Raw genomic sequence first — 144,179 nt, forward strand, 5'->3', positions numbered from 1 at the left:
GATGTGTCTGCCACGCAGGGCATCCAATAAGTGACACTGACATCGTCTCGTCTCACCCAGCCTGATGAACATCTCGGGTCAACTCAGACTCAGGCCAACATCCTAAATGAGGACCCACTGACGGCTCTCATTCCTGCCCGCTGTTTTTTTTACTTTTCTTTGTCTTTTCCATTGTCTGTGGAGTGGCATCACTGCAAAAAAATGCTAAACAAAAAAAACTTTAAATGGGAGCAGTTTGGCTTTTATTTAACAAAAAAAAAAATCTGCCTATGGGGTAAGCAAAATGAACTTCCTAAAGTAAGCTAAATAATCATAAATATAATGTTTGGGATACGTCAATAATTAAGGAAAACAGCTTTTAAGGTCATGATCACTTGTAAAAATGCAGTTGACGGTGTTCATGTTTTCTTTATTATCCCTTCACGATTAGCATTCCGAATTTATTACTTCTTTATGCCATGTGACTTGGGCATTGAGTCAAGGGGGCGGAGCCTCCTGACACTGCAGCTGTGGCACCGCCCTCTGATGATGCCATTTTGGGACTGCCCCCTCAGGCTACAGCTATAAGAACAGTGCCCCATACTACAGCCATAGGACCACCCCTTGAGGCTACTGCTCTAGGACCGCCCACTGGGGGCTGGAGCAAAGGGGCCACCGGACCGCCCACTGGGGGCTGGAGCAAAGGCCCCACCCCCTGAGGCTGCTGCTGTGGAACCACCCCAGACGCTGCCCCCTCAGGCCACAGCTATATGGCCGTTTCTAGATGCTGTACTTAGGACTAATTACTAACGCTGCAGCCGTGGGACTGCCCCCTGAGGCTCAAGCGCTAAAGACACCACTAAATGCTGCAGTTATAGGACCACTCATGAGGCAGTAGCTGTAGAGCTGCCCCACTGAGGATGCAGTTTTAGGGTGGCCCTGATGCTCCAGCTGTAGGACTGCCCCCTGAGACTGCACCTGTGGGCCTGCCCTTGACAGCTGTGGGACCACCCCAGCTCTCTTTAAGGTACTAGCAAGCTGTCCACTGAGGCCAGAGTCGTCTGGCTCTTTCTTGATACTGCTAAGGCAGGCAGACATCAACACGCCATGTGCACTTAAAACGAATGAATGAGTGTAACAAGTGCATGGACTGGTGAACCATCCGGAGGTAGCTGCTATGATCAACATCACCCTCCATGATCCCAAAAGGGAGTACATGCATTTGGAATAAAGAAATAAAAGAACCAAACAACTCCTGGTGCTGACTCCACTCTCATGCTTAACTGTCAGCCGGAGGTCTGCCAGTGTTGATGGCTTGGGTCCAAATGAATGATACCACCTTCAAGCTCTACGTGAGCTCAGCTACGGTCAATAAATCTGCACCTTTTATCTGCTGCTCTTCCTGCCCATCCCCCTCCTTTCTTCTCCTTCTTCATCCCTTTCGTATTTTCCCATTTCGATGGGTGCTTCACCAGCCTTGCCCACTCAGCCCCGTCCTGCACCTTCTCGCCACTAAGATCTTCTTTTCCTTTACCCTTCCACCTGCGCTTTGAGCTCCATTGCTCTCTCTTCCCCTGGACCTCCACTCCCATCATTCCTTTGCCCACATCTTCATTGTTTCTCCTGTCACACAGATGCGCATGGGAGGCAGATAAAAGGGTTTGAATACTGACAGTTCCATGTCTGACCAGGGGGTGTTGAGGTGCACTGACTTTTTCTCTCAATCCTCTACAGACCATTCACAGGAAATTCAACAGAGTTCCTGCAGCTGTGATGACATCACTTCCTGCCCAGATGACATCACTTCCGGTTTTGGAGCCTGTGATGACGTCACTTCCTGCCATGATGATATCAATTCCTATTCCAATTCCTATTTATCTATCTATCTTAAATAGTGCCTTTCACCTTGTCTATCTATCTATCTATCTATCTATCTATCTATCTATCTATCTATCTATCTATTATAATATAGTGCCTTTCACATTATCTATCTATCTATTATAATATAGTGCCTTTCACATTATCTATCTATCTATTATAATATAGTGCCTTTCACATTATCTATCTATCTATCTATCTATCTATCTATCTATCTATCTATCTATCTATCTATCTATCTATCTATTATAATATAGTGCCTTTCACATTATCTATCTATCTATCTATTATAATATAGTGCCTTTCACATTATCTATCTATCTATCTATCTATCTATCTATCTATTATAATATAGTGCCTTTCACATTATCTATCTATCTATTATAATATAGTGCCTTTCACATTGTCTATCTATCTATCTATCTATCTATCTATCTATCTATCTATCTATCTATCTATCTATCTATTATAATATAGTGCCTTTCACATTATCTATCTATCTATTATAATATAGTGCCTTTCACATTATCTATCTATCTATTATAATATAGTGCCTTTCACATTATCTATCTATCTATCTATCTATCTATCTATCTATCTATCTATCTATCTATCTATTATAATATAGTGCCTTTCACATTATCTATCTATCTATCTATCTATCTATTATAATATAGTGCCTTTCACATTATCTATCTATCTATTATAATATAGTGCCTTTCACATTATCTATCTATCTATTATAATATAGTGCCTTTCACATTATCTATCTATCTATCTATCTATCTATCTATTATAATATAGTGCCTTTCACATTATCTATCTATCTATCTATCTATTATAATATAGTGCCTTTCACATTATCTATCTATCTATCTATCTATCTATCTATCTATCTATCTATCTATCTATCTATTATAATATAGTGCCTTTCACATTATCTATCTATCTATCTATTATAATATAGTGCCTTTCACATTATCTATCTATCTATTATAATATAGTGCCTTTCACATTATCTATCTATCTGTTATAATATAGTGCCTTTCACATTATCTATCTTCTCATTATTATTATGGCCCTCATTTGTAAAGTAAACATATCAACTGGTATGTCTTTACCATTAAACACCACTGAAGTCCAAGTCTACAGGTTGCCCTTCAGAACACCACAGCACTTCCAGTTGGCAGTTTCTCCCACCTGACTGAAGTCCTCCATGGCACCAGGATGTCTTAGCTCAGACGTTGCATGGCAGCTGTCGTGTGAGGACCTCATAGAGGACTTTGCTTTCAGAAAATGTTGACGTGTGCTGCTGTGATATGCAACAAAGAGACTGAAGAAATCCCGAAACATTCAAGTTTTGATTATTCAAAAACAAATGTTGTGTATTTGATGTTAGACAGTCGTGGTTACGTTTGTGATGTGTGCTTCTTTATTCAGGTATTTATTGTTCAAGTTAAAGCTGTTACAATAAAGACTAATGCAGTGGAGCCCAGTCTGGCTAAGGGGGGCCACTCTGGTAACAGAATGGGGTACACTTGGTTGGTCCAAACTCGAGATGCACCATTCCAGTGTCCTCCGCCCATGTCACACTCAGTGAAACCAAGGAGACAAGACTGAATTTGGGTAGTTTTCTAACAAGTGAAATTATGCAGTGCGGGGCAATACTTGTCTTGGTCTCTGGATGAACATATTAGTTCAATGACATTAAAGAACAAATCTTTTCGAGACATGTGCAGTGTGTGCTACAGTCCGGAGCGACCATCTTGACATCACTTAAACGGCTGCTGCCTATCAAGAAACTGTTTCAACAAAACGGAGATGATGACAGCTAGCCAATGACTGACTTGGAAGACGACATCTAGCACCTCCCACTGATCGCGTCACTCAGGGCGCCTCCTGCTGATCAGAAGAAGTTCGTTCATGAACTGCAGATGAGACTGGCAGTCTATTGAATCGCAGTTCAGTTCCCTGATAATAAATGGATGGTGAATGGCATCAGAAAGGATGGGATATAAAAGAATGAAGTTGCAGGATATTAATCCAAAACTGAAAATAATTTTATTGAGTTGTATTTCAGCACTTTCATAGTTTTATCGTGGTGTGTGGACTAAGGTTCTATTTGTATGATTGCTTTTTTTATTGTTGAAATTGTATTTATTGTCAAAATTCAACAAAGAGTACTCTTATTATTATGTGTGAATTACGCATTTTGTTGCTTGCTTTTTATATTGTTTGGTGGTTCAAGTCAGCACATGCTCGCTCCCAACGTACTTTACTTACTCACTGTTATGATACTATTTTAGATGTTAAACTTGAATATAGATTCTTGTTCATTTTGAAGTGTACGAATCGGTGATTCAAAGATTCGCCTCATTTTGGTGAATTGAATGAAATGAATCAAAACTCTAAAAGGAATCACTTTGTGCGTCACTAGGGCCGACTGGCAGGGAGAAAATTCTTTGTTAGTTGTGGTAATTACAACTCGAAGACCCCTGATATTCTATATGGTGTCCCACACGGCTCTATCCTGGGTCCGCTGCTCTTTTTGATTTACATGCTTCCGTTAGGTCAGATTATCTCAGGGCACAACGTGAGCTACCACAGCTCTGCTGATGACACACAGCTGTATTTATCAATAGCACCTGATGACCCCGAATCTCTTGATTTGCTAACACAATGTCTTACTTGTATTTCTGAGTGGATGAATAGTAACTTTCTCAAATTAAATAAAGAAAAAACCGAAATCTTAGTGATTGGCAATAATGGATACAATGAGGCTATTAGAAATAAACTGGATACATTAGGATTAAAAGTCAACACGGAGGTAAAAAGCTTAGGGGTAACCGTTGACTGTAACCTGAATTTTAAATCACATATTAATCAGATCACTAGGACAGCATTTTTTCACTTAAGAAACATAAGAAAAGTTAGACCTCTTATATCATTGAAAGATGCTGAGAAATGAGTTCACATGTTTGTTTTCAGTCGATTAGATTACTGTAACGCACTCCTCTCAGGACTACCCAAAAAAGACATCAATCGTTTGCAACGAGTGCAGAATGCAGCTGCTAGAATCCTAAGTAGGAAAAGAAAATCCGAGCACATCTCTCCAGTTTTGATGTCACTACACTGTTACCGGTGTCATTCAGAATTGACTTTAAAATACTGCTTAAGGTTTATAAAGCCTTAACTAATCTGCTCCATCTTATATATCGGAATGTCTGACGTCTTATATTCCAAATCGTAACCTCAGATCCTCAAATGAGTGTCTGATTAGATTTCCAAGAGCAAAACTTAAAAGAAGTGGTGAGGCGGGTGGCCTTCTGCTGTTATGCACCTCAAATCTGGAATAACCTGCCAATCGGAATTCGCCAGGCTGATACAGTGGAGCACTTTAAAAAACTGCCGAGAACACATTACTGTAACATGGCCTTCTCATAACTTCACTTTAATTTAATCCTGATACTCTGTATATTCAATTCATTATCATTACTGTTCATGGTGGCTCTAAAATCTGTACTAACCCCTACTCTCTCTTGTGTTTCTTTTTCCGGTTTGTTTGTGGTGGCGACCTGCACCACCACCACCTAATCAAAGCACCGTGATGTTCCAACAGTGATGGATTAAAAGCCTGAAGTCTGCATGGCCATCATCATCAAGTCCTTCCGTGAGAACCCTAAATACAAAGAGAACTGTTTCATTTATGTGAGGTACAATGCCCAGAGGGGGCTGGGTGGTCTCGTGGTCTGGTGCCCCTGCAGATTTTATATTTTTCTCTCCAGCCGTCTGGAGTTTTTTTTTGTTTTTTCAAATAAAATCTGCAGGGTTACCAGACCACGAGACCACCCAGTCCGGGGGTTAGGGGTGTTTGCATCGGACCTTACTCTTACTCTATGTTAATTAGTGTCGTCTTATTTTAATTTTTACTTTGTCTTTTATTTTTCTTTCTTCATCATGTAAAGCACTTTTTCATACAAATAATGTAGCACAAAGTGCTATAGAAGTAAATGTTGTTGTTGACTGACTCCGCTTTTAAACACGCGCCCGCTTCACACCGAGCATGCGCGATGATGTATCACTGCGCACTTACGTAGCCCATTCATTACTCACCCACCCACAACGAGCCCCCTTACGACTGCGCAGGTCCTTCAGGGTTCAGTTAGCGGGCCGACTCTCCTCGTTTCCCTTGAGTTTAGCCCACTAAACCTGATCAAACTGCTGTCTTCGTAACTACGATGGCAATTCAACCAAATTCCACTCGTACTGCTGAAACCTTCAACAACAACATTTATTCCTAGAGCACATTTTCATCCAAATGTTGTAGCTCAAAGTGCTTTACAGGATGAAGAAAGACAAAAAGGACAAATATAAAAATAAAATTAGGCAATAGTAATTAACATAGAATAAAAGTAAGGTCCGATAGGCAGGTAGGACAGAAAAAAAACCAAAAACAAACTCCACGCACCGCAACACACCTTCGGTGCTTGAACCTCAATCTCAACCCGACTTTTTCAAAAGAGTAGCTGGAGATGACCCATAAACAACACACTCGTAATCAAACACCGATTATTAACTGATTATTGTAACAGATCGTCAGATTCAATCGCATTAACACGACCCGGCAGCACCGCCACAGCCGAGCCTCTCACTACCCGTCAGAGTTCAAAGGTCAGCACGACGGAAGTTGTTGGCTGCCGCTGGGAGACGCCGCGCAGAATGCGGAAGTGGCCGCTCAGTGAAAGGCTCGCCTGAAGGACTGCGATGAGAGTCACGGTTATCGCGACTTCCAACTTGAGGCTCGCTGTGGAGGAGCGAACACGTAGGGCGATGGGCTTCGGGAGGGCGGGATTATAAACTGGCGAGCAACACGCGTCCAATCCGGAAGTGAAGCCGCGCGGGTCGCGTCGTTTTGACACGCGGAAGAGTCGGGAAAGCCTCGCCTGACTAGAGGACGTTAGTGCGGGGCTGCTGGAAGTTCGCCATGGACGTAGATGGGGAGACTTCAGTATTTCCATGGACTTTCTCTTCATGATGTTAGAATGAATTACGTGGGGAACCGAGGACGCCGGCCGCCCCTATGAGCTCGAGACTGTTGGAGGTGAGTTGAGCTCCTCGTCTCCGGTGTCACTGCTCGGACCGCCGCTTCTTATTTCATTAATTATTTATTTATTTTTGCTGATTCTCTAAGCAGAGTTCATTCCGTTGCTTTAATGTCGTTGTCCTAATTGCTTGTTCTTCTCGGGTTCTACATTTTCTGTGTCAGGAGGTTCCAGCGGGTTTCGTTTACTTGTGAGTTGTAGTGAGAAGTCCAGCAAAATGACACCTTTTCTTAGCTAACTAAAAAGATTACAATATGCAAGCTTTGGAGGCAACTCGGGGCCCCTTCTTCAGGCGAGATGGAATCAAATTGTGAACTGAAGTAAATGTTTGTGTTTGGGGGTCCCTGCCGCAGCCTCTTGAGAAGTGGAAGTGGCAGAGACGCAGTAAATGACGGGCCACGGTGCCAGGCTTCTTCTTTACATTACCATTTACTTACTTAGCAGACGCTTTTATCCAAAGTAACTAACACAAGAGGTCGACATCAGTCTGGTGGACAGCTTGGGGACAAGTGTGACAGGACAGAGTCAGAAGACGGATCACCAGAAGTGAGGAGCTCAGGACAAAATGCCAGCGAGTTGCACTTCCTTGTTTACAATCGAAGTCATTGTGACAAAATCACAGGGTCTGCAAATGTGTCTTAAACTCACTGGGGGGATCAGAATTTCAAATGGAGGTGGGCAGCTTGGAGCTTCACATAATGAAAGTCTGTGCTGGCATCACCAGACACTGTGTGGTCAAGCAGGAGCAGAGGACCTCACAAGTGTCTCCATACACAGTTCTCTGTCTGTGTGAGGAGCTGATGGGCAGGCATCCAGGATCAGCCTCTACAGGGAACCGATGTGGTGATCTGAAAATACCAGTGCCTTGTGCCCCCCCACGCCCCCCCAAACATTTTGTATCATCTGCAGTGGGTTGGTGACACACGCCAGTACAGGTGCCATCATAGATCTTCAGTAGCACAGTTGGGACAGGATCACAGTCTGGACCAGGAGTTGTGCCTCATAGTCTGTCGGTGGCCGTCAGTGTTTCACAACCACTGGGTCGAGACCTGCTTTTGAGTTGCGGGCTGCCGCCAGTGGGTCGAGGGTTGCTGTTTGTTTATAATGGTAGCGGTGTCACAGAGTGGGCTTAGCAGGGGGCTCTGATGATCTCGCTAAATCTCACCCCTTGATGATTGTGGTCTTGATTGCTGTATGTTCATCGAGGAGAATGTGCTTTAATGCAAAGACACGAACCTGGGGGGAGAAAGAGGGACGTGACACCAAAAAGGTTGAGAAACACTAAAGACACAAACTGATGTTGTGATTGTTGTCCAGAGTGAATCTGTGAGACTGGAAGAGTGGAATGATAATAATTTGCACTGATGTAGCGTCCACCTGGATGATGTGACAGCAGCCATTTTGTGCCAGCACGCTCCCCACACATTAGCTGTTAGATGGTGGCGGAGAGAGCCAATAACTGACAGCAGATGTTTAGAGGGCCGAGGTGGGCAAGTTAGGCAGGATACCGGGATACACCCAACTCTTTATGAAGGGTGCCCTTTTATGGCCACAGAGTGTCAAGATCTTGAGTTTATAGCTCATCCAAAGGTCAGGCCATTTTTACAGCACTGTGTCCACATCACTGTACTCGGGCACTGGGATCCACACACAGACTACAGGGTAAGGCCCCCTTCCGGCAGCAACAACCCAAACCTTCCCTGTTTGGTGTTTTATCCAAGTACTGGCTGGGCCTGAACGCTGCACATGGATGGTGACCTGATCTGAAGTGCAGGTGGTACGGCTGCTGATGTTGCAGTATGGGCCCTGAAGGGCAGTTGGTCATCAATGCCCCCTATTGTATTGAAATGGATGACAAATTGGAGGCCCAGAAAGGGCGTCTGTGTTTTGACATTTCTGTCAAGAGTTTAACTTATAAGGTAAGAGGCTTCAATTTGCCAATTCCTTTGGGGTTACTAAATCCCAGCTGAAGACCCAGGGTACAATTTGTATTTGGCCCAATACTTGATATTTTTTGTATGAGTAAATGTAAAGATTTGTATTATTGTGGGGTGCTGGACAGCCACAGTAACATAAGAGAAAGATCTGATCAGCCCAGGAGCACCACTGTCCTCAACAAGACCAACAGGGTCATCAGTCGCAAAAATGGCAGCTGGAATCTGAGGTTGTATACAGTGGATTCAGAAGGCATTCAGACTCTACTTTCTGCAGAATGTTTCCTGCTGTAGAGTTAATTTTAAATGGGGGGGGGGGAATTCCCATTTTTGCCCCTCAATCTATGCTTGGTAACCCAAAGTGAAATCATTTTCAGGAAGGTTTTTAGATTTAAATCTTTCATTTATAGATGTAATCAGACCTTTAATTCACTACTTTGTAGAAGCCTCTTTGGCAGCAGTGACAGCTTTGTGTGTTATTGGTGAAGTCTCTACAAGCTTTGCACACCTGGATTTGGACAGTTTATCCCATTCTTCCTGTCTGATCCTCTTAAGCTCTGTTAGATTGAATGGGAAGCGTCTGTTAACTGCCATCTTCAGGTCTCCCCACACACACACACACACACACACACATTCTGTGAGGTTAAACTCTGGTCTTTGGTTGGGCCACTCGGGGACTTGTCACAAAGCCACTCATTGCTGTATGCCTGGGGCCTTTGTTATGCTAGAAGGCAAAGGTGTTTTTTTTTTTTTAAGGATTCTGCTCTGTAATTTGCTGCATTCGTCCTTCTCTAAGTTCTGACCAGCATAACACTGCTGGCTTCATGCTTCACTGCTGGGGTGGTGTTAGGCAGGTGATGAGTACTGCCTGAACTTTGCCAGACACGATGATTAGAGTTCTGCTTAAAGAGTTTGATTTTTGTGTCTTCAATACAATACAATTTATTTCTGTAAAGCCCAAAACCACACAGGAAGTGCCACAGTGGGCTTTAACAGGCCCTGCATTTTGACAGCCCCCCAGAAGACAAGGAAAAACTCCCCAAAAAAAAAATTCTAGTTGGGGGGGTGGGGAAGAAACCTTGTAAGAGGCAGTTCAAAGACAGACCCCCGTCCAGGTAGGTTGGGCGTGCAGTGGGTGTCAAAAAGGGGTCAATACAATAAGATTCACAGAAGAGAACACAAGTGACCGTCCATACGATACAATCGTGTGCTTCAGACCAGAATCTTTTTTTTTTTTTTTTTTTTTTTTTTTTTTTCTCTCCATCCTGCTTCTATTAGTGCCATTTACATGCCATTTGGCCAACTGCAAGCGACTGTCATAAGGCTTTTACTTGAGATTTGCACCCATCTGACATCCGTGGCAGAGCGACGGGCGCTGAGCAGGCTTCTGTCAATCATGGAGAATTCACCGCATCCATTGAACAGGATCATCTCCAGACAGAGGAGCAGCTTCAGTGACAGACTGAGGAGACCCCACACTATGCGACTCTTCAATTCCATCTACCTACCTTATCGTATAGCACCTTTCACTTCCTCTATCTATAGTGCCTTTCATCTATCTCTATCTATCTATGATTATGCTACTGAGATTTTTGTTCTTCTGCCTGGTTCTCCGATGTTAGAAGAACTGTCCTCAGGCACTCTCAGAGTGACTGTTGGGTTTTCCACTGCCTTCCAGACCAAGGCCGCCCTTATCCAGGTACTCGTTTTGGCCAGACGGCCAACTCTCTGAAGAATCCTGCTGGTTTCGGCCTTTATTGAGGCCACTGTGGTGTTAAGAACTCTCTAAAAGCTTTACAAATGGACCTGATTTAGGCCTCATTACAATTTGGTCACAGAGGTCTACAGAGAGTTCCTTGGACTTGATGGCTTGCTTTTTGTCCTGACATGTTGTGTGAATTACAACTTTCTACGGTTGAAGTCAGAAGTTTCCATACTCTCAGGATGAATTCTTTCGCACTCACTTTATAAGCCCTCTGCAGATTTTATACTAACAAAGTGTAAATTTGGCACATCCTTGAAGACGTCTGCTCTGTGCAGATCAAGTCATTTTTTCCAACAGTCTTCACCGACCAAGTGTTTCACTTTTTATTGACTATCTCTCAATTCCAGCGGGTCACACATTTGCATCCATTTTGTTCATATTTGGTCGCATTGCCTTTAAATCATGTAACTTGAGCCAAGCATTTTAATTTGCCATCCATAAGCTTCTTACAACAAGTGGCTGGAATTCTGGCCCATTCCTCCAGACTGGTCTCCTTGGGGTCCTTGGCCATTTGGAAGACCCATTTGAGGCTGAGCTCTTGAGATGCTGCTACAGGGTATCTTCATCATTGCCCTTCCTCCTGATACCTCCTGTTTGTGAAGTGCACCAGTCCCTCCTGCAGCGTGATGTTCCCATCCACCATGCTGGATGGTTGATTTGGTGGTCATTGGCCTGCAAGCCTCGCTATCTGTCCTCAAAACATAACGGTGGTCATTAGGGTCAAATGGCTTGGTCTCGGGTTCATCAGATCAGAGGGCATTTAGCCAGATGGTAAAGTCTTTGTCCCCATGTGCCATTGCAAACTGCAGTCTGGCTTTTTGATGGCGGCTTTGGAGCAGGGGCTTCTTCCTTGCTGAGCCACCTTTCAGGTGATGTTGATATTTTACTGTGGAGATCAAGACGTGTCTACCCGTGTCCTCCTCCATCTTCACAAGGTCCTTTACTGCTGTTTTGGGATTGATTTGCACTTTTCATGCTAAAGTCTGTTGTTCTCTAGAAGACGCAGTGTGTCTCCTTCCTGAGCGCTATGACAGCTGGGTGGTCCCCTGAAGTTTATGCTTGTGTATTGTTGTTTGTGCAGATGAACGTGGAGCCTTCAAGCATTTGGAAATTGTTCTCAAGGATGAGCCACATTTTTTCGAAGGTCTTGACTGATTTTGATTCTTCAGTCAAAGAGGCATTGAGTTTAGTGGATGACCTTAACATCCATCTACTTGTTGGTTCTTGTTAGGCTACTGGGCTATCAGAAGTGAATTGTGGGATTACCTAAAGGCCTGGCATCATCTTCTGGAATTTTCCAAACTTTTTAAAGGCCCAGTTAACAAAGACCCACTGGATATCCTCAACAAAAAGTGAAATACCCCAAACTCTGTTAACATTGCATTTGCACAAAGTAGACATCTTAAACAACGTGACAAATTATTGTTTGTTAGTATAAAATCTGGGGGTCGGGGGGCTTCACCCAAAGTGTATGGAAACCCCTGACTTCAGCTCTACTCCCAGGTACACTTGTGCATTTCTAAACCTTGTCAAATCAATTCACTTTGCCACAGGTGGATGCCAATCAAGTTCTAGAAATATCCCAAGAAGAATTAAAGCAAACTGGACCACCAGAGCACAATTTGGAGGGCCGCAGCAAAAGGTCTGACTACGTCTAGGAATGAGAGATTTCACTTGTTTGATTTTTTATTTTAATACATTTGCAAACCTTTCTGAAAACGTATGTTAACTTTGTCGTTGAGGGTTATTGAGTGTAGGGTGGTGGGCAAAAATGGCAAATTACTGTATTTGGACTTAATTTTACATGGAGAAAGTGTGCAGGAAGTGAAGGGCTCTGAAGACCCTCCAAACCCACTGTAATGCCAGGAGGAATACAAGTTGAGAAGTGGGTGAGTAGGCACAGCGTAACGCATTCACAGTCCGCTGGGCTCGCATTCATTGAGTGCCAACCGTGGCTTGAATCGGGACCACGGGGTGTAAAGAGTGCAGCGCAGTAGCAAACACATAGACAAAGTCCGGGGGGCTCTCGGTGGACTTGGCAGGACTTTTTAAAAATGTCTTTCCTTTTAAGTCATTCTGATGCATGTTCTGACCAGTGGACTGTATGTATGTTTGTATAAAATTATATAGTTCGGATTCAGCGGGTTGGAAGATGGATGGATGTATGTATGTGCACACACTTACATGGGTGGACGATAGTTTACAGTTGTGAGAATGTGAAACAGAGTTTACTTCCATCCATCCCTCCATTATCCAACCCACTATATCCTAACTACAGGGTCACAGGGTTCTGCTGGAGCCAATCCCAGACAACACAGGGCACAAGGCAGGAAACAAACCCCGGGCAGGGCGTCAGCCCACCACACACACACACCAAGCACACACTAGAGACAATTTAGGACCACCAATGCACCTAACCTGCATGTCTTTGGACTGTGGGAGGAAACCCACCGCAGACATGGGGAGAACATGCAAACTCAATGCAGGGAGGACCCGGGAAGCGAACACCCAGGTCTCCCAACTGCGAGGCAGCAGTGCTACCCACCGTGCCACCCGAGTTTACTTTTGTATTCTTATTTATTTATTAATTGTTGTGTTATTTGTCGTCTTGTTCTTAAAGCTGTTTAGTTAATAAAGCCATTGTACTAATCCTCATCTGTATGTCTCTTTCCATTCAAATAACTGTAAACCTACTTTTGCCCTCCCCTGTGTGTATATGTGTATTTTTTATCTTTATTTATTTATGTGTTTATTAAAAGAGCTTTTGTTGAAAGCCAAATTACCCCCTGGGGACAAATAAAGTTGTGTCGATCTTAAAGAGCAAAGAGGGCTGAGCATATCCAGAGGGGCACCAGTGACAGGTGAGGTAGGCCTATACTGTGTATATAGCAGATGGCCGTGGTCAGCCCTAAAAGGTGATTAGCCATTAAGACGTTTGCTAAAGTTATGAAAGAAATTGTTGATCAACTGACCATTGATTCAAATCAGTTAAGTTTCTTTCTGTGATCAAGCTGTTGAAGTCCCTCTTTTGTGCGGTGCTGTGAATAAGCTTTTGCCCCCTTCCGCATGTCATCTGTGTTTGCAGATTTTACAAAATTAATGGCCTCCGTTCTTTAGACATAATTTAGTACAACAGTAACAGAGTGAACACACAATAATATTTTTTTTCAATAAGCAAAGTCATATAACACCCCTTCAGTCTTGTAACGGGTGCTTGTCTCCATAGTTTTAAGATTTGGCCGCAGGCCCTTTAGCAGCGATAGAACACGTCTCGTCATTTTGACGTCAGTCTCTTGCATTGCTTTTGAGGAGTCGTAGCCCACTCTTCTTTGCTGAAAAGCTGTGCCTCAGACACATTGGCGGGTGCTCATTTCTGGTCCCCCCACCCCCGTTGGGCTCAAGTCAGCACTATGACTTGGCTGCTCTAAAACATCCACGCCATTCATTTTGACACCTTGCTTTGTCTTCTCGCTGCTGATATCCAGCTGTGTAACCCAATTACACGTCCACTTCAGGTCACAGACCGATGGGCCGACGTTATTCTAAAGGCCATTCAGGTACAGTGCACAATTTTTGGCTCTTTCCGTAATGGCACAGGGAGCAACTTTACCTACTGGTGCCAAGTCCCAAAGACGCCTCCTGTTGGTTGTTACCTAGTAACGCCCAGGTGCAGATACATTGATTCTGTGGACAGGTGGGCTTTACACACGTCACAAGTTGAGATCAGGAGGGTCTGTGATTGATTGATTGGTAATCCCCAGTCTGTGGGAGTCAGGATTCTAGCTGGTTGTAGTTGATCAAATTCATATTTCACTCAATGACATGCAAATCAATTTTTAACTTTTTTGTGATGTGTTTGTTTCAGGATTTTTGGTTGATATTCTCTCTCCATTAAAATGAAGCTACCATAAACATTCGAGACTTCATTTCTTGGTAAAGGAGCAGACGTACAAATTCAGCATTGGGATCAAAGACTCCTTTCCCCCACTGTGCACACCAGACGTACATAAGCACTGCCCTGGGTGGGGGCACCGAGTAAATGTTGGATCAAAGCTTTGCTTATGGTCTCCCCCCTGCATAAATAAGCGGTGTGGATTTGTACCCCAGACCAACACACATATCGGGCAGTTCAAGTGAGAAGGAAAGAAATGATCTAAAAATGTCTTCTTTTGGAAATGCCAGCATTTTGTTCCTGCTTTGAGATTTGGGTATTCGAATGGCCCCCGGTCTGTGCTGAGGTGTTGAAGATGGTGACGTTAACTGCCTAATTAAAATGTCAGTAATTTCTTTATTTTCACTGTAAATGAGCTTGCAGGTTAGTGTCACACATTCCTGCTTTACAAATCAGAAATTCTGGGAAAACACACAAGCGGCACATCATCTCTCACAAAGCCCCCAACATGGTCATGTCATCAGGCCCGTGAAGCACAAATCAGTTAGTTTCTTTTGTGACTTGGTGTGAAAGTGCAATACTGTCGTAATCACTACAGTCCTTTTGTTTTTCAGCTTGGACAAGCCTGGTGTTGATCCAGTTTCCAGCTGCACGGCGCACACCATGAACACTAAACTTGGACTCATGGACCTGAAGTATGGCACCTCCAGAAAGCACATCTCCATCACTATCCCTTCCAAGGGCGAGACCATGTCCCCTCATATCAAATCTGTTGAAGACCTGCGTGTCTTGGGCCTCAATTTAAGCTGTTTCAGTCCACCAGCCCAGTTTTGCATTTGTGTTTCCGGAGTGTTCCTTTTTTACTTGATCTATGGTTACTTGCAGGTAAGCTGGGAGGCCTTTAAAAAGTGGGTGACTCTGCACTGCGTCACGACTTTCTTTGGTTTTGCTTCAAATTGACACAAGTGGCAGGTGTCCTGCTGTTTACTTTGAACACACTCTCAGTTTTCCTGTTCCCATCTTGCAAATAGTATTTATGTTGGAACAATCCGGATGAGAACAGGCCATTCAGCCCAACATTGCTTGGCAGTCCTGTCCACTTCAAAAACATCATGTTGGCGAGTTTTGAAGATTCTTAAAGTCCTGCTGTCTACCATGCTACTTGCTCACTTATTCCATTTGTCTCTGTGTGAAGACTTTCTAATGTTTGTGCAAGTTTCCAACGGTTTCCCCATATCTTGCTGAACTCGTTTTAAAGTAACCATCACAACCCTCTGTACTTAATAATTTCAAACAATTCACTCCGGTCTCCTCTTCCTTAAACTGTAAAGGCTCGGCTCTTTTAATCTTTCCTCATAACTCATCCCCTGTAGACCACCATAATCGGCCTAGTCGCTCTTCTCTGGACCTTCTCTAGTGCTGCTATGTCCTTTTTGTAGCCTGGAGACCAAAACTGCACACAGGACTCCAGAAGAGGCCTCACCAGTGTGTTATAAAGCTTGAGCAGAACCTCCTGTGACTTGTACTGCACACGTCAAGGCGCTATATAACCTAAAATTCTGTTAATGGCTTCTGAACTCTGTCTGGAAGTCGATAGCTTAGAGTCCACTATGACTCCTAAATCCTTCTCATAAGGTGGACTCACAATTTTCTGACTGCCCGTTGTGTATTCAAACCTCACATTTTTGCTTTCTATGTGTAATTCTTTACATTTACTGACATTAAATTTCATCTGCCCAAACCTGTCTGCTGTCCAAGACCTTCTGTGATGATATAACGGATTCCAAATTATCTGCTAATCCACCTATCTTGGTATCATCTGCCAGTTTAACCAGCTTGTTATTTATATTCCTATCTAAATCCATCCATCCATTATCCAACCTGCTATATCCTAACACAGGATCATGGGGGGTCTGCTGGAGCCATTCCCAGCCAACACAGGGCACAAGGCAGGAAACAAACCCTGGGCAGGGCACCAGCCCACGGCAGGGCACACACACACACCAAGCACACACTAGGGACAATTTAGGATCACCAATGCACCTAACCTTCATGTCTTTGGACTGTGGGAGGAAACCCACGCAGACACGGAGAGAACATGCAAACTCCACTGAGAGGCGGCAGTGCTACCCACTGCACCACCGTGCCGCCTCTGCCGATTGCTACTTTGGCTCTTGGAGTTTGAGCTCATGATAGCAAGAAAAAGAAATGAACAGTTAGAGCGGTTTGCTTTGAGCGCCACATCTGTGTGGAGGGATTTGTGCACACAAGGCCAGGACTGATGGAGGATTTCAATCTAATAAAATGGATTTACAATTTCAGAAGGCAGAGGGAGATGTTTTATTATTTATGTCAACACCTGCCCATCAGACACTTTTAAATAAATAACTCGCCCCCTGTAGCCCCCCGTAATATGGAACTTTTCTTGTGCTGCTATGTCCTTTTTGTAGCCTGGAGACTAAATGTGCACACAGGACTCCAGATTTGGCCTCACCAGTGTGTTATAAAGCTTCAGCAGAACCTCCAGTGACTTGTACTGCACATGTCAAGGCGCTATATAACATGACATTCTGTTAGCCTTCTTAATGGCTTCTGAACACTGATGGGGTATTTGATAGCTTAGAGTCCACTACGACTCCTAAATCCTCCTCATAAGGTGAACTCTGAATTTTAGGACCACCCATTGTGTATTCAATCCTCACAATTTTACTTCCCATGTATAATACTTTACATTTACTGACATTAAATGGTTAACCGGTTCAATTCCTTCAATCTCTTTCCTCATAACTCATCCCCTGTAGCCCCTCAATCAGCCTACTCGCTCTTCTCTGGACCTTGTCTAGTGCTGCTATGTCCATTTTGTAGCCTGGAGACCCAAACTGCACCCAGGACTCCAGATGAGGCCTCACCAGTGTGTTATAAAGCTTGAGCAGAACCTCCAGTGACTTGTACTGCACACATCAAGGCGCTATATAACCTGACATTCTGTTAATGGCTTCTGAACACTGTCTGGCAGTTAATAGTGATGAGTCCACTTAGAGGTGGGTGATCTTTCCAAAATAACCGTATCCCAATCCTCTTAACACAAAATCACAATCTGAATTGCCGTCTGTCTTTTCAATGTGGTGGACACTTAAGAGAATATCTGGGCTCAAACTCATTAAGACCGAAGTTACACTTGATTTTAAATATCAAACAAAGTTGAATTCAATTGTGAACAGATTACATACGAAAATAATTCTAGAAATAGTAAAATGTAAACAAGGGCAATTTTCAAATTCTGACATTTTCAAACATGAACGTTCTTTAAAAAATTGTAATCGGCACTCCTCACTTGTCATTGCAAAAGAATTGCCATTCTTTAATTGCTTCACAACCCGTTGTCAGTAATCGCTATACATATGCGGAATGGCCGTATCAGAAAAATATTTGCGACTTGGAAGATCATATCGCACATCTGAAGTGTGCATCAGTTTTTTAAAACCCACGCTGTCCACATCTTTGACTGTTTACCATATCTTAGCTAGGTCGAATGTGACCGCCCCAGTCACCTCTTTCCATTGTTTTTTCGACTGTGACGACTGTTTTTGCCATGCGACCACATGAGATACAGAAGAGTGGGGTTGTACTGACCGGACTGAAACAGTCTCATGTTCCTTCGAGTGTCTCCGTTTTTAAGATGATTAAATAGATTTGTCATATTGCCTCCCAAAGTGCTGACCGTTGTCTGACAAATTTTACATATAACTTTGCGCACAGCTGAACCACTGCCACACTACTGATGTCAAGTCCTTCTTTGGCACAAGCTCCTCATCTTCCATGCTGCTTGCGTGCTACAAACTGTTCAACTTCTTCACACAAGAAAGCCATGGTGGGGACATGTGACATAATTTGGCCAGTCACAACGGGAAATCATTCTGTTGGATTGTGGACTTGGCCTCGAGTATTAGAAGAATATAAAAGATCACAATCTGTACGATTCGCTTGAAAATTAGATTGTGGACTCCTTTAAGATCGATCACAATCTAAAATCATCGGATTGCACACCCATAAGTCCACTACGACTCTTAAATCCTTCTCATAAGGTGCACTTTTACATTTTCACATTTCTTAGTGTGGTGGTCTCCGTTCACAACACACAAAGCAGATTGAGTTTTTTTTGCCATTGTTACATACAACAATTCAAAACCATCTATCAATCCATCCATATTCATAACTTGCTTCTCCACAGCAGTGTCACAGGTGAGCTGGAACCTGTCCTAGATAGGTCTGGGCACAAGTAAGGAAGAGGGTGCCCGGCCCATCATTGAGTGTATATACGTACACACACACACACACAGCTCACCTAACTTGTATGTCTTTACACTGTGAGATGACACAAGGAGATGAAGTGAGCACATGGGACTTAAACTCCACCTCAGTCAGTGCTACCCTGAAATACAAAATCAGAAGATGGGCAGCTAGAACATTAGAACCATTTGGATGCAGAAGATGGACAGGCCATTCGGCCCAATAAGCTGGCCAACCCCACTCATCTAATTTCTTCAAAGTAACATTAGCTTGAGGTTTGAAGGTCCCTAAAGTCCTTTACTTGCTCACTTTTCTATGCCTATGTTGTTCACTGTCTGAACGTTTTCACATTGGTGTGTAAGGTTTGCCCTTCGCATGTTTCTCCCCTACCCTGTGTGGTATATGAATTGCTGGGGTCCACTGTAAAGGCTCGGCTCCCTCTCATATCTCTGGTCTTTCTCTTGTGCTGCTGTGTCTCCCTTTGTTTTATGGTGGCTGAAATGGCACCCAGCACTCCAGATGAGGCCTCACTGGCGTTTTGCATCGCTTAAACTTCACTTCTCTTGACTTGCAGTGCGCACAGCAGGTCAGCATATCACCCACTGTGGCTGGCATCCTTAGACTCCCCTTCACAGTGCAGAGTCCACTACCACTCTCGGGACCTTCTCCTGATGGGTACTTTTAAGTCTAAAACCTCATTTTTTTTTTTTTTTAATCAAATGTAATATTTTTACATCTTGATGTCGTAATTTGAACAAATCCAAATCATATTATGGGATATCATCTGCTGTTGAGCTCTGCTCTGTACTTGTAATATTTCTATTGTATTGAGGATGACGTGTATTGTGTTTGTATTGTGGTGGCTCTGAGGTTAGGGATCTGCAGTTCGAATCCCGTAAATGCCAATAGGGACTCTGCTCTGTTGGGCCCTTAACCTGCAACTGCTGAGCGCTTTAAATAGTGGGTAAAGCGCTATAGAAATGCAAAGAATTATTGACCCCCCACTGCACACTGCACGCCCAGCCTACCTGGAAAGGGCTCTGTCTTCGAACTGCCCTTCCCGAGGCGTCTTCCATTTTTTTTTTCCCGTTTTTTCTTGTCGTCTTAGAGAGTCGAGGCTGGCGGGCTATCAAAAGGCAGGGCATGTTAAAGCCCACTTCTTGTGTGATTTTTAGGCTATAGAAAAATTTGTATTGTATCTGGCTTTTCCTTTGTCTTTAAAAATTAATGTAAACTTTGGCTGTCGAGGCCAACAAATCCACTGGATGAGTTGAATTTTTAGTTTCAGTACATTTTTTTGCGCGCCATGTTGTTTATTTTATAGACCCCACCATCTAGTTGGCGATTGCTTTGCCATTGATAGGGAAGGTCAACGAGAAATGGGCGCCGCACGACATCACAGTGTCACAGATAAGGGCTTGGAGTTCTCATTGTGACTCCAACTTTTGTGTTATGTTTTGGGCTCCGGTTACATGAAATTATTTTTGTCTTTTTGACTCCTCTGCTGTGTTTTTTTTTTTTTGAATTACCATTTTGCTTTCATGTCCTGATTATCAACCTTTTGCCCGTCTGATTTCATTCTAATTTAAATAATTCTGCTCCCCAGCAGAGTCAGTAGCCTGTGGGTAATACTTTTAATTTAAATAATTGTAATTTTATCATTCTTGAATCTGCCTAAGCCTGTATTCCCCCCCCAGGTCCATCTATAATGACTTGGCTGTTTCTCCACTGTCCTCCACTCCTAGTTTACTAACATCATCAAACTTAACCAGCTTGCCATTTATATTCTAACCCTAATTGTTTAGAGTATACAGTGATCCCCTGCCTATCACAGAACTTACGTTCCAGACCCACCCGTGATAGCTGAAAATCCGCGATACAGAAAGACATTTTTTTTTTATAGTTTAAGCCTTAAAATACCCCTGCCACACACTTTAAACACATATAAACTTATTAAAACACACTTTGGATACACATACGATACCCAGATGTCGGGCTAAAGATATGAGTGACATAATCATCATCATCATCATCAGTTTTACCTTCTGCTGTATGGTCAAGGGCTTCCTCTGGCGCTTAGGCTCACTGCTACCAGAAGGCTTACAAGATGCAGGACGCTTGGGAGCCATCGTAGGGCTTAAATCAAACGAAAAGCTCACAAATGTCGGACCACAAGCAAGGTATACGCGATTCGTCGGTGACCCACACTCGCTGTTCTTGCGAGATTACACCACGTTAGCAGCAGCTAATCAGAGCCCAAGAGAATAAAATCCGCTCTGATTGGTTGAGTCTCCACTTTCCGCCAATAACGGGCTTTGTAAGAAATCACCTGGGTGCTGTAATGTGAAACTTTGTCAGCTGAAAACAGTATGCTTTGTTATGAATTGGCTGCAAAGTACACTACAGGTAGGATGTACTTATTGAATTTTTCCGCGATATAGCGGGGGTGCGATAGCTGAACCGCGATAGAGCGGTGGATTACTGTATCTCGTTTCCTTAGTAATACCTTCCATTAATGTACTAATGCTCCATATTAATCTTACTGGCCTGTAGTTACTTGGATACGCCTGGTCACCCTTCTTGTGTATAAACGTCTACGCCTGGAGCTGTCTGTCTGTCCGTCCGGAAGTGCGAGGCTACAGCATGAAGTTCATGGAAAGCGACTCCATCAGCAAAGTGAAACCACTGAGAAAAGAGAAACTCGCTTAGCCACTGATAGACAACGGTGGTGAGCACGTCAGCAAAACGAAACCACAGAGGACAGAGAACCTCACTTAGCTGCTAATGCACAAGCAATGTGATTTGATTGATTGATTGATTGAAGTGCCAGAATCCATGGTTTCTAGGAGCCCCGGCTTTTTACAGCACAGCCTTACACAGCTAGTTTTATATAATGACCTAACATTTGCTGGCCTCCAGTCTGTAGGATTTCCCCTATTTTGAAGAACCCTAACCCTGAAGCACTCTGGGATAAATGTGCTCTGGTCCTGGTGATGTATGAGATTTGAGCCTATTTAATCTACGCAGCACTTCTCCCTCTACAAATCCCTCATTACTGAGCACCTCCTTGGTAAGTGTCCAGGAGTTGCAGGGCCCACTGACTTCTTCACAGAAAAATACGAGTTTACTGAACAAATACCTGGAGACAATAATGTTTCTAAATTGTTTTGACATTCTGGCAGTGTGGTCCTGCATCTCACTCTGACACAAATACTCTAAAAGCAAAGAGAGAAAAACAAAAAGCCCGTTTGTCACCCGTGGGCCTGTTGAATAGCCGCCAGATTCTGCTTTCAATATTTGTACGGGTTGTCAGTCCTCCGGTCCTCTCATCTTTCACAAACATCTCTGTTCCTCATTCCTCATAGAGATGTCTGCTCCGCTGGTTTCCTGGCCTAAGAATTTTCATTCCTGCCTGCCAGTTTCAAGCTCCATTTTAAACTCCAGCAGGGAGTGTCATTTCACACAAAGGGCTTTCAGTCCGCAGAATGAAGTCGTCTTGTGTCTTCAGGGTGCTGTGCATCCCACGTCATCCTCTTGTCACATCCAATGTGTATGGCACCCTGACCTCTGGGAAAAGATAAAGGAAGCCACCTACGTCAGGTTAATACGCACACCCTTACCAAGGGTTTGGTATGGCGGAAGCAGAGGCATCATAATGGGCACCTAAAGGGAGTCTGACACTTGGACTCTGTTACATGTGTGTCTTCTCTAAATCATTCTATTCAATGTCTGGAAAATTGTATTTAATTTTTGCAGCAGTAGGCTATTTTTTTTTTGTTTCTTTATTATTCTCGCAATAACCGGTCATTCAAAAAGAGAATTTCCCCTTAATAGTTTCTTCTTCTTCTTCACCCATCACCTGCATGTCCTCTCTGACAACATCCATAAACCTCCTCTTAGGCCTTCCTCATTTCCTCTTCCCTGGCAGCTCCATCCTTAGCATCCTTCTCACAATATACCCATCAGTCTCGCCTCTCTGACTTTGTCTCCCAACCGTCCAACCTGAGGTGACCCTCTAATGTCCCCGTTTCTAATCCTTGTCACACCCAATGCAAATCTTAACATCTTTAACTCTGCCACCTCCAGCTCTGTCTCCTGCTTTCTGGTCAGTGCCACCGTCTCCATCCCTGACTAGAATGTCCTCTTAATACAGTGTACAAAAAAAAAAAGCCCACAATATATGCATAAAGTAAACTTTGTAATATTTTTGCTCCTTTAGTGTTTTTCTTAAATCACACTGTCCTAACAGTAACGTATTACATGAAGCTTTGCTTTATAGGAACACACTGAGTTCCCTAATGTACCTAAGGTCATATGTGCTTATGTCTTTCTGAAAGCCATCTTTCAAATTAGAAATGTGTTTTTATTTATTTTTTGTTTCTACAGGAATTAATATTTTCAGTTGAAGGATTTCGGCCCTTTGGATGGTACCTCACTTTAGTGCAGTTTGGCTTTTACTCTTTGTTTGGATTAGTGGAGCTTCAGCTTACACAGGACAAAAGGAGACGGTAAGTAAGCCTGCCTGTGTGTGTTTGTGTGTAACATTTTTATATCTACAGCTCTTGATTTATACCTTAGCTGACCAAAACGCAGTTCCTCCACTCCTGACTTTGAGCCCTCTTTGTGCTCCAGGACCTTCAAGTGCACTGTGGAAGTGCAAAGTGTGCATAAAATGTTTTGTTTTTCATTTCTTTATGAGGTTTAAATAAGCACTCTCTTCAGAGTGGCTTAGTCCCACTGGCCTTGAAAACGGCAATAATTAGACCTAGGGCTGCAAGATAACAGAAAAAATTATTATCACGATTATTTTGCTCAAAATTTTTATCACGATTAATAATGACGATTATCCATCCATCCATCCATTTTCCAACCCGCTGAATCCGAACACAGGGTCACGGGGGTCTGCTGGAGCCAATCCCAGCCAACACAGGGCACAAGGCAGGAACCAATCCCGGGCAGGGTGCCAACCTACCGCAGGACACACACAAACACACCCACACACCAAGCACACACTAGGGCCAATTTAGAGTCGCCAATCCACCTAACCTGCATGTCTTTGGACTGTGGGAGGAAACCGGAGCGCCCGGAGGAAACCCACGCAGACACGGGGAGAACATGCAAACTCCACGCAGGGAGGACCTGGGAAGCGAACCCAGGTCCCCAGGTCTCCCAACTGCGAGGCAGCAGTGCTACCCACTGCGCCACCGTGCCGCCCAATGACGATTATTCCTTTGGTAAATGAAGTCTGTGACCAAAGCAGTGTAGCCTCGGCCAGTTATTCACAGATGCTGCCCTAATCATATTAGCTGCGTTGTCCGTTGTGATACACACAAGTCTTTCTTCCACCAAGCCCCAAGCGGACATCGCTTCTTTGAGGCCCACTGCAATAAACTCCGCTGTATGGTCTTGTGGGAAAAATGAAGTTTGCAAAAGCTTGCTTTTCATCTCAGACTCGCTGTCAATAAAATGAACTGTCAAGCTCAAATACGGTTCCGCAGTTCTGCTTGACCATAAGTCGGTCGTGGCAGCAAAATATTCAAGGCTGAGCCTGAGAATTTCTTTTCGGCATTTCGCATACAGCGAGGGCAGCGCAACATTGGAAAAATGGTTGCGTGAGGGAATGCTATATCTTTTATCAAGTGTTGCGATCATTTTGTTAAACCCCTCACTGCTCACGGTGGTTATTGGACACATATTCTTGGCTATATGGTACGCGATCGCCTCTGTTATTTCCCGGTGTCTTTGCGAGCTAGGCAGATATGGTATTGCATTGAACAATGTCCCTGATATTGTTGTCTGTGTTGTGGATGGCTGGTAATTTTTTGTTGTTGCTGTTTGTGCCTTCAGTCGTTGAAATTCTTGATATAGTACTTTGTGGTGGCTTTTAAGGTGGTTGATGAGGTTTATTGTGTTACCTTGGGACGTTTGGACTTGGACAGGAGCAAAGTTTGCACAAGACTCGTACCTGATCAACATCACATTCCTCGAAATCGAAATAGTTCCAGACAACTGAGTATGACCCCTTTTTAGGAACTAACGATCGCACTTCTGCACGTTGCTCCGCCATCATATGTTTATTCTGACTGACTGTTATTGCTGCTATTGACTTCTATTGCTTCAGAAAACGCTTGCAATCTAGACGCAGTAACGTCATAGTGACGCAGTCCAATCCGTAAACTCAGCCCATAAAAAACAGTTTGGTCTTTATACTGTAAAATCGCGACGATATTTATTAACTGATCGTGGGTCATAAATATCGTTATCATGAGAAAAAAAAGATTAATCGTGCAGCCCTAATTAGACCTCATTTAAAAAATCCCCTTTGGAGCCTGAAGTGATAGCAAACTATCGTCCGATCTCCAACCTTTCATTTTTGTCTAAGGTTTTGGAAAAGGTTGTTTTGGTTCAGGTTCAGGATCACCTCAAAAAATTCAAACTGTTTGAAAACTTTCAATTTGGTTTCCGATCTTCTCACAGTACAGAGACAGCCCTGGTCAGAGTCACCAATGACCTCCTGATGACCGCTGACCAGGGCTCTCCATCACTCCTTATCCTTCTGGATCTCACAGCTGCATTTGATACGGTAGATCATAATGTTATCCTCCATCGTCTTCACTATATACAGTGATTCCTCGCTATATCGCGCTTCGCCTTTCACGGCTTCACTCCATCGCGGATTTTATATGTATCGCGGATTTTTTGGTGGTTCGCGGATTTCTGCGGACAATGGGTCTTTTAATTTCTGGTACATGCTTCCTCAGTTGGTTTGCCCAGTTGATTTCATACAAGGGACGCTATTGGCAGATGGCTGAGAAGCTACCCAACTTACTCTTCTTTCTCTCTCTCTTGCGCTGACTATCTGTGATCCTGACGTAGGGGCTGTTCGCAGGGGGGCTGTTCGCACACCTAGACGATACGGACGCTCGTCTAAAAATGCTGAAAGATTATCTTCATATTGCTATCTTTTGTCAGCTGCTTCCTGAAATGACAAGCTGCACGGTGCTTCGCATACTTAAAAGCTCGAAGGGCACGTATTGATTTTTGATTGTTTGTTTTTCTCTCTCTCTCTCTGTGCTCCTGACGGAGGGGGTGTGAGCTGCCGCCTTCAACAGCTTTGTGCCGCGGTGCTTCGCATACTTAAAAGCCAAACAGCCCTATTGATTTTCCTCTGCCTTTATGACAGTCTCTGCTCCTGACTCCTTTGAAGAGGAAGATATGTTTGCATTCTTTTAATTGTGAGACGGAACTGTCATCTCTGTCTTGTCATGGAGCACAGTTTAAACTTTTGAAAAAGAGACAAATGTTTGTTTGCAGTGTTTGAATAACGTTCCTGTCTCTCTACAACCTCCTGTGTTTCTGCACAAATCTGTGACCCAAGCATGACAATATAAAAATAACCATATAAACATATGGTTTCTACTTCGCGGATTTTCTTATTTCGCGGGTGGCTCTGGAACGCAACCCCCGCGATGGAGGAGGGATTACTGTAATTGGAGTTTCTGGCACTGCTCTGCAGTGGTTCGAGTCCTGTCTTACAGATAGGGCTGAGTATTTGGCCCTGGGGTATGCTAAAGCTCGTACCCACACTGTCAGCTGTGGTGTCCCACAAGGATCAGTCCTTGGGCCGACCCTTTTTAACATCTATATGCTACCCCTGGGTCACATCATTGGCAGGCATGGAGTTTCATTCCATTGCTATGCCGATGATATGCAGCTCTATGTGAGGCTGGATTCGACTTCTCTTACACCTCCATCAACTCTTTCCTCTTGCTTGGATGAGATTGAGGCCTGGATGTCCAAGAACTTCCTTAAACTGAACAGCACCAAAACTGAAGCTCTTTTAATTGGTACCCCCATCAACTTTGTTACTTCTGTAAAATGTATTTCTCGTTCTGGCCATACCAATTCTTTCTCCCCATCTGTTACTAATTTGGGTGTCAGTTTAGACTCCTAATTGTCATTTGATACACATAATAATAAATTATTATAATATAAATTTGCATTTATATAGCGCTTTTCTCACTACTCAAAGTGCTCAGCAATTGCAGGTTATGCCTTGCTCAAGGGCCCAACAGGGTAGAGTTCCTTTTGGCATTTACGGGATTCGAACCGGCAACCACATGTCCATCACCTGTGTAAAATTGCATTCCTTCATCTTCAAAAAATAGCCAAACTCCGTCCCTGCCTTTCCCTTTGTGATGCTGAAAAGCGGGTTCATGCCTTTGTCTCCTCCATGCTGGACTATTGTAATGCACTCCTCATTGGGATCTCCAACAAGAGCCTTCAAAAGCTCCAACAAATTCAAAATAGTGCTGCAAGGATCCTGATGAGGGTGCGGAAATATGAACACATCTCACCAATCCTCCCTATTCACCTCCGTATTGAATACAAACTCTGTCTCCTCACTCACCAGTGTATCTATGGAAATGCTCCACAATATCTTAAGGAACTTCTTATACAGGGTGAGGCAGAAAGGACGGACGTCTTTGAAATGGCTAGAACTCACCACTAGGTGGAGTGACAGATGTGCGGTAGGTGGCGTTAGGTTCGCGAAAGTCTTAGCATTTTTTTTTTATTTTCTTTTTAGTTGAAGCTATGGAGTCGTGGACGATAGAACACCGCGTTTTTGCGTACGACTGTTTTGTCAAGAACAACCAATCTATTACAGCAGTTCAGCGTGAGTTTCGTTGCCATTTCAATATCCACAGAAATAAAGCTGTTCCCGCTCGTAACACTATCCTACGTTGGGTTAAAGCACTTTGTACACGAGGTACACTAAAGAACAAAAGACCGCCGGGGGCTACCCGAACAGCACGTACCCCTGAAAATGTGGAAAGCGTACGACTAGCCCTGCTGCGCAGTCCAAGTCACTCTGCTCGGAAGCATTCTTCTGAACATGGCCATCAGTGATAACGGACACCACATGGGAGATGTTGTTTTCCACACTTGATTTTGTCAAATGCTATTTCAATATGAACTCAAATCTTTCAATAAATTTCTTTGTAAGAAAAAAATTAACAATTTTGTGATTTTTGTAAAAAAAAACGTCCATCCTTTCTGCCTCACCCTGTCTTACAATCCACTACAAGAAATTTACATTTTACAAATACCCACCGCCTTCACCCCCCTGTGACCAAACTTCGAACAATGGGTGACCGAGCGTTTGCAGTCGCTGCTCCACGGTTCTGGAATGTCCTACCAGAGAGCCTGAGAACACCACAGATTGTAAAAAAACAGCTAAAGACGTTTCTATTTAGGAAAGCATTTTAACAAAATTGCCTCTAATTATTGTTTTATCTTTGTTTTTATCTCGTCTTTGTTTAATTTTTTTATGTAGCACTTTGAGGTTTACTACTAATGTAAAGTGCCTTATATATAAAATGAATGATTATTTTTATTAATTTATAAAAAGTAGGCTAGTAAATGTTACACCTGTCTGTTTTTTGATTGGCTGATATGAAAAGGATAAAGCTAAAGGTGCGCCACAAGTACCAGAAGCTTTAAAAGTCTAAATAAACGGTCAGGTCAGTGTAGTTAACGGATTGTTGTGCAGCAGATGCTGGTACTAACATGGAGGTTGAGAGATTAAAGGAGTAGGAGCAAAGCAATGGGGATGAAGATGCATCAGACAAGGTTGAGGAGAGTACGTCTGGTGTGATATTGGCACTTGGTTGGCGCTGACCCGACACAGACTGACAACGGAGCCGCATGTAAAATAAACAAAGATTTATTTTTTACTTCACCTGTGGGGCACCCGTGAACTTCACAGGCACAACACAGTCCCAAAATACAAAGAAAAATCACCCCAAAACACACTCTTTCTCCTCCACTCCTCCGAGGGCAGCTTCGTCCTTCTCCTCCAAACTCTGGCGCCCTGAGTAGTTGCTGCAGGCTCCTCTTATAGCCCACCCGGAAGTGCTGCAGGTGCTTGTTGACCTACGTCTGCCTGCACTTCCTGGTGTGGCTGCACTCCTGCCCAGATGGGCTTGTTAAGCCATGCAGCTCTATGCAGCTTCCCCCTGGCGCAGGCCACGGAGCCCAATCAAGATGGTGGTCCAGATGCAACCCAGGGGGGCTTCCAACAAAGGTTCTGAGGGGCGTAGTGTGGCTCCCATGGCTGCTTCCCCAGGATCTAGTGACAAAAGGGGCGTCTCAGTCGGGCATGGGTCCCAGCCGTCGGCCACACTGGCCAAATGTGGACAGGGGAAAATTTTGTAAGATATATCCAAGTGAAATACTAATGTGTGCATGTGATTTGAGAAAGACCCTTTATTTTCAACAGTGTAACTTTTAACAAGCCTTCAGCCAAACCGTATTCTTCTTCCTTTTCCTCCTCCTCTTCAGGTGAGTTTTCCCCCCAAACTCCATTCCTGTCTCTGACTCACCTGGCCAATGACATGTTCTGGTAAGCAAGCAGACCCCAAGCCGTTTAGAACTTTAGATGCAAGAAGACAGATTTTGAAATCCATCCAAAATGTACCTGGACGCCAGTGCAAAGACTTGAGGCCTGGGATTACTGTGTGTTGTGGTCAGGGTCCCAGCAGCACCATCTTTAATTAACTGAAAGCTACAAACTGAACAATTTGAGAAAGTCTAGCAGTGTTGATTATCCCCTCTGTATCCGGCATACTAAGATGACAGCCTACTTTTGTTATGTTTTGTAGCGTCTTCAAGAAAAATACTAAGCTTATGAAGAATTATGTAAATTAAGGATATTTAATGTTACAGTAAAATAATCTGTCATTGTGCTTGTAGTTTTATTTAGCAGCATATTTTACATAGAACGGCATAAGAGCTTACACAGTGTGTTCTAATATTGTAGAATACCTGGAAAAACATACATGCTAATCGCCTTCTTGACCGTCTGCACCATGGGACTGTCGAACACCTCGTTGGGATATCTGAACTACCCCACCCAAGTTATCTTCAAGTGCTGTAAGCTGATTCCGGTCATGATCGGAGGGGTTTTTATTCAAGGTAGGCTCATTTGTTTTGTGTGTTATATAAATGGAATTATATTCATAATTTGATTAATTCTCCTAAATAATCGGTTAACTAATTTTAAAGGAGTGTTTAGGAATACTGGGGTGTTGTACTCTGTTAGCCATTATGGATGTAGTGAAGTAAAAGGTGTCATTGTGCTTAACTGCTCACTTCAAGGGGTGTTTAGGTTCTTTAAGAGATTTATTTCTACTGTATGTTCCTTAAAGGGGAAGAGTCCTGTTTTTCTACCTTTTAATAGTGACCTGTGCTGTTTCCAGGGACACTTTGGGAAATATCAAGGTGTGGTGCAGCCATTTTTTTGTACAAACTCACAAGAGAAGAACACTGTAGAGAAGAACAGGCCATTCAGCCCTACAAAGCTTGCCAGTTCTCTCTACTTATTTCTTCCAAAAAAACATCAAGTCGAGCTTTGAAAGTCCCTAAAGTCTTACTGTCCACCACACTACTTGGTCGCTTATTCCAAGTGTCTATTGTTCTTTGTGTAAAGAAAAATTTCCTAATGTTCGTGCGAAGTTTCGCCATATTGGCTCATACACAGGAAGCAGAGGGTGATGGTGCAAGGAACCTCATTAGAACTGGCCGATGTTAAGAGTGGTGTTCCACAGGGGTCAGTGCTAGGGCCGCTGCTATTTTTAATATATATAAATGATTTAGATAGGAATATAAGTAACAAGCTGGTTAAGTTTGCAGATGATACCAAGATAGGTGGATTAGCAGATAATTTGGAATCCGTTATATCATTACAGAAGGACTTGGATAGCATACAGGCTTGGGCAGATTTGTGGCAGATGAAATTTAATGTCAGTAAATGTAAAGTATTACACATTGGAAGTAAAAATGTTAGGTTTGAATACACAATGGGTGGTCGGAAAATCGAGAGTACACCTTAGGAGAAGGATTTAGGAGTCATAGTGGACTCTAAGCTATCGACTTCTCGACAGTGTTCAGAAGCCATTAAGAAGGCTAACAGAATGTTAGGATATATAGCACGATGTGTGGAGTACAAGTCACAGGAGGTTATGCTCAGCCTTTATGACACACTGGTGAGGCCTCATCTTGAGTACTGTGTGCAGTTTTGGTCCCCAGGCTACAAAAAGGACATAGTAATACTAGAAAAGGTCCAGAGAAGAGCGACTAGGCTGATTCCAGGGCTACAGGGGTTGAATTATGAGGAAAGATTAAAAGAGCTGAGCCTTTACAGTTTAAGCAAAAGAAGATTAAGAGGTGACATGATTGAAGTGTTTAAAATTATGAAGGGAATTAGTGCAGTGGATCGAGACTGTTATTTTAAAATGAGTTCATCAAGAACACGAGGACACAGTTGGAAACTTGTTAAGGGTAAATTTCGCACAAACATTAGGAAGTTTTTCTTTACACAAAGAACAAGTTTCCGACTGTATCCCCGTGTTCTTGATGAACTCATTTTACAGTCACTGTCTTGATCCACTGGAGTAATTCCCTTCATAATTTTAAACACTTCAGTCAGGTCACCTCTTAATCTCCTCTTCCTTAAACTGTAAAGGCTCAGCTCTGTTAATCTTTCCTCATAACTCATCCCCTGTAGCCCCCTGTAATCAGCTTCGTTGCTCTTCTCTGGACCTTCTCTAGTGCTGCTATGTCTATTTCATAATATGGAGACCCAAACTGCCCATTGTACTCCAGATGAGTCCTCACCAGTGTGTTATAAAGGTTGAGCAGAACCTCCTGTGACTTGTACTCCACACATCAAGGCGCTATATAAACTGACAGTCTGTTAGCCTTCTTAGTGGCTTCTGAACACTGTCTGGAAGTCGATAGCTTAGAGTCCACTACGACTCCTAAATCCTTCTCCTAAGGTGGACTCTTGATTTTCTGACCGCCCATTGTGTATTCAAACCTCACATTTTTACTTCCTATGTGTAATTTTTTATATTTACTGACATTAAATTTCATCTGCCCAAGCCTGTCTGCTGTCCAAGTCCTTCTGTGATGAAATAATGGATTCCAAATGATCTGCTGATTCACCTATCTTGGTATCATCTGCCAACTTCACCAGCTTGTTCCTTATATTCTTATCTAAATCATTTAAATATAATAAAAATAGCAGCGGGCCCAGCACTGCCCCCTGCTGGTCACCACTCTTAACATCGGCCAGTTCTAATGAGGTTCCTCGCACCATCACCCTCTGCTTCCTGTGTCTGAGCCAACAGACTGGTGACGTCACAGGTCTGATATCGAGCTGACGGAAGAGCTCAGAGACCCCTAAGTATCGAGGAGAACAGTCACTTAGTTCTTTCTTTTAATTAAAGAATTGTCGGCCCATCCCTTGATTGCTACTTTTGGCTCTTGGAGTTTGAGCTCATGATAGCAAGAAAAAGAAATGAACAATTAGAGCGGTTTGCTTTGAGAGCCACATCTGTGTGGAGGGATTTGTGCACACAAGGCCAGGACTGATGGAGGATTTCAATCTAAACCAATGGGTTTACAATTTAAGAAGGCAGAGGGAGATGTTTTATTATTTATGTCAACGCCTGCCCATTAGACACTGTAAATAAATTACGCAGGCGAGACGAGGCACACCATTTTCATCTAGAAGAGAAAAGGAGAAGAGACTGTACTGACAGTTCAGATATTTTTGTTAATTCCCCCACCTTGATGTCTTTCCTTTGACAGACTGAATCAGTACTGTACTCCATCTTGATTTTATTGTAAACCTTGACATAAATTTATTTGGAAACTGTTAACTGTCCAGACAGTTTAGTTACAAACTTTCAAATGCAGGTCACATAATAATGGTGACTGGAAAATTCCATGTCTTTTGTTTTTCAATGTGAATGTGGAGTTCCTCCTCTTTATTGGGTCCGTGTGCTCCCTGGCATGCTAGTCCTCCATTTGGACCATCTCATTGCATGGATACTCCAAGGGCATTGAATGTCAGTGTCATGAACTACAGAATTCCTAAGCCCCAAGTCTCAAAAACTACACCAAAAAGCCCCACAAGTGGAGGGATCCATCAGCGTTCAGCTTGTCAAACTTAAAGAATCTTTATAAAATACAAGATTTATTTTCAGAAATACTCTGCAGCAAAAGAAGCTCCTAGTATCAGAAAAGGCCCTGAAGGAGTTGCCTGGCTCTGAGGCTTGGGATCTGCACTGGCAATCGGAACGTTGCTGGTTCGAATCCCATAAATGCCAGTAGGGATTCTGCTCTGTTGGGCCCTTGAGTAAGGCCCTTAACCTGCAATTTCTGAGCACTCTGAGTAGGGAGAAAAGCGCTATATAAATACAAAGAATTATTATTATTATTATTATTAAATAAGAAAGGCAATCCAGTGCAAGAAGTCCGAACACACTAATCCATAAAGGGTAGTTAAAGATTGAGCGTATGTAATAATTCTGCAAAAGCAGTTTGTATCTACAGTGGGTTTAGAAAAGAATTCTCTCGATTTTGGAATATTCCCTTTTTTTTGGTTTTTCAGTGTTAAATGTAAACACACAAGCTAAATATTTCTTTCCAGCTTCACTTACTCAATGCCACCTCTAACATCCAAGTGAAAGATATCACAGCTACAGTTCAGAAGAATTTTAAAAATCAAAAACAAGAAATCCTGAGATTAATAAAGCCCCCCCCCCCAAACTCAGTCAGGTGTCAGTGCCCACCATTTCCATTGCAGACCGTGTTTTATGTCCTTTGTTTGTGTTTCTGTGAACGTTTCATTTGTTAATTATCTGCTGTGTTTTCTTCGCCTGTGTTATGCTCCATGTATTTTGTGGGTGGTCCCCCAATAGAAGGCCTGCCTTCCACCCTATAAAACCCGAGTGGTGAGCTGCTATGTTCTTCCACAGTTCTCGTGATTTCTGGATTTTGATGTCATGCCCTGTTTTTGACTTTCTTTGGTTGCATTGGATTGCTTTTTTGTTTTGGGAAAGTCATGTCGCCTTTTGTGCTCCACAGAACTTATTTGTTATCAAAGAACACTTTTGTGAAGAATAAATGTTTTATTTTATAAAGATTCTTGGTGACCCTTTTTTTTTTTTTTCTACCCTGTGTTTTGAACAGGATTTCCCCCTCTAGTGGATATTTTTGGCAGTGGTTTTGGGATTTGTGTGCTTTAGGACTCCCAGCCATGACAGTTTCTGTTTTAGGTTTTAAGGCGTTTGCAGGTTTTCCAGTAATTGTGTGCTTAAACCTTTAATCCACAGCAGTAGAAGAATATTGGCTGGTGTGTCACCCACTATTACCACTTTTCACAGATGTTGTGGTACAGTAAGTCAAATAACAGATGAGTTTAATTTTCAGATGGCCATTTCTGACCACAGGACCACCACTGCATAGGTCGTTTTAGGAACGATTAGATGTCCATGACGTTGTTGTGTACGAGAAACACAGACAGGTCCTGATACACTTGTGGTGTTATTTGCCATGGTCAGACTCCCAACTACTTGTGTGTGTGTGAACACAATTCACCGAGTGCTGGTCTGTGTCCTCTGGTTTTACAGAACCAAAGTCAGACCCAGATTTACGTGGGCAGGCCAGATGGGCCTAATAAAGCGCATGCTTGTTGTGCATTTCCCTCTACTTACCCTTTACCTGTTTTCTTCAAGTGTAAGTGTACTCGTCAAGTTCGTTCCCGGGTTGGTCTACTGTTGCACTTTAAGATTAACACACACATACATAGCTATACGCAGACACACACACCCTCACCACAGCAGTGCCCTATGAATAACAAACACACACAGCTGGTTAACCTCTGGCACTTTAAACCACACAAGTGCCTTAGGAATAACACAGTGACTGTCAGTCTCTCAGCACTTCAAGAGACTTACTTATTATGGGCACAAACAGCATGCGATGTTTTAATGATATCTCGGGCCTAAATATTACTTTGGGTCTCCAAGAATACATTTAAACATACAAAGGCTCCACACTCTTGACTATCAGCCGTTTATCTGCCAAGAATGCCTTACTTGACGTCTTGTTCCCTACTATTGGGTGGAGCTCTCACCCTCCATCTTAATAAACGTCACAGCACAAAGCATATGGCAAACCTCCGGCTGCACCAGGTGCTCAAAGAAATCTAACTTATTACTTACTTCAGTCACTCTAGACATGAAGACAAAGCTTAGAAAGTTAAAAGCAGCATGGTATTTATTACAGGAATAATAATAATACCAGTGTAACAAAGAATAATAGAAACTGATAATAGGACTGATGGTAAAGTCTGGATATTATATTCTGGATAGGCATAGTGGTGGCTCTGAGGCTAGTTATCTGCACTGGCAATCGGAAGGTTGCCAGTTCAAATCGCGTAAATGCCAATAAGGACTCTGCTCTGTTGGGCCCTTGAGCAAGGCCCTTAACTTGCAATTGCTGAGCGCTTTGAGTAGTGAGAAAAGCGCTATATAAATGCAAAGAATTATTATTATTATAGTCTTTAGAAAATGCTTATGAAAAAGTAAATATGACAAGGATGAATGTGGCAGGCGGCTTGTGATTTCGCACTCGTACTTGTTCATGAGATGCTTTTTTGACGATCAGATGGAAACAGCCACACGTTGCTGTTGCTCTGTTCTCTTCAGATGTCTTTGTCCCTTTTTCTTCCTACCTCCTGTATCGCTCCTCAGACGAAGCATATTTATTCTAAAATTCTACTGGGGGGTTTTGCAAGATGTGATTGTTAGATATTCTGATTGGCTGGCTGTCAATATAATGAATGAATTCCCTGTCCGTTTTCCCAAACGATAAAACTTTTTTGATGTTCTCTGCGGTATCGGCAGGTCTTCCTTTCCCAGGCTGTAAAATAATTAGATGCCCATCCTTTCTCAGGTTATAGAGTCATTGAGCCACCAGCATGTCTTCCTTTCTTTGTTGGAACAGCTGTTTTAAAAGTGAGATATAACTGGGAAGAAGACCTGCTTTGGTTTGTCCTGAATGTTGTTCATCTGTTTTGTCTTGTCTTGAACAAAATACAATGGAAATATAAACCAAAATGTAGAGATTTTGTACCCCACAACAGTGCGTTTCTCAGGATTTCAATATCTTGCTGAGCTGATTTTTCTTTTTTTTTTCTTTCCCTGCAGGAAAGCGTTACAACTTTACAGACGTGTCTGCGGCTCTGTGTATGAGTTTGGGCCTCATTTGGTTCACCTTGGCAGACAGCAAAGTGGCTCCCAATTTCAATGTCACTGGTAAGCATTTAGGCCCAATGATGCTGCACAAAGCTTTAACTGCTTTGGCTGTTTGGTTCTCATTTTAAACTACGCTTGCTAATTGACGTTTCGATTGAATGCAGACTGATTAAGAAAGTTAGGCTGATGTTAAGTGCTGAAAGTTATTTTTGTACAGTATGTAATTTATAAGAAAAAACGTGTCCTTCTGTGGGATACTGTTAGGCTAAATTTCCAGAAGAAAAAATGTTATAAAATGGTGCTGATGAACTGATTTGAACGGTGGGGCATTTTAAGTCTTTTTCATTTTTCCACAAGTCATCATGCCCTTTTTGTTTATTACATATTGTTATAACGGTGCTAGTAGAATGTAATTACATGTATTAGTAGACTACATTAATGCAGGTTTTTTTTTTTTCCCCTGACATCATGTTGTTAGAACTGTAGCCCAGGTAGGCCTGTGGGGGCTCAAGCGCTTTAATAGTTAACTGTTAGTTCTGGGGGGCCTTTTGACTAATTGTAGTTCATAATTCATATGCATAACATTTTTGAAAGAAGTACCCAATGGAGAGGAAAGTCTCAAGATGACAGCGTTGGTCGCTTTGACCCGCGATAGACGGCAGGACTTGCTGATAAATAATACAAGTCAGTGAAACAAACTCATGAGAATGTGCCCAGAATGCAGCTGTGCGGCCGTTCTTAGCGTCGCATAACTAACTGAGGACACACTATTTGTTCATGCTGTGCTCACCCAACGCTGCTTATGTAATTCTCTTCCTTTTACATTTGTCTCTTCATAAGCGACGTTTTCACTTTTACAGCTGAGGCGCCCTAAACAGCAGGAGACGTGTGATGCTGCTGTTGTCCCTCTCTGCCTCTCCCATCGTTTCACGGTTTGGCCATCGGGACGAGGAAAACATTCAGAGTATACAAGTTGAAGTAACGGAGTGTCTCTCTGTTTTAAACTTGATGAGTTCGCAAATTTGAAATTTCAATCGGAAACTAAAAATGTTCTAAATGTGTACAGCTTGCTGTTTTCAAGATATCTTGAGAAAAATTCAACTTTGTCACACAAACGTTTAATAAAATCGGTTCACTTGGAGGAGCGTTGTTTCAGTAAGATAATATCTGCTCACTGTGTTCTATGCCATCTCCTCTCCCTACATTGCTGAAAGGTGCACACATGTCCAGGGCAGCACGTTCCTTACCTCGGTGCTTCTGAAACATGAAGGTGAGTCTCCAGGACCGTTCTGAAGTCTAAGTGGGTGATGTGTGTGACACTGGGGCTCGTGTGAGGACCTCAACAGCAATGTATTCTTTGGGTTTGATCCAGTTAATGGCACTCCGTTAGAAGAATACTGAAGTCACGCAGAGCAAGTTGAGAAGGGAGTTTTGAAGAAGTGGATTAGGCTCTACTTCAGTTTTCACTGCTTGAGAGTAAAGAGATTGAATACTTTAACCTCTCAGAGTAGGACAGGCCCTTTTGTCCTGCGATGGACTTCTCTGCCTGGTCTTTCTGTAGCAATCCTCTTCATGCCAATTATAGTCTGAACGTTGCATCCCTTGATTTATCTTGAACTGTTTTTACAATTTAAATTCTAAATGCCTTTACAAATTTTCAAATCTTCATCCAAATTTAAATTTATAGCTGCATGCCATTGAGTTTCCAAAAAATGTCAAAGTAAAACTCTGTAGTGCAACAAAAAAAGGGGAAAGCTCTCTTCTCTACAGTCTTCTGCTTTCAGGCTTCTGCGTGTATTAAAGGTTCAATTCTAGGGCCTACCTTGTGTCCTGTGCTACCTGGTTTGGCTCTGGCTGTCCACTATCCTGCCGTCTTGAAATCCCAGTAACAGCACAATTGAAATGTGGTACTCCCAGAATTCACAGTTCCTGTCCTGAGATGCTTGCCGTTTTGTGAATTCCCTTAAAATATTTTCAAGTCAGCGGCTGTACCTCCAGCTCGTCCACACGCACATTCATCCAGTTGTGCTGCTCTGCAGTGGGCAGCCTGTTCAGGGATCAAGACAAAGAAATAAAGATCATTAACTTTTAATGGTGGCTATAGAAAAATGAAACCAATCCCAGGGGCGCACTAGGAAAAAAGCCAGTTAGCAAGCCCACCCCTTGTTTAAAGCATTTCTCTCCATCTTCGATGGTCTCGCGTATGGCAGAGGGGACACACAATTCCAGCCAATTTTCTTTACACACTCACACATCATGCCTGCTATTTCTATTACATGTCAGGTCACATTATTCATATAAAGATGTTTGACGTAAGAATAAAAACGGCCCACAGTGCAGAGCCATTTACCACTTCTGATAAAGTGCACATCACAGACTTCGTATTTTTGATTTTACGCCTTTATTTCTTAGCCATCCTCCCTAGAAGACCTTTAATGACGATGCTTGCATTCAGAGATGATATTCCTTTCTCCCTGCTCGGGTGCATTGGTTTGAAACACATTCTCAGTCGGGGGGTACGGGTCGTCTGGACGTGCGTAAGGCCCAGCGTTCATCTGTTAGTCCCATTCAGGTCAGCCCCTGAGGTTAGGCATCACATGACCTAAAGGTCTCTATGCAGTGCCCCAGGGGATCCTTGTTTTCGAAAGATGGTCACTACCTGGGCACACCTGTCATGTTGGGTGCATTAAGTGCCACGATTTGACGCTGGCTAAATTGTTAACAAAATGCTTTATCTTTACAACAGGAGTCATTCTTATCTCACTCGCACTTTGTGCCGACGCTGCTATTGGAAACGTGCAGGAAAAAGCAATGAAGCTTCATAACGGCTCAAATTCTGAAATGGTACGTGGGATTCAGTTTTTAACTCTGTTGACTTCTCCTCTTGACAGCATTGACGTTACTGCTATGTGTACAGTGCCAGTAATCGTGGAGGGGGACTACAGGGAAATGTGAATAAAAAGAGTCGGTGACTTACCTTCATCTTACACTGAAAAATAAATGTGAGAAATCCAACCTTTAAGTTCGTTTATTATTGGGGAAAAGATAAACTGTTACTAAGAATTAATTTTTAACAAAACCACATGTGCCGTGAATATTGGCAACCCTAGAAATTCTTATAAACAACTAGCTGTAAAAAGCAAGGGGGTAATAGAGACTATTGAAATCATCACAAAATAAATTGAAATGTAGAGACATCAGGTAATTGAAAGGAACTCCTCTGAGCGTCTCTCTCCTCGGAGGATTCATTTTGTCAACGCACTTGCATCGCTTTTCTATTAGCGGTGGGAGAAAAAGTAAAAGGGATACCGGTCTGCTGATGTTAGCGGCTAAGTGACTTTGTCTGTCATCTGAGGTTTCGATTTGCAGACGTGCTCGCCCCCATTGTGTTATTAGCGGCTAAGTGAGTTTCTGTTTCCTCGGAGGCGGAACTCTTACCCTGACTCCACCTCTCCCTTCCGGGCCAGACAGACAGACAGAGAGACAGACGCACGCACGCACGCATAGACATTTATATAAGTGGAACAGAAGCATCATCTCCATTTATATTGTACTTTAAGTTGATCTGAGTAGATAGAAACCTTTAAGCTGAAATCCATGCCATCCTGTGTCACTCGGGTATAAATATGAGGTGGCACAGAGGCCAGATTCCTCTATTCATTCATCAACATGTGAGAAAAGTGAGCTGACCTTCATAAGTCAGGGAATGGTTATATTAAAAATTAATAGTAGCCACTCGGCTGAAAAGGTCCACATCTACAGTTAGTGCAGTAATTCAAACGGTCAAACCAGCTGCTAACCTGAACGATGACCCAGCTTATTGCGCCCACACATACAGTGAGGAGGATGGCAAGGAAAGTTAACAAAAATAAAATATTGTCCAAGGATCACTGTTGTAGTGGTACAGATAAAAGTAGCACCTTGGAGTCTCCAAAACTGCCATCAGATGCCACGTCCATGCCAATAGAGTAGTTGCAAGGCATGCCAGGGGGAAAAAAATGCTTTGGCTGTCATTTAATCACAAACTTAAAAACTGCCTGGAATTTGCCGGAATGTCCATTGGAAGCATGGGCTGTAGTCAGATAGAACAAAATGTGAGCTTTTTGGCTGGATTTGGTATAAAAAGAAGGGTTGCTATATTGAATTATTATGGTGGAGGTTCTGTGATGTTGTGGGGCTGTTTTTCCACCAAAGGGCCCCTGGGAACCTTGTTAGGGTGCCTGGCATCATGAACTCCATGAAATGCCAGCAGATTTTAAATTTAAATCCAGCGGACGCTGCCAAGAAACTAAAACTGGGTGGTTGTTGGATCTTCCAGTGGGAGAGTGACCGGACATGTCTGTCCAAATCAACACTCAGATGGCTAAAGGCACACAATGTGGAGCTCCTGCCATGGCCATCCCAGTCCCTGCACCTAAACCCGTGGGGTGAGCTGAAGAGAGTGTGCAGGATGAGGCCGATAACCCTGAGTGATCTGAAGAGAGTCTGCCAAGAGGGACCCTTGCCATTTTAGAGGTTCTAGGAGAAGACTTGGCACTCTATTATTGGCAAAGGGAGGTTGTACAACGAGTTAACTGCAGGGGCACCAATAATTGGGCCATGGGTGGTTTTGTTAAAAAAATAATTTCAGGGTAAGGAATTGTTTCTCATAATTAAAGGGTTGTCATTAATTGTGGACGGGTGGGACAGTAGCTGACATGAGGCCTGTCTTTATTCCACTGTTTTAATGCCTTGTCACTCCAGAAGTTCTTCTGTCAGAGACTGGCAGGTGGGCATAAGAGAAGTGGATCAGTCGTTCATTGGTTTCTGCTTTGATCAAAATTTGAGCAGTTTGTGCCACGTCCTCCCTGTGCATTTTTTTACATACTTGATGTTGTTAGTGTTATTTAAAATCTGACCACGTTTCTTTTTAATCTTGAAATTATTCTTGTACAATTTCAGGTTTTGTATTCCTATTCAATAGGTTTTGTGTACATATTAGTCGGCTTGTCCATCATCGGCGGACTGGGACCTGCTGTGACGTTTTGCTCTCAGGTATGTACGTTTGTTTGTCTCAAATCTTACGGCTTTAGAAGAATGTCTTTCAGCGCAGGCCCAGTTGTCAATCGTCAGACCTTTAACTCTGTAAACTTTTATAATACGCTGTTCAGATGGCAAGGCCTGTTCTCGATTCTAGCAAATAAGTCAGTTGGTGTCCTCCGGACTTGTTGCTTTGGTGTTGACTGACAAGGAAGTCCTTACAGTAATGTTGATTATTTAAAAAGTATTAAACAATATAAATCCTTGTGCCATGGTGGTTACAATATGAACTTGTGCCTGCTCTGATAAACCAAGGCAGGTCATTGATTTAAAGTGAGTGTAGCCGCGTTTACCCAAAATCACCAGAGTTCTGCAGCTTTAGTTTACCTTGTGGGATTCTAGCAATAGTTTGACACGTTGAAATGATCCTACAGACAAAAATATTGTTGTTTTTAAAAGCTTTAGTAAAACTTCAAGGTAAACCAGTTCACATAAAAATAAGAGAAGAACGGTTCTGTTTAAGGATTATATATCTTGATTCATTTCTTTTTTAAGTGTTCTAATATAGTTGGACCGTTTCTAAACTGTCCTACTTACAAACTGCAAATGGGACTTTGAGTCCCTGCTAGCAAACACACACTGACTCAATGATAATAATAATAAGAATTCTTTGCATTTATATAGCGCTTTTCTCACTACTCAGAGCGCTCAGCAATTGCAGGTTAAGGGCCCAACAGAGCAGCGTCCCTATTGGCGTTTATGGGATTCAAACCGGCAACCTTCTGATTGCTAGTGCCGATCCCTAACTTCAGAGCCACCACTCCGCTTGATTTAATGATCACTCTGTATGACAGATATAGTTAAGTCCGTAGTCCTGTCTCATATTAACTTACAGGCTACTCCATAATCTATAGCTAAGAGAGAAAATTAGATTATAGATTGGAGTTTAACTGAAAGCATTAACTTTGTAAGATTGGCTCTTACGGCGAGTGCCCGCTCATTTCATCTGGACGCCCTTCCTGCTCTGCCCTTGTTGGCTTTATGTCCTCCTTCAGTGTAAAGTACAGCAGAGACATCTGGGGCCGTCGTGGCCCTCCGTGCACATGCAGCAGTTTCACTCCCTCGTGTCCTTCACTGCTCATTTTTCTCTAAATAGCCTTAAAGTCTGTGCTGCTAATGACCGTGAATGTCTCCATGTTTACTGATCAGACTTCTCCTCCTGGAAAAACAGAGCAAGTTAACACTGAACCCATTTTGATGAACAAACACTTTCTGGCACAATCCTTATGTGGTTCAGTCACCGGCAGGGCTCTGCAACGTTTTATTTTCATATATAAGCTTGTGTCTAGATAAAGTGCACCAAACCCCAAAACCGTTTCACGCTTTATTGTCTCAGATTGTAAACTTTGTTAAAAGTCATAATTTTGGGGAGTTAATTTGTTTCAAACCTATTTTTGTAAACTTTTATTTATTTATAAGGAGTGTTATTTGATTTTAATAAAATCAATAAAATAAAAAAAGTCAATTTTTCCACCTGATCTACAAAACCATGCACATCAAGCCAAATCAAAAGAATCAAACTGAAATTGTATACAACTGTTTGCTGAAATGAAAAAAAATCTAAATTTTGAGATTTACCAATATGACACCATCTTTGATCAGATGCCATGTGTCACCTGACCAACTCCCCCAGTTTGTTGGTGGTCTCCTCCTGCTGGCTTTCCTGTCTGAACTCCTTCTCTGAGGTCCAACAGAAAAGTACAGCAAACTAAAACATTGTGATTATGCAACACAAATATAGCAAGTAGAGTAACAGGCCTCCAAACAGGACCTTTACTGTCCTGCCTGAAGACAGGTCTCACCCCAGGCGGCCTGACCCTAAACTCCAAAGGCACGCTTTGGCCTTCGTAAAATGGAGGACCGACTTTTAAAGTTCCCAAAATACTTTAAATATTCAATATACACACAGTGCTTTTCAAGGGAGAGGATACACCATAAAACAGCAATCCTAATAGATATGGAATTGGTTTATATAAGCAAAAAAGAAACCCAAAAATAAGGGAAAACATAAAAAGTATGAAATAATCCAAAAAAAAGTTGACCAGAAATGACAACCCAAAGCAAACAAGTCCAGTCTATAATCCAAGAAGGACAAACCAAAAACCAAGTAAGAAATCAGAAAAATATCAATACAGTACCTTAACAGTCAGAGGCCTTTACTCCACCAACACAATGAACTTCTGAGAAACTGACTTCTCTATCTGATATAAAATAAATATATATATAATATATTAGGGATTTATTACTAGGTGAATAGATGTGCTTCGCTACGGAATAGCAACAGGAAAAATGTGTACTAAAATATTCTGAGTGACAGTAATACGTCCTGTAAGGGTCATAAGGCAATATTTAGCACATAAATGAAACAAAATAGATTACTAATTATTTTTTGAAATGCTTTACTCAAATATAAGCTGTTTTAAGTATAGAAGGCGGTGCTGTGCACAAGGTAGGCCAGCGAGGAGAACGGGCACGCGCCATCACCGCTCATCCGCACCATGCGGTCAGGGACTATTACTTCATGAATATAAATCCTTTCTTCCTCAGTCATAGTTTTATGGGTTTATTTAAAGAGGTATAAACTTAATAGAAGAATTTGTGAAGAAAGTATGAAAAAATAAGAATAAAATAAAAAAAGTATGAAAATCAAAATCCTCAAAAAAAAAAAAAAAAAAATTTTGCTTTAATATACCTAACTAAATTATTTTAAAAAGATAAATAAATGGCAAATTATAAACGCTTTGTGGAAACTTAAAAATATCAAAAAAAATCTTGTATTCTTCAGAAAAATGAAATTATCTTTAATTTACTTTAAAGAAATTTATCCATCCATCCATTATCCAACCCACTATATCCTAACTACAGGGTCACGGGGGTCTGCTAGAGCCAATCCCAGCCAAAACAGGGCGCAAGGCAGGAAACAAACCCCCGGCAGGGCGCCAGCCCACCTCAGTAAAGAAATTTATTTTTGAAAGAAATAGAAAAATAAAAAGAAATATAAGAAATTTCATGCTTGGGCCATGAAATTTTTAAAACTGTTTCTTAGCAAGCACCTGTGGGCCAAGGGTAACCTACATTCCAAATTTCAAGTCCCAAGTCCTCATTGTGCAGGAGATTTCGTGATGAGTGAGTTAGGGTTAAATATGGTGTGTGTGTGTATATATATAATACACACAGTAGAGTCTCGCTTATCCAACATTCTGTATTATCCGACGTCCCACCGCAAAAAAAAAAAAAAAAAAAAATCAATCGGCAACAAGAGCTGCAAGTTGCGAGTGTGAGCGTAGTTTATTTTTTGTTGCTAAGTTCATTTTTTCAGTTGCATTTTTCTGTTTTGTTGTAAAACATGATTAAAGTGGATTATGTGGCTGGCCCTCTCTGGCGTGCACCATACTAGTGTTTGTGTGTGTGCGCGTGCGTCTCTCTCTCTCTCTCGTGCGTCTCTCTCTCGTGTGTGTGTGTGTGTGCGTCTCTCTCTCTCTCTCTCTCTCTCTCTAACGCTGCACAAGGAATGCACAAGGAGAGACTGAACACGTGCGGAAATCATCAGTGCGCACAAACCGAAAGGGAAACTGGCTTGTTCCTATACCAAGTGTGTGGTCGTGCACAGAGGCAAAAGTTTGGCGAACTTTTTGGTCATAACCTGATTTGTACGTGTTCAGAGATGTTCGTGAACTGAGGTTCCACTGTATTAGGCTCATAATGTGTAAAATTATAACATAGTTTGACGTTTAATTTTCGCTTATCCGTTCTGCTGGCCCCTTTATTTCGGATAAGCGAGACTCTACTGTATGTTTCATCCAAGATGTCTCTGCACATTGCTGTAGTCATCTTTCCCTTTTTCCTGACTAGTCTCCCATCCCCACAGCATGATGCTGCCACCACCATGCTTCACTGTAGGGATGGTATTGGCCTGGTGATGAGCGGTGCCTGGTTTCCTCCAAACGTGACGCCTGGCATTCACACCAAAGAGTTCAATCTTTGTCTCATCAGACCAGAGAATTTTCTTTCTCATGGTCTGAGAGTCCTTCAGGTGCCTTTTGGCAAACTCCAGGTGGGCTGCCATGTGCCTTTTAGTAAGGAGTGGCTTCTGTCTGGCCACTCTACCATACAGGCCTGATTGGTGGATTGCTGCAGAGATGGTTGTCCTTCTGGAAGGTTCTCCTCTCTCCACAGAGGACCTCTGGAGCTCTGACAGAGTGACCATCGGGTTCTTGGTCACCTCCCTGACTAAGGCCCTTCTCCCCCGATAGCTCAGTTTAGAGTGGTTTCCTGCTTTGCTCCAGACGAAAGTGTGTTTCTGCTTTTTTCATAATACCTCAAAAAAGTATAATACCACAAAAGCCAGGCCTGGCAAAAAAATAAAAATAAGGAAAATAAAATAAGTTTACCTTCAAAAGGAAAAAATTCCAAGTCAAAAGCTGGAGTATTGGGGCTCAAAACCAGGAAATTCAATATCAGAAGGAAAGCACAAAGCATGAGATCTTAAGTACGGTGGCTGCAGCGTTAGGTGGCAAGAGTGGGAAACCAACCTGCGCATTATTGACATGGTATGGAAATGTCCATTAGTAAGTAAGTAGAATGCAGAAAGAGTGAAAACATTAAAGCATTCTGAAAAGTAAAAGTAGTTAAATAACAAGAAAACCCACTTGAGCTGAGGGGAGCCCTGTGACCGTGAATCGGACCAAGCGGGTTAGAGCCCTTTGAGTCGTGTCCAGCTGTTGCAGCGTTTGGCCAGTTCTTCTCTGCTGATCCTCGCCTCGTGTACTTTGATAAAGTGCCATGTGAGAGGCTCGTTATCGGAGCCTTTTCAAAGTCAAGGTAAATAATCTCATAAATAATATTTGGTGGCATTTGCTGAAACAACAGAAAGCAGATCAATAGGCGTGCGTCCAAGGAGGCCATTAGTGAGATGTGAGTGATAGATGTGCAGCATAAGTTGTTAGGTGGCAGAGGAGTCTTGTTTAATTTTCATAAAGATTCAGCCCTGGCACAGCACATCTCTGACCAGACTTCCTTAAGCAGTATTTTTATTATGTCAGTGACACAAAATGACTGACAGACGTGAATTCCAAAGCTTAAAAGGCCTTAAAGAGTATTAATTAAAATGTAAGGAGAGGAGGGACGGAGGCCAGAGAGTACCATCTGTCTAAAGTACACACTCGGTGCTTTGGTAGAGCAGCAGAAAAGACTCGACTGGAGACCTCATTGCTAAGTGCGGTTTTGTTCAAAATGTGTTAAATATGCAAGTGGTAAACGGGCAGAAAATCTTGAAGATCACAATTTTGTCAAATTCTGGAGGGTCTCGTGTCTTCTGGTTTGACATTTTAAAATGTTTCTGAAACTGTAGGCCAGAGCTTTCCAAACTAGGTGTTGTAAAAGTACTGTTCTACTTGTGCTTAGCACTTTCAGTTTTAATTTTGTCTTTCTATGTAGAACTAAGAAAACTGCAGTACGGCTGAGAAATTAGACCTAAATTACAAGTTGAATATTTTTCTTTGTTGTTGTTTTATTTTGCATTATACACTTTCTTGTATTAGGAATTTGTTAGTTTCCGCATACCCCTTGGGGTCAGAGCGCAGGGTCAGCCATTGTACAGCGCCCCTGGAGAAATTACACGTTAAGGGTCTCTTTTGGCAGTGACGGGGATTCAAACCGGCAACCTTCTGGATACCAGCACGGATCCTTAGCCTCAGAGCCACCACTCCACCCAAATATTTGTATGAATTCTAAGTATACTTGGGTTTATAGAGTTATTATTGTATGATGTAGAGAGTTGTTTAATCATGGAAAAGGCCGTAGGGTGACCCAATTGTCACTTTGAGACTTTCCTTATTACGCAGGCATGAAGAGGGTATGTCACATTTACACTTCACAGCCTGCTACAAACCAAACCAGGCAGGAGAGAAGGTTTACACTGTAATTTGTCCATTCTGGATTAATATTCTCTAACTCAAGTTTCCTAAAACTCAAAACGGAAGCAAAGTAATGAGTGTGACAGACTAATACCACGCAACCTGGATAGCTAGCAGCTTGTCTTCGTAGCAGTCTAGGCGTCCAGGTGTCTCTCTTTGTCTTAGGCAGCTGAGTGGTCTCTGGATGGATGGAATGACCGAGAGAGATGGATGGACAGACAGACAGAGGCCCTGGGCTTCTCTGGTAGCGTGAATTCACGCTGTTCTTGGGACTTCCCAGTGTACGGCCGACTCCCCTCACGTGTTCTTTGACCGATCATATTTACCAACTCGGCTCTTCACTGTAGCCCTTGGGCTCATCAAATTTGTTTTTGTCCAAAATGTGTTCTCATATTCCCTGAGTTGGACACACATTCCTGAGTATAAGCGTTTTTTATTAAATCTATTAATAGTTAACAAGATCTTTGTCTGTCTCATTAGGTATGTGGTCAGTAAAGCAGGCTATGAGTTTCCTGAAGTACATACTTTATCATAAAGCTAGAAATAAGACAACAAATCAAGCCAGTCAAATGTTTAAAAGGCCGTCCTCATGTCAGTAGTCCGGTGGAATTCATATCTGCCACACTCAATTCTGGAAATGTCCACATATCAGGAGAAAAAGAAAAGAACAAAACGTTGCCGGGGGCGTACTTACTATTTCACATGTCTACGTGTTCCCACGTGTCTGAAGAACTGCACATTGCGGGAGTCCTTTTCCAGCATGTGGCCCTGGGTGGCTGCCAGCTTGCCCCCGTAACGGCTCTGTTTCTGGTGGTATTTGCTGTCTCAGACCCAAGTCCCATCAAGACGAGAGTGCGCCCCCTCCAGGCCCTTCCCGAGTCTGCCTCTCTTTCTCTCTTACCCTCTGCTAGGTTCCCCGCTCTTGCATTCTGGTCCTGCTCCTTGAACTGAGCACCCTGGGGCTGTGATCATTTCCAGCAGGATGGAGCTAATCAGAAGTGCCCACTCTCAGGGTGCTGTTTAGATGGGTTCATTTCTGAAAGTTTTTTCCTTTTCCTTCAAATAACTTGGCATTCTCCAGAGTGACCAGTTTTGCAGTGACATATTAAGAGGAAGTAAACTGGTGGAGGGGGCACCCGTGGAACTCTGGAGCAATCAGCTTGACATATAAAAGATTTGCGACATCCATTTGAACAAGCTTCATCATCAAAGGCAAGAAAATATAAGCGTTGGTTTCTTAAGATATTGGCCCATAAATTCTTTTTTTTTGTCAGGGGAGGCGATACACTGGCCATTTCTTTACAGTAGGAATGTTATTATTTATCATTGGCTGTCCACCTGGGAGGCCTCAGAGAAGACTTGACTGGAATGGAGGAAAAAAAAAATGTGGTGCTTTTTATATTGTAGGCCAAGCATCCATCCCGAGTCCCTGTTCTCAGCTCACGTTTACCATCTGTGGGGTTCGGATGAGCCGAAGCGCATCCCAGCAGCGCCAAAGGCAGCGCAGGACTTGGCCCTGTCCACCAGAGGGAAGACATGCCATTAAGTGTTTGTTTTTCACACAATATCTATGTGAACAGACTACGGGGGAATGTGCCGACACCACTCGGATCAGTCAGGATGTCAACGTGGCGATCATTTAGTATTCTTTTTCACGTGCAGTTTCTGATTTAAACTTTGTGACTGTGAAGGTTACTTAGCATTTCATTTTGGGTTGAGTTTTGGGTCATGCTTACTGCCATTCTCTATTCTTTCCAGTAGTAGCAACTGTTCTGTATTGTGACAGCAGTACATCGTTGTTCTCACGTTTTCACCATCTGATGTCCATTCAGTGACTATTTAAGACTGACGATGAGTGTGACTCTCTGTCCAACGAATGAGCATAATACTGGTGAAGTAGGGAAATGGTTTTAGGTAGTCGGAAAACCGCGCTTAGTTCTTTGACCCCTGATTCAGCCTGTTTTGATGATTGGTATTTTTGGCCTTGGCCCGTCTATCGGACTGCTCCTTGTTTTTTGCATTTTAAAAATCGTGTTGTAAAACAGCTACTAAACAGCTATTCTAGGTTTTCTCCATGGGTTGTGTTCGGGTATAATTTACTCAGAATTAAAGTGTCCACATCGAGCCCAGAGAGGGACTGAACATTAGAAACATTGAGATGAGAGCAGGCCATTCAGCCCTATGACCTCGTTCATCATCCTCAGCTATATCTCTATTCTAAAAGGAAATCCTGAGACGAGACTTTCTCGGAGATAATTGCAGTTTCCGCGAGATGAGCCAAGAGATTTTCACAAGTCCCGCCCTCTTCTCATACATTGACGACCACGCCCACCATCCAATCACTTCTCATTTGTGTGAATGCAATTGTCAGACCCGAGGTCAGAAATAAAAGACAAAGAGTAGAAGACAAAGTAGAACGTCGTAAAAAGGGTCAAAAACGTTGGTGCGATACTCGTGTAGAGCAGGTTAGAGATTACGAAAGTAGTATAATTCGAAAGTTTCAAAAAACTGATAATAAAGATCACATTAGTGCAAACAAACCAATTATTACTCTGTGAAATAACGGAACAGCGAAAAGAGATCGAATATATGGACATAGGTGATATGGCAGAAGTGTGGAGATATTGTTTGGCTTTTAAGTTTAAGTCGGAGACTTGTAGATCGTCTAACTCGTGTTGCCATCAGGGAAAAGTTGTGTTTCTTCCCAGTGAAGAGGCGTATCCACAAGAATTAAAACGATTTGTTGTTTGGTGAAAGTGAAATCCACATACGTGAGCGGCAGAGACATGAAGTGGCTGGAGCATACCGCCCTCCTGGGGGTTGGTGAGCCCCCCTAGTTGTCCAAAATAACGAGACCAAGATGTGAAAGTTCCTAAACTCCTGCCCTCCATGTCTCTATGGCAGTGTTTCACAACCTTTTTCCATGTGTGCCCCATTTTTTCATATTAGTTTTTTGTGGCACCCCCTAAAGTTTTTATGCACATTTTCATATTTTTGAGTATATTGAGATCTACCCAACAACTTGGCAGAAATGCTCAAGTCTGGATAATTTTTTTCTCACTAAAATATACAGTCACACATGTGACACATTTAAAATTAAAATTCATGTGATAAAACATATACATAAAATTCAAACATTTTCATGAAATTTTTTAGTAAATTATTTCATTCTATAATAATAAAAATTAAATTACAAATGTAAATACTCCTAACAATACTATCACTCCTTATTTCTAAACACAATAACTGACATATTAGCGATTACAGAGGTTACGTCTAACAGTACGAGAGAGGGATGAGTTGTAACGTGAATTCTGATGTTTGCTGACGGCCAGACGGGCGTATCGATACCCGAGTCTGGAAATGACAAGTGACGTCACTGATTGTAGCAGCCGTTGGTTTGATTGAATCGACACGCAGAGATTCGCAAGACTGGCTTCTTCATCTTTATTCACCTCTCAAACTTTACGTTCTTTATGAACGTTGTTATACCGTCACGAGCACCGTGAAAACTATAAACAAAAAATATAAACATACATTTGACAAAGAAACAGAATAAATGAAACAACATATCATCAGTTGTGTACCTCACTCCATTTACAAAAGGGGCAACAATTTTAAAGATTACCGTTTTAGAGATCAGCGTCTGCCTTCCGTTATTTCCTCAGTTTCTCCACACTTCTGGTATTCTTCATCATTGCATCCCCAACGTGCAGAATGATTTTGCAGTCATTTACACGAATACCACAGAGCCGATAGTCGACATACTCGGTGTGATTTTTCTACCATAAATAGTTGCAATAAACGAGTTTGTTTCAATAAATAGCGTCTACTTCGATTTCCACTTTTCTCTTCGCGCCCCACAGGTTGAGAAGCACCTTTCTATGTCCTAACATCTGTGTGAAATCTGCCCATACTTTTCTAACTGTGTCCCTGTGTTCTTGTTGCAGAGTTTATTTTACAGTGACAGCTGCGACCCACTGGAGTCATTCGTTTCATAATTTTAATGTCTTCACTTGTGTCTCCTTTTAACGTCCGTCTACTTAAAGATAGATACTTTATTAATCCCAAGGGAAAATTCCCATACTCCAGAGGCAGCAGCATACTGATAATAACAATACTAAATTAAAGAGTGATAACAATGCAGGTATACAGACAGACAATAACTTTGAATAATGTTAACCTTTACCCTCCCAGGTGGAATTGAAGACTCACATAGTGTGGGGTCTCCTCAGTCCGTCAGTGGAGCAGGACGGTGACAGCAGTCTGTCGCTGAAGCTGCTCCTCTGTCTGGAGATGATCCTGTTCAGTGGATTCTCCATGATTGACAGGACTCTGCTCAGTGCCCGTTGCTCCACCACAGATGTCAAACTGTCCAGCTCTGTGCCTACAATAGAGCCTGCCTTCCTCACCAGTTTGTCCAGGCGTGAGGTGATCCCTCTTCTTTATGCTGCCTCCCCAGCACACCACCACGTAGAAGAGGGCGCTCGCCACAACTGTCTGATAGAACATCTGCAGCATCTTATTGCAGATGTTGAAGGACGCCAGCCTTCTAAGGAAGTATAGTTGGCTCTGTCCTCTCTTGCACAGAGCATCAGTATTGGCAGTCCAGTCCAGTTTATCATCCAGCTGCACTCCCAGGTATTTATAGGTCTGTACCCTCTGCACACAGTCACCTCTGATGATCACGGGGTTCATGAGGGGCCTGGTCCTCCTAAAATCCACCACCAGCTCCTTGGTTTTGCTGGTGTTCAGGTGTAGGTGGTTTGAGTCGCACCATTTAATAAAGTCCGTGATTAGGTTCCTATACTCCTCCTCCTGCCCACTCCTGATGCAGCCCACGATAGCTGTGTTGTCAGCGAACTTTTGCGTGTGGCAGGACTCAGAGTTGTATTGGAAGTCCGATGGCTGAACAGGACTGAAGAAAGTACAGTCCCCTGCTGCGCTCCTGAAGAACGGTTCAACTCCTTCACTGTCTCCTCATAGGCCAAGCCTCTTAGTCCCAGACTCAGCCTCGTCCCTCTCCTCTGGACTTTCTCTAGTGCTGCAGTGTCTCGTTTGTAATGTGGAGATCAGGGGAGGCCTTACAGAGCTTGCATCATGGTCTGTACACTGTCTACAGGCCGGTGCTGATGAGTCCACTGGGAGTCCCAGGCCCTTCTCTCTCCTTCTACACTTACATCTCACATTTTTACTTCCTACGTGTCATATTTTACATTTACTTACATTAAATTTCATTTCTGCCACAACACATGCTACCCAAGTCCCTTGAACAATTTAGCTGATTTTACATCTTCTGCCCTTCCTCCTAGTTTGGTGTAGATAGATGGAACTTTATTCGTCCCCTGGGGGAAATTTGGCTTTTATAGAACTGCAGAAGAAATTAAATTTAGATATATTAATAGAACCTTATCTTAAATTTAGAACCTCTTACTATTAGAAAGCAGGCAGGAGAAGAACCGTTCTCTCCGTCTTTTGATGTCACTTCATGAAGAGGGAGCGTTCTTACAAGCAGTCTATTAGATAGACAGATAGATAGATACATAGATAGATACTTTATTAATCCCAAGGGGAAATTCACAATTACAGCCTGGTCACAATATTAAAGGACAGAGGTCTGTTCTCTAAGCAAACGAATTTACACCACAGTGTCGATCAATACAGGCCTTTACTCTGGTTGTTTCATCAGCTTATACCCACACGACACATAAAAGAAAAGTCAATCTTATTATTATCCTGGTGGTTCTTATACCTTTGAGTTGCGCCACCACCCTTGAAATTTCTGTGCATATCACAAGTGTCCATTCTGGTGGTGTAGGACATCTGCTGACGCCTTAGTCATCGCTCAGTCATCCTTCAGTATATTTTGTATGTCGCATCAGCCTTTCTTCTGGTACATTCTTTATTTACTCGACCATCTCAGTATTGTTCCTAAACCAATTCTTATATTTCAGTGTATACACTGCAAACCAAAATACTTGTTACATCTAAATTATTCTCTCACAGAAGCTCATTAAATAAATAAAGGGATGGATAGACAGACAGATAACACACATGCACACAAATTGTGGTCTGAAAAAACAACAAAATGGCTAAAAAGAAAGAAAATTTTTTAAATTCTAACTCCCAGTGACGTGCGTGTTGCTGTTGGCATGAAGGACCCCCAGTTGTGTATCTTGACACATTGCTACTTAATGTTTTGTTGGCTGGACGTCCTCCGTTGGTTTGTCACCTTGAGGATGAGCAGCGTTGTTCTTAATGGCACTCATCTTTGTTTTCACTCTCTCCTTTGCTAGAACCTCTAGCTCAGGGGTCGCCAATTCTGGTCCTGGAGGACCACCGTTGCTGCAGCTTTTCATTCTAACCCTTTTTTTTTAAAATGAGTGCCCTGTTTGTGCTGCTAATTAACTTCTTGTGAATTCATTTTAATTAAATTGCTTTTTTAAGATTTGTTCCCCTTAATTTCTTCATTGTTCTTCTGAAATTCATTTCTTTCCTTAAACGACACCCAAACCAAAATGAAATGTGAAGTGAGGGAGCCAACTGAGTCAGGGCCTCAAACTCCAACCAGCTGCTTAATTAGGCGGTGAGTGTTGCTCTTATTTAAACCCGCTCTTTAATTCTGTGGCTTGTTGCTGCTCTTGTGGTGCATTAGCAGACGTTTGTGAAATTATTGATTTTCTCTTTCTAAGAGCTCCATTAAAATGTTTTAGGGACCTGAGTAGATGAACATTCCTGAGACCTTCACCTTTCTTTATTTTCAGATATTATATGATGGACACCATTTCTCATTATTGTTGGGCTGTTTATTAAGGAAGAAGAAACAATAAGGGGTCTTAGTCTTCAAGAGCCAATCAATACAAATGAATTCAAAAGAAGTTAATTAGCAGCAAAAACAGACCACCACTCCTTAAGAAAAGGCTTAGAATGAAAACCTGCAGCCACGGTGGTCCTCCAGGACCGGAGCTGGCGACCCCTACTCTAGCTGGTGCAGAGTGCGCGCCATAACTGAGTCTGCCCTTGTAAATTAGCTTGTTGACTCTGTGGGCCTCTCTTGACGTGGTGTTACCAGCCCAGCCCACCTCACTGGTCATCACAGAATTGTAGAAGATGTGAAGGATCTCACTACCATTAAAGATCTGCAGTCTCCTAAGGGAGAAGAGCCTGCTCTGCCCTTTCTTCTATTGTTCCTCTCTGTTATGAGACCAGTCCATCCAGTCATTAATGTGGACCCCCAAGTACTTGTAGGAGTTCACTGCCTCTAGTGACCGGACTTGAAGGCTTCTTGGCCAGTAAGCAGGTCCTCAGTTTTGCTGATGTTTAGAACTGCAGACAGTTCTCAAGATTCTCCACCTGACTGCTGTCCTCTGTCTTCTCCGTTATGGTTCTGCACTATGGGGTATTGATCTTTGAGAATTTCTGCAAGTGACATGACCTGTATCATCTGCAAGCCTAACAAGATTCAGTTCTTATTGGATTGTTTATGGATATAAAAAGGAGAATTGCCCCAAGCACTGACCCCTGCTGGACACCACAGCTAACATCACCCGATTCTGAAAAAGCTCCCCTCGCCATTACATTACACTTTGCTCCCGTGTTTGAGCCCTGAATTCCCTCTTCTCATGGGGTGCAGATCAATGATATCCTGTGCACCTCTCTGGTCAGATTCTTTTGTTGACTCCTCATAGGGGTCCGTCCTGCACGTTGACCTTCCTCGTCTGAACCCGTGCTGAGTATTTGCTAACGCACCTTGTTCTGGATGTCTGCTGCTCGATGTTCTACTCCCCCAAAATGACTTCCACTAGCCGTGTTGAAAGGGTCGTCCTTCCTGCCCACTGTAAGATGAGGGGGATTTGATCGTTGCTCACATTTATGGGCCCAGCATGTGGCACTGCTGTGTATCTGTCACCCCTTCTGCATGTGGTGTGATCGACTTGATCGCGACGGGATTAACAGCCTGTGTTTTAATGTGGTCACCTTCTAGAGGATGGCGAGAGGAAGAGTGGATCTGATAGGCTTGGTGCTGTTGTCAGTCATGGCTGACGTTCATATGCACATTTCTTCATTTTTATTGCTTACATTGTCATTTTTTGAAGCCAAACGCTTCAACTTTTTTCTTTATCACTTGTGACTTTGCTGTCCCAGTCACGGTGAGGGGTTATCAATGGGGGTTTTGCTGTTGGTATAAAGGACCCCCCCCCCCCTGTCATATTTCATCACACACTCCTGCTTAGTAAGTCATTGCTTGAAAGTCCACGGTGTTGGTGTGTCAGAGAGTGGATATGCAGCGTTCTTCATACGGGCCCTCAGTTTGGTTGTAGTTCCTTGCTGTGACCTCCAGGGGGTGTTGCTTTGTTACTTTGTGTTTGTGTTTTTCAAAAGCTGATCATTTCAATTTTTTCTACAAATAATAACAATCATTTAATTTTTTATCCATTGTTCCAGAGTCCGTTTCTCTGAGGAAGTACAGTAGTGTTTGTTTGATTTTGTTTGCACTGTACTGCATTATCTAAAACATTTTGTACTGTGAATATTCTCCAATTCATTCATATGGAGGTTTTCAGTCTACAATGCAAAATCATTTAAGAGAGAATTGTGGCACATCTAAGATTTTATTTGTTTATTTTTTTTTCTTTGCCCCTGTTCCCTAGTAAATTGAATGTTGTGTTGGTTGTATTGAAAAGTGTTTCTTAGTGAGGTACTGAATACACTAACTAGACACTAGAACACGCGTTATTAGTCCTCAGGGGGACATTGAGCTTTTTACAGAAGCTCAATAAATAAATATTGTTATATTATGACAAACCACAAGCTCTGTCTCAAATACACACCAGGGTGGCTAAAGAAAAAGGATGTGGCTAAAAATAAAAAGAGCAGACACAGGGAGGCCTCCAAAATACACAAATCCCCAAACCGCCCACAGTTGGCCTAATGTGAAAACTCTTTTTTTGTGGTGGAGGAGACCCCTTAGCTTTTGGGGAGCTCAGCACTCGCTGCTCTCTCTTAAAATGCACAGCCGTATGCTGGCGAGGGGGTCATTCAGCAGAGTAAGACCTCTCTTGGGGTCTCCTCAGGGCACACTTTGTTTTTTCAATGGGCTGACATTTAGGTAGTCCTGCAGGTGATGGTGGTCCCGCTGTATTTAGAGTTCATCTTCCTTTCCTTTCTTTTTTACTTCCTTTTATACAAAGTATAGGGAAAGGGTTGGAATCGTCCAAAAATTCCATGTAGAGATTTTCATGAATCTCAATGTCTTAGACCTCCATGAGCCCGAAAATACCATTTTTGGAATTCTGTCTCTGTGTGTGTGTAAACACGATAACTTGAGTGTGCTTTCACTTATTTGGTCAACCATAGTTTGCATACAAGTATTGGGCACAAAATGTAGATTTCTCTCAACTTTTGAATGTAGTGAGAAGTCAAGTAAAATGACCCCTTTTAATATGAAGGCTTTCGAGGCAACGCAGGATTTCATCTCACTTGAAGACGGAGCCTGCGTTGCTTCGAAAGCCTTCATATTGTAATCTTTATAGTTAGCCAGTAAAAGGGGTCATTTTACTTGACTTGTCAGTACATTCATAATGGCTAACACGGTACAACACCCTGGTCCTCTCAACGTTTGAGCAATTTCCGCTAACCAGAAGTGCTCTACTTTTTAATTCACGCAGCTGCTATGTCTGATTTTTTTCAGCTTTACTTTTATAGTAATTGTTCAATATATTATGAATTTGATTTGATTTGTTGTTGATTGTTCTTTAATATACATAATAATATAAAAATCCTTTTCTTGTGGTTTACTTCTCAAAAATCCATCCCCGTATCCGAGTATGGTGGGAGCACTCCAGATTTTTTATTTATTAAATTACTCGGGGGTTCACCCTCTGCTCGCTTCGCTTGCCAGCCCCACCAGCCTGTGCTACTTCACTTCTGTGCCGCTCGTGTTGTGAAGATGGGGGCTGAAAGCACCCCAAAGAGACGCAGTCGCTCCTCTGAAGCCCCCTCTTAAATGTTGATACAATGGGAAACCAGTACAGTTTTTATATAACCTCCTCTTTGCTTGATCAGCTGCTGCGTGAAGTGTGATCTTCATCTCATGTGGCACTTTGAACATTTAAAAGCCTGTACAGCAGCTGTCCTACTCTTTGTCTTTTATTTCCGGCCCCAGGCCTGATTAAATCTTTTGGCACAAAGTCTCATCTCACAGGACACCAGTTCTTGATATTTTTTAGTTTATAATTTAAAAACAGAGTAAGAATCTGAAAATCTAACAACATCACATTAACGTTTGATAAATTCTGAAAAGAATGATAGCAAACATATAGATATGTAGGTTTTGAAATAAGCCCAATTTAAAGCGTAACATAAAAATGTCACCGTTGCACTTTTAGGCTTAGGGTTTTATATATAGTGAGTTAAATGACATTAATTTCCATGTCCCAGGAGTTTCAGTTGTGTTTCTGCACTTTCTGTTGGTTCTCGTGAGAAGCCACACAATTTGTGTAAAATTGAATTTGCACCAACACAAAACAAATTGTGAAATAAATTGCTTTTTCTTCCAGAGAACTTTGTACAGTTGACAGAAGAAGGGCCTTTAGCTCCTGTCTGGAGACATTTCCATGCATTAACGCTGTGTGTGTGTGTGTGTCTGCCTGTCGTTTATAGTCGTCCGAGGTTTGACTTAGAAATGGTAATAACGCCGGGTTTGGGGTGCTGGAAGTGGGGGCTCCGCTCCAGAAGAGTGGCGTCTTCATGTGACAAACATGTCACGTTTTTCTAAAAGCATGCTGTGTGAATGAGAGGCGTCAGTATTGTGATTTGACTGCTGCCTTTCACCCCTACAGAGAGCACCACTGGCACACGCACAGGTATGAACGAGACGTTAAGCAGCAGAGTCCTTCTTGTTGTGCACCGATAAAAGATAAACTTTAAAAGCTCTTTAGTGATTTTTGAGTTTCACAATTGCGCAGACACCAGTAAAGCCAGTCTTACTGCCAGTTTGATGAAGCTGTATGTGAATTGACAGCTGCCTGTTTGACTAGTCGCTACTCCTGTCCCTCTCATGATCGTCACCCCAGTGACGTTCACCCGTTTACCAGTTGGCATCAGAATCTGTGTCATTAACAAACATTTGATCGAGCGATGGTTGAAGCGCAGACCACTGAGGGACTCCGCTGATGACCCCTGCAGCGTGTCACAGTTTAGTAAGGGGGCTCAGCCCGTCTCCCATTCATGGTTTACATTATTTATAAAGCACTTGTATGCGAACATCTATCATGATCTGTTCACCGGTGGTGTTCCAACAAATGGGGCTACAGCATATTAGCCCTCGTGGAAATTATGTGGTGGCACAGCTTTAGAAACAAAATCCCTTTGAGAACTTACTAAGACGTGAAATCTGATTCTCCAGTAAATAATTACTCACCTCTGCTGAAAACGGTGACTGCTTTAGCGTGCTCGATGCACATCTCGTTTATTTAAAACCGTCTTGATTGTAAGCTCCACATTCTTTCCAGTGGTCTTTTATACCATTTTGGAGTTGGGTGACTTTCGTTTTTTATTTTTGTAAATCATAAATAAATAAAGCCGATTTCCTTTCTGATATTACTTGTGGTGTTGTGCTGTACACCTGAATGAGGGAGTCATTGGGCAGGTACAGCAGCATACAGAGGCCCAGTAAATGAAAGGCGGTTTGCATACGTCCCCTGCCTGCACCTGTGCATCAGACCACCCGTCCATTTTATAACCGCTCATTGGGAGCTTCACTCATTTTAAAGAACAGCTGAAAGCTGAAGAGTGTGGAGCGAATGGGCACTAGAGGTGGGCGTGTCTCCGTATATGTAAATGTCTGTGATTGACAGCTGATTGGTCGCATCATAAAAGCACAAATTGGGTAAACTTCACTGAATTTGTGAACCGAGACTGAGGGGTCTTTTTTAATTTCAGCACTAACGTCAAGGTACGGGAGTTGGTTCAGGTAAGGTAGACAGAAGTTTGGAGGGCGCTGCACATTTATTAGCACATGCAAGCAAGAATGACACTGCCCTCTGAACGTGTGGCAGTACCGACGCTCTGAACCCATTCTTATTTCCCCAGAGAGATTAACAGCTTCATGTCTTCCTTCCTTATTTAAGCAGCTGAGTGCCATCAAGCTGTCCTCTCATTCATTTCGCCCGTTCAGGGGTGTGGGACATGGGAGATGTTATGAGCAGCAGTGTGTCTTTGTCTTTAATATAAAGTGTGCACAACTACAGCTGTACTCGCATCTGAGTACCTGGCAGTATGTCACTTGGGTCAAATACCAAGGGCAGGCCATGGCAGCCTGGGGCAGTTAGACATTGGTAGGTACCCATGCTACATGTTTGTAGAAACACTGCTGAAGATAAAGTTTTGGGATCCCCCAAACCCCCCCATAATTTGTTCTGACAGACCACCGCATCATGCCACTCACTTTAGAGACATTACTGCAGTTGTGCTGAGCCCTGCTGCCCACCTGAACACAAGTCAGGGATGAGAGTAAGAAGTGGAAGACCTTTGACACATTGAAGCCTGGCACGTTAGGAGGAAGGTCAGGCCTCAATATGAAAGAGAGGAGCCGAAGTGCAGATCGCTTCACATGAAAGCCCCGTTCAGTCTTGTGTGACTATGTGACTCCAACGTCATTTCATGAACATTTTTGTGGCCTGACAAGGCCAAAGATGTTGGGATAAGATGAAAAGCCCCAGAAATGTCTTCTCTATCCATGCATTGATCAAAGCCTCCTTATCCAGGAGTTCCAGCTCAGGGGATTTGTGTTCATCTTGCACCGGCTCACTTGGCAGGGAAGACAGTCACAGAAAATCTGCTGTAAGTTGCAATAAAGTTAAGTTGGGAAGGAACATCAGCAGTGACCTCCGCACACGGTCAACACCACAGTCGAGTAGCTAGAGACCCAAACGTTCAGTGTGTCCTCGAGTGGCCTCACTAAAGCCACACTGGAAATCTTTGGAGTGGCTTACATCTGCACTGCATGTCGTCAGGTCCAGGTCCGGTGGAATTATGGCACGGGTTTAAAGAGATGTGCAGTATGTGAGCACTCGATCACTGCACGTTGGAGGCCCGTGCACCACATGTCCTAAAGTATTAGGACCCCTGCACATCTGAGCCATGTCTCATTCCACCGCCCTGGCATTAATGTGGAGGAGCTTCAACAGCCTGCGCACCTCGAGCTTTCCACTATATTTTGGAACACCGCTCTGAGAATTTTTCAGTTCCGTTCCCTTTGTGCCCGCGCCCTTCACTAAGTGTAGTCTCGGAGGGCCTGAACAAGTTTACAGGTAAATACGATTACAATATTTAGAAATTGCTAATTACATAATAAATCCACTTAAGCAGGTTTGTTTTAAACAAGCAAGCAAGCACACAATGTCGTTCAGAAGTGATTAACGTAAATGAAGCCTAACAATGTCTGGTCAGTAACGCATTTGTTGAAGGAAATGACAACAGAAAAGAGGAAAATAAAAACTCCAGTTAGCAGCATCCTTGGGGAAATAAAGATCTGCAGCGTCGACTGGCAGCCATGACTGACCACGGCGGACAGTGTGACAGTCCTTGGGGACCCCTCAGCCTACTGGTCATTCGGCACTAAAGTCTAGAATATGGTGACTGGGTCTGCCCATCCGTTGATTCCAGCATCTCGTGTGTTTTTTCCATGGGCAGTAGGACGGTGGCACACAGGAGGGTCACAATGTTTGTGATACTTTTATAATGTTGTATAAGTGACTGACAATTGGAGATGCAACATGTGCAGCTAATCATTAGCTTTAATCGAGGTGTGCTGACTAAAGTCTTCAGCTGGCATTTCAAAGCTGAGACCTGAAGGGGCACCTCGTATATAATCAGGTGGGTCATTCCTCCGCTTAGGAGCTCCCCAGTGTGATTTTCTTCAGTATTTAAAGATTTTAATGCACGCTGTGATTTGTTAAACTGTTCTGACCCTCCCAGTGTTCACTTGATGATTTATTGTCTGAATGGCCGAGCCCTTGGGTTTGTGTGACAGTATTTTTGTGCCTTTACTTCTACTCTGTATGTATTGTGAATGGAGGCTGCCAGAGCACCAAGTGTAAATGTTTCTTTTATTTCAACGTGCAGACGTTGCGTAGGCACTGATGTGTGCCCCCTCTGCCAGAGTTCTGACCACACCGTCTTATTTTGCAGCATCCTGTGAAGACGTACGGCTATGCCTTCCTCTTTTCCCTTACGGGGTATTTTGGCATTTCCTTTGTCCTGGCCCTGATTAAGCTTTTCGGTGCTCTTGTTGCAGTGACAGGTAAGAGAGAGTATTTAATGGTAAAACTTCACCAATAAAATGACCGTCTTTTATTGCCTCAGCTGAGTTGCATTATATGAAGGACATTTCTTGCATTTATTTTCACATTTTTTTGTTTCTGACCTTTTAGCATTCATCTGAAAGCTTTGACCCAGAATGCACCAACGTATCCAATTACAAAGACAGTAGTGAGATTCAAAAGTAAAGGTGACAGAATGGCCTACTGAGGGTGAAGCCCTGCCGCCTTTTGTCTTCTGCGTGTCTCTAATGTCTGTTCTCTTTCTTGCCTTCTTACATAACAAACAGACTGTGTTTGGATTTTTAGCCCTTTCAGATTTTAGCGTCTTTTTAATGTTTAGTGCCAGTAAAGGCCCAGCAGATCATACTGCCTCTGTGCACAACACATGACGAGAATGATGAGAAGTGCACAAAGTACAGAACAAGCTTTTATACCCGTTACTTAACAGTAGGGGGACGTTGTACTGTGTCGGGCGTGGACCCTTCCCAGGATCGAGCTCAGTGTTGTGCACTGCACAGCGGGAGCCTCGCACTCCTCATACTTAGCCATTTTGACAAAGCAATTTATTTACATGCTGAAAGTTAAATACGTCTGTCTTTTCCAAATTCATGAGTGTAATCGAAGCACATCCTGTAAAATGGCCAATGAGTGTAATGTGAGGGCCAACTACGGCACCGGCTAAGCTCTCTGGATCAGTGAGGGGCGATGAGCCTCTGTGAACCCCAAAGAGTCGCTGACTGACTATTCGACGACTGGTTATGTTTCATATCTCATCTCATTCTTTACACACACATAGAGGTGTATATCTGGCTAAGAAAGAACGACGAGAGAGAGCGGAGAGCGCGCCTTTGCTCCTCACCCTCCATGTGTTTGCCATTGCAATTCCACAATTCAAACTCATTTAATACAAATGAAAGTATAGAGAGGTGGACAAAAAAAAATGGATTTCAGTTTGGACCTTAATTGAAATATTTAGTTGTTTTTAAAAGCTTTTAATTCTGACGCTTTAATTTTAATACGGACTGTTCAACAAAGGGATAACAAGAAAAACAAAAGAATATTTTATTTAAGGTCAAAATTTAGTTTAAAAATATTGTGGTTTTTTTTTCTTAGTCTGACCCTCTTTTTTTTTTATAAAATTGAAAACCGTTTATGGTCTTTACCTTTACTTGTAAAATGAAGTCCATGCGCCTATCCCTCTCCACTTTCTTGTAAAAGTCCTCCTCATTTTCCTTTAGTTTTAAAAATCTTTCATTTTGGCAGTCAGTCGGAACACAAAATAAAAATAAGTGGCCTGCTGCAGTGCACTTGAATTTCTGATGTCGCTAACTTATCGGCGCCTCTGCCTAGAAGAACAGCAGCAACGAGCACCTGTTGGGCTCACAGCGCCTCCTTCAGGGCGGCACAGTACTGTCTGCCTCACCTTGTGCCTTTTCACTGCGGTTTTATGTCCGATCAGCAAGACTCCATACATCACATACATTCATTAAAGATATTAGCCAGACTGTGGAAAGTCAGGGTGTATAATAAATGTGTCTGCAGACGTTATATTGGTGACATACAGAGAGACGGTGACAGGCACGCGCCAGTCGTACACATCAACCCCACAAGTGTGTGACAGAGAGTGCAGTCCGAGGTGAAATGAGGCTCGTCGATACCACACCTCGCATTTCTCTCCTGTATTTGAACAGGAAATGTGCCAATTCACCCATTTGGAATCTAAAAATGATCAAAATGATTGGAATCATACAGAAAACAAATTTATAGCACAAACCAGTGGACACATTTATTTTATGTTACCGTTATTAATTTTTTTTTTTTTTTTATACTTTTTTATGAGGACTCCTTGATCACACATCCCTGCTCTAGATATCCCTGAACACCACCATTCAAATGACTAAAATGGCAGCTCAGTACTAAAAATGACAATACATGTCTAGCCTGAATAACTGGCTTGAGAAAACACCAGCATAATTTTAGCAAAAGACTTCCAAAGCCAAATTCACCATACTGTCCTCTCTATCGACCCACAGTGAAGGAGGCGTCTTTTATATCAGAGGCCCCACCCACAAAGCCAGGTGGTCCAATCACAACAGAACAGGCCACTCCTATTGGTCAGCTGCTTAACACTAGAATTACCAGTGCCTACGAAAAAAACTCGTAGATCCGTCCCACCTTAAATCCCTTTGCACTGCTCCATCAGCGTCTTTTGTCCTGTAAATGTGTCGATAAGCAGCAAGCAGCCTGCTATCACATCCCCCATCACAGCACAGTTTTCTCAGCTCAAGTCCGTTTACCTGCGTGTCAGTTGCTTAGAGTTGTATAGAGTGAGAAATCAAGCAAAATGACACCTTTTATAAATACTAGATCGTTTGTGCAAAGAACACAAAGTATGCACACGTTAGTTTGAAAGAGTGAATTCAGAGTCAGCCCGGACATGACATTTACATTTCATTTTCTTGACTTAACTGGTTTTCAGGTTGTATCACAATTTGTTTTTAAATTATGCTTAAGAATAATGGGTTTGGGTTTAACACGCTTGACCAGTGTATGGTTACTGTTAGTTTTTTGGTGTATTTATGCTGTGACGGTTGCTGATTTTTGGCTACATTCAGATCACAAGCCTCATTGCTAAATTCTGATTTGCCCATCTTGGTGGCTCACTGTCAAGTGACCCGCTGTGTCTTAAGTGTAATATGAACGCATCTGTCCCCCTAAAAGGCTTGCATGCGCTCTTTGATACATTTCTGCACAATTCATCTGCGCCACCAGCAACAAAAAACTTCATGTATGACAGACAACCGCTGCAAGATATTAAAACTGACACAATGGCCGCACTAGTTACCAGCGTATGCGTCACATTTTGCTCTGGAGGATGCCAGACTGTTGGTCCACTGTGTATGATCAAGTCGAGAAGGTGACAAAAAGCCAGACAGCTAGCTATTGCTGACACTGAGATACTGTATGTGGGTACAGTAAAGCAGCCAGCCGTGGTGGGACCCTGACTGTGTTGTCACAGCTGTAGTTCTCCTCCATTGCTGTTTTGCCACTCTGCCAATGCTGGCTGATGATGACGGCGCTCAGCCCATGTGTATTGGCAAAAAAAACAAAACACACACGTGAATTCCAGTTTGACTGTTCTGTCGTGTCACATGTCCACAGACTGAATACATCCCTTCTGGGACCACCCATGAAAGTGACTCGCATCTGATTGGAAAAGATCACACAGCCCTGAAAACATCTGATGTGCGTCACATTTAGGTATAAAATCGGATTCGCGTCTCTAATGTGAACACGGCCCTTGAGCAGATTTTGCCACAGACAACTTTTCTAAATTTTTAACTTTGTTTTTCTTGCCCTTTAGTGTCTTATTCTTGAACACTCTTGCCATTTTGTGCTGTTTTGTTGTTCGTGATGGCACCAGTTGCTGCCCTCTGACCACCAGTATGAGAGATGGAAACGAACTTTAGTTTGTATCCTGGTCTGTGGGTAAATCTTGTAACAGACTTCCATTCTCGTGTCATTTCTAGTGTTCTTGACTTTGGCAAATTGGATTATTTGCTTCTTTTGTTAAAGACGTTTGCCCATTTAAATTTGCTTTTGTTTTGCCCCTTTCACCTCGGTCTGGTACACTATATGGCCAATAGCATGTGGACACCCCTCTTAATTCTGGAGCTGAAGTGTTTCATCCGCACCCATTGTTAACTGGTGCATAAAATCAAGCACATACTGTAGCCATGCACTCTGCATTGACAGACATTGGGTCTTTCTGCAAAGCTCTGTGCCCCTCAAGTGTATTAACACGCTACCTTCCAGACTACTCTAAAGTTAGCTGGACATAGAATAATGGCAGGATTTGGGCTAGGCCCCTTGGTTCCAGTGATGGGTATGGTTAATGCTACAGCAGACAAAGACATTTGAAACAACTGGGTGTTTGTTTGAGGAGGCCCTTTTCTATCTGAGCGTGACTGGGGCCCCATGGTTCATAGGCACTTGGAGTAACTCGAGTGGCCGACACGGAACTCTGACCCATAAGGAACACCTTGGATGATGAATTGGAATGACAATTGTGAGCCAGGACTTCTCGGCCAACCTCCATACCTCCGCTTGTAAAATCCCACAGACACACCCCACAATCTAGTGGAAGCTGTCCTGGCTGCAGAGGAGCTGGACGAGTTTAGGGCGACTCCATAGTAGTGCCCATGGTTTTAACATGCGACGGTGTGACAATAAGAGACAGGAAACATCAAAGGTTTGGAGCAGCCACCTCTATAATATCCCTGGCTGCAAAATGGGTATTTTTTTCATGAGCTGTGAATGGCACAGTGTCCAAAACAGAACTGACTGGTAAAATGTTGGTTTGGTAAAATGGTGGCTTTAAAGGCCGAGACCGGAAGTGACATCATCTGAGCCGGAAGTGATGTCAGCTGGTACACCAGTGCCAGAAGTGACAACTTCGAGACCAGAAGTGACGTCATCAGTGGCACCGGTGCTGGAAAGTGACGTTATCAGTGTTGGCTGTACTGGAAGTGACATCATCTGTGGTGCCAACTGTGGAAGAAAATTTAATGCATACAGGCACCCCCCCCGCCCCACTGGAATGCCCCGATTTAAGCAATAAAACACAGGCAGTAGAGAGCGTCATTCGTTAATCTTCATCTAAATCTTCAAAGAGGTAACAAGTGTATTACATGTTAGCCACATGCTAGTCACATTGCTACAAGGGAAAAAATGTCCTCAGGCTATATTTATACAATTCATTGATTAGGTCACTTTTTCTTTAAAAGGAATTCATTACAAATTCAGAAAACTTTTAACATGATTGGTTACACCTAGTCACTAACAGGACATGGCAGATTTTGATACCTTGATGACCACAATTTGATTGATAGTCCTGTTTGTTTAGGATGTACGTGACTTTTTGAATGTCCATCCATCCTCTTCCGCTTATCAGAGATCGGGTCGCAGGGGCAGCAGCTCGAGCAGAGATGCCCAGACTTTCCTCTCCCCGGCCACTTCTTCTAGCTCTTCCGGGAGAATCCCGAGGCGTTCCCAGGCCAGCTGAGAGACATATTCCCTCCAGTGTGTCTTTTTGAATGTATTATTTTTATTCTTATTTTAGGAGATGTGTGAATTTCACAAAGAAGAGAAAAGAACAATGGCCTATATATATTATGATCCAGCTTGGTTCAAAACAGGAAACAGTATTGTAAGGGAAAAGTTATGCCATAAATATAGCATTTCTCTTAAGGGGTTATGTAAAGGACAAGAAATACATTTTATCATAGTGAATAATAAAATAATAGCGTCAGCTTTTAAACATAAGCTCAGAAGGATATGAGACTCGGACACATAACAGGTACACACTGGAGCAGGGTTCAAGTTTAACTCTTACACAACACATAGTGGGATTTCCTGAGGACTGTCTGCAGAAGATGGAGAGAGAAAATTAGTGCAGCTCACTACCCCCTGGTCTGGTGTGGTACTACTATTATTTAAGCCATCGCTGGCTTCAATTCACACGTAGGTGACATTGGCCAACATGTTTATATAGGTGTGGTGGGTCAGGTGTCCACAGGCCTTTGGCCATATTGTGTATCTGATGCTTCAATCCGTGGAAGTAACCACTGAACTGTGGCGGCTCAGCCAGTCCTTAGCCGGACTGACCATGTATGTCCACCATACGTCATCACCTGCCCCTTCTTTCGGGTCTTGGCACCTCTTTCCATTCAGGCACATCCTCAACACAGCGGTTGAGTAGTGGCCATTGTGTGAATCTGGCTCTGGGTCCATTGGGTTATCGGACTTAACATTTTGGACCAAGAGGCTTTTGTGATTTCCTAAGTGAGAAGTTAAGCAAAATTACCCCTTTTTTTTATTGGCTAACGAGAAAGATTACAATATGCAAGCATTTGAGGTAACTGAGGCCCCTTCTTCAGGTAAACTAAGAGTGGGACTCCAGAAGGGCTTGGCATTGGGTGGCATTCTGAAACATGAAATTGTATGAAGTCATATTGCAGTGTTTTAGGCTGGTCAGTTGACTCCATTGGACTGAACTCTTTGTCTTTGTCATTTCAGTGACCACTGGCAGAAAGGCGATGACAATCGTGCTGTCCTTTATGTTCTTTTCAAAACCATTCACTTTTCAGTAAGTATCTGCTAAATCAAATGCCTGTTTTTGATTGTTATTAACCCTTAATGTGTTTTCAATGTACAATTATGTGAATTTCCCCTTGGGATTAATAAAGTCTATCTATCTATCTATCTATCTATCTATCTATCTATCTATCTATCTATCTATCTATCTATCTATCTATCTATCTATCTATCTATCTATCTATCTATCTATCTATCTATCACAGAGATTCATTTGTTTATGAAGGCTGAAAACTAAATGATGAGTGACATTTACAGTTTTTCTTCATTCCAGAACCACAAAATAAAAATACAGTGCTGTGTAAAAGCCTTTGCTCCTTTCCTTTTTCCTCTAATTTAACAAAATGAACGGCCTCTGACCTTCAGGCAGAATTTGAGAAAAGGAGCCCAAGAGAACACACAGGTCTGGCTTTAAATCATAACTTTCTTTATTTGAAGAGCAGGTGAGGTTATCCAACACCTCCATCTCCCATGTGAAGAAGTCACTGCCTCCACAGTTTCCATTCTTTGTTGTAGCAATAATCAGAGCTAAGCACTTCCTATCATGTGATCTCAGTCTGTCACATCACCGCCATTTCTTCACACAAGTGCATGAATTCAGACACACTGGTAGGTCGGCAGGTGGCTCTGAGGTTAGGGATCTGCACTGGCAATCGGAAGGTTGCCGATTCGAATCCCGTAAATGCCAAAAGGGGACTCTGCTCTGTTGGGCCCTTAAGCAAGGTCCTTAACCTGCAATTGCTGATTGCTTTGAGTAGTGAGAAAAGCGCTATATAGATGCAAAGAATTATTACTTATTATTATTGCAGGATGAGTCAACTCCACTCCAGAACTTCTGGACATGCTTTTGTGTTTCGACTCCTCATCCTGTTGCATCAACCAGTGATGTTTCAGCTCCAGGGCGTGCAGACATTGTCTTTAAAAAATGTTTTGGTCAAGTGCACAATTCCTGGTTACTTCAAACATGGAAAGTCTTGCAAAGCATCCCTACACCCTCACACTGCCGCCTCCATCTTTTATCGTAGCTCTGATGCTCTTCCTGCTGAGCACCAAGCACAGTGGGTCCCGTGTCATTCAGAGCTCTACTTTTGACTTGTCTGTCGTTACTCCATAAGGCTTGAGGGTTCCTCTTGGTGTTTCTTTAACTGATGTTCCTCTTGGAGAGCTGAGGTTTCTACCTTGAATCAGTCTCGTGTTTCCCTGGGCTCTTTCTTATCATGATGTCCTGAACGCTGACCTTAGGCGATGCTGGGGTCCTCTTGTACTTGTTGAGGGAGTTTTCACTGTGCCCTTGGGAGCAGCTGCCTGTCAAAATGACCCCAGTGTTCTCCATTTGGACACATGCTATGTTGTGCTGGCATCTCAGAGCCTCCAAAATGGCTTTGTCACCCTTTCCAGATTTGTCTCCTGGAATTTCATTTGATTTAGGCCTTGTGTTCTTCTAGAAACCTTAGGGTGACAATTTCACTCTGGATTGATCTCTGGCAGCAGCACATAACATGAAATCATAGGGTCGTCATCGTCAACAGTCACTTCACTGACTATATTTTCCAGGCCTGGCCAGTTGCCCTCCAAATCTCAAATGTCTCTATGGCTCCTGGATGACCCTTGGCGTGATTTCCATGCTTTTAGCAGTATGTTGGCACCACCTCCAACCTCGCCTTCTTTATCCTCCCTCTTGGGCCTCATGCCTTCGATGTCCATCTTGGCACACCACTTCACCCAGTCATCCTGTGCCTTTTACTCCACATGCCCCAGCCACTACAGTCTGTTTCTCGTATTGCGTCGACACCAAAGCTTTTTCTTAATTCTCCATTTGTGTTCCTCTCACTAAGTGACACTCCATACATCCACCTGATCTTCGAAATCTAGGATCGTTCAGCTCTGCTTCATGTTCATCGGTCACGTCTCAGAAATAAATAGCGTAGCTGTTAAAAGACCCATTTGGAAAAGTTGCACCATCAAATAACGGTATTTTAACTCTTTGAGGGCTGAATATTTTGTTTCCAAAAAGCACACCAAGCCATGGTATGACACAGAAATCAAGCTAAAATGTCTGTTGCTGCATGCTGTGGCCACCAGTACATCAGGAATGCACAGCTGGCTGGCTGTCAGGCTGTCGTCACATGGCAGTGGCAGTCACAGGGCATCACAATCTGGTTTGTACCTCTTGTCATTGTTACCGTAGGTACATCGGCTACACAAACCTGCTCATCACCACGATCAGCTGATGCTGGTGTCTCACACATGTTTTCGCTCCCAAAATTGGAGGCCGACAATTCAGACTCTAATTCAGCGATAATTTGCAAAACGTCACCCATTTTGCTTTACACATTTTGCGTCGATCTCTCACCAGATGTCGGTGCCATTTTTGCTGCTGTTTGCTCCTCACAGGAGAATCTCAGTCGAGCCTATGAAGCTAAGTTTCTTTTGTAAAATGATCAGACTCGACACACTTAAAAAGGTTTGGGGCAGCACCCCGTATAATATCCCTGCCTGCAAAAGGCTTTGAAATGAATGGAGATGTTCACAAGACCGAGTCCAAAACAGAACTGAAGTTGAGTTTCAAAGATGTCGGTTTTAAATACTCAGACCGGAAGTGACATGGAACCGGAAGTGATTGTCTTCTGACATCATTCTAGGCGCCAGAAACCGGAAGTGAGGTCATTCTAGGCGCCGGAAGTGACGTCTTCAAGGTTGAGTCAGACAGGTTTTCCCGCAGCTGGTCTGTAGAGATAACAGGAGAACATTTAATGCACCCTGCCACCCCCTGGCCTGGCATGGAACTACCTTCACTTGGTCCATACAACATCCTCCTATTCACACGTGCGTGACACCTTCTAGTAAAGAGAGTCCAACTGAAACATAACGGTGGGTTTTGTCGCCGTTCACAGTTGATTACCACCGTCAACCCCTTCTTTCGACAAAAGTTGACATCTGCTCAGACAGAGTTAAAAATATGGCCATTTTGAAATGATTATACATTAATGATTTTGTACTTCATAATAATTAGATGACTTTTTAATTTGTGTGTTTTTGTATTTTACACTATATCCTTTTGCATGTCATTGTTTATTTCATAATTGCTTTTTTATTTTTTTCATGTTTGCACAAATGCTATCCCATAACTAATGCCTTACAGAGCCTCAAGAAATTAGAAATATTATAACAAGCAGCAACACCCAAACACACACAAGAACGTCTGACTTGGCTAATGACCAGAGAGCTGTTGCCATCTGCTAACAGGCTTGTACTGTAGGTGCGACTAAAAAGGGACATGTCGGGGTCCGATCTGCCCGGATATGCCACAGGTTTACGTTTAACTGGGTCTGTAGTTTAATAAAGCAGGCCCAGCTTGCTGTGACCATGAAGGGAGCATGACACCTACTGGTGAAAGTCTGTTATTGTTCCTTCCAGAGTTTCACCACCATTGCAGTGTCTGAATAATTCCTCATTAAAGTGTTGGTAACAACATCATTTATTTCTGGAGCACATTTTTATACAAATATTGGAGCTCAAAGTGCTTTACAGGATGAAGAAAGAGAAAAAAGACAAAATAGGAAGTAATATTAGGCAATACTAATTAACAAATTAAAAGTGAGGTCCGATGGCCGTGGAGGACAGAAGAAACTCCAGAGGGATGGAGAAAAAATACAAAATCTGCATGGGTTCCAAGGCCACGAGACCACCCAGACCCCTCTAGGCATTCTCCCAAACATAAATGACCTCAGTCAGTCCTCATGGTATTCAGAGTTCACATGGACGAACTTGATGATGATGATGGTCATGTGGACCTCTGGCCTTCAGTCTATCAATGGAGGGGTTGGTACGGATTACGGAGCCACCATGAATGATAATGATAATTAATTGAATATGCAGAGCATCAGGATTAAACTAAAATGAAGCTCTGAGAAAGCCATGTTAAAATAACGTGGCGGAGTGGTGGCTCTGAGGCTAAGGATCTGTGCTGGTATCCCGAAGGTTGCCGGTTCGAATCCCCGTCAGTGCCAAAAGAGATCCTACTCTGCTGGGCCCTTGAGCAAGGCCCTTAACCTGTAATTGCTCCAGGGGGCGCTGTACAATGGCTGACCCTGCGCTCTGACCCCAAGAGGTATGCGAAAAAAACTAACAAACACTGTTGTAAGTCGCTCTGGATAAGAGCGTCTGCTAAATGATGTAAATGTATCAGTTTATTATTAGTCTGGTGAATTTCTATCGGTAAACTCGTATTCCAGATTTGAGGTGCATCACAGCAGAAGGCCACCTCACCACTCCTTTTAAGTTTATCTGTTGCAATAATAAGCAGACACTCATTTGAAGATCTAAGGTAACGATTTGGAGCGTAAGGTGACAGGCGTTCCACCATATAGGATGGAGCAGATTACTGAAGGCTTTGTAAACCATAAGCAGGATTTTAAAGTCAATTCTAAATGACACGGGTAACCAATGTAGTGACGCTAAGACTGGTGTGATGTGATTGGATTTTCTGTTCCCAGTTAAGATTCTAGCAGCTCCATTCTGCACTCGTTGTAATCGATTGATGTCTTTTTTGGGTGGTCCTGAGAGGAGTGCGTTGCACTAATCTAACCGACTAAAAACAAAAGAATGAACTCATTTCTCTGCATCTTACGGTGTTATAACAGGTCTAACTTTTGTTATATTTAGTGAAAAAATGCTGTCCTAGTAATCTGATTAATATGTGATTTTTAAAATTCAGGTCCGAGTCAATAGTTTCCCCTAAATTCTTTACCTCCGTCTTGACTTTTAATCCTAATGCATCAAGTTGATTTCTAATACCCTCATTATATCCATTTTTGCCAATCACTAAGATTTGTGTTTTCTCCTTATTTAGTTTGAAAAAATTCCTACTCATCCATTCAGAAACACAAGTAAGACATTGGGGTCAGTGAATCAAGAGAGTCGGGGTCATCAGGCGCTATTGATAAATACAGTTGTGTGTCATCAGCAGAGCTCTGGTAGCTCACTTTACGCCCCGAGATAATCTGACCTAACCGAAGCATGTAAATCGAAAAGAGCAGCGAACCCAGGAGAGAGCCTTGTGGACCACCATATAGAATATCAGGGGTCTCTGAAGTATAATTACCACAACTAAGAAATTATTTTCTACCTGCCAGGTAAGACTCGAACCAATTTAAGAATCTGCCAGAGAGGCCCACTCACTGACTAAGGCGATTTCTAAGAATATTGTGATCAATGGTGTCAAATGTGGCACTCCAATCTCAGAGGATGAGATCTGATAGAAGGCCTTTGTCTGCATTTACCCACAAGTCACTGACTACTTTAACAAGCCCAGTTTCTGTACTGGGATTTGTTCTGAAACTTATCAAGAATAGCAGGTGTACTGAGGTGGTCATTTAGCTGCATAGTGACGGCCTTCTCTAGGATTTTACTTAAGAAAGGCAGGTTAGAAATAGGGCTAAAATTGTCAAAAGCAGAGGAGTCAAGATTAATTTTCTTCAGCAGGGGTTTAACTACAGCGGTCTTAAGACAGTCTGGGAAGACCCCCGTATCAAATGACGAGTTTACTATGTCAAGAATACTATCAATTAAAACGCCCGATACTTCTTTGAAAAAAACTTGTTGGTATTGGGTCAAGGACGCAGGTGGAGGGTCTGAGTTTAGAAATTTATTTTCTATAAATCGGGTAAATCTATCCTGGTGAAAGAATTTAATTTGTTTATAATGGACTACCGCGGTTTAAGAGGATCAGGATTGGGGAGATGTACTATATTATTTCTAATATTAATTTTTTGATTAAAAAATTCAGCAAAACCCTCAAGTTTCACTGGAAAACCATGCTTGTTCCCCGTGTACGGAGGGAGAAATACCGACATTAATACGAGTGATGTAGCGTACCTCCCTAGATGATCACGGGGACGAATTCTGACCAGTTAGCATTTCAGGGTCTCAATTACACCTGCTGGTTTTAAATGTTACGTGTTCGCATTTACACCATTGATCGTTCACAAAGATATCCAGTAGCCCTCGTACATTCCTTCCACTCCATCTGAGTGTATCGGATGACATCCATCGAGCACTCGATATCATCCAGAATAAGAAGTTGAAGCCGTTTCTCCACCGTACACAAAATGCCGCAGGACCTGAAAGCACTGTGACTTGCCATGAGATGTGACAGTTCATCCAACGTCTTTGAAAGCAACTGAACATTCCTTGTTAAGTGCCTGACACTGGGGGGTCAAACCCAGACTTCCTGTGAGTAAAGCCACTTTTCAGAAAGAACACCGATAAAGATTTGGGGTACCACCTTGGCGACCCCATGTACTTTGACAGTTTTTGAGTCGATCAAACACACAGTTAGTTGTGGTGATGTCTTTACAGACACAAATCCAAACGGAACCAAAGTAGGGAACTGGTTATGGAGGAAGATAGCAGGAAGGGGCGGGTCCAGGAGGACGGACTCTGGCGATGACATCAGTGGTGGAAGGGCTGTCAATCACTTGAGGCTTGAGAACAGTGCCATCCCCTGGTTCAGTGTGTAATTTCATCTACTAGAGCCATTAAGCTGTCTCCTATGTGCACGGGAGTGACAGGAGATAGTGGGCTGGTGCCATTTTGGCATCTCTGGTGTGCCCAGATAATCCTGCATACATGCACTTCAGATCTCCACACAGGTCTTTGATGACTTCTCCTTTTTTTCCTGTGTTTACTTTTATTACACTTTACATCCTCATGGGGGGTCTCATACCCTCTTGTTGACCATGCACAGTGTAAATGATGAAGAACTCGGGTCAAGAACAAAGGAACATGGAGCTGTCGATACGGACTTGACGAATACAATACATCTGTTCTGACACCCGACTACTAGAAGTGCCGGAAAGATTCACACAAGCCGCTCCTCCGAGCTCCATGTTGGACTTGAATTCGAGTTTATTAAATCCATATGTTAAATGATGTTCTCTCAAGATGTGCTGCACTAAATTACATTTATCTGGTTTGCTGTCAGAAGTGGAGCGGCCTGCCGTGGTTCGTGTAGCCCTTGGATGACATAATTAAGCATCGGCACGCCAAAGTCGAAACACGCTGACTTGGACGAGCGGACTGTGCAGGCCTGTGACGCTGTGGTTTTAGATAGCTGCAGTATTATTTAAAGCTCCACCTCTACCCCAGGGACCTTTTTATTGTCATACAGGATGGAATCTGAATACATGGAATAGGAAATCAAGTTTGTAGTTGGCTAGTTACGTGTCGAAGAGAAAAGTGCTGCTGCTTTCATAAGGGTTTGCTGATCATTGACTTGGCAGCAGCAGACATCCCATCCATGCGCCCTTCAGCAGCTCCTCACCTCCAGACGTGGGAGTTTTTGTTCAGATTTTGCAAAACTGATGGAATCTTCAACCCTCTGGATGAGGACATTTAGAGAGCAGCTCCGTGGTTAAGGGTCTTGACTGGGCCCCTGTAAAGTGCCCACGTTCTGCATCAGGAGCGGGCAGTATGGCCGAAAGTCACTTCCATGTCACTGTATACGGCGCCTTAAAAAAAGTCTGCAACCCCAACTATTTATTTCTTTTTCTTTTCATGTAAATGATTGTCACAACATGTTACAAAATTGTTCAAGCTGTGCCAGGAGAGTCGGGGAATGGCAGTGAATGGGGTTAGGGCCAGGACTGTGACTGGTCACTCGAGGACACCCGTTTTCTTAAGTTTAATACACAACCCTGCTGCTCCACTTGATGCTCCCAACTTCCTCCAACGATGAAGCCTCCTGGCAGAGGGCAGCGGGCGTTCCTGCAGGATCTGTCTGTGTGGCACAGCAATTCACCATCCCATCAGTCGTAAGCAGACTGCCAGTCAGTCCATCCTCCCCACATCACCACTGTGGTGGCACCGGCCTGGTGTGCCAGGTTAGGTTTATGCCAATGAATGCTCAAAGCAAAAAGTTCAACTTGAGTCTCGTCAAAGCACATCTTTGTAGGAATGTCCAAGTGACGTTTCACGAATTCGTTATGGAAAAGGAGATGGATGTTGGTTGTATTTGTTTTTTAAACCTTCATCCAGAGTTTCTCCTTGAGCCAAAGAGGTCTAGCCTGCATGGGGGCAAAGTCCCATAGTATATATAAAATCAAACGTCTGTCTGTATGTCTGTCCGATTTTCACGAGAGAAATGCTTAACGGGTTTAGATTGGGGTTTTTTTGTATGATTTGCTTGAACATTCCGGTTGATTTTGCGACTTCTCTCATGCAGTACCGATTTTATTTGTGTGAATCTGAGAAACACGCAACGGGCTGAGGGGCCCTCCTTACTCATGTGCCAGCCTCCATTCGAGTCGCTCTACCTCTCGCCATGTGTTTGTACGTACCTTGCCTCCACTTAGCTAGCGAACGAGTGAACTGCTTCATGGATTCAGATCTGTTTTTTTCTAGAATTTGCTGGAACATTCTGGTTGATTTTGCGATAAAAATTAAAGTTTGCTTGTTGTACTGATATATTTGTGCTAATTTGAGTCTGCGGGCTGAGGGGAAGGGTAGGCGTGATGTCAGGAGTGGGGAGCCGGGTGGGACCCTCCTCACTGTCCTGTGTCACTACTATGTGGGCGCAGCCGCAGGGGACGGCTAGTTAGAAATATATTTACTGAGAATAGCGTTGACACGTTCAATACTTTTTTGCTTTCTGTAACACACTGGCGAGGCCTCATATGAAGCGCTGTGTGTAGTTTTGGTCTTGTTTTGGTTTTGGATGTTTTGTGCCTTTTCACATTTTAGGGTTTGCTCTTTTGGTTTTGACTCGATTCTTCTCTCTTACCCCCGTCCTGATGTGTGTTTCCAGTCTTGGCGACGTCCTTAGCCCTTTACCTGTCAGGATGCGCTGACTGCCTTGTTGACATCTATTTTAGGAGGCAGCTGATTGCTTCTGCTGAATTGGGCTTTGATTGGCTGTCCCAACACCCCAAATGCTAAATTGGGCTTTGATTGGCTGTCCCAACACCCCACGTGCTGAATTGGCCTTTGGTTGGCTGTCCCAATGCCCAAAATGCTGAATTGGGCTTTGATTGGCTGTCCCGACGCCCCACGTGTTGAATTGGGCTTTGATTGGCTGTCCTGACGGCCCACGTGCTGAATTGGGCTTTGATTGGCTGTCCCAATGCCCCAAATGCTGAATTGGCCTTTGATTGGCTGTCCCAACGCCCCAAATGCTGAATTGGGCTTTGATTGGCTGTCCCGACGCCCCACATGTTGAATTGAGCTTTGATTGGCTGTCCTCACGCTCCTTTTCACTCTTCTCCCCTTAGGTACATATGGAGTGGCCTCATCGTTGTTTTTGGCATTTTCTTGAATGTCTACAGCAAGAACAAGGACAGGATGAAGCTGCCGTCGTTGGCCGAACTGAAGAAGAGACTTTTTTCGGGACCAAAGGTGAGGCTGCTGTCACAGACGGTGTAAACCGTGGACTTCGTGGGCATCGGCCTCTGAACACAAAGCCTAAAGAACTGAGCGGACCTGACTGGCTCTCTGCTTCGGATGAAAGGAAAATGAAACTTCTGATTGATGGCTTTGGGAGCTTCTCCCCTTGAACTGCTCTCTGGGCCGACTCCCTTTTCTACCTACCAGGTGATTTCCTTTTCTTCTTTGTTACGTTTTACAGATCCCCACCTTATTTAACTTTTCAGGTTCCTACAATCAGGTGCTTTTTTAATAAATGATTCTTATTTTAATGACAATAAATCAAGGCCAGTACTTAAGAGACGATGTTTCAGAATGTGGGGTGATCATTCGGGGTCCACCAGACATTCAAATGTGGGAGGCCGGTGTGCTCCAAAACTGCAAAATCCTTGGGAATGGTTTAAATCAATAGGCCCACCATGTTTAACGAACACTCTGAATGTGCCCAGTTTCGTTGGCATAAAGCGATTTGTTATTGAGTTATGGTGCCCACAGGCTCACACCCTGAGACACTGATGAACACTGGGACTGACGCCACTCCTGAAGCGGCCATCTTAGACGAACACAACATGCAAATCCTTTAAAAATGGCGCCAGTGTGTGATGATTGGTGGTTCTGACTGCTTGTGTTGCACAATCAGACGTGGTGCCTCGCCAGCTGTGCTTTGTTTCAGAGTCAGTTCTGGAGCACCAAAGTGTAAGACATTAATTACTCCAGAATTGGCCCCATGCAGTAGAACCGCTGACGGGCACCATCAGTCCTCGGGCAGAGATCTGAAGGACAGGAGCCTGGAGTCACACTTGTGTTGGAGAAATGGGCACTCGGAGAGACCTACATGAGCGTGAGGGTGGAAGGGAGACCAACGGAGCAGATGAGCTGATGTAGTTCTTTTAAATGGGGACGCTGAGAATGCCAGTTTAGTGTCTGTCCAGTGGCACTTCTGACCACTGCTGCCAAGGAGTGGGTGTGACACGGTTGAGCCCTCATCCCGATTGTGTTTGGGCAGGGAGGCCATAATGGATGGACAGTGGCCAGGACGGCTAATGATTCCCATCCCATTTGGGGCAGTTGGGGTGCAGTGGATGGACTGGGACAGTTTATCTCCAAATACCCCGCCCCCCAAAAAAAACAGGAGGTGGCATTGCTTCTCTGATCAGCTCCCAATTTGGGCATGGGACCTGTAGTCTCAGAGGGCAACAGTGTCATCATCCCCGAGTGCCACTAGAGGGCACTACCCAAAGAAGCTGTCCCTACTTTGGACACGGGCTACGCCCTGGCACCGGATGTACACCTGGGTCTTGTGTAAAAGGAGTCAACTCACATGCATTTGGGGCATCAGAGTTGGGAAGCGGAGGGCAAAGGAGGAATGGAAGGAGAAGAAGGAATTGTGTGTGTGTGTGTGTGTGTGTGTGTGCGCGTGAGTGTGTGCTTGAGAATAACCTGTGTGAAGGTGTTTGGTAAAATAAATTATTATTTGAACCCAGGACCTAGTGTGGTTGTGCCATTGTGTTTGGGGCTTAGGGGCTCATTGGTGCCCCCTACAGGTCACAAGAGTCATAAAACTTTTAAAATGGTACTGGAGTGTGTTCTGTGGTCAGCTGGGTCATCTCAAAGCATTGTGGGTCAAAGACGAATGTCATTTGGTGGTCCCCCCTAAAAGCCCTCTGAGTGATGAGGGGTACCTGAAAAAGTAAATGCCGTGGTTTGACCCGAGTGAAAGCTACGTGTCACCACCTGCTCCTCCTGTGGAAGTTTGTCTCCATAACAACGGGCACCCCCAGCTGCTTTTGGATTTTGGGGGGGCTGTGGAAGTGAGAGCCTACAAAAGCATCTTTAGAAGTTACGTTGTAACTGGCACACGAGTTGGTCGAGGATCAGTTTACCACCCTGGAGTGCCTGTCATGTGGGGCACCGTTGACTTAGGGGTGTCACCTATCTGGTCTGCTAGCGGCCTGCCCCACGATATCCTGCCAGGTCTGTAGGGATTTGGGGACTCGGCCTCACACTGTCCACCTCTCGGTGCCATGTCAGTCAAACTGCAGCAGGCCTGCTTGTTACTAACGTGGCAGCCATCTTGTGACCTTCAGGGTACCCATTAATGGGGTGGGTGGCTGGCAGGTAAGTTTGGACTGACAGACCCACCTGTCCATTAGGCGTGACGTGACTTGATGTGTTGGGACTGCTTTTCAATCCCTGGTGTGACCATTTCAGACGTGACGTTGAGTTTTGGTTTTGTTTCTGCCGCGTTGTACAGCCCATCTGACTTTTCCTTATTGACCCTCATGAAGTTCTCCTGCCCTTTCCATCCCGTGGTAGAACATCAAAGCCGCAGCTGAGTGTTCTCTCAGTAGACGTCTGGTGCTCTGCAGAGCCCGTGTCCTGAAACCACAGGACAACAAAATTAAGAAAAGAACCAAATTAACAAAAAAAATGACAAACCATCCATAAAAGTGATAGGCGAGAGCCTGGGATCAAAGGCAGAGGGGGACTTGTGACAGGGATTTATCAGGATTGGCACAAAAGGCGTCCTCAGCGAGTCCCAGCATGCACGGTGGTGTGCACGGTGGCCAGCCTGGGGATTCAAATCAAGATGAGCACACAGGGCCTGCGAAAATAGGTGGCAGGGGGAGGAGCTCAGAATGGCCAATGATAGCCAAGAAAAGTCGGGATTGTTGTGCGGCACTGGGTGGGGTGGGGGGGTCTGTCACTCATAAGAACAGCCTTGGGGTCTCTTTAAGGGCAGGTGTTTGGGTGCCATTTCACATTTAATGGCTCCTTTGTGCTGATTGCCAGTCAGAGGTGGGCATATGCCATCCCCCGGTTCATTGTGTACATGTGATGTGAATGAGTGGGCGATTAGATGAGGGGGGCCCGACCTAAAGAGTATTTGCCCCCCAAGTCAGGTCTGTTTGATGAGCCCTGCCCTGCACGTTTTTGAAGGCCATTTGACCCACGTCACACACTTGGACCCCCTGACGGTGCATTCCGCTGTGTCTGTTTCTACTGTAGCTGAGCTCCATGCCCGCCTCACGCTAACGTCAAAGGGACCCTCTGCGGACAGGAAGTTTATATGAAAGTGGGCACTGGGCCGACCTCGGGCACAACAGGCCAGGGGCACTATGAGACCGAACAGAGAATGGGGGTCCTAGTGGGCAGTCAGCAGGGCTTCAGCCAGCGGTGGTACGGTGCTGCTCATTCCAGTTGTGTGCCTGAAGGTGGTCTTCTGCCCGCTTCCTCACTCTGTCCCCGTTGATGTTCATATAGCGCCTTTCTCACAGCGGTGCATTTCAGAGTTTAGAGCTTTAGGCGATTTGAACGCTTTTAGCCCCCCAGAGCCGGCGGACGCCCCTGTTCTCCCTCTTTGGCCCGCCGTTCTCCTCGGCTGCGGCAGATCCTCCTCAAATTGTTTTCCGGCGCTGTGCCGCGGCCGCCTCGCGCTCTCCGCTTTATTAATGCCACCCGCTTCCCCGGGATCAGTGACCTCTGCGGTTTTTCTCCAGCCTTGTGTAATAAATAATGGGAGATGTCTGCAGCTCATCACAACAGCAAATAGGCCGGCATATAACATGTCGTCGTCTCCAAATTGCCACAGCAGGGAGGGCTGGCAGGCTATCCATTACCTCGCTTATTTCTGCCAAGGAGAGCTCGTTTGTCCTTGGACGTGAGCGCCGCGTCTCATCCGCCGTTTTGCTGCTGCTGCTGCTTTTCCCCGGATGCTCCTGAGCGGACCCCTCACCCTGCCGCAGGCCACCGATTCTTTGGGTGTTTGCATTTTGAAACTCGTCTCGGGTGCCCTGGGTGGCCACTCGGTTTTTTAGTGAGTACTGGGTGGCATCTAAAAATGTACCCTCTGAAGACGTGGCTGATAACGCGCTTCCCGAGTGCCACTTGAACCCATCTGTCATTGGGTGTGCAGCCAGTCTGTCACCATGGTAACAAGTTGTGACCTGTCACTGTGCTGAGGCTCGGGCAGGGAGGGCCTGTTGGCACCTTTAGTGTCTTCGACCCGTCGTGATTCACACTCTTTTAAGGCGCTATATGCAGACCACCCACAACTCATCATGACAGATGTTAAACTTGACTTGGGAACAAAAAAATCCAAGAGACAAGGAGGGCGCCCACATGAACTGAGACCACCTGCCAGCTGTGCACAGTCACCCAGTGTCCCAAGAGGCAGTAAATTGACCAGCAGGGGGCGCGATTCAGGGTGCAGTCCTGGGTTCAAATGCCATGCTTGGTCACGGTGCCCATCTGGATTTTTACTTTGGGTTGTCTTCCCACATCCCAGAATTACATATAAAGTTAATGGGCAGCCATGTGCAAGAGTGGGATTGGCACCCCGGGTACAGCTGAGGAGATTTCATCCCGAGGGTTTGCCAGTTTATTACAGGCAGTCCTTTGACTGAGACACAGCAAGGGCACACGTGACCCGAGAGATCCCACCAGTCACCACGTGGTCAGTTGGGCCTCTTCCTTCATGCTAGTGAGACCTCCCTAATGCGTGGCTGGCATATTTTGATTCTGGTGCCTTGTGGTGTGGTGGCATTCCATCAAGGGTTGGTTTCTGCATTATGCCCAATGCTCCTTCACTTGGACCCCTAGATGGTTGGCAAAATGTTGCTGCTCCTGCTCACTGAATCCTGATTTGCATGCCAGGCTGCCTTGACTCGAGTCAGTTGTCGATCAGCCCCCTTGACGTGTGCCCGGGGTCTGAGTGTCACAAGATGGCCGTGGCATCCTCTTGTTGGTTCAAACAGATCTGTTGACAGGTGGGCAAGCATGAGAGGGAGATGCCCAGTCTCTAATGACTTGGATTTTGAACGACATCAAGAATAAAGGCAAGTGGTCAGCAGCCCTGATTTGGGCAGAGCGTTGGCACACCGGGTACCACCAATGGCTCCCCACTGCAGGGACCCGGGCTCACTCACAGCACAGGCTGTCCCTTCCTTTTCTGCAGGGTCATGGGGCTGTCCGAGCAGCAGGAGGTCAAGTCTGGACGAGGTGCCCACACATTTTGTATATGCCAGGTGCCTTTGGGACGCGGCCATCGGGAACAAGCAGAAAGCACAGGGGCTGAGATTTGAACCCGGGCTGCCTGAGGCAGTGACTCCAGCCATTGGGCCAGCGTCCAGCTGGAGTTTAGGACATGACACCCTGTGACGATGCGTATCATCTTGGGGGACGTTATTGTCCATAAAGTCGCTGCCTTCACTGAGTTGTGACTACCTGAGGTGGGCCGAGTCCTGACATTGATGAAGAAGCCCACCGGTGCGGCTGCCATCGAGTGATGGAGTCAGTTGTAGGTGTTGGTCACAGCCTGCCAAGCCTCCAAATTGGAAGATGACAGGAAATGTGATCTGAAGGACAGGGTGTCCGTTTACCAGTACAGGTGTGCCCACATGCCAGTCGGCCATAAATGTGCCATTTCCACCTCCAGCTTGCCCCAGCACGTGTCAGTCAGAAGATCCATTTGAACACCACGGCCATCTTGCGACCATCAAGCGGCGCCATGGCAGACTTTGCTCTTCAGTGCCCAGAGGCTGTCAGGACACACAGCCTTATTATGGGATGCAAGAGTATTACAGAGCCTTAGTGCTTGGGCTAAACATCCCATAATGCTCTGTAGCACCCTCACCATTAGGGCCACACGTGTGCCCCTCGCTCTGCCCATATTCAGTGCCACCTGACTTGTCCACCCCATGAACGTGGCAGGACGTGTTGGGCGACGTGTCCACCGAAGTGTCTGCTGATGTCCAGATGTCACGTGGGGTACCGTGGACTTGGGGGCCTCACCTTCCATTCAGCCGTCAGCCTGCCCCATGGTGCCCTGTAGCATCAGAACCCCCTGTGCCCCCAAGTCTCGTCGTCTCCCTTTCACACCAAGCGGCACTCGCATGTCATTTGTTTTATTCTCCGCGGAGAGACATCAATGGTGGGGTCAGCAGGGGTCACCCAGTCTCACAGACCTAAGCGGACAAGAGACAAAGTGACGGGCTCCCGACTTGCCAACAAAGAAAATGGAGAAAAAAAAGAAAAAGAGAGAGGTGGCTGTGTGCCACCCCGGATGCCACATGTGTTTGCCCGGGCGCTCGAGCGCTGAATGTGTGAGTGCGGATTTGCCCTGTCAGCGCCCAGCAACAACAACAGAAAAATGAGCTGCGCGCACTTCATTCACGTCAGGACTCGAGCGCGAGCGGCAGGAATATTCGGCAGTCACTCATGAAGAGAAATTTTTAATAATAAATATCTAATAATTAATGGGCTGCTGGCTGCGCGTGTCCTCGGGGCATAATATCTAATTTCCTCCCAATGTTTCATATCCGTACTTTTTCACGCTGCAACAGTCTATCATTAAAACCAAATGCAGGTTTCTATCACTTTTATTTATTTTTCAAATCAACGTATAAATCAGTGCCAGGCCTCGTTACAGATGAGTTCCAATAAATTATCGGCTGTGGACAAATTCGGAATGTTAAACACCGCGTGCCCGGCGAGTGCAGCCCTCTGGGCCCGCGCCGCTGGTGTCAAATCCCCTCCAAAGCTGCGCATTTAATTACGCCACTGAGACACCAGATTTGCAACGGGATCCGCCTGTCCGTTGCCACTCAGGTGCCCCGACTGTCCCCGTCCCTTGGAGACTACGGACGCTCCGTGGCATGCGGATGTGCCAAGGTGACCATTTGAAGCCATCCAAAGAGACAGGAGATCAACCTGGGAGGACGGAGCGGCGTTCACGCTGGAAAACGGCGTGTGTATCCAGAAGGGCGATATGGCGGGCACCTCAGGACAAATGCCACTTGTGCGGATATTCATGAGATTTAATGCCCAGTTGACAAGCTGATTTGAAAACTCGAGTTTGCAGCGAGCGGCTCCTGTGTGTGGCCAACACCAGAAGGCGATGCCAGCCTTAAACTGGAGGTATGCATGCAGGGAATTCTGGGTCATCTTGTGTGATACCCGCTATCGCCCCCTACCTGTCAGTAGTGCTTGTTGTGGACACTTGAACCAAAATAACGAACGGTGCAGAAATCGACAATGCGCTCGTGGGGAGTGGCACTAAGGAGGGCACTGAGAAGACCTCATTGACTGCTCAAAGACCAATGAGAACACAAAGGCGCTATAAACGGCTGATGGACAGGTGAGTGTGACTCCTGAGAAAGGAGAAGACATGGGGAATCCTGTAGAGCCTGGTGGGTAGTCAAGCGACTGTCCATAGGGGGGCACCATTTACAAAAGTCTTCAGGCAGTGGCTTGGGGTCTCACTGGGGGGCACTGAAAAGGCAGGGATCAGTCCAGAGGGAGGAAAGAAAGGAGGCACTGCAGCAAACGTCCGTGTTATGGGGGGGACTCTGATGGTAAGAACTGAGGGAGCTGAACGTGCAGCTGGCATGAGTGGTAAAATGTGAACTTTACAGGCCGCTTGGAGAAGAGAAGTGGCGTAGTCGGCAGGATCTGCTTTGTGGCGGAGCTCAGCAGGTGCAGTGCACAGTCGTCACATCTGGGCCAGAGAGTTCAGTGTGCAGTTGACCGGCCGTGTGAGTGCCCGCCTCCCGGGTGGCTTAGAGAAGATGACTGGCATAGTTGGCAGGATCTGCATTGTGGTTTGTCTCTGCAGATAATGGGCAGGATGGCAAGAACTGAACTGAAGGAGTTAAGTGTGCAGCTGGTATAAGTGGCAAAATCTGAGCCTTACAGGCCACTTGAAGGAGACAAGTGGCGTAGTCGGTGGGATCTTCAGTGTGGTCGAGTGCGAAGTGTTGAGACCTGACGGAGATGGAGCTGACAGTTTATGGTCCACGTGAGCCTCACAGGTCGCTTCGAGACGATAGCTGGGTCACGACTTGGGTTTTGTCCTGTGCCTTGTTATGCTTGGTCTTGGACTCATCTTGGGGGTTCCTTAAGCCAGTTTGCTCCCCCTCATATTTCAAGACTTTTTTGCCCAACATTTTGAATTTTTACTGAGTGCTGTTGTGAGGTACACAGCCCGCGTTGTCAGGGGCGTGGCTTCAGGGATCGGCCCAATAGGTTAGAAGGTTGAGTGACTGCAGGTGCACTTCCTCATCTCGTTCAGAACTTTCCAGTTTGAGCACCGCCCTCCTCCTTGTTTTTGACCCTCAGATGTGTCCTTTGCACCTTTTGATCTCCCCGGTTTGACCCTCTTCTGCCCGGTTATGTCTCCCCAGAATCCCCTTTGTCAGACCGCTGATGTGACAGACTGGCGTAGTCGGCAGCACCTTTCTTGTGGTTGAACTCTGCAGAGGGGGTGGGTAGGGAGTTGAATGTGCGGCTGGTAAAACGCGACTCTCACAGGCCGCTTAGTGGAGACAACTAGCGTAGTCGGCAGGATCTTCATGGCTGTGGAGCTCTGGAGGTGAAGTCCAGGGTGCAGAGAGCCGAGAGCTCCGTGTAGGGAAATGTGAGCCTCGTAGGCTGCTTAGAGCAGATGACTGGTGTAGTCGGCAGGATCTGCAGCTCACACAGAAAGTCAGGCTTCAGACGGGCCTACTGGAAGTGGTCTTCTCTCAAAGGAGTGCATTTGGCGTCTACTACTACGTCTACTAAGATCTGAGCTCTTGGCTTTGAACCTCACAGCCTTGTCCCATCTTAGCTGTGACCCTAAACATTCTCCAAATGCCCGTATGTGAATGTCTGAAAGTCTGCACCATAGGACAGGGAGAGTGGACCAGGCGGCAGGATCATTGATGACTGTAGGGGGCAGCACTGAGTCGCATGCCAAAGCCTCTCTGAGTGACATGTAAATGTGAGGTCAGCTGAGAAGCCAATAGCGAATGATGAGACGAGGGCCTGTGCAGGACACGGGTCGAGCAGAGTGGGCTGGCAAAGCCCCCTTGTCGGTCCCAGGCAGTGCTAATCTCCTCCAAGACGTCCGGCCATCAGTCGGTTTTGTGAGTGACGTGTCCGCTTGTCACCGAGGCTGACTGCGGTCACTCATTTGTAGAATGTTACATGTGAGAGCTCGGGGTGACACTCCTGCCTGCTTCCTCAGTGACTGTCACTCAGGTGACCTGTGACATTGTCATTTAAAGTTGTGCCTTTCTATGGTGAACTCCATTCAGAGGAGGTGTGAACTGTGAGGCTGGTGGTCCCACAGTGCCAGCACTTGAAGTGACTGGCTCAGGGTCACACAGTGGGTGTCACTCTCGGTAGCACCTGTCTATAATGACCCGAGGACACTGAGGCTCATTCTCCTACCATATGAACCCTGAGGGGATTCACTTGGGGGTCTGAAAGTGCAGTGCCTTAGTTATCAGACCACCCTTCTCTTTTAAAGTGCCCGGAGTGAGCCCCGTGCCAAGGTGCCTTATAATACAGTGAGGGTGAAGTGCCTTGCTCCGCAGTATCGGGCTTTACAGTTCACCACCTTAGTCACAAGGGGGCACACCGACTGCTGTTCCTTGTTAGCTGCTTCTCTGAGGGCCACTGAAACTTGATCTGTATAGCGCCTTTCATTCCGAACAAGAGACCACCTTCATATAGTGGTGCCCATCATAAGGCAGGTCCTCCTCTGGGACCCTCAAGCCTTGTTCATTACAGTTCCAACACTTGGCCACAAGGGGGCGACCCCACATGTGCCCTCCAAAGTGTGGCCTGTATGTGGAAGTGAGTGAAGCCCACTTTCACGTGGGCATTGTGGGCTGGGCAGGCAGGTGCCAGGGGCTCGTTGTAAAACGACACTGCAGCTTTAATGATCACGAGCAGCGACTCGAGGGTCTGCGGCAGCAAATGCAAAGCAATTTAACGCCTCAGCGGCGCTCGTCTGTTCGTTTGTGTAGGAGGACGGCGGCTGGGGAGCGAGGATTTGAGGGACGACCCGCTGGCTTTGTGTGTCGACGAGCGCCGCTGACGCGGGTTTTATTTTAATTATGGGGTCGTTAGGCAGGTGTGGGGGTGGTAAATGCGACTGACCACTCGCGTCAAGGTCACTCGGGCCTGACCACTAAGTATCACCCATAGCCGCTCGGGATGCCACAGCTCGGTGGTGCGCCTCCAGTCAACTTGGAACAGCAGGGATGTAAACATCGAGCGCAGGCCTCGCCAAAGACCGAGACACCATTGGCATAATGTGACCCCAGTGTGAGGGCGCCGCCCTGCAGGCAAACGGTGAGCAATCACTGAGGGAAGGGCAGAATGCCACGTCTGAGCTTTTAAAGCAGCCGGCGCCTGGCAGAGGAGCGCAGTGAAGTGCTGAAGGAGTTCAAGACCAGTCTGCTTGGTGGTTTTTGTATATAGCGCCTTTTATTAGAAAGACTTAAAAGAATAGCCATCAATGCCAGATCTCTCGTTAGCCCGCGTTATGAAGGATGTGGGGAAAGGCGCTATATGGAAATCAAGGTAGACTCAGCTTAAAGTCCCACAATGCAACTCTCTTCTCCACCTTAGTGGCGTCCGCTACCTGACGACTTATTCATCTGCGAGCAGCCGTCAATCAAAACATTCAAATCAAGGCTGAAGCCCCGCCCTTTCTTTTTGATTGGATACTCGGCTCATCCCGTTTAACATGCCAAACTGATGCCAGGACATTTCTAGAACTCTGTGACAAGCTTCATATCTCCCTGACATGTCGCAGTCACTTTCTGTTGGGTGGCCCAATGAAAGGCGCTCTATGGATTAATGGAGAATGAACGAACAAGACCTAGAGCAGCTCCTGCCTCAGGACACTTGAACTTTGGCATTTCCAGTGGACCTCCTGACTTCCACAAGCAACACATCGGCAAAAACCGAGAAAAGAAAACGGCAAAAGGACCGGACAGCAGGACCGCCCAGACTTTACAAGGCGCTATAACGGGTGGAGACAATGAAGAAAGAGGGGAGAACCACCATGAGAGGCAAAGAGAGAGAGAGAGAAAAAAAATCTACCATAACATGCGCCATAAGTAGGAAAGTAAAAAAGAAAGAAGAGTCACTATGAAAGGCGCTATAGAAAAGAAAAGAACAAGAATGAAAGAGAGAACCACTGAGAAAGGTGCTATAAAAGGACGGAGGAACCACCGTCAAGGGCGCCAGACGTAAGAAATAGAAGCTATTATGAGAGGCGCTATAAAATAGAAAGAAAGAGCAACAACCATAAAATGCACTGCAAGTAGGAAAGTAAAAAAAGGAAGAGGAGCTCAATGAGAGGCGCTATAAGAAAGACAGAAAGTCCCGTGCAGGTGAAGAGGCTACGCCAGCGGGCTGCTGGCCTGATAGTAGTGCGGGTGACCCGCGTCGAGCCCGCCGAGCTCCGACACGCTCCGAAGTGCTGTGACGTTTGCGCCTTCGTTTTTACCGCGCGCGCGCTAAGAAGTGCTGTGACGTTTGCGCTTTCGTTTTGCAGCCCGCGCGCTCGCTCCGCTTTCGGTGGAGGGAAGCCGGCAGCTTTCTGACAGAAAAGGTGGACATCTAGTGGTGGCCGTGTGAACTTCATGCTATGAATTTCTGCAGATTTTCTAGATGTCCCTTGTCTGTCAGAGTCACTAGTCCCACGTTTGCTGTCACATCAACAGCAGACACTGGCTTGTGAAGATCGGTCCCTGAGTGGGGACAGTGTGCTCCTCGGAGGTGAGCACAGCGGAAGGAGTAATGGACGCCTGTGTCTGCCTCTTTGTGTCCAGTTTTATGTATTTATTATTTATTTATTTATTTTGTAAGTGCTCTTCGATGGATGTGCGATGAAAGGCACTATATAAAGTCATGACTATAATGAAGACTCTGCATGTCTTTCAACAATGACCGTTTCCTTTCTGTACAAATGAGATGACTTACCTCAGCATCTGTGCCAGCCATAAAATGGGCATCACGACCCGTCATTTTCCATCTATGAGGGCCATGATGCGAATGTGCAGAGGCAAGAGTCATTCATGCCAGCCTCATATTGTGCCTTTTACAATGTGCACCCTCTATTCGAGGCATCAGCAGTGGTCAGCCACTGAGGGGGTCCTTGGTGATGGTACACGAGAGCAAAGGTACAGTTGGGAGTGTGGCATGGAATGACCGAGTGGGACATTAGAGAGCGGTCACAAGACCCCGGCTGCTGCTCGATGGCCACTTCAGTCATTGTGGTCACCAGCAGCCAGAAGAAGACAGTATGGTGGCATCAGCTGCCGGGAGACTCATGGGCTCTGAGCATTTTACTGGTGTGAAAGGCGCTATATACTAACACACAGAACTGAGCAGCATCAAGGTGTAAGGTATGAAGAAGACCCCATTAGTGAGCTGTGACAGGTCCGATGACAGGCCAGTGGGACGCCAGTGCTGTGTCGTGCAGTTTGCTACCTCGAGGCTTCTTCCTGTGATCATCCCTTCTTTGCAGTTCCATAATAAGAACATTCGGCCTCTTTAGTTGGCAGCCAGGGTCACTAACCTCTAGAGGGCGATGCTGGCACAGTGGGGAGTAGATGAACTTGAAGAAGACCCTGGTCATGTGACAATATAGCGCCCTGCTCGCGATATTAAAGGGAAGCATATGAAGCAATAGAAGGTGGACAAGGGGAAGCTGTTTAGTAAGCCACCCGATCTGGGCAAGTGGCCAGGCCCTTAATGGCACTGCTCATGCTGCTAGGGCCTAAAAGTGCCAGGGGGTCACGGGGGTCCGACTGGGTGTCTGGAGAGAGAGAGAAAAACATCTGGCAGCCCAGGGTGAGCATTCAGAAAACTGACTGGGCACAGGCCTGAGTTCAAATTCTGCCCATGTGGGTTTGCCACCCACTTCTCAGGTTAATCGCTTACTCAGATTCGACCCCATGTGTATGTGAGTGGGCATCCTCACAAGTGGGTAAAGCAAGGGACTGGCAGGGCTGTTTGTGCCCAGTGCTATGACCCTGAAGTAGATTTGACACACAGCTGGCACATCTGCCTCGCTCTCCACAGTCCATGAACCACACGGGCACTGAACCCATAGCTTCTCCACAGTCTGCCAGGCTGGCATCTAACAAGGTGACCAGCAGTGACCTGCCAGTGAGATCCTCTAATGGTCAAAACTGCCAGTTCAATCCCCTCCGCTGACATCGAGCCCATTCAGTACACATGGCTTGAGCTGCACACCTCCGTGGGCACCCAACGCGTCGGGCACTATATAAGCCATTCATTACAATTTGACTTACGTAATGTTGAATTTGCCAGTAATGGGCTGCAAAACACAAAGTCTCAGGTTTATATGCCATTGTGCCCACACTGGGCAGAGTGCATCATGGCATTGATTTGGGATGGGCATCAGTACTGAAGGGCACTACACAGAATCACAAGTCACTTTGTGACCCCAACTGCCCCCCACTGCTTGTATTATGGAAATGTGAAATGGCCGCACCTTGGGAAGGCGCTATATAACACACACAGTCCCACCTGCTGGCCCCCTCAGTGAGTGACTTCACCTGCCAGTTCTTGCCATGTAAAGCTTGTCTGGGTGAGGGTTACTGAGGAAAGGCACTATATAAAATGCCCCCCCCCAGCTCATTATGTAGCCCACAGTGAGCTGCGTTATCAGCTCGTCATCTTCTGTTAAAATATGGAAACCCCTGTGCTCTAAAAGTAACGTGGTGTGAAACAGCGCTCCGAGTGGAGAGGCAGTGGAAGTGCAGGCTGCTGTCCTAGTCATACTGTACTACATATACTATATTGGATTTGCTCGGAACTTCAAAACTGGCAGAGGGTGAAAGCTAACGGCGGGCACCTCAGTGGGCATCCCTCAGAGCAGAAGAAACCAAACACACGGGACCACAAGACGGTGACGGCTAAGTACCTGTTAATGGGATGATGGAGAACACCAACCAGGCCACTGGGGGGCGCCCTCAAAAACTACTGTGCCAGCTTTCTATTACTTTACAAAAGGCTGCCCCCTGGATTTTTGTCCTTGAACAACAAGTCATTTTGTCCCAGTGGACATGAAAGGCCCCCTAGTGATAAAAGCATCATAAGCCATCAGAATACTGGCCAACACTCCAAGTACATTATGGGAATCATCACCTGCAAGACAAGATGGGCACAGCGAGAGGCTCACATTGTGCCCACATTTCGCTCACCACTGAGCTCACACATTCTGGGCAACACAGAATGTTTGAAAAGACAAATGCCACCTTAATGTCAAAGATGGAATGTCATCCTCAAAGGGACACCAAAAGATCATCATGGCAGTTAACCCCTTAAACCCCACACTGCGTGTTCAGGTTCATCATATCTGTCTGAGCAGCTTCTGCCCACATTGCACCCGTCCTTGAAACAGGAGTGAAAAGAGGTCTCTGCTGCTTCAGAGGTGGGTCTGTGCCAAGTGCCTGCTGAGTCGGACAGGTCTCCGCTGTCAAATATCTTTTAAAACCTTGAATTAGAAGAGTGCCCAAAATGATTTAATCCCCTCAAGACTGCCCTTGCCCAAAAATGTGCCCCAGTGTCATGCCTATCAGTTAAGTTGTTTATTGGACCAGTCAGTCTCACCTGGGGCTTCTAGGTAGACTGGCACTCTTTGAAACCTTTAATACAAACACCAGCGCCCTCCACTGGACCGGTGGGTTCGTCACATGCTGTGCTGCCCAGGCCACTAGCTGGGCAGGCATTACCAAATGTTTAAGGTGGCATGGTGGTCATTAAGAACTTCTAATGAGAACAGCATGCCAATGTGGTTGGACCCCTTTATAGGCCCGCTTCAAATCAATGTTTGTTATGTGTGGCACCACCTATGTTGCCTTATGCCAGTTCTACCCACATTGTACTAGGCACAAGTTACTTTCAATATTAGGACAGAATGCCCTCCTTAAAAGAAAAGAAAGTCCAGGCAGCCTGAGGTGATTTAAGCCTTTGCCCACTAGCGCCCCCTTCAGAGGAGCAGGCCCAGTGCGGGAGTTACCACCGTGATAGGCTGAGACGTGGCATCGATGACTTTAAGAACTCCCCTCCGTTTAAGGATGGCATATCCTGAGAGTACATCCAGTGTCACTTAACCCGTTTAACACCAGAACCCCCTTTAGGTCTGGTCACACACTGTGCCATGCTGGTGGTCTGCCCGCCTTTAATAGCATCCGCTAGGAAGTGCGACCTGATATGGTTTAACCCCTTAAACACCTGCACCTGTCTTAGGCTCATCATGATGTGCCATGGAGGTGGGCACGTGTCATGTTTGGCCATTAACGATGCCAGTAGGATGTCACCTGGATCGTAAAGTCAGCCTGCCCACCTTTAAAAATAAAATAAACCTAATAAGAAGAATTAACCCCTTAAGCATCAGTGCCCTCTTCAGACAGGCATATTCAGGAAATGCATTGCCACAGATGGGTCAGGGTTTAATGGTGGTCTGAATTTAAGAACGTCTGAGAAATGAACCCCAAGGGGTCAGCGTGACCTGCTGTTTGAAGGTACATCCCAAGGCGACTTGACCCATTAAACACGAGCACATCTTTTAGATGCCCAGTGGGGCATGAAGATGGGCAGGTGCTATGTTTGCCAATGAATTGTGCCAGCCAGATGTCACCTGGATGGTAAGGCTGGGATGTCCACCTTTAAAAGTAATAGCTAATGAGAAGTGGGTCCCAGAGTGATTTCACCCGTTTAACACCAGCACCCCTTTTAGATGGGCAGGACTGACACATTGTGCCATAGATGTGAATCTATGCTATGCCTAGCTGCTAATTGGGCCAGTCAGATTGTTTGGGTGGCCTTTCTCATAAGAAGTAGGATGAAACCCACCATCAGATCCTGCCATTCACCCCATGTGGCGTGCCACTGATACCCACAGATCTGTCTACTGTCACCTCCCTTGGTACTAAAGCTGGAGTGCCCAGATTGGCGGGCATCATTGTAAAGTTTCTTTAAATTTGGCCACCCAGTCTCGCCCGCACATGCCGCAGTGCCACCTTCTTGACGACGCATTCCTTGCCAGGAGGGGGATGCTCTGCACAGATCAGCGGCGCCCCCGCCGCCTCTCACGGGTACTGCCGCGCCTGCCGTTCACCTGCGCCACTCTTCACCGTCGTGGAGCCGCATCGCTTTAATCACCTCGTCCGAGGTCACCGAGGCAAGGGGATGGTAAAATAATTGCCAGGCGTTGCAGAAAAACGCGGGCAGCAGGCGGGCGGCCGTGGGGGGGGGGCTCATTGGCGATGCAAGGCCTCGGTGCCCAGATGTTGAAGAGAAATTGGATTAGCCCCATTGTTGTCTCCTAATGGACACGCTGGGTGATCTTGAGAGCTTCATTTACTGGGTTAATAGTGCTGTGCCTGACTCGCTCGGCTCCAAGAGAGAGAAACGTCTGCGAAGAAATATTCGGGCGCGCAGCCGAGCCAGTGACACGCGTAATGTCATATTCATCACAGGCAGGCCTCATAGCTCATTATGGCTGGAAGAGCTGCCCCCGGGCGCCCAGCGCAGTCAGGCCAGACCCTCACGCAGAGTCACACAGGTAGATTGTGAAATGATTTAATGCGATAATAATGTCCACTTTGCCAGACAGATGATGTTTTTATATGGCGGGCTGATGGTTAATGAATGATACATTAGCAAACACTACTGAAACATCACTGGGGGGGCCGCCTCCGTGTGGGCCGCCTTCACGCCACCTCGGCACAACACATCAAAGGCAGCAGGGAGAAACGGCAAAGCACAAAAGAACAGGCGGGCACGGGGTGCCAAGGCAGCGTCAGACAAACACAGGCGGGCACCAGACAGCTGTTTAGGGGGACTCAGTCAAGGGCGGAGTCTCCAAACATGAACGTCGGGGGAGGGGCAGTAAATGGTGGGCACAGACCCGAGGTGAGGTCGGGGGGGGGGGGGGGGCAAAGGGTGTGGCTTAGGGCACCAGGTACCACATGATCAGAGATAGGAGCAGGTGGGGTTTGGAGGAGGGTCTCATATGGGGGCTGTGAGGGGGCGTGGCTTAGGGCATCAGCTGCTGCATATTCATAAACCCAATATGAACGTTGTGCTTAGATGGTAGGTGGAGGTTTGGGGTGTGGCCTGTGTTTGGGGGTGTGGCTAAGGGCGTCAACTACCACATAACTGATGAGGAGATTGGAGGAGGGGCAGTGTAGGTGGTGACATGGGGGTGGGTCATAGGTTTGAGGTGGAGGTGTGGCTTAGGAAATACCAGAACTGAGCTGGAGACTGGGGGAGGGCAGCTGGGTTTGGGGGTGTGGCCTAGGGCGTATTCATAGTTGTAGCATGGGGTTTGGGGGAGGGGCAGTGTATGGGGGTGTGGTTTAGAAATTCGAGTGACAAATCTGAGTTGGAAGTGAGGGGAGGGGCAAACATTCAGACAGGGTCTGGGGTGCCTTGGGGGCGGGGGGGGGGGCTTGAACATCAACGTGTGTAGATCTGAAAAAGAAGAGGAGGAGCTTAGGGCTGTTATGGGGGTGTGGCTTAAAGTGTCAACTACCACATGTTCATAGAATGGGGGGTGTCGGGGCGTGGCTTATGTAAATGAGATCTGGTGCCTTCAAGCCGTCATGAGATGTAAAGCAGTCGGGGGGCTCAGTGGCTGCATTTGTGAAGCTGTTGGTTTATGGGGGGTGGCGGGAGAAACACGGAAGGAAGGAGCGGACCTTCAATAATATGCCCTGTGAGAGGTGCCACCCTGCCAACTTCAAGTTTCACCCAGCCTGAAATCTTGGGGATATTGGCATAAATATAATCATAATAATAATGATAATGATAATAATACATTCTATTGATATAGCGCCTTTCTCATGGATCAACATTCTGTGACAAAGCCCCAGTCATGGAGGGGCGCTATATAAGACACAGACTGACTTGCACTCTTCCATGTTTTTCTCATTGGAGTCGAACTCTAAGACCCCGCCGACCAGAAGCCCACACACCAGGGGTGTCCACGCGTGTCACAGGAGAGCTGCACACACCGACATATCAGGCCAATGACGGACATGGAGACCCTCCGGTGGCTCCCAGCGCTGATCCACGGTGCCTGGAGGTGGGACTTGAACCTGAGACCACCACTGCCCGCCCAGTAGGTCTCAGCTGTGCAGAGTGAACCAGCTTTGAAATGGAGGTGCTGTAATATTTGAACATTATATAGCGCCTTACAGCAGCGTCCATCTCAATAGAGCAACCTGACTGACCCCGGGGGGCTCCACTGCCTGAGTCAGTGGGTGTCACCTCCTCTGAAAGACGCTATATACTCTTATCAGGCCAGGGGGCCAGGCTAGGGTGGTCATCAGCAAGAGAGCAGGATAGAAGATGCTGGAGATTTGGGGGGGGGGGGGGGCTTAGCAACACCACCTCAAAGCTATCAGTCCGAGCCCCCCCAGGGAAAGCCGACATTCATCTGAGTGATGCCACCATACGGGCAGGACGAGGAATGCATGGCAAAAAAAGGCTGAGAACCCCCCCCCAAAGCCCCTCCCCTCAGGTATGCGCCCTAATGTTAGCCCCACCCCTTCATGCTGTGGCACCCTGACCCACCACCTCTGCCCACAGGCTGCTGCATTAAAATCAGTGGGACGCTGGGGGGTTTAAACGAGTGTTTATTACACTTTGGTGGGGGCCAAGTGGCACCACGACTTAATAGTCCACTTTGTCTTGTAAATGGCTGATGTCACCCCTCTCAGGCCGTGGCGGCGTCGGGGCAATTAATTGTTGTAATTACTTAAGACTTCAATGGTTTAATGGAGATGGGCCTCCTGGGACCCCCTGAGACAGAGCTGACACCTTCAATGGGACCTCATTAAGGGGCACAGTCGAGAAACAGCCCAGATAAACGTGAGTGACTGGGTTAGGCCTCCGGGGGGCGCCACCAAAGCACAAACTGCTGGAGCCACAGCTGCACGTGATGACGAACTGAAAGTCCCCACATAAATAGGCATCTGTGCGGGGGGGCTGGGACCCCCGAGTGAAGGACAGGCCACGCCCACAAAGAGCTGCAGACAGGCCACACCCCTGAAAAATGTACAAAGCAGGCCACGCCCCTGAATTAATACCCTTTGGCCACACCCCTAAAATCTTATTTAAAGGTTAAGGTGACTGGACCACCAAACAAACTGTGTATGACCTCCAGATGGCACCAACATTCACACTCCTCACAACGGGCATGCACTCGTGTAGCAGACCACTCATGAGGACCATCAGCACCAGAGAGTCCAGACAACAGTCCAAGGACAGGCCACGCCCCTAAAGCGCTACAGGCCACACCCTTAAAATAAAAGAATGAATGTAGTAATGGGCCACGCCCCTAAACCGCTACAGGCCACACCCTTAAAATAAATGAATGAACATAGTAATGGGCCACGCCCCTAAACCGCTACAGGCCACACCCTTAAAATAAAAGAATGAATGTAGTAATGGGCCACGCCCCTAAACCGCTACAGGCCACACCCTTAAAATAAAAGAATGAATATAGTAATGGGCCACGCCCCTAAACTGCTACAGGCCACACCCCTGCCTGACTGTGTGACCCTGAGCATGTTCTCCACCTAAAACTAATCCATGGAGACACCTGCAGCACATCCTACCTTTGTAAGTCACCTTGAATTACTAAATATATAATAATAATAATAATAACAAAAGGGTAAGGGCAGACCACACCCATGAAAGGCTCCATCAAATTGAAAGGCTTGGCCAGGCGGAGCCCATGACATCCCATAATGTTAAAGTAGGCCAAGGCCCAAACAACATCTCATAACGTTAAAGCCACGCCCCCAAATTACATCACATAATGTTAACACCTAGGCCACACCCTTAAATACACCACATAATCTTAAGGCTAAGGCCACACCCCCATACTACATCACATAATGGTAACGCCTAGGCCACGCCCCCACGTTACATCACATACTATCAAAGCTAAGGCCACACCCCCATACTACATCACATAATGGTAACGCCTAGGTCATGCCCCCATATTACATCACATGATGTTATGGCTAAGGCCACACCCCCATATTACATCACATAATGTTAACACCTAGGCCACGCCCCCACGTTACATCACATACAATTAAAGCTAAGGCCACACCCCATTAGTGACATTACCTGTGAATCCCCCCCCAACATGGATGTCGGTCCGTCGTTCCCACTTCTCGCTCCACGTCACCCAAAGGTCCCCCATTTGCCGGGTGTTCATCCAGGACCCCCCCGTCTACGTCGCCATGCGGAGATGTGGTGCCCTCGCTGACGGAGCTCCTGCTCGCTGTGCCCTGAGTGACCTGCGGGGGGCGCCGTTGTTCATGCTGCTTGCCAGTCTGCCGCTAAAAAGCTGACTTTTAAACCTCTTAGTGCAAATTTTAATGGAATAAATTCATCATGTCACCATCTGCTGTGCAGCTAATAGAGCCATAAAACGCTGTATTAAAGGATTATCCATGCAAAATTTCGTCTGATGTTAATGTGAATTTTAATACTTTAACATTTAGCTGAGATCAAAACTTAAAAGAACGGCGCATGCAATACATTTTTTCCTATTAAATCAAGTTGACCTCTGCAGCCAAAATGCCACGACACCATTAAGCTAAACATTGTAGAAAGAATGAAATAATGCGGCACGCCACGTATGAAAGAGACAGGCAGCGTCCGGCTTGAAAATAGTGCTGAAAATGGAAATTTACTTAATTTAAGTTTCCACACTCCATTAAAATGCATATTTTTAATGGCATTCGGCTTCTGAGCGAGAGCGGGCACACAGAGTGCCAGGGTGGCAACCAGCAGCTCAGTGGGGAAAAGATGAAGATAGAAAAAAAGGGAATGGGAGGAAGGACAGACAGACAGACGGATAGACGGACTGAGAGGAGGAGCCACCAAAGGCAAAGGGTCAGAAATGGGCATCCGTGTGGACTAATGGACAGATAGAAAGACGGGCACAAAAAGAGCAGACAGATTGAGCAGGAGAAGGACAAACGGACAGGAAGGTGGACAGCCAGTGTGAGACAGGCAGGCAGGCAGATGGACGAAAGAAGAAGAAGCCGATGAGGCAGACGGACCACCCAGGGGGAAGTCAGGGCAGTGGGACCAAAACAGGAGCCATGGGTGACTCAGGGGGTGCCACAAATGAGTGCGACTTGAGACTGGCACAAGGGCATCATGGACTCTGCCCCCCATTGCTCATGCTGTACCCTCATCCACAGTGGGCATGTCAGAGCAGAGAAGATAAGAGAAGTGGGCAAGTCAAGGATGAGCACATTACACCAGGATCATGGCGGGCAACATAAACAAATGGGGTGACCTGAGCACAGCCTGACCCAGCTGTGACTGGTGGGCTCCTTGTGTGTCACTGAAGACGTACAGGAATACGCAGTGATTGTGTTTCTGTTTTCTTTATCCGGCCATTTCTGAACCCTTTTGAACATTTGGGGACAACAGGACGCCAAGGGGACAGACTCTGGACAGAAGGTCTCAGTGCCCGCGTCACATCACTTCGAGTCGCCACTCTTACCACATGCTGAGCTGATTCAATGCCGAGGGAATTCGATTATTTAGTCCCCTTTGACTTTCATGGATTTTGTAAATGACACTGTGATGAGTGGGACACGGGCCTGTGCCAGTGCCGGTGGGCACAGCACACATTCAGTCCTCATAAGCCCAAATCTCAGCACCCACCCAGTGCCCCCCATGTGGACTGCTGTGATTGTAACATGATGAACTCCAGCTCAGGATCCAATAGCTAGAGAGCTGGACAGCCGAGGAAGAAAAGCAGACACTAAATAATGTAGAGATAGACAGGTGAGGAAGGAGAACGAAATCGATGTGAAACACACTGAGGCGCTATATAGACAGACAGACAGAGAGGTGAGACTGGCATAGATAGCAGACAACTAGATATGTGTGAAAGGCACGATAGATAGATAGATAGATAGATAGATAGATAGATAGATAGATAGATAGATAGATAGATAGATAGATAGATAGATAGATAGATAGATAGATGAAAGGCACTATAAAATAGATAGATAGGAATGAAAGACGCTATATAACAGACAGACAGGCACAGCATTATATAATCGGTGGTCTGGTCTGGTGACATTCCTACCCACATGTACTAATCAACATGACACCCATCTCCATTTAGACAACATCATTAGTGAGATATGAAAGGCACTATATAATCAGTTTAGTGGGTTATCACTGTTACGTGTACAAAGCCTGGTGAAATTCTTACTCACACACACACTTATCATCATGCCACACATCTCTTGCCCCCCCCCTTATCAGTCTTTACTCCGTACAAGTGTGTTTAGTATATCGCCATCTGGTTGTCTTCTGTGGTATCACAGCTCATTTCATTCCTTTAATTATCCCTTTACTCCTCCCTGGTGAAAGGCGCTATATAACATATAGATGTAAGTATCACAGTGAAAGGCACTACATAGTGGCCATCTAGCGAGACAGAAGATGAAGGCATTGCCCCCATGTTGCGTCTTTCCTTACGCTGCTGTCACATTACACGACTTTTCCAACGACTTTCAGCCACAGACTTCATTTCCAAAGCCTCAGTGATCTGGAGACAGTCGTGCAGTCTGACATACCCTGTGACTCAATCCCATTGGCCCATGACTCGCCTGTAGGGGCGGTGCTTTGTGTGCATGTGAGAGCTGACAGCCAATGAGCACTGACTCAGACGTGCAGAGCCCAGATGGCAGAGACGAGGAGTGAGGAGTGCGAGTGTTTGGACCTCACAAACCAAAGAGGGACTCGTGTGTCTGATGTCACGTGTTCTACGTACCACGAGGGCTGAGACTGAAGCAGAACTCGTCACGCCTGCAGTGCCCCTGCTGGTAAGACTTCAGAGGGTCCTGTAATTTGACATCCCCTGTGACATCTAGTCCTGTAAATGGACACACTTAAGTGATGTCGGGTAAAGTGACAGCCTCACGTGTGCATATCCATGACGACATCGCAAGGGGCGGGGCCTGATGCCTAACACGACGTGTGACGTTCATGTTTAACCCTTCAGTTAACTGGAACGCATTCTGTATTCCAAATACTTGCCACGTGTTTTTCTTTTCCTAGTGGGCAGCAGTGCCCCCCATCGTGATGGCAGATTGACACGTCACGTCGCTGTGACACATTATGAATTTTTTAAATTAATATATTTATTTATATATTCCTTTATTTGGGGGTCTGAAGATTGTCTGTCAATCGTTCCCAGAAGTCAGCAGCAGGGCGGTTGGGCCTCGGGTGGCACAGCAGTCGAGTGATCATCCATGACCACCCCAGTCCAACCTCGCTATCCCTCAAACACACCACAAACCCACTACCAACACCACCATCACCACTACACAAAAACAAATCCGAATGGCGGTGTCACGACGTCCAAACACAAAGGCGGAGCGGGTCAACCCGAATCGACGTCTGCAGTGGCCGATGCCAGGGGGCCGGGGGGGTCTGGGATGAAGGGCGCCTCAAAGCGCCGGTTTATTTGCATTTCACTCGCAGGGCGTTTTAACCGAAACACTTCAGTAACACACCTGATGAGGGCGCTGTGGCCGCCGTTGAGCGTGCAAACGACTTGAAGACAGGAAAGCGCATTCTGTGCCCCTCGTCATTAAATCCAATGTGTCCCGTTAGAGACGGCTTGAACTGGCCAGGCGGCCATTGGGTACAAAACATCGACCAACAGTTTGCAACAAACGCCGTGCTTTGATTTGTAGACCCCTTCGTCAAAAGGGGACGAATTTTGCGTTTGTGAATAAAATAATAAAATAAAAGAACCTAATGAGGCGGATCAGACATTTTAGGGAAAACTAAACCTGCCACCCCCTGCATGCCGCATTTTGTGTTTTTTTAACCCTTCGAGTCTGCCTGGCACTTCGGTTGTCATTCGGCATCGAAACAATCGCTAGACGTTGGCACCGGAACACGCGGTGATGTGTGCGCACGCCGTTCACGGTACATCAGGTGATCGAAATGCCGTTAACAGGGTGGCATGGTGGCACAGTGGCAGCACTGCTGCCCAGTAATAAGGACAGCGGGGTCCACATTCCGGAAGCTCCCTGCGTGGACTCTGCACGTTCTCCCCGTGTGCAGCTTTTTTTCCTCCTAAAGACGGGTGGGCTAAATGGACTGACGATGTCAAACTGGCCTGTGTGTTCACCCTGTGATGGACTGGCACTCCGTCCAGGTGTTGCTCCTGCCTTGCACCCGACACCGTCTCGGATGGGCTCCAGCTTCCCCACGACCCTGCTCGGGATAAGTGGGAAAGGAAGATGGATGAGTGTCCATGGAGTTAACTGGAGGTGTTTTACAAGACTTGTTTTAATGTGTACTAACTCGTCATGTTGAATATTTGAGATGTAATTATGGATTTCAATTAAAATGACTTCTCATTATGCAATGTCCAAACTACAGATGCTTATTCCGGCGATGCAAAAAAAAAAATAATAATAATCATCATAATACATAAATGATAAGTGTTTGTGTGTCTGTGTATCAGAGTGTCTGCCAGTGCTATGTTTCTGTCATTCCAACAGGTGGTGCATCATAAACATGTGTAGCAATAAAATGCATGACATTTGTCATTCCAACAGATGGCGCATTATGCACATCAGCACTGCTTTTATGAATCCCATACCAAAAGGGAAACTACAGCCCACAATACCTCGAAGGTCAGTCATTTAACACCCACGACATCAGTCACGAGACACCCATCAAATGCCAGGTCACACTGTGGTTAAGGTTAAGGTTGTGGGTGGGTTATCTGACTCAGAGGGCATTTTCATCATGACTGTTACATGACTTATGTCATACCTATTGTGGGCTGCAGTTACACCCATTTCCATATAACAGAGAGATATGCACACTGTATTTGTCATTCCAACAGATGGCGCACCACAAACATTTGGAATAATTAATGTTATTCCTACAAATGTTTCTGATGTGCCATCTGTTGGAATGACAACTGCAATGCATTTTATTGCTACTTGCATTACAAAATACTTTCCAATAGATGGTGCTCTGCAAATGCTAACTCTTAAATCTGCACAGACTTGTCCACCTTAACAAAAGGATAAGAATCAGTGTATCTGTGTGCCTGTCTGTGTCATTCCAACAGATGGTACATCACAAACATTTGTAGTTAGGCAGTTTATTATGGCAAATGTTTGTGGTGTGTCATCTGTTGGAATGAGAAATGCTTTGCGTTTTCTTACTAAATACATTCCATAAGGTGCCATATTAACACACACAAGCATCACACCTGCTGGTAGATAGGCATGCAGGGTGGTGGGCAGTGCCCGCCTGCTGCCAATACTGCAGGTCCTCAGTGTCACTCTTTACCTCAGGTCTTCTGGGAAGGACACTATAAGAGTTTAAGAATTGATGAGTGTTCGGGTTCGATCAAGGGACAGATGAAAGTGGACGTGTGGGTCATTGTCACACCATTAAAGGGGTCATCCGCTTTCTCTCTGATGAGATGTGTCATGGTGGTGCCAGCCACTGTCCAGTACTTTTATGTAGCGCCTTGGGAACAACAAGGCTGTTTAGAAGGGTGAAGACAAGATGAGGATGTGCTCCATGTGAAAGGCGCTATATTAAATACAACGAATTAGTTGGTACAAACAAACAGCTTTAATTGTCGATGCCATGGTCCCCCAGGATGACTAAAGGTGGGTCACCTCACCTGCCACTGTGCACCATTAAATAATTACAAGTATTCATATACCACCCCTCATGGGAAGGCGCTATATAAAGTAACGTCAAGCTAGTCAGCAGCACAGACTTGTAATGTCAAGCCTAAGGATGCCCTCTGGCATTGGTACCCGGCCGGCGCCCAGCTGATTACCTGCACATGGGGGCCGTCACCCAGCTCCTCTATGCCACCGGATTAATAAGACGCTCCGCACTGCCAGCCTAAGCGCCGCTCAGAAAGCCCCCAAACAACATGAGCCACAGATAAACTTCACAGTAAATTAGGTCCAATTAGCACTGCAGACATCAGCAGCACAGCCTCGTCGTGTCATTAAGGCCGCGGCCAATCAGAGCGCGCCGTCTCGCAGATAATTTCTCAAATCAATGATCTTTATAAGTGCCTGGAAAATGCCCTGAACGCCACATCAGCTGGATATTGGCAATTAGAGGAAATCAGGGGAGGCTGTGATTAGCGCTAGCTTGGGGCACACAGCTCGAATTCTGCAGCCGCCGTTTAGGCTAAACGCCTCTAATTGACAAGCCAGCAGGGGGCGCCGGACCCTCTTACCATCATCTTTTTGGGGCAGATCAGTGAGACCCACTTGTTCTGAAGTGCTGGCAGCAAGCAGGCTGTCGACTGGCACTTGAATGTAAAAAGGGGACGGAGAGTGGTTTGGGTACTGGTGGGTGAAGCTCCACGTGGCCTGCATTTACAGGCTGGAGCTACCAGGGGTCAGTAGGTGCCAGCTGTGTGAGAGGGGCTATTGCTGTTAGCTGCCTGTCTAAAGGTGATGTCCTTATGCTCAAAAAAGGAAGAAGACTTCTGGCCAGAAGACCCCACAGATGAACGTGGTGACCACCGAGACGAGCCACTGCCCCACCATGGATCTCCAGTCTACAGGGGGACTTGAGGGTCAAAACTGAGGGGAGTTGTGCAGAGGATGGGCACAGACTGGCATTCTGGGCACCAAAAGCCCTCTAGGCCTTACTAACAGGGTCTCACTGACTTTAATTAATTAATTAATTGATGACATTTATATAGCGCCTTTCTGACCATTACCAAAGTGCAGGGCCCACCTGCACGATGTGATGACGGCAGACATTAGAACATGCAGCACACATTAGGGGTGACACAGGGGGGTGATTTGTGGGCCAAAATGGACAAGGTCATGGTGGGCATCGGGGTACACCCTACTCTTTATGAATGATGCCCAGGGATCTTTACTGACCACAGGGACTCAGGACCCCAGTTTGACATCTCAGCACTTCATCATCGTGTAGGCCGAAGCCTGATTTGAGGTTAGGCCTCATCTGAAGCCTGAGGCTGGATTTTGGTGGCTGTGCCTAATTTAGAGCCTGGGAGGCTGCAGGAATCCTAACAACTGACTTGGCTTTGCTTGGCTTACCTTGGGCTTGCGTGTCATGTGTGTTTACATGTCTTTTTTTTTTCTTGTTTGTGATTCATTCATGACAATCGTTTGTCTAATTGTTTGTCTGATTACGTTTTTAGTGTCTGTTTTGTTTCTTATTCAGCTTCTATGTGTCTGCATTTGTTCTCTGGGCGTTTGGTGGGCGTTTTCCCAATGGGAGGGGTCACCTGTCCATCATCATTGAAGATCCGCCCCCATCATGTAAAGGCTCATGGGAAATGCAGTCCATCGCCATCCACTGATTGTGTTTGGTGGTCTGGTGGGCTCTCATTTAGATTATTGTTACTCGTTTCTTGACTGAGCCCCCAGCCACAGTTTTCTCGGTGCCCCCAGCCACAGTTTTCTCGGTCCCCCCTCCCCTAAACCCCTAAAATGAGACGTACTTCACGCTGTTGATTCTCTGGGCTGGGCTGACCTCCATTTTGAGGCCTACTCAGGCCTATAGCCTCCCATTTTCCTGAGCTAGGCTAGCCTTGGGGTGTGAGCTGATTTGTGGGCTCTTTTTGAAGGCCTCAGCCTTTGGTGTTGTGAGTCTTCTTGATGATCTTCCAGTTGATCTCTTGTTGAAATGTTTTGCTCTTACACTCTTAGAATATTTTAAAGGATCATCTTTGTGGTGATTTTCGGGGTCCTTCTTCCTTTTTTGGCTGTGTAGGCCCCAAAACCTGCTCCTTGGGTTTCAGGGCCAGGCCAAGCCTGTTGTTGGTTCTCCCCATGAGAGAAGTTAGAAGAATCCTCATTGAGTCCTTCAATGTTGTCTGCTTTATAAAGCGCCTTGTAACAAGAATTCAGTGGCACACAGTCTGGGCCTCCCATCTGCACTGGGCACAAGGAGCCGCTTCTGGGTGAGCTGCCCGCCATTTATAGGGCACCATGTTCCATCCTCCTTATAGCCTGCGGGCATCTTAAACTCATCCGCCATTTCATTACCTTGATGTGCTCAAATAAAACTCAAACAGAGAAAACGGAAAACAGCATCCAAGCATTAATGGAGAGAAAAAGACGGACGTGTGTGTGTGTGTGAAGCTAAAGTCAGAGCCGCCAATTCATAATGTGAACTTATAATAAATGTGACAAGAAACGGGGATTTGAGTGGCCTGAGCAGAACACAGACAGAGGACCAGGGGGCAGAGAAACACAGCCAGGCCATCAGACAGGGAGGAGTAAAGGGATCATTAGAAGATTTAAATGAGCTGCAGTACCACAGAAGACCACCAGATGGCGGTATACAAAAACCAACACAAAGCAAATGGGTGTGAGAAGAAGAAGCAAAACTGAAATGAGGAGAGCGGGGGACTGGGCCGGGGTCTGAAACCCCAGGGTCCTCACCCACCAGGGGGCGCCAGCAAACAATCAGGCACACCTGAGCAAGAATTTCAGCGGACTTTGTAACAGTACTCACCTAATAAACCTATTATATAGCGCCCTTCATAGCTCCTTATTATATAGTGCCTTTACTAATTATGGGGTCTGTTGATTAGCACATGCAGGTAAGAGCTTCACCAGACTCTGCACATGGAGCACTAATGACCCTATAGACATAGTATATAGTGCCTTTCCTATCTCCCTCTGTATTATTTAGTGCCTTTCATGGCACCTGAGTGGTGAGACTTGCCAGTGCAGTCTAGTAAGAATTTCACCCGACTCTCTACTGTGCCAGTAATGACCCAACCCATGTATTATAGAGCGCCTTTCCTATCTCTCATCTATGATACAATGAAAATGTGACAGTAATGACCCTATAAACCTATGATGCTGTAGATGTGACAGATGTTGACCAGTGCTGCCATCTAGGGGGTCTCTGACACCCTGCACCCTTGCCCAAGCTCTTGTTTCCTTTCTTCTGAGCCTGCAGTCCTGTGCCCCAGTGGTGCCCTGGGCACCCCAAATTTTTTTTTTACATTTTTTTAGCATGTTTTTTTTCCACATGTCATGTTTCTGTCCCCATGCCCAAGGTGGCATTACATTTCTTTCTGTTAAAGGACCAGTGGAATGCCACCATGGCTCAATCAGGATGCAGGTGCTCTGTGCCATCAGCTGCCAGGTAGTTCCTTGCCACCCTTTCCTTCTTCCTCTTCCTCCTCCTCCTCCTCCCCTCTTTTAATTCCTGATAAAACCTTCACAGGGCAGCCGTGTGAATTGCAGGTAATGTGCCATGAAATGTGGAGCACATGCTCGGGCGATCAGCGCTGGCCGATGTCACTCTGTCTGCGTTGTCCCCTTCACTCCTTCCTTAATTGCTTCAGATGGATGTCATCTTGTCGTCAAGTGTAGGTTGTGCTTGATCAGCACTTCAATGGTCGGTGGGCATCCTTTTGGAAGAGATGAGTACGAGTGCAGCCAGGGCTGGGGGGCTGCACATTATTTTAAAGCACTGCATCTTAGCTGGGTGGTCCTAAAATTATGTCTGGTAGCATAGGTGCAGTGCCTGAGGCACCCAATAGGGGGCAGCATATAGGAAAAAAAATCTGGATAAACGCCTGATGAGCAGGCAGGGAGAGGCTTGGTAATCTGCTCAGATGACAGAGCAAGGCGCTATATAAAGTAAAGACTGCCCACCGTATACACAACTGACCACCCAGTTCATTCTTATTTTATATTGAGCCTTCAATCAGTCGGACGGCCCATCAGTGAACGAGACCCCCCTCACAGCTCCAGAGTCCAGGATTCAAATCTCCACCACCTGCGTGTCCTACCCCTGTTTGCTTGGTCTTTCCTCCTCATCCTCAGGGCCTCCTGCCACATTTATAAGATCTGCATTACAAGCAGGCCTGGCACCACCATTAAGACAAATTAGGCATTGGCTTAGTGTGCAGTTCATGGAGGGGGGGGGCAGCCAGACGGGTTAGCTATCGAACAGTCAGCTGGTGCACTAATAAGCTTGGCAAAGGGCGCAAAATAACCTCACATTGGCACTGCTCAGAACATCAGAACATCAGGAGCTACAATGGCTCAGTGTGGCCCAGAGGGTCTCTCCACGTCTGGAGTTCTGTTCCTGCCTGAGCCCCACAGCCTGGAATGGGGTTGGAGAGACCGATGGACGCAGCAGAACAAGGAGAGCGGGCAGAGGAAGAGGGGACTGGCACCAGAATGGCTGGCTAACCTGTCCCCTCTGCTTTGTGATGTGATGGCCCTGCACAGAGCAGCCTACCAGGTAAGGCAAAAGGCTAAAGGTCGAGTCTGCACTGGGCACATCTGGCAAAGCACCTGAACTGAGTGGCAGAGCCTGGCAGGTGTTTAGTGGGCATAGATGGCCTGGAAATGGCACATGTCAAGAGTGAAAATCTGATTTGAATGTCTAACCAACATGGCACACATGACGCCACACTCCAGATCCAAGAAAAGTTACAAGTGAAAGAGAGTGATAGAGTTAAAGGCACTATATAATAGACAGTGTAGTCAGCCGGATTAGATAGATAGATAGATAGATAGATAGATAGATAGATAGATAGATAGATAGATAGATAGATAGATAGATAGTGTAGTCAGCAGGATAGATAGATAGATAGATAGATAGATAGATAGATAGATAGATAGATAGATAGATAGATAGATAGATAGATAGATAGATAGATAGATAGATAGATAGATAGATAGATAGTGTAGTCAGCAGGATAGATAGATAGATAGATAGATAGATAGATAGATAGATAGATAGATAGATAGATAGATAGATAGATAGATAGATAGATAGATAGATAGATAGTGTAGTCAGCAGGATAGATAGATAGATAGATAGATAGATAGATAGATAGATAGATAGATAGATAGATAGATAGATAGATAGATAGATAGATAGTGTAGTCGGCAGGATAGATAGATAGATAGATAGATAGATAGATAGATAGATAGATAGATAGATAGATAGTGTAGTCAGCAGGATAGATAGATAGATAGATAGATAGATAGATAGATAGATAGATAGATAGATAGATAGATAGATAGATAGATAGATAGATAGATAGATAGAGAGGATGTTTAAATTTGTAACTCAGGTAAGGAAGTGAAGTCCTGAGTGACCTTTAACCTGTCGTGTTGTCACCAGCAGGTCATGACCTCCAAGGACACACCTCTGACAACATGCGAATCCAAAATGGCGGCGAATGAAAAATTCAAAATGGCCGATGAAACGGTCCAAAACAACTGCGCAGCTGCTCAAGTGATTTGAATTTCCAGCCGTGAAGGTCAGATTCGTATTCAGAGACCCCAGAAATTCTCAGACAAAAACAACTAAAGTGAGAAGTTGAAACCCAATTCTGATGGGGGCTTCCCTTCGTTTGGATGTGCAGACTGAAGCCCCTCAGAAATCCCAAAGCTTTCCATGAAGCCGTGGAAGGCAGCGGTGGACAAGTGTCATCGGAGCTGTGCAATTTGATTGGCCTGTCAACAGAAGAGAGCAGTGCTGTGACCCCGCCTCCAACCCGTCCCCTTCCTGTTCAAACGCCTCAAAAGCCCTCAGAGACAGGAAGTGGCCGGACCTCCTAAAAGGCAGCAGGGTGGCAGCCACGTCTTGTGACTCCCCGGGCCTTTGACTGTCCTCTCGTCCTGTGCGTGTGACACCGCTGTTCTGATCCATCGAGGTGAAGCTGGCAATTAGCAAAGCGGTGCCATTAGGCTCAGAGCTGAAGCAGGCAGGCGGCCCAGCGGTGCCATGCAAACGAGGAGGCAGAAGCTGGGCGCATTAAAGACGGACGGGCCGCTAAATGACTCGGGCCGTAATAATGATGACAAACAGTAGCCGCGGCCATTACCTAATGATCTCATGTGGCAGAAGAAAACCGCGCAAGACAACAAATCTATCATGGCAATGGATCCTAAATGGGAATCCCTAAGGAAAAGCGATCTGAATTGTAAATGTGCTGCCACCTCATTTGTCATGCGAAATTGCCACCCAGCGAGAGGCATTTTAAACAAGCTGGTACTTAAGGAGTGACAGCTAGGGACGAGTGCGGACTTTGGGGGGACTTGGGAGTGCCCACCACAGTCAAGTGGCTAACGAGCTTAGCAGGAAACAGCGCCCCCTTCAGGCCATGCGCACCGCTCACAGCCCAGTCCAACAGCATCAAAGCTCAGACCCTCCAGTGCCCTCCACTCTTTTGGGGAGTCGAGAATCTTGGGAGTTAAGGGGCTAATGGCTCAAAACTTGTGGTACAACCAAAACCCTCGTCCAGTGCCAGCCAGGTGTGTTACTGGGTACAAGGCCAGAGCCAGCCCTACATGGGGTGCCACCTTCACCCCCAGGAGCAGTTCAGATTCTTCAGAAGTCCTGCACAGCTCAGCTGTAAAAATGTGACTCGGGCACAGAGATGAAACTTTCAGCCTGACACTGACTGCCCACTGTTGGGTCTGTTTGTGATGTGGGGTCCCAGTGATTTTAATAATAATAATAATAATAATAACTAATGTCACTTATATAGCACCTTTCTATCTACTCAAACGTCACCCACCATTAATGTGCCCACTTGGATGATGCCACCACAGCAGTGCTTGTGCCAGTATGCTCACCACACATTAGCTTTGAGCTGGTGAAGGGGTGACAGAGAGAGTTAGAGGACGAACAGACTGAGAAGGACAGAATGCCCCTCCTCTAGCCCCGCCTCTAACCCCTCCCCATCTGTCTGTCAGAATAAGACAGAGGCAACACATGACTTTAACGGCGATTCCTATTGGCTCCCCAAATCCTCTTCCACTTTTTGGTCTTCTTCCTAAACCAGGAGGACACCAAGGAGCCAAAAACCCCACCATTGGTCAAAACTTTACAGAAAGTTCAGTGTATGGGGCACAGATGGGCACACACAGTGCCAAGTCACTTTTCTGAAAATCCAGGAAAGGCATAAAAAGCTCCACCCTTTTGGCTTTTTTATCCGCCTGTGGTGTCCTTGACCTGCTGCCAGGCTGACATGGGCTCAGGACTGGTGCCATCCTGAGTTCATCTGACAGACAGACAGCATTTGAAATGAGCAACGGGATGCGTTGACCCTTCAAGCTCATCTCTGACTTCAGTGTAATGGCCGTGCCCAATGGGGCAGCAGATCTGACTGGAGGTTACAGTGAAGCCCTTTGGTGCCCTCTGAGGTGACCCTCAGAGCACTTCATGCAGAAGGAGGCTCTTAAGGTCTGGATTAGTATGGAGATCAGATTCATGACATTGGCACCAGGCGGGCAGGCAGCAGTTTGTATTTCATGCTGTGAGAGGAGGACTCTATGCCAGTGTGATGGCAGCCTGTGTTGTGAACGCATGAGTGGCTCAGACACTGGAGTGTGAAGAAGTCCTCATCCACATGCCATTCCTCGGGCACAATAACAGCATAGTGACGGAGTTCACAGGCCACAGTAACAACTATGAGGTGGCACCTCGGGCAGGCTGGCATCAGGGCATCACAGCTCAGCAGTGATGCAGCATCAGATGATCCCTCATGGTCAAAGGCCCAAGAAGCCCAGCAGACAGGAAAGGACAGAAGAGAAGGGCCATCTGGAATGTGGTGACACCTGGTGGCTTGCTCTTCTGAGCCCATAAAAAGCGGTGCAGTAGAGGGCGGTAGTGAGCTCAGCACACTCATATGGCCGACTACTGGGCCAATAGCCTGGCTGGCTGAAGAAAACCCATTATGACCAAAGAGTGAAAGGCGCTATATAATGAAAAGTTCTGCAGGCCTGACTTACTCCCCATTGGCCAAGAAGAGACCCTCTGCCATGCTTTAGGCCAGGCACCTCAGACTGATCATTTAAATGGATGGCATGTGCTGACCCCAGCACACAGCAGGGCTTCCCCAAAGGGGACACTTCCTGAACGAGACTGTGGCATGTTAGAATTTGGCATGTGGGTTGATAGGGAATCACCTTCCAGTTTGGACCTAATAGGAACGTCTGATTTAAATCAGAGGGCATAGTTTGGGTAGTGACATTGTGGCATGTGACCCTTTCTTGTTGACGTTCTTGTCCTGTGTGACATTGGTGACTAAGTGGTCATCAGTGCTGGCCATTCACATGACTGTCCTTGATCAGTCAATCGTGTATGATGGCAGCTTCAATCTTCAGTAAAATATCTGAGGGTGGCACACTGGTTGGCACTGCCACATCACAGTTCCACAAACCTGGGTTCAAATCCCAGCCTGGAGTTCCCGTGTGTCTTTTGGGTTGGTTATGGTGGACTGGCATCCCCTCCAGGTTTGGCTCCTCTCATACACTTAGTGCTGTGGCCAGTGACGCTCATTCAGTGACAAGTCAGCAGGACGGCCTGTCCCACTGTCACTGCGATGTCCCAAACTTTTTTCTCAATGAAGTGCAGTTCTTATGGCGCCTTGACGCTGCCACAGCTGTAGAGCGGATGTTTCTACGGCTTTGCACCTTTTGGCTCCTCTCCCTGCTCAGCTTTCCATGAAAAGCCTCTTGTGAGGGGCGCCCGTAATTACCAGCGATGCCCAGGCCTTTGTGCCGCACAAAGTGGGAGTTTTGTTGTGGGAACGGCAGATGAATTGCAAGTAAAACAGGAGCATTGAGGCGAGTGCAACCCGATCTGGGGAGCCGGGAAATGAGGCGGCCGCGGCCGCCAGGGTCTTTTCATCACCTTCCATTTGTATGTTGGCTCCCTGGGGAGAAGCCGCCTCGGTGCCGTGCGGGCATCAGGGCCGAAAATACTGGAAATCAGCAGAAAACTGCAGTATGAATAGGGCATCAACCAAAGAGCATAAAGCGGTGCAGTAGGGGGCAGTAGTGAGCTCACCACAGTCACACGGCCTATATAGCGCCTTGCTTGTGCCGGACTGGCTGGGGGAAACCCTTATGACTAAAGGATCAAAGGCGCTATATAATGAAAAGGCACCCTTTTTTATTTTTCTACGCCTTGCAGGTCTGATGTGCTCCCCATCACATCTGGGAAAGAGCAAGTCGGCCAAGAAGAGAAGCAAAATGGGGGTCCGAGTGACGGAGAATGAGGAATTCCGTCAGTGTCTCACTCTGCCAGCGTGCACCGATGTCAGACTCCAATTTTAATTTCATCCAAAGACCCCAAAAATATTCTTCACTGTACAATTATTTCAAGTGCCCACCACAAATCCTAATGCAGCTGAGACCCTCTAGTGTCCCTCTTGAGACCCACCGCAGCTCAGCACGTCCAGAAACGCAGGAGAAACTCCACATAACAGACAAGCAAATGAGAAAAGCAGTGAGGCCCCCTTGTGGTGAAGCACTGGAATGGCTCACTTCATCCTGGAGTTTGTGAAAGGCGCTCTATAAATGCAACTTATTATTATTATTATTATTTATTAATTACGAGGCACTGAGGGATGGTGTCTACCATGGGAAGGCGCTATATAGAACCCGACTTGTGCCTCTCTTTGATTAGCCTGTTTTAGTCCTACATAAAAAGGAAAATGCCAATGCATTCTCAAACGGGCACAGTCTAATTCAGGGGAATGGGGGCAGCACTGGGCTCAGGGCCAAGGATGGGGTCGTAGTCCCAGGGCCCACTCACATGTGCCCCCCCATATTCACCTAACCTGCATGTCTTTGATGAGCTGAGAGGAAACGCGGAGGACAACCCACATGGGCACAGGGAGAACATGCAGACCTCATGAGGCTGTGGCGGGACCTCGTCCAGATGTGTGTGTGTGTGTGTGTGTGAGCTCGCCTTACCTACCTGTCCCCATCATCAACACTCTGCCTGTAAGCGCCTGCATCTCTCAGGACACAGAGGAGCCCAAGGAGTCGCCCGCCACTTGGCTCCATCGTGTCATTGCTTTCCTTTCCCGTGCCTGGTGAAGGCGTTGCCATCTAAAGGCGCTATATACAGTCAGGTCTCACTTGGGCAGGCCTTCTCATCTTGTTTAGTTCAGAGCAGCTTGGATATTGGCCCCTGCCACCCACTGAAGCTTGCTGCTGTCTTGGCATTGCCACCCATACACTTTGGAGGTCGCTGTGCTCCCCCTGCTGACTCAGAAGGGGCACTGAGAGCCCAACTGCACCCACGTCACTGAACAGTACAAAAGGCTTATGCCAACATTCTGCTGGTGCCACCCAAGTCTGAACTCACATGGTGAAACAAGTGGCACCCTGTGGACACAGGGATGGTAATAATAAGAGTTCACTTCGGGTTAAGGGGTACACATGAGCGGTGACCTGGAGAGGGGAATGGTGGCATGCAGAGCAGTTTGGCTTCAGCATCTCAATAAACTTCACTTGATGCCCATCATTTAGTTTTGCTTCCAGTTAACAGAGAAGATTCCTGGCAGCACTAGGAGCGATGACCGGGGTGACAAAGCTGTTTAGGTGGGCACCCATTGTACTGGCACCCCGGTCCCAGATCACTGGACACCTGTCACCTCATCCGTCCCTCCATTTTCTAACTCACTTACTCAGCTGCCAGCTAATCCTATCAGAATTAGGCACATGGCAGGTACCAGTCCCAGACACGATGCCAGGCACAGGGCACACTCACATGTGGAGGCACACGTTCATCTGATCAAGAGAGACGACATAAATGAGAATGGATGGGCACAACAATCAGGCAAAGGTAAGGGGACGTCACAAAACATACTGATACACCAGTTGTAGAAGGCGCTATATGAGGTGAAGTCTCCTTCAGGTGACACTGCATGGCTTTGTGACCCTCCTGGATGCTGGCGCCCTGCCCGCCTCCCTCCTGTGACACACAACGGCTCCATTGACATCGGTAATCTCGTCGTTTTATTAGCACATACTTGAATTCCCTACAGAGTGCCATTCTCAGGACGCCCTTGGATGGAGTGCCAGGCTGGCCAGACCCACCTGGAGACCCACTCACGGAAGTGGACAGTCAAAGGTTCCCACAGTCCTCTGAGTGTCACATGTCAAATCTGAGAGGTCAGAGGTCAGAGGAGGAGCGGCAGACCCTTTGATTGCCAGCAGACAGTCAGGCCTTTGTGGCCATTGGGACAGCAGAGAGCCACTCGACGTGGCGGTCACCGTGTGCCACTTCTTTATCGCTCCATCAGATCCGTCAGCATCTTTCACAGTGAAGGGAAGAGAGCCACAGAGTGGCAAAGGGCGTCACTGAGCAGATGACAAAGATTCAGAGTGGAGGGCAGCTGTGGAGAAGCAAGGCCAGCCAGCGTCACCCATCTCTGTCTGTCTGCCTGATTGTTTGTGTCACCATTGTGTCACCATTGTTTGCCTAAATCTGAACAATTGATGTCTTAGCCATTAGGGGGCGCAATGTCTAAATAACAACTGATGACTGAGACTCTAGGGGGGCCCACACTGTCTAAATGCAGTTTTGAATGGGATGGGTGGCTATGTGTGGGCCACCCGATGGACTGGCATCATGCCCATGGACACTGGCTGCCATGAGCCTGAACTGAGTTGTGACAAAAGGTCAAGTGGCAGCTCCTCAGGGATGGATGGAGCTGAGAGGGTCACCTATAGGGGGCCACACTGAGCTCAGCCAGCAGTCCTTAGGGATTCAAGAAGGTTAACATCAGAAGATCTCCGCCATCTCATTGGCACAGATAGGACAACGAGGGCATGATGGGACTTTTACTGGTGATGGGCAGTTTTGAGGTTGCCAGGGTGATGGGTTTGTAATGCCCCGTGTGTGTGTGTGTGTCGGGGTTATCACGATGACCTGTGAACAGTGTGAGTGTTTGCACATCAGAGGAGTACAGGGAGAGGCTTCACGACGTCTGAGACCTGAGAGACAGACTTGGCGTAGTCGGCAGGATCTGGCGGGCAGCAGGTGAATTCTCTCAGCTACACTGTGAGTGCTCGGCAGGGGCTGGAAGTGACACCCTTGTGGTGACACCGGGGCACAGTCTGCCTGTCTAAATGATGAGAGTTCTTTAAACAAAACCGGGTGGCATGGTGGCACAGTGTGTGGCATCCATGTCCAGACATTACCTGTGTTGAGTCTGCACGTTCTCCCCGTGTCTGCTGGGCTTCCTCATTCCCCATAGGGCTGCCAGCTGTGTGAGTGACTGGCACGCCATCCAGGGCCATTTCCTGAAATGTGTCCAGTGCTGCCAGGGTAGGCATGGGCCCACCTTGACCCTTAAGTGGGTTTGAGAATGTGAGGTTAAAACAAATCCCCAAATGGAGCCAATGATGACATTTAAAAAGAGAAAGCAGCTGACACTGTGTGGCGCTATATAGTGTAACATTAGAGTCGATTGGCTTTAAAGTGAGACACATTTGGAGGTGGGTGGGATTGAACCCGAATCAGCGGCTGGCCAGCTGGGTCACTTTGTCCCACTATGGCCAATCCTTTGTGATGCTGGCCCCCTGACTATTCATGTGATCCTTCAGGACAACATCCACTTGTCTCTCAGACATTTATAGCGCCATGGAGATGGCAAATGGGCAGAGCTGGGCGGCAAGAAAGAGAGGGCATAAAGCCAAGGGGGGCGGCCGGCGTGACTCATCCCAGCCGAGATCTCCAAACCCACAAAGACGTGGCAATCGGGAGCGACAGTGAAAGACATTTAGCAAAGTCCACCATCAAAGCCACTCAGGGGGCGCGTCGTTCAGCCGCCCCCTCGCGTCGAGCCTGGCGTCCTCAAGCAGTCGCTCACATCTAATCGCCTGTCCTTCTGTCCTGAGAAACGCCAGCAAATGGCCGATCTCGAGTATCCGGAAAGACGTGCGGCTCGCCACTGTAAATGTCTCCAGGGCGAGGGGCTCATTTTTCTGACAGGCCCCGTCTTCTCCTTCTTCTTCGTTTTCTTCTCCCGAAGACAGCTGGAATTTGCTTCGCTCTGACTTTGTCACCTCGGCACGTGCGCTGCCAGTCTGCGTCCATCTGTCCAGGGATTTGTGCCCACTCGGAGCTGGACGCTCACTAATGCTCACTACATGAAACAAGGGGACAAGAAAAGCGGGCAGGATTTAATTTTGAACATCTGAGACCTGAACTGCCCACTTGGCGTTGCCAGCTGAGCCCAGAAGAGTCACCAACACCATAAACAAGACAAAATACAGCTGTCTAATGGCAGGCTGGCACCTGAAAGCCTTGGCATCTGACAGGCAGGTGATGGGCATCTCATTGCAGAAGTCAAAAGTCAAATTACCTTATAACTGAGTGAAAGGCGCAATATAGAAGGTGAAGAGAGCAACAGAAAAACACCCAGTAAGAGATGGGCAATGAGCTGAGAGGCGGGCATGGGCACCAGAACAAAAATCTATCGGTTAATGGGAAGCCTTTGTGCAGGGATGGCAGCCGAGGCTGGCACACCCTGGTCCTTAGAGCTATTTAGTGATAGCAGTGCCCCCCTGCTGTTAGCACTCAACTAACAATCAGTCGTGCCTTACTTTACAATGCGTCGTACCACCGAGCCCCCCAGAGTAAAGGACAGGGGGTTCTGAGTGAGAACGTCCCCCCAACGAGACACAAAACGACGAACAGCAGTGACAGTCAGCGCAGCATGGCAAAGTCCACAAGGAGAGAATGAAATGGAAATGGCGGCACAGCGGTGTAGCAGTTAGTGCTGCTGCTTCGTGGATACAGGGTCCCGGGTGCAAATGTCACCATCTGTCTGCCGTTTCTCTCCATGTCTCATGTTCCTCCACTTTTTTCTCCCACGTACACCAGTAAGTGTATGTGAGCTCAGCGTGTGTGTGTTTGGGGGGGCTACGCAATGGACTGGCATCATGCCCAGGGTTGCCTGCTGCCATGAGCTTGAATTGGGTTGTGATGAAAGGAAGAAGTGGCAGAGACTGACGGAGCCTGAGAGACAAGAAGTGGGAGAGAGTCACCTATAGGGGGTAGCACTGAGATCAACCTGCAGTCCCTTAGGGATTCAAGGAGGTCAGTGTCAGAAGATCCCCGCCATCTCATTGGTCTAGACGGGACAATGAGGGCATGATGGGAGTTTTAAGGGTGCCAGAGCCTTTGCAATGGTGATGGAGAGAAGCTGCATGGGTGTTTCCACATAGGCGGAGTAGAGGGAAACACTAGAGTGAAGGTGTAGTCGGCAGGATCCGGTGTGAAGCAGGTCAGTTACCCAGCTATAGGTTTTTAGATTAGTGAGGACTGGAAGGGACACCATTAGGGTGACACAGGGACACAGAGGGGGGACTGGACTCAGAGCTTATATAAAATAAAAACAGAAAAGAGCAAAACCTGACACCACCGGCACAGCTTTCTGATCTTTCAGTTCTCGAAGACATCGAGATGCAGGATGGGGGTCAGCGGTGAAGAATCACCTGAAGTGGAAATGCAGGCTAATCCTGTTTTATATAGCGCCTTTCTATAACTGGCACCAAGTCTACAGTGTGAACACACCTGCAATGACCTGGCAGTCAGATTTGGTGTAGTCAGCAGGATCCGGTGAGAAGCAGGTGGGTTCTCTCTTCTTGGCTGTTAGGTTGCCATTGGGAGGCTGGAAGTGACACTGTTTAGGTGACACAAGGACACAGTGGGGGGACTGAACTCGTAACGTATATAAAATAAAGAGAAAAACCTGAAGCTACTGGTATATAACTGTCTGGTGTTTACAGCTCCTCAAATCTCAAACTGGGATGGGCATCAGGGGTCTCGAATCAGCTGACGTGAGTTTTCAGGTAATCTTATTTTATATAGTGCCTTTCTGTAGCTAGCACGGAGTCTATAGTGTGAATATAGAGCTGGTGTAGTCGGCAGGATCCACAGAGAGTTAGATCACTTCTCTCAGCTATGCTCATGGGGTGACAGAGGGGCACAGTGAGGGGGGTTAACCTCATGATGCCAGACTGCCACTACTGGGCACAGTGCCCCCAGCCTCATGTCAACAACTGAGGTGGAATTCCAGGCCACTCTATAGCTAACCCTGTGTTTACCCACATTGAAGTCTACAGTGTGACCAAGCACTAGTACCTGGACCTGGCATCCTCCTGATTTGTAGCCCACCGCTTTAGCCACTAGGCAGGGTGGGCACATTGGCCAACCTTACTGGTTCATTCTGGATTGTGAAAAAGTAAAGAGAGGATCTCCAGAAGGTCCTGAATTCTTCCGATGGAATTTTACTCATTTTTTTTTTTTTACATCTCCTATAAGAGGCCTCCGAGGCGGGCAGCGCCATCACCACCCCGGCACATTAATCCTGCCTTGCCTGAGGGAAGCCTGGGAAGACAAAGGTAAGTGTGCTGAGGCATGAAAGCGGCCCCTCGGCTCATCCCGCGGGAATCTCGGCATCTCTCCGGGGGAATCCGAGGTAGCCTGGGGGCTTCCTGGTATCCTGTAACCTGAACGGAGCTCATCAAGCTGGGGGGGGAGAGGGGGGTGCGGCACTGAAAAGGAATCCCCAAACAGTCGGGTCACTGGAGAGCTGAGCTGGCATCTCCGGTGGCAGCGGGCGGAGGGAGACACAGACGCTTCAGTGATCTCGCTGTGTTTTTGTGTGAAAAGCTGAAAAGATGGAAAAGTGCGGCTAATGAGGCGTCCCAGCGGGTCAAGGATAAAGTTGGGGGTGTGGGGGGGGGACACGTCACCTGAGCAGCCCCATCCGGCATTGGAAATTTAAAACTCAGCAGTGGAGGAAGCATTTGTTAACACCTCCCTTGGCACCTCAAGAACAGTCAAAGAGAAGAGGTGGCCAGTGCCCGCCATGCCCCACACACAACCTCATAGTAAGAGTGTGCCAGTGCCGCCCCCGAGTCACCACTCCATATATAGCACCTTTCCTGGAGTTCCCCAGGCCCGGGCTTGTGCAGAGTACTTCAATAAGCCCTGCTGCTCTTGCAGTGTGAATCACAGGGTCAGCGGTGGGACTGGTCAGTCAGTGGGCTGCAACGGCCACTTTGTGACCACACAGCGATGCCGACCTACTGTGTCTTTACCAGAATGGATCGATCAAAGGCTCCCAATGGTGGCACGGCCTCAGAAAGGAGCTATATAAAGTGGCCTAAACGCCTGACTTATTGATATCAGGGATATGTCATTGGTCTGCTCAGTGCCAGCCACGCCACCTCAGTGCCACGTGCTGGAGGTCCAGCTGCCCTTCTTAGTGGTGCTGACAGCCGAGTTATGATGATGCCAAGGTGCTGTCAGCTATGCCAGTGCCAGGTGTGGGTGCCTTACAAGCTCACCAAGAGCACAGCATGCCAATGATAAGAAAAGACCAGCTGCCCAGTGGATTAACACCCTGGGGAATCAAACCCTCTGCTCTTGTGCCAATCAGCAGCCGCTTTCTGTTTCATTAAAGCAGTGCAGGGCAGTAGGGTGGCTCAGCCATTGGTGCTGATGGCACACAACTCCAGGCGTCTGAGGTCATATCCCTGCCAGGTTGTGTTCACTGAGGATTCCGCTTCTTCTCCCCTGTATATGTCTGGGATGTTTGGGGGGCATCAGTGTCCAGTGCCACATGCCAAAGCAGTCTGGTGTGTGTGCATGAGAGGGTGACACCCAGGTTGGTTTAAACCTTAAAGCTAATCCCGCTGGGCTCAGAACCCTGGCAGATTCTCTGGGTGTGTGAGCAATGGAGGCCCCTATTGCCCAAGGTGCCAACTGCAAAATTAGATCTTGAGTCTCATAACCTACCAGCGCTCCCACTGGAGTAATACAGAGCCAAAGCACCACTATGGAAAGGCGCTATATAAACTCTAGTTGGTAGCCATTGCTAAACCAGCTTTGTCTGATATCCTGGCACAGCGCAGACCACTCCTGGCGCCTCATGAGTTTTAAGGTGTGGCTGCCCAGTTTCCATACTTGCCCATCCTCGATAGCAACATCTGGAATTTTGGACTGCTGAGTTAGGAGGTTACAGCTCAGGACTGCGAATTTTAGTGCCTTTCAGGGGTGTAGACTCTGCCAGCTCAGTGCCCACTTTAATGAAGTGGCCTTGGTCACTTTGTCCTGCTTTCTGTCTGACATTTTTGTCTTCATTGTGTGGTCAGTCACTTTGGCCCCTCGGCCTGTCCTGGGGTCACCTGATTTTAAGCATCCCCTCATAGAGGTTTACCGCTGACCACCATGTGGCATTCAGCTGCCCAATAGTTGACCTTAGTAATAGTGACATTTTGGTCATCTTTAATTTTGCATAAAAGGAAAACCAATAAAGTGGGAGCACCTGTGACCCGCTGAAGTCCGATGAGCCCCATGTAGTCGGTGCAGCAAGTGTAAAGGCGCTATATACTCTGACTTTATTCTGTATGTTTGATGACTTCTGCTTGTTCCCAGATTCCATGGCCTTCAGGTGACGGGAAAGGAGAAGACACACAAGGGGTGCACATGGTGAGGTCTTATTGGGCATCTAGTGAGGATGATGATGATGAAAGACACTATATAAAACAAAATGAGGGACTGATTGTGAGTCATCATGCATCCTGATCACCCAAAAATGAAGGCTGCTGAGGGTAGTGACACAACAGCACCCCCTGCATGTGTAAAGGCGCTATATACAGTACAGTAGCTGATTGGCTGGCTGACTTTATTCTTTGAGACTAATGCAGGTGTGTTGCTAGCTTCAGCACTTATTAGGGGCTCCTTGATGAGGTGTGTGTGGGGGGGTGTCAGGTGGGCTTCCCCTCTTGTTGACATGTGGGGGTGCCCCACTTGGAGTTTTCTCGTTGTCTGCCGCCATTATGAAACGAGTAAACAGGAGAAGCCAGAGAGAATGTATAGAAGATCAGGTGGGGGGAGGGTTGTGGGAGATCAGGGGTTACCCAGGGGCTCAGAAGCCCCCCCCCCCCCTAACTGTGCCACTGCTTCTTGTTTCCAGTTTCTTGGGTTGGAGGTGATGAGACTGCAAAGAGGAGGCCCAGACAGACGTGGCATGAAACAGATGAGGGCCTGTTGGATTGTTAACAGAGAGCTGGTACTGATGAAGATGATGAGGATGCAGTCTGTGAAAGACACTATATAAAACAAAATGAGGGACTGAGTATGAGCCATCTGTAATGAAGGACGGTTACAAAGGTTGCTCGTTGTAGAGCGCCCCCTGCTGGCTGCAACACACCACATGTTACTGAAACTATAGGAGTGTGTGTGTGTGTGTGGGGGGGGGGGCTGGGTGCCCTCATCACTTAACTGCCCCCCAGGACTGAAGAGTATGTGTTCACCTGTCACCACTGCAGCAGCACCCGTCTACAAGTGGGTGACAGAGCGAGCCCCCAGGGCATGTGGAGCTCCGCCCAGGAGTGAGAGATGGTGCCCATCCAGCAGGTGGCGCTATTACTACCTTTGTACTTCTAAACTTTCTTTTCTCCCTTCAGACAGTCAGACCAGACCTGGGTGTGAAGTGAGTGGCAGAAGCCCACCCATTAGTCACAGCCCGGGCCCCTCAGCGCCCCCCTCGTGTCAAGGCAGCACGTCAATGCGCGCACTCGCCGGGCGGCGGTGACTCTGCGACTTGGGCGGGCAGGCAGGTCGAGATGATCGGCCGTGACAGACTCAAACGAGTAATTGCTCTAATCTCTCCCCCTCGACCTGACAGGCCCTCATTAAGGCGGCGATGGCGGCGGCGGCGGACTCCTCGGTGCAGGTCGACTTGCTGTTGCTCGGCTCAGGTTGCTATCAATTAGAAGCCGAGGCCGTCAGAGCCATCAGTCCGATGAGGCGCCGCTCGATGGGCTCCTGTCAGATCGGCTCAAAGGTAGAAGGCGACTTATAGCGTCTAATTACGCGGCCTGTCGGCTCGGAGGGCCATGGCGGTGACGGGGCTGTCCTGCTGTTACTTCTGCGTGACCTGCGTGCGCGGCTGGCACTCGCTGCGCTCTCAGAGCTGGCGAGGGAACGGGATTTGTGCCAGCCTCCTGCCTGGCATTGCGCAGCAACACCAAACGTGCTTCGCGATGTTCACGCATGGGCTCCATTGTTCATCCAATATGGCGCCTTTCATGAGGCCTTTCTTATTATTTGGTAACCCACACCATTTGCGATGCTCTTATCTCCTTTGCTTTTGCTTTTCGAATTGGAGCCCAGCCAGGTGAAGTGACTTGTTCAGGGTCCCTCAGGGTCAGTGGTGGGATTTGAGCCCACAGAGGCTTAGCCAGTGTGAATGGAGATGCCATCAAGAGTTACCGAGGAGTTGATGCCTGCAGTCCATCCACATGTGCAGCCAGTCAGTCATTCACAGGCCCCCCCCCCCCCCAACCCCGTGACCTGTCAGGGACCCCCAACTCACATCAAGAAAGTGGAGTTCTGTACATCATCCACAAAACAACCATACTGACCACTTAGGGGTCCACAATGGCTACTAACAGCCCTGCAAATGATGGCGGAGTGCAGCTTACCTCAGTAGGAACAGGAACAGGAATGGGCCTGTCCTGCAGGGGGCGCCAGTCATTTTGCCCATCCACTTACATGCACTGAGCCAATTCTTATCTGTTGGTCAACCTGCCATGGGTGCCCACTCTGGCAATGAGGCAAGGATTATTGTGTGATGTTGTCCAATGCCCTGTGGGACACTGTGGCTGAGCATGACCAGCGGGTCATGTGGTGAAACTGCGGTCACTCATTAACATCTTCATCAACTCTGGACAGAACTGGCCGACAGTCAGCTGGGACTGGACACTACTGGTGCCGAGGCCACATAGCTCAGTGTCCATCATGCTCGGGGTCTCCACCACTGCTGTAAACTGAGTTCCTGGCATTGGCTGCCTTTTGGGAAACACAATGGTCAGTGGTCAGTGGTCAGCCAGAGAAGAGAATGAAGGTCACAACGTCACCTCAGTAGCACAGGAACGGCCTGTGGGGACCTTAAAGGGGGTGCCGTCAATCCACACTGCTGGCCAACCACTGCCATGTGCCTCCTGCTCAGTGGCGCCCCCTGTGTCCTCGCTGAGAACTGCTTTTCATTTTGCTCTTCTTTTAATTGCTGTAGGGTCTCAGGTGGGTATGGAGACCACAGGGCACACAGTCACTCCAAAGAGACCCAAAGGACACACATGCCATGCTGTCACCTCGTGTTTCCTGTCCTGCTTTCTGTTTTGCCATCTTTGCTTGGCCACCATCTCCGCCATTGTGAGGAAGACCTCTGCGGACCCCCGGCCCAGTTGTGTAGGACTTCTTTTGTTTTTTTGGCACCTACAATAACCCTGATGTTCATCTGACATTTCTGACATTCAGTTCATCTTTAGGGTTTGACATGGTGCCCTGCACAGAGGGCATGGCTGGAGCCCACCAGCTGGCACTCCTTCAGGGCATGAAGCTTGGCAAGTCAGCACCAGGGTTTTGGCATCTTGATAGTGGCCTCATTATGAGTCTTTCTGTGTTGACAATCTCATCTGAGGTCATTCTTATATAGCGCCTTTCACTGAAGACGGGCACCCATTACAAATATGATGTGCCAACACTACAAAAAAAGAAAAACTGAAAACCAATCAGGTGTAGAAGTTCAGCAATCAGCACAAACCTAACGGAGCAGGTGAGGTGGCACCCGTCTGTCTGCCTGCTGTAGTACCAGCAGCTCATTTGGGGGCACTAGAGAGCTGCCTGATATGATGCCCACTATACCACCTGATGGGCCCCATGCCAGCCTGTCATATTGCAGTGAGGCTTGCTGATGTAAATTGAGATTTTGTGCAGGGCAGCTCGTGGCACCCAACTGTCTGGCATCACCTGAGTAAATGGTGAGTGCCCATGACGGCCTCAGTGCCTCACCCTGGCATTACCTGTGTGTCTTTAAACCCTGGCACAGCCCCTTCACTCTTCCCCCTTGCCACCTTTTGAGATTATCAATTGCCGTCTGACCTTGGTGGTGTGGACGTCACTCCCATCCTGACACCACTTTGACAGTTCAGCGCCCACAGCACATCTTATCCCAAAGGCATGAAAGGCGCTTTATAGCAGCCAGACTTGCAGCCCGTCGTAGTGAACAGAAGCCCCTCTCGAGGTGACCGTGCCACTCGCGCTCCATCCCTCCGTCGGTTTAATTAGAGCCTCGCGTTACAAGCGTTACATCTGCTCACGGAAAATCAATCCCCCTGATTTGATCAGCGTCTTTCGAGGGGAAATCAGATTAGCGAATCCTCGAGCAGGACACCGAAACAGGAGCCCCCCGTAATGCAGTCGGACCTCCTCGCTGGGACTCTCAGCCGCGGCCTGCCACCAGCGTGAGCCGCTCTCATTCTCTTTAATGGGCTCGAGACGGCGGTCCCACCGGAGAGTTTGGTTGACAATCTGACAAAGTTATCTCGGGATAAATGGGTTAGAAAATATCAAGTCGCCTTCCGTGTCCGTGTAAGCTGCCAGGGCCGCGCAGATTGGACCCCAGGCTACCGGAGCGGCGGGGGGCCCGCCAGGTAAATCCACTTTGTGCCTCCGCTCGGGCCTGATGGCCTTATTAAAAGAGAGGCTCAGTGGAGCGGCGGCCGGCAGAAAAGGAGAGAACCGTGGAGCAGAGGGGGCCGCTGCTCGGGGGGCAGTGTACTGTACCAGCATCTACGCCCGACGCTGCCAGGATAGGCCCAGGCTCAGAATCCTATACCAGAATTAGCAGGTTTGGGACGCTGATGTGTTATCAATCCATCCATCATCTAACTGGAGTAATCTGGTTAAGAGTTGCAGGGGGTACAGGCGATACGTTAACAGGATTGGGGGAATGGTGGCAGGCAGTGCAAGACTGGGTGCCAGTCCATCATGGAGCCCACTCACTCAGTTTAGGGATGAGGGAGGAAAATCGGGGAAGAATCACAGAAGGAAGAGATGATCATGGAAACTCCAAATGGACAACGGCCAAGAGCACAAGTTGAACTCCAGCCTCTGTGATCTGTGAGGCAGCCACCGATATACGGCGCAGAATACCCAGATGGTCTACAATGGCAGGGAGGCCACGGTGCCAACCACTGCCTTCAACTGGTGGAACAGAACTGTAACACCAACCCTCCATAGACTTCTATGGGAAAAAAACACAGAAAATCATCCAAAGGGAACAGCGACTCCTGGCAGTGCCAACGTGCCAAGAGGGGCAACCTGCTACCCTGCTGTCTCTAACCATCATAATCTCACCCATGGTCAAAGTGGGGTTTCAGCAATGGGTACAAAGTGGGAATCACCCCTGACATGATGCCAGTCCATTACAGGGCACGTGCACACACCCACATTCACACTGGGGCAACATGAAAGGCTCCAGTTAGCTGAAGAGCCACACATCCTGGAGATGACATGCCATAGGGACACGAGGACAACATGCAAAAGTCACACCACATGGGATTGGAAGCTCTGGGAAGCTGCATTCAGCACACTGAGCCGGAACCCAGTGAAAGGCGCTATACAGGAAAGAGTTAAAACCAGGACACTGGATCTGTGAGGGTGAAGTGCTAACCTCTGCGTCACCAGGATACCCAGGCTGTATATCACAACAGACAGATGTAAAAAGGCACAATATAATAGACAGAGTGAGATGAAAGGCACTATATAATAGACACTGCAGGTAAATAGTTTAATATGAAAGACACTCACTGCATCACCATGCAAGCCAGGCTGTATGTTATCCATACATCCCACCATTTTCTATACCCTCTTCATCCTGAGCAGATTATCCATCCATCCATCCATCCATTATCCAACCTGCTACATCCTAACTACAGGGTCACAGGGGTCTGCTGGAGCCAATCCCAGCCAACACAGAGCGCAAGGCAGGAAACAAACCCTGGGCAGGGCGCCAGCCCACCACAGGGCACACACACACACACACACACACACACACACACACACCAAGCACACACTAGGGACAATTTAGGAACACCAAAGCACCTAACCTGCATGTCTTTGGACTGAGCAGATTATATTATATTATATTATATTATATTATATTATATTATATTATATTATATTATATTATATTATATTATATTATATTATAACAGTCTCTAATCCTCTGAATTTATTTCATGATTATGGTGGGTTTGAACAATGGCACCAAGCTGGGACCAACTCGAGACAGAGTGCCAGCCCACAGGTGCCAGCAGGGCATGCACAGCTTCCCAATCTCCTTCACACTGGCTCAAAATGAAAGGCTGCAGTTAGCCTAACAGCCCAACATCCTGGCATGTGGGTGAATAAACAAAATAACCAGGGGGCATCCCAGATGAGCACAAGGACAGGGTGCAGCAATACAGTATATGGACAATGACCGAGGGCAGGATTTGAATCTAAGAGTCTGGATCTGTGTTAATTCAGACACAGAGAGAATGTGCCAACCATGGCCAGACAGTGCCCAGATATCAGGGGTAGTGCCAACCTCTGCCTCGAATTGTTGAAATGGAACCCTAACCCTAAGTCTAATTGAAAAAAAATAGAAAACTGTTTGAAAGAGTACAGCAACTCATGGCAGTGCCAAGGGGTTGAGAGAGGAAACCCACTACCCTTCAATTATATTATATTATATTACATTACTGTATAATTTAACATAAGAGTCTCTAAACCTCTGAATCTAATTCTTCATCAAAGAGGGCGTGAGCTCTGGGCACACCCAGACATGGTGCCAGTCCACTACAGGACACACCTACCCACACTCACTCACACTGAAGCAAAATGAAGGGCTCAAGTTAACATCTTTGGTGATGTGGGAGGAGAACCGGAATACCCAGCGGGCATCCTTCACACACATGGGGAGAACACGTAGACAAAAACTGGATGAGGGATTTGAAACTCAGAGCACCTCAGTTCAACAAGCCTGCACTCCGTGAATGGCGCTATACAAAAAAATAGAATTGAATTTGTAAACCAGAACATCAGAGACGTGAAGGACAAGCACTAACTGCTGCACCACCAGACTGCCCTCACTGTGCTATCAAATGATATTATCCATTCATCAGTTTCAAACCTGCTTATCCTGAGTAGCATGACATATTATATTATTTTATGGTATGCTAGAGTACAGTACAGTACAGCATAATAAAAATTCATTCTCATACCACATATATTATATTATATTATAGTATTGCCCTGTGGTGGGCTGGTGCCCTGCCCAAGGTTTGTTTCCTGCCTTGTGCTCTGTGTTGGCTGGGATTGGCTCCAGCAGACCCCCTGTGACCCTGTAGTTAGGATTTAGCGGGTTGGATAATGGATGGATGGATGTATATTATATTATATTATATTATATTATATTATATTATATTATATTATATTATATTATATTATATTATATTATATTATATTATCCATTTTCCAAAATCTCCATCATGGCATTGTGAGCGCTGAAGCCTCCCCTGACCCGTACTCCACAGGTCACTCTTACCGGTGAGTGGGGGTCAGCAGCTCACCTGTGCTTTGTTCGCACCGATCATCCAGACATGGAGGGGGTCGACCTTGCAGTTTCGGCAGAAAGGAAATTGAACAAAGAGCAACAGTGCCCCCTGCTGGCCTCCACATAAAATGAGAACGTCAACTCGACCGAGTCAGGAGTAAAAGATTTGTGCGAGAAGAAGCAAAGGGACATCCGGAGACATCTTGAGTTGAGACTTCAAGTGTCTGGAAAAGAACCACAGCGACCTGAGAAATCAAAAGAAAAAGTCCGAATGACGATGACTGACCATCACGTAATGTGAAGATGAAATCAGTCATGTCACTGGGGGATTAGGAAATGGGGCCTTCTGGTCAGAACACGAACAAAAAAAGAGACCCGAGTGACAAGAGCCATTTGTGACACGAGCACAATGGACACCTTCAAGTGGACGTCATGTGACGTCAGAAACGCCTGGAAACAAACGGTCAGCTGTCTCGAGGTGTCAACCCCATTGATTACAGCCGTCACCTCCGTGTTATGAATGAGTCCAAGCGCCACTCCGAGTGAAAGCCCTGGCCGGACATGGCACATCGTTCAGGGCCGGGTGTCACGTCTCATGTCACGTCGAATGTGGGGGGCCACGCACAACACTGTGAGGAATGACGGATCAGCACGCGTGTGGACTGCCCACCAGCCTCAGGGAAATCAGAGAATAAGGGAATAGGAGGAAGGCCGGGCTCACTGCTCTCTACCCCTTAGGTGCATATGGCGTCTTTCAGGTCCATTTTAATCATTTAGTGCCTTTCATATATTTGGATACAACAGGATCTGTTCATAGATAGATAGATAGATAGATAGATAGATAGATAGATAGATAGATAGATAGATAGATAGATAGATAGATAGATAGATAGATAGAAAGGCACTATATGATAGATAGATAGATAGATAGATAGATAGATAGATAGATAGATAGATAGATAGATAGATAGATAGATAGATAGAAAGGCACTATATAAGATAGATAGATAGATAGATAGATAGATAGATAGATAGATAGATAGATAGATAGATAGATAGATAGATAGATAGATAGATAGATAGAAAGGCACTATATAAGATAGATAGATAGATAGATAGATAGATAGATAGATAGATAGATAGATAGATAGATAGATAGATAGATAGATAGATAGATAGAAAGGCACTATATAAGATAGATAGATAGATAGATAGATAGATAGATAGATAGATAGATAGATAGATAGATAGAAAGGCACTATATAAGATAGATAGAGATAGATAGATAGATAGATAGATAGATAGATAGATAGATAGATAGATAGATAGATAGATAGATAGATAGATAGATAGATAGATAGATAGATAGATAGATAGAGTGAAAGGCACTATATGAGATAGATAGATAGATCTATCCCAATGTCCTCATTCTCACACTGCTGGGTGGGTGTCTGTATTCTCTGCATTCCCGTTACTCCTGAGGGGTCCCTCCTTTATTCTTCAGATGCCACCTTATGCCACCTATAACTCCTTTCATATTCTACTTAACAGCCAGTAGGCTGGGTGACCACGTCACGTGTCTACTGCGTGGCTCAGAACACATCAGCCATCAGATGTCAAGGGGACATCACCACCAACAATGGGACAGGGGATTCACAGAAGGGCACCTCAGCACCAAGCTGTCTGATTTGCCCAGTGGTGGCAGATGTATGCAGTAAAGGCCACTGAAGGGAGGGAGTGAACTCAAATACAGGACAAGGGACTCTTCTGTGGTGACCGATAAGGAATGAAATGATCCAGGGGTCTCATTCTGCCCTATCAGCCCAGAGGAGATGCAGATCCCTCACCACTTTGTCTTTTCAAGTTAACGTGATGCTTTCTGCTTCATTACTTCATCTCAATCTACCCCAGCTGGACTCTCCCTTTACTCCTCCCTTCCCTTCTCCTTTGTATTTCTATCATTGGCCTTGCCGGTCACTCAGTCCTCTTGAGCCACTCTACCCCCTTTCACTTTGTCTGCTTGTGTCTCATTGTTCTTTTCACACCTTTTTCCTTTTCCTCCTCCCCTGCCACTGTCACTTCCTCCATTCCATGTTCTCCACCTGATGTCTCTGACTTTTTCTTTTATTCCACACCTGCCTCCTTGTGTCTCTTTGTTCTTTCCATCACCTTTCTCCCTTTACCCCTCCCCTCTTGTCTGTTCCCACCTTTGACCTGGCCTGTCACTCAGTCCTCTTGTACCACTTTGCTCTCGAGTCCCCCCTACCCCCCCATGTCTTTTCTCCTCCCTTTACTCCTCCCCTCTCCCTCTGATATCTCAGGTGTTTTTTCTTTTATTCCAGACCTGCTCTCTGGCTCCCTCTGGTGGTCCCTTTTGTTCCACACACTCTTACATTGCTCTTCAGCTCAGCTCGCTGTCCCCAGGATGACGATGCCCGCTCTCATTTTTTTGCTACCTTTAGTGTTGTGCCCGTCTTGTCTTAAATGCTTGGTCTGCTGATTCTGAATGCCCGCTTGCTGCCCTTCTTCTGTTTTGATCGTGTTAAGCCACAGATGCCCAGCTGTACATGAAGGAATGCCAGTCACTCTGGAGATGTTCACGGCGGGCAGTGGGCTGACATCTTTCAGCTGACTGTGGTCCATATGACATATTTTTGGGGTCCTTAAGGTGGATGTTTTGGCTGCTGATTATATTTTAATAATTCTAATGGTGACGTTGCAGCAGCACCTTCTGGACGGTCATTACTATCATAGGCGTCACTGTCTTGTCTTCATTTTTGATGGCTGCACCCATGTTTTTGGTTGGACATGATGCCCACTGACAATCATATGGTCGTGACATGTGGCATCATCATGCCACTACCATGTCACATCCAAGCATCTTTTACACAGATAGGGACAAACAACACAGTCAGTGTGAGGACCTTTGACCTTCTCGTTTTCTCATGTCGTGTGTCAACTTTGATTGGTTCTTTAGGTTCCTGACTCCATCCCGTGTTTAGTCTGACAACCCTGCCTGACCCAGTTTGTTCCTCTCGTCTCCTGGTCATTCCTCAGTCTCTCAATTTAAACCATTGTCAGGTGACCATAACGCTACCCACTAACAAATCTACAGTATCTTGCCGACTACACCAGCCCTCATGTCTTACAGTGTACCACAACTTGGAGTCTGATGAGGACGTCCACTGCTGTCCAGGGGTGGGACTTCCTGACGCACCTTTACCTGAGGCCTGTTTAGGGGGGCGGAGCCTCCTGTTGCAGGTTTACCTGAGGCCTGTTTAGAGGTGGGGCCTCCTGACGCAGCTTTGCCTGAAGCCTGTTTAGGGGCGGAGCCTCTAGTCGCAGCTTTACCTGAGGCCTGTTTAGGGGTGGGACTTCCTGACGCACCTTTACCTGAGGCCTGTTTGTGGGGGTGGAGCCTCGTGTTGCAGCTTTACCTGAGGCCTGTTTAGGGGGGTGGAGCCTCTTGTTGCAGGTTTACCTGAGGCCTGTTTAGGGGAGGGCCTCCTGACGCAGCTTTGCCTGAAGCCTATTTAGGGGTGGGGCCTGCTGTCACAGCTTTACCTGAGGCCTGTTTAGGGGTGGAGCCTCCTGTCACAGCTTTACCTGAGGCCTGTATGGGGGGGGTGGAGCCTCCTGTTGTAGCTTTACCTGAGGTCTATTTAGGGGCGGAGCCTCCATGTCGCAGCTTTACCTGAGGCCTGTATTGGGGGGGGGTGGAGCCTCCTGTTGCAGCTTTACCTGAGTCCTGTTTAGGGGCGGAGCCACTTCACATTGCATGGCCTGAGGCCTTTATAAAGGGCGGGGCTTCCTGATACATCTCTTCCAGATGGCATTTGCTCTTCCTATTTTTCTTGTTTGGCTCTCGGTGGTCTTGTCACTCGGTGGTCTTGTCACTCGGTGGTCTTGTCACTCGGTGGTCTTGTCACTGTTTTCATTGTGGAATTTCTTGTTTTCTGCCTTTGACTTTGGATTAGCGGGTTGCTTTCTGTTTACTCAGATTGTCTTTGCTTTTGATTTTCAGGTTTCAGTTGTCTCTTGAATATTGGAGCCCCCTGGGAGGTGATCTGGACAAATACCCAAATGGGATGCCACGGATCCATCTGAATTGGAGGTGACACCTTGTACAGGACATTCAGTATGCCAGCTGTTAGTCATCTGGGACTCTGGTGGCTGGGCCCCCGTCACAACACTGGGTGCCTGACCCTTTAAGGGGACAGCTACAGGCTTCCAAGGAGATTTCAAGGGTCCCAGAAGCACCCCCTGGCTTGATGGCACCTTACTGTGGGGGTCTTCTGGGGTCTGCCTTTATAAGGACAGGTGAGCCCAAAAGAGTCAGGCTGCAGAGCTCCACTGAACAGCAAATCAGATTGCAGGTTTATGTCACATGACCCAGAAGCTGCAGAGGTGTGGAGGGTCGAGTTTATGTTCCACAACTTGGTGAAGAGAATCTGAAGAGATCTGCAGTTGGGGGTCTTCACAAAGCCTAAGAAAACCTTCAGAGAAAAACACTTTTGTGGGGCTAATTATAATGCAAATGCGGCTAAGAGACCTGGAGGTGATTGGCTACTCGAGATCACCTGACCAGAAGAAGGAGGAGGAGGAGGAGGAAGGTTCAGAGCTGAAGTGTCAGTCAGGCCCTGCTGTGTCTGTGACTTTGTCAAGTCCCTTGACGTGTGGCCCTGTGTCATTGGGTTTAAGTGGCATTTAGGGTGCAGGTTTGTTCACGAGTGCCCCTAGTGGGCACAACACCTTAACACTTGCAGTTGTCTACGGAGGGCTGGTGTCATCTGGGGACTTTGGGATGGGGACTGAGTGGGCTGCGCTGCACTCGGAGGGTCTGAGTTTAATAATCATTCTTTCCATACATCAATGATGTCTGTGTGGCTTCTGTGCTTCAAAGGGTCTTGAAGACCCTTCAGTGGTCTGTCATCATAGGACTAGAGAAGTCATGCCGGGCAGAGGACAGCACACCCCGTAGGGTCTGGCAGGATCTGTGGACATTCACCATCATTTTACTACAGAATGACTGATGACCCCTGGAACTGAGGTGGGCTGCTGCCCCCTCCTGCCCGCTTGTCTTTGGTGTCCAGCAGGCTGGTATTCCTGATGCCGCCATAGGGAGTGTGAAAGTGAACAACACTCAGGTCTTCAGTTATTGACCTGGAGCCACACTGACATATGAAAGGCGCTATAAAAACATTCTGCTGTGTGAGAGCAGCCATGACAAGTAAAACTCCGAGTCGAGGGCCACCTCACCAATTTAATGTAAATAGCGCCTTTCACCGCGAATATACCCGTCAACATTCACGCACAGATTGAGCAGCGTGGGCTCAGGAGTCGACCAAATCTAACTGCTTCTCAGTTTCATCGACTGGGAGTGACCGCGGTTGATGCCAGCCTTGTGCCCAACAGGCAGAGTCAGTGCCAGGATTTGAACCTGTGCCTAAGGTCTGTCAAGAATGAAAGAGAGAGAGAGAGAGACCACCAGAAAAGGGGCAACAAGAGAGAAAGAAGGAAAGGTCACCGTACCTGAGACCCTGTGTCACCACCTGGTCAGAGTGACAGCCACACTACACGCTAATGACACCCCAGCAAGCCTGGCCACTGCTGCCCTTCACCCTGACCAGATGAGCTCTTCCATGTCACTTTGGCCATCTGCCCTACTGCTGCCCTCCTCTTTGGCCTGAAGAGCAATGACTGGCATTCCAGAGCCTCGTGAGAAGTACCCACACTCACATTGGTGGCCCTGCCAGGATATGACAAAACTGAAGCCATGCATGAGGTCACCACCACTACGGTGAAATCTGCCCACCTGAGGCAGCGGCTCCCAATATTTCTGATATCAAGTCCTCTTACATTGGCACTGAAGCTGTGCCATCCTCCATTAGATGTCTAGAACATGCCAGGCTGTTTGGGGGTCTCTGGTGCCTAATTGATGTTTCCATTCAGAGGAGGTCGGTGGGTGGGCTCACATTGAGACTTCAGCCCTTAGGAGGCCATCAGTTTGGATCAGCCCAGTCTGCCAATAGGACACTGCACTTTGAGGAGGAAAGATGGCATCATCAGGAAGATGACTGAACGGAGTGCCCCCTGGCAAAGGGGCACACCTAACACGGCTGACCGCACAGGTTGCGTGGACCACAGACGAGGTGCAGGCATCTTCAGGAGGACTTGAAAACAAAATGCCATGTGTGGTGAACATCAAAGAGGGTGGCACAACTGGGCATCCTGCATGAGGCAAAAGAAGAAAAACTCAAAGAGGAGAACAAAAAAGACATCCACATATAGCAGGGGCCACCTATGGGGGGGAAAAATCGGGAGGAGAAGCCCCCATAGCTGAACTGCACATGGACACGGGTTCAAAACCAGTCAGCCGGCTAACATTACCAATGACAAGAAGAGAATCACAGCAAGGTGGTGGCACTCTGCACATCTGGGCATCGGCGGGCGAGCGAACACTGCGGGTTAGTGGGTCTCCAAAAGATAAAAGAAACAAAAGCTAGCTGGCTGCTCTCTCAGTGTCCAGTCAACTCCATCCCTTTTCTGAGCCTTCCGAAGGTCACCTTTGAACCCGTGTCTGAGGTCTGCCAGCCCAGCGCTTTGTTAGACCACAAGGGCAGCATGAACAGCTTCTTGGACCGGAAAGTAAGATAACTTGGAGGGCATCAGCTCATCAGCCAATGGGCCAGGGGTTTCAGGGGTCAGTCCCCTTTTGTGCCCGCCATTGACTGGGCACACACCAGCTCCCAGACAGGAGAAACTGAAATGACTGGCAGGGCATTCAGATTTCCAGAATGTTACCCTGTTTTGTCCTCTGCCTTATTCTTGTAATCGGACTTCTTGTGATTTTGTTTCCAACCTGCTGTATCCTAACTACAGGGTCACAGGGGTCTGCTGGAGCCAATCCTAGCCAACACTGGGCGCAAGGCAGGAAACAAACCCCAGGCAGGGCGCCAGCCCACCACAGGGCACACATACACACACACCAAACACACAATAGGGACAATTTAGGATCACCAATGCACCTGCATGTCTTTGGACTGTGGGAGGAAACCCACGCAGACACGGGGAGAACATGCAAACTCCACACAGGGAGGACCTGGGAAGCAAACCAGGTCTCCTAACTACGAGGCAGCAGCGCTACCCACTGCGCCACCGTGCCACCCGTGTGATTTTGTTTCAGTTTCTTTATTCAGGTTTTTTTAGTTTATTTTATTCCCCTACTGCAATGGACTGACCACGAAAGAGTCCTGCCCCATGCCAAGTGATCTTGGCATAGCCTTTGGCCACCCAGGACCTCAAACTTGGATCAATTATGGACAGGATGGATAGGATGAATGGAAGAGCTGGATGGACAGAAGAATTCGTGGGTTGATAAATCAGCTTTTTACAGCTCAGTGCTTGGGCCGCTTGTTCTTTGTATTCCTTATAGCGCCTTTTATACTGAACGCCATTGTGTGGCACTTAATGGCTGTCACTTCCTTTGTCACCTGCCTGTGCGCCATTTTAGACCCAATCTATGCGACTCTTCAGTTCCACCCGGGGGGGTTAAACGTTAACATTATTCAAAGTTATTATCTGTTTTTTCCTGCATTTTTATTACTCTTTAATTTAATATTGTTTATTGTATCAGTATGCTGCTGGAGTGTGGGAATTGGGATTAATAAAGTATCTATCTATCTATCATATAGCGCCTTTCATCTATCTATCTATCTATCTATCTATCTATCTATCTATCTATCTATCTATCTATCTATCTATCTATCTATCATATAGCGCCTTTCATCTATCTATCTATCTATCTATCTATCTATCTATCTATCTATCTATCTATCTATCTATCTATCTATCTATCTTATAGTGCCTTTCACGCTCTATCTATCTATCTATCTATCTATCTATCTATCTATCTATCTATCTATCTTATAGTGCCTTTCACGCTCTATCTATCTATCTATCTATCTATCTATCTATCTATCTATCTATCTATCTATCTATCATATAGTGCCTTTCTTCTATCTATCTATCTATCTATCTATCTATCTATCTATCTATCTATCTATCTATCTATCTATCATATAGTGCCTTTCTTCTATCTATCTATCTATCTATCTATCTATCTATCTATCTATCTATCTATCTATCTATCTATCTATCTTATAGTGCCTTTCACGCTCTATCTATCTATCTATCTATCTATCTATCTATCTATCTATCTATCTATCTATCTATCTATCTATCTATCTATCTATCATATAGTGCCTTTCTTCTATCTATCTATCTATCTATCTATCTATTTATTTATCTATCTATCTATCTATCTATCTATCTATCTATCATATAGTGCCTTTCTTCTATCTATCTATCTATCTATCTATCTATCTATCTATCTATCTATCTATCTATCTATCTATCTATCTATCTATCTATCTATCTATTTGGGAAAAGAAAAGAAATGGAACCAATCAGATTGTAAGTCGCTTTGGATAAAGGGGTCAGCCAAATGTGAATGAGGGGTGTGAGTGACTGTGCCATGCGGTGGGTTTTGTTTGCCGCCTTCCGCTCGACGCTGCCAGTTGTAATCCTGGGTGGGGAGATAATTAAATAATTAAATACATAAATACATACAGCCATAAGGATAACCCTGAGTGCCGCGGGCGCCCCTCACAATGTAACGACTGAGCACCGACCGAGTGAAGGAGGCGCGCGCCGAGGCCGGAAGCAGCGCGCGCCCCCGTTTTCTGCTGACAGCGCCCGGCGAAGCGCTCGGCACCTCCAAGCGGGGTATGGAAATGCAGGAAAGAGGCGACCTAAATGAAAAGCCGTAATTAGGGTTTTTTTTTTTTCATTTTATTATTTTTATTTTTTCTCTCCGCGGTTCGGTGGCTGAATGCTTGAGCGGACAGATGCGGATTTCATTTTCCCGGCTGAAGCGCCGGCCGCGGCTCACAAATAACTCGGTGCCAAAAAAGGTTTGCGTTACAGGCGCCCGGCCACATTCCGGTGGCGTCTCCGCACATTTCCATCTCGGCGTTTGTTCTACAAAATTAAAAAGGCGCTCCCTGCTTGTCCCTGCAGAACTCAAAGCAATTACGGCGCCGCCGAGTTGCCCGATCGAGCCGTGCGAGAAGAGAATCGCGGGGCCGTTTAGCGGGCGCTTTCGAGCCAATTCATTTATTTCGATGGGAAGCGTCGCCGTTAATGCATTCGAGCTGATTTCGCCTTTACTTACCTAATAAGCACTTTTTTATATGTGTGTGGGAGCTTTAATTCAATTATGTTCCTGTCAATCTGGTCCACCGCAGAAAATAGCCTGTCGGTGTAAGCGAATGGCGAATGGATGAAAATTGAAGAGACGGAAGGAGAGACGGGCGAGCGAAAGACACCGCGCCCTTTTTATAGCGCCTTTAACGGCTGTTCCTCCCTCCCGCTTTCTTTCTTTCTTTCTTTCTTTCTTTCTTTCTTTCTTTCTTTCTTTCTTTCTTTCTTTCTTTCTTTTTGTGGAGACTCACTAACTTCTGAATGCCCAGTCAGTCATTTTAGTTTCTCTTCTCTGGGAGCTGGCATGTGCCCAGTCAATGGTGGGCACAAAGGGGGACTAACACCCCTGACCCCTCGGCCCATTGGCTGATATATCGATGCCCTCCAAGTAATCTTATACTTTGTAATCCACGAAGCTGCTCACGCTGTCCTTGTGGTCTAAGAAACAAAGCGCTGGGCTGGCAGACCTCAGACACGGGTTCAAAAGCGACCATCAAAGGCTCAGAGGAGGGACGGAGTTGAATGGACCCTGAGAGACCAGTCAGGTTGCTTTTTTATTTTATCTTGTGGAGACCTACTAACCCGCAGTGCCCGCTCGATGCCCAGGTGTGCAGAGTGCTGCTGCCATGCTGTGATTCTCTTCGTGTCGTTGGTAATGTTAGCCAGCTGACTGGCCTTGAACCCGCGTCCACATGCAGTTTAGCTACAGGGGCTTCCCCTCCCGACTGTCCACCCCCTAGTGGTGACCCCCGTCATATGTGGACGTCTTTGTTTTGAGTTTTTCTTCTTTTGCCTTATGCAGGATGCCCAGCTGTGCCACCCTCTTTGATGTTCACCACATGTGGCACTTTGTTTTCAAGTCCTCTTGCAGATGCCCACACCTCGTCTGCTGTCCATCAAACCTGTGCAGTCCACCATGTTAGGTCTGCCCTTTTGGGTGGTTGACACTGCCTGTGCCAGGGGGCACTCTGTTCAGTCATCTTCAGGTTGATGCCATCTTTTTGGCTCACAGATGTTGCTGATCCAAAGTGACAGCTGCCTAAGGGCTGAGGTCTCAATGTGAGCCCACCCACCAGCCTCTGGAGGGATTCAACAATTGGGAACCTGAGCCCCCCAAACAGCATGGCTGGTCCTAGACAGTGCCAGTGTAAGAGGACTTGACATCAGAAATATTGTGAGTTGATGTCTCAGATGTCTCAAGTTTGAAATCTCTACACTAAGTCAGGGTGACCACTTGACAGGTGGTGCCCACATCCTGGCAGGGATGCCAGTGTGAGTGTGGGTGCAGCTCATGAGGCTCTGTCACGCCAGTCATTGTTCTACAGGCCCAAGAGGAGAGTGTTAGCACAGTGACATGGAGGGGCTCCTCTGGTCAGGGTGAAGGGCAGCAGTGGGTGACATTAGAGGGTGTTGTGGCTGTCACTCCAGACTCCAAACTGACCACACACTGGCATGGGGTCTCCTGTATGGGACCTTATGCTTTTTCTCTCGTTTGGTTCCTCCCTCTTTCCTTCTTGCCAGTCCTTAGACCCGGGCTCAGATCTTACCATTGACCCTTCCCATTGGGCACAAGGCAGGGTGTTGGTCAGTACCACTCACCAGTCGCTGTGAGGCTGGCAGTGTCCACTACACTACCACATGTGCATCCGTCTGGACATTAGAGCCTAGGGGTCTTAGGAGGAGGTGAAGATGCTCCGTATGGCCCACCTGAGATGAAACTGTGGGTGCCAGTCTGTGTGTGCCATCGTGTCCAAGTTTGTTACGTTAAGGAGCCTTTATTTTATTCATTTCAGCCTCCCTGCTGGCACCTTGGGCTCTGGGGTGCCTCATTTCATGCCAGTGGTGGTTGTGCTGATTTAAGCTGCTTTGGAGGTTCACAGTGAAAGGCGCTATATAAAGTAAAGGCTGCCCAGTGACATGAAGCAGGGTCCTGGCCTGAAGTGATCCTGCATTCTTTGTTCCTCATTTGAAGCTCACGCTGCCAGTGCCTTGGTGCCAGCTGCTGCGTGGCTGATTTGTGCTCCACGTACCCACCTGATTACTCAGATGCCCCAAACTCCTCCTAACGATGGCCTTGTGGGACAGAGACGGGAGTGAGCGTCGCCCTCCTCATGTTTTATTACATTTGGGCGCGCAGTGTGTGTCGTTTTCATTTGTTGGGTGTTTGACAGACGCGTGTAAGACGATACGAAGCTTGGCAGAGTTGCCTCTTGTCATGGCAGTAACAGAGCCTCCCGGTGGGCACACAAGGACATCTGTGGGGGCTCCAGAATCATCGGCTGTGTGCTCTGCTGCCCCACAAGTGCTTACTCGGTGTCTCCTTGTGGGCACAGCAGTCGCCATACAGACATCAGCTGGCACAGTCTGCCAGAGCGGGTCTGGACCGGAGGAAGGCTGGCAAACTGGGATGGGCTTCTCTTTGATGATCTCATGGCCCTTTATGCCAATCTGAGACCAAGGGCCTCTGTCCATGGAGTGCCAGTTTTTATGACCCTGCTCTTCATCAGCTTGTCCACCGTGTGACAAAGAGCTTGTGGACAAAGTGCTAGTCTTCAACGTTGGCACCAGAAGAGCAGGATACACTGGGTCACAGTGGAGTTACAGGGGGCATAAACGGCTGGCAGATAAGACACAGCAGGGTGCAAGGCAGCTACGGCGGTCAGGGATCTCCTGTACAGATGACCAGAGGTGGTCTTGTCGTCTGTCAAGTGGGCTTCTCCTTCTGCTTTAACCAAACTGTGCCCAGTGCTGCTCACCAAGCTGCAGCCCCAGAAAGAATTGCTGCGGGCATCGCTGGGGAGTGCAGTGGGCAGGTGTGCAGCATGTGTGTATGCAGTGTGTGTGTGTGTGCAGTGTATGCAGTGTGTGTGTGTGTGTGTGTGTGTGAAGTATGTGTAGTGTGTGTGTAATGTGTGTGTGTGTGTGTGTGTGTGAGTATGAGTGTGAGTGTGAGTGTAGTGTGAGTGTGCGCAGTGTGTGTGTGTTTTTTCTTTTTCTTGCATTTTGAGATTTTCTTCTTGTTTGATGTTCAGGTTTTTTGAATCTTTTCACAAAGGCACACGACACTGACAGGGTTACCAGGCTGCCATGCTTTCCAGTTCAGTGCCACTTTCACCCGCATCTGCTCGGCTCAACACTAATTGCTGTGACTGCCATGGAGGACAGATAGGCATCCCAGCTAGATGGTGGCATAGAAAGTGCCAGGGGATGCACAAGCAGAAGCCGTAGGCCATGCTGCAGTTCCATTTCCCATACATTAGGTGGCAGCAGTCTGCTGGAGGTGTCCCAGCTTGGACAGTCACAAGGGCTCATGGGAATTGGAGTCCAGAACGACTTCTGCTGACCCGGCGCGAGGTTGTTTATGAACCAGGGCAGCGAGACTTCGACAGGATTAAACTTTCAGCCTCCTGTTCCAATGAGCCCCTCTGGGTGCCCAAACTGGGATGCCTCCATGGCAAAAAATACAAATTTGAGAATTTCTACTAAAAATAAACCTGATGTGGGGCGTTTTGTTTTTTATTTGTTTTACTGAAGGCAGGCCAGTGGATTATACATCGAGATCAGTAAGGAGTGAGCCTGTCCAGCAGATCTGTGTGTGGTACCCCTGACTAGAATTCAGGGTCTTCAGGTTCGGTCTTGGAGGGCTGCAGTGACTTCCTGCCAACCCAGTTTCTCGATTAGAAGCCAACCCTTGTCGATAATGGAGACCCTTTTTTATTTCTAAGGCTTCCCTTCTCAGATTGCAGCTTTTTTTTCTTCTCAAAGGTGCCATCCAGGTGGTCTTGTGATTCTCAGCCCTTCAGTTCTTTTCTCTTCTGTTTCTTTCTTCATATTTTTTCCATCAAATCGGTAAAGGTGACATGTGACATCTCGCTAATTGACAGCTGGATCAGAAAAATGAAAAAAGGTGACTTGTGGCTTGTGACTTTACTTGTGATTTGTGACATGTGACTTGTGACATCTCATTATTTGCCAGCTGGATCAAAAACTGAAAACGGTGACCGCCGCTGCTTAAGACGAGGAGGTGCCATGAAGAGTTGGGTTGGGTTGTGGTCACTGAAATGAAGCGCAAAAATGCGGCTTTACAGCTTAAATATCTGCAGCAATCCTCCTCCTCCTCCTCTTCTTCTTGTAAAGATTTTCCCAATTTTATGTGCTGGCCCACCGTCCACCATTCTCGTCATTCCTTGCCCACCCTGCTTCTCCTTTAGGTGCCTGTCATACAGTCAGTCCACATTGATTTTGGTTCTCCTGTGCCCTGAATCCTCCACATCCAGGACATCCTCCTCTCCACTTTGCTTACCTCTCTTCTCATTTCATCTGCTCTTCCCTTAGCAAGAATATCCACGGCTACAGTGAGAGACCCCTGGTGTGACCCAACCTGAACTGTCAGTCCTGCACGACGTCTTCTCCCTTCTGTGTTGGCCCCTCAGACACGTCCTTAACTAACTCACAAGGTTTCTCTCTCTCATGTATCTCCACATTTCATGCTGATGGGCTTCTCTAAATGTATAAAGGCCATGTGTGGTCCTTTCTGTCTCTCTGTTTATACGTAATCTGTCTGAAGGAGAAGGTCACGTCTGCTGCACTTGTTCAGGACCTCACACCAAGCTGTTCTTCTCAGCCTGTTATCCATGATCCTTATACCCCTGGAGTATCTCTCTCTTCTCCTTATGTATCTTTATAGGTGAAGGTTCAGGTTGAGGAGCAGGCACTGGTACAGCATTGCATCGCCGCAGCCACCACACGACGAAACAACTCAGTTGGCAATCCCAAAGGCAGACACGCGGTCCACTCCCACCCTCCGAAAATGACCGTCTATCTGCCACAGACAGGTGTTACGTGGGAGTCTCCTTGGCCTGGTCCTCAACTATGAGCATCCTGCGAGCCTGATCACCCTCGGGTAATGGTGCCACACGGCCATAGTGTCGTAACTGACACTCCCTCACAATGCAGGTCATGTGCCTCATTTGGGACTCTGTGAGCAACACAAAGTCAAACCAAGGACTCTCCAAAGAGACATGGTACCAAAGGGGTCCGGTCTTCATCTCAGGTGACTGGAGAGCGTCCATGTCTCGCACCAGGACTCTAAAGACTTGGACCTTCATCCCTTTGCACAGATATCGGGAGCGCCACACACCCCCCCTTTCCAGTGACTTCATGATCCCCCAATCCGTCTACTGATGAGTCACCAGAGACACGAATGTCACTGCCGAGGTCAGTAAACCTCTCGACGAGGTCGACACTCAGACAGCAGAGACACAGCTGATGGCCGTGCCCATGAGGTACACTGGATATACTGTATATCATATATATATATATATAAATAAAGGCAGAGAGAGAGAGACACGGTCACACTGTTTGTCCACTAATCTGGCATTTCCTCTTCACAGCAGATCTTTGACATCAACTTCCATAACATATCTAACTGAGACTCTTCAATGCTACAGCCAGTGTCCCATGTAGTCCCATCCCATTCTTCATTCTTTCCAATGCATGTTTGATTTTGATTTGATATACTTTATTATTATTATTATTATTATTATTATTATTAGAATCACCTTTTTGCATGACTTTTGGAGGTCAGAGTGCAGGGAGCAATTTTCAACTTAAAGGCACAACAGGGTAGGATCCTTTCTGGCAATAACGGGATTTGAACCTGCAACCTTCCACATACCAGCGCTGTGGCACTCCATTTTTGAATATGTCCCTTGGAATTTTCTCAAAATAAGCCTTCCACTTTTTCCACCTAACCCTAACCCTTTTCCATACCTTCAACAGCACTCATTAAATTACAGTTAGGAAACTGGACTGGAACAAAAACCGTTAGCTACCGAATTTGCGGACCCCTATACCGTACACCGCGTCCATGTGGGCGCCAGTCATTGATTCGATGAAGTGTCCCCGCCCCGTAAAGGCTCGCCTGCTGACGTGACCAATCACTGACAGCCGCAGGCGGGAACAGGAAAAGAGGTGTGGCCTATCTGCGAGCCCCAACTCGCCATTCGCTTTACTCTCGCAGGTGACGCGCACTCTAACCAATCACGTTGCCGCTTCTTACTTTCCGCACCAGCTCGAGAGACACGTTTTCATTCAAGATGGCCGAGGCTGCGTTGAAGGAGTTGGCGTCTTTGGAGAAATACCTGGGACTCAAAAAGACAAATAAATACAGCACTAAAGGAGAACGAAAGGTAAGCGCATTGCGGTGAGGAACAGCTTCACAGAATTTAAACGGGGCGTCAAACAGAACTGTGCGCCGTAGAGGAGGAGGTGGTGGTGGTGGCCATTCTTTCATTCTTCGACCCGGTTACTGATGGAGTCGTTGCGTGTGCTGCGGTTCGTCAGGTTGGCAGTGCTGGGGACTGGCGGCGAGAGGACGTAGGCCGGTTGCTAGTGGGATGCGAGTCGCTTGAGATCGGCAGGCGGCGCCTGCAAGGACCTTTTCGTAGTCGCCACTTCCCGCGGCCCTTTGCGCTTTGGGTTGCATCATTGCGTGAAGTTCCTGTCCAGTTTTGAAAACGAAAGTGTGTGTGTGTGTGTGTGTGTGTGTGTGTGTGTGTGTGTGTGTGTGTGTCTCGCGCGCAGACGACTGTTGCTGATTGATTAAAAGAGTGACTTTCAGTTTTATTAGGGAACAGAAGCCCAAGGTTTTACGGGCAAGTCGCCTCACTGTCGCATTTTTATAGTGTGATGGAAATCGTGACATTTTATAGCGCGTCTTTAACAAACAACGCTCGTCGGAGATGGCATTTGTGCTACTGGACGTTTGTCTACAGTTTTAATTGGGGCAGATGAAATTACTCAATCGGGGCATTTAACGTGCTTTTTGTAAAGCGGCAGGCAACATTTACCTTTGCTTCTTTGCCCTGACCCCTTTATCCAAACGACTTACAAAGTAATACATTTGGTTTATTTTGGTTTTCTAGTTGGCAGGTGAAGTGACTTGCTCAGGGTCACATAGTGGTGTCAGTAGTGGGATTTGAAGTCCAAAGCCTTAACCACCACACCACACCACCTGGAGTACTTCACAATTCACTTTTAATTTTTTACATTTTTCTACAATGTGATGACTGGCAGGTTTTATTTCCACCAGCTTACAGGGAGGCATTTAATTTCTGACTTACCAGCTCACTGTTTAAATGACACGAGTGACAACCTCTTTCACTTTTAAGGTAGTGGATTTTGAAGGAGTACGTAAAAAATGCCCATATGAAGTATTTCATCTACAGTATACGCGTGTGAGGTTGAAATTCTACAAAGTGAGTGCGGATTTCACCCCGGAGATGGGATGTCAAACTCTGTTCTAGAAGGCTGTAGTGGCTGCAGGTTTTCATTTCTGCCACATCCTCCATTATTAACAAATTAGTAATAATAAGATGGGCTACATTGCCTTGATTTTTAACTGACTTCAATCTTATTGTTTCTTCATTAACATGCAGTCAAACAATAATGAGATGCAAAGTGAGCCAAAAGATGACCGGGTTAACTCGGACCTCATGTCTTTCACACAATATTTGCAAATATAAAATGAAGGACTGAGAAATACTAATCTGTTCTGGTCCACAAAAATATTTGAATGGATATTTCAGAGAAAGGAAAGTTGGGAATGACTGGTGTGGCGGAATAAGAACACTAACTAGGAAATTGATTGGAGTGAATATGGTGGCCTCAAAGGACTGTCTGAGACCCCAGAAGTAGTTGGTCAGATTTGTGACTTGCTTCGTATCACTTTGTTTGGCTACCAGTTATGAAAAAAAAAAAAAAACAATAAAGCAAGTCAGCTGTAATAATGTACGTTAAATTAGCAGCAGCACGTGGTTATTAAACGAGAACGTAGCCGCCCTCCAGGGTCTGAGTTTGTCCCCCCCTACCCCAGAATACGTCCTGGAATAACGAGATTGGAGGAAGAAGATGATTTAGGAGCAGTCGGCTGATTGAGGTAAACCTGGCAAATGGC

At 46.2% G+C, this 144,179-nt stretch overlaps 2 protein-coding genes across 3 annotated transcripts in view; both read left to right on the forward strand.

Annotated features, from left to right (window-relative positions):
* The first annotated feature begins 6,565 nt into the window (after positions 1–6,565).
* slc35b3 (solute carrier family 35 member B3) lies at positions 6,566–77,151 on the forward strand. 2 transcript variants are annotated; one of them, XM_028790824.2, is made up of 11 exons: positions 6,566–6,958; positions 12,212–12,300; positions 15,165–15,435; positions 23,227–23,348; positions 29,663–29,817; positions 35,904–36,011; positions 38,698–38,795; positions 40,893–40,985; positions 61,139–61,250; positions 67,348–67,417; positions 76,695–77,151. In XM_028790824.2, exons 1-11 carry the CDS (start codon positions 6,938–6,940, stop codon positions 76,843–76,845), a joined length of 1,290 nt encoding a protein of 429 aa, XP_028646657.1. In that variant the 5' UTR covers positions 6,566–6,937; the 3' UTR covers positions 76,846–77,151. The 2 variants fall into 2 exon arrangements, with proteins under 2 accessions (XP_028646657.1, XP_028646658.1); XM_028790825.2 differs by lacking the exon at positions 12,212–12,300 and having other exon boundaries at positions 6,567–6,958.
* Positions 77,152–142,249: 65,098 nt separating this feature from the next.
* Positions 142,250–144,179, forward strand: part of eef1e1 (eukaryotic translation elongation factor 1 epsilon 1) — a 16,397-nt gene continuing 14,467 nt past the window's right edge. The window contains exon 1 of the mRNA XM_028790854.2: positions 142,250–142,413. Coding sequence (XP_028646687.2) covers positions 142,321–142,413 — 93 coding nt within the window. The 5' untranslated portion in view covers positions 142,250–142,320. The remainder of the gene's footprint in view (positions 142,414–144,179) is intronic.

This window comes from Erpetoichthys calabaricus, chromosome 6, assembly GCF_900747795.2.
Source record: "Erpetoichthys calabaricus chromosome 6, fErpCal1.3, whole genome shotgun sequence".
NCBI classification, from domain to species: Eukaryota; Metazoa; Chordata; class Cladistia; order Polypteriformes; family Polypteridae; genus Erpetoichthys; species Erpetoichthys calabaricus.

Coding starts and splice junctions, on each gene's coding strand:
- slc35b3 (XM_028790824.2), top strand. CDS start 6,938: ATGAGCTCGAGACTGTTGGAG. Junction 36,012..38,697: donor TCCCAATTTCAATGTCACTG/GTAAGCATTTAG, acceptor TCTTTACAACAG/GAGTCATTCTTATCTCACTC. Junction 61,251..67,347: donor TGCTCTTGTTGCAGTGACAG/GTAAGAGAGAGT, acceptor TTGTCATTTCAG/TGACCACTGGCAGAAAGGCG.